Source organism: Ammospiza caudacuta, chromosome Z (genome assembly GCF_027887145.1).
Source record: "Ammospiza caudacuta isolate bAmmCau1 chromosome Z, bAmmCau1.pri, whole genome shotgun sequence".
NCBI lineage: Eukaryota > Metazoa > Chordata > Aves > Passeriformes > Passerellidae > Ammospiza > Ammospiza caudacuta.
In genome coordinates, this window is record NC_080632.1 from 87,883,293 (window position 1) to 88,023,422 (window position 140,130).

Here is a 140,130-nt window from a genome sequence, read left to right on the forward strand (position 1 = left end):
GTTCTATAAAACAATCCATGGGAACTCCTCATCTCTGCTGCTGGCAATCCAATAGTCCCTTTTTTTCTTTATAAGCTCTGATAAACAAAAACCTTTTTTTCTTGTTGTTTTGTGGAAACTGTAAGTTTCCACAACTGGAAAAGCTCTGTCTGATATCATGCAACAATTCTTAACAGAATATGATAGTAAAGAAGGATTAAACCCAGGTTTGTTACTTAAAGGTTCCCAAGATAAATAACTGCCCTTTCTCAAGTAGTTTTGTTTACAGTTATTTTCCTTTTAGACTAATTAGTTAAGTATTTTCTTATTGCTATAGTCTTGATGCTAGACAATAGTTACAATACAGTCAACGTGTAGTTAATAACAGGGCTGTCTTGAGAGTGGTATTAATAATGTTTTTCCTTATGTGAGTTATCCTGAGTCACTGGTGACAGCAGCTTCTCAAGCTGGCAGATGGTGTCTCTGTAAGAAAACATGTTTTCTTGCCTTGCCCATCACTTCATTCCCAGACTGAGCAAAGAGAACTCGGTGGTAATAGCATCTGTTGATGGAGTAGTTCGTGTTAAACTCCATCTGCCTGCCAGCTCTAGGATGTTCAAACTGTGGTGTATATATAAGGTACAAAAGGTATTATTAGAATTCCGATGTATCACAACTAGAGTGGGTTTAGTTATGTAGGATGGACATTTTTGGACAGTTCTAAGAAGTAATAAAAAATAAATCTCATGAGTAGAGAGATGTTGCTCAGCAGTTGCTTTTTCAGCCTGCATTATTATTTGCAGCCATGCAGTGCAAGATGGAGATGTTTGACTGATCTGAAGCCAAGCCAGTTCTCGCATGGCGGCTGTATGGAAGCCTAATTTCTGAAGCAGAGGTTTCAGAGGTGAAAGGACAAAGAGAAGAGATTCTTGGGGCTGGAAGGGAGGATGACCCCTCCCAGACAAGGTGAGCCTGTAATTTGGCCAGGCAGGTGCAGGCAGCCCCAGCAGTGTCACTAGTGACAGCAGCAGGTACCTGGCTGTTGGCTGCTGGTGGCCCCTGCACTGTGTGGGAAGCCCACGCTCGAGCACAGCAGCTGGGGGAACCCCTGTGTGCCCCCACAGCTCGTGTCCCACAGGGAGCCGTGCTCGGTCACTGGGGCACACCAGGCTGCAGCTGCTGCAGTTGCTTGTTCACATGAAACACGTCAAGAGCCTGCCCACCTGTACTGCAGAGGGGAAAGCCATCTGGGACTGCTAATCCAGCTGATGGAACTAAGCATGGGCTGCTGCTGAGCAGTGAAACCCTTGGGGCTGGATGCTGCTCTGGTGGCTCTCCCCTCCTCTGTACCCAAGACTTTTTTGGCAGCAGACAGGAAAGCTTGCAACATGGGAAGTAGTGTTGTTGCACAAACAAAATGGAATTTGTATAATCCTGACTCATCTTCAGTAGGTGGGGATGAATCAGATGTCCTTTTTCCAGCAGGAGATGCCAAGGACCAGCATGGAAAGTGTGAGTGCTGGAAAGACTCCCTGGCCATGCCGGCCACAAACCAGCAAGGCGCCTTGATTTTAACTTTGCTTTCATTGTAGGAAGATCATCACGGGCAGCTTGGAATCAGGAACCACAGCCAGGCTGAGCTGCTGCTGCCACCCTCACCTGTGAGGGCAGCATTTCCTGAAGTAAACAGAGGAAAAGTGGCAGAAAAATCACTCTTGGGTTCGTCCTTCTTTTATTATGTGCTTCCAGAGAAGGCTTTGGAAAGGCAGAAGTGCAAGCACAGCTGCTGCTGGTCCCAAGTGCCTGTGTGCCCGTCCCTGCAGAGGAGCAGCACCTCTTGTGTCACAGCACCATCCCCAGTGCCTCTCCCCAGCTGTGCAGGTGGCAGCCCCGAGGGAGCAGCAAGCTGTGTGATTGGGGATGGATTTCTCAAGCGGCTATGCACTGTCTCCCACTTCCTAAGGCCCTCCCAAAGCAAGGGTGCAGCTGTGCCTGTTGTGTCTGTTCTCCCAGACACAGAACCCACTTGGGTTCTGGAATACAGTGTCTTCTCTCACTTCTCGGTCTCCTCTTCCAAGAAAGAAGTGCGTGGAGCACACAGATGATGTCTGGCCCTGCTCATGCCATAAGTCATGGCAGCAGTTGTCACACCTTGCAGGACAACATAGGTAAACTGCTGGCAGTTTCTGTCCTCTGCTTTCCTGCTTGAAGTGATGTATTGGGTAGTTTGGTGGGATTTATACTCAGCTATACTAAGATTTTCTGAGAAAATTGTATTAGATAACAGCTAGGACCAAATGTAAGTTTTGCAGCAACACTTGCTCTCTTGTTATGGTTTGTGGGATCACTGCGTGGGCATTACTCGTCTCCCACACCGGGTTCAGGTTCAGTGCTCTCCGTTTGCTGGGTAAGTGCATGGAACACACAGCACAGGAGCTGTTGATGGCACCATCTGCAAAAGCCTAATGGCTCATTCATTAAGCAGTGGGAACCGGCACCGCCACAGTTTAATCAGATATTGTATGATGAATAATTCAGAAATAATCCCCGATACTTGAATAAATATAAGGAGGAGGAAGGAAAAAGCCCCGTACATATGGCACGTATGGGAACAAAACAGGCATTCTTCAATGTGCCAGGCTGCTGAGCTCTGTGGTACTGATGTTAATCACGCAGGTGGCTAATTCCAGATGAGGAGCTGACTGAGGGGTTCTGGCCCAGCACTCGGAACATGTTCGTAAGCAGAAAAGAGAACGGTGTCACGGAAAATCCAAAAAGCCATCAGCCTTGCATTCTGCACTGTGCCTGTGGTTGTGTTGTGTAAGCAGGTTGGGGACTGAGTTTGGGAGGTCTGGCCTGAGGCTGTGCTCTTTGTGCTGCTGGAAAGATGGCTGTGATCAGGTGTGCGCTGTCCCTCAGCAGCTCTCCCTGCACACCCTGAGTGCTGCTCTGGCCAAAGTGCTGGTGTGATGCACTGAGTGCTCAGGGAGCCTCATGGTGCTAGATGCTGTATAAATGGAGTATACAGACATAAAGTATTAGGGTACATAGTTTTTCACCGGATTTAAATTTTTTAAGTTTTAAATTGACAGAGGGCAGGATTAGATTGGAAATAAGGAAGAAATTCTTCCCTGTCAGGGGAGTGAGACACTGGCAGATTGCTCAGGGGAGCTGTGGCTGCCCTGCCTCTGGGGAGCAGTCAATTTTCTGCTGCTGCTCCTCTGGGAGTAGTCAATTTCTCCAAAAACGGTAGTCCTGTGCAGAAGAAATGCCTTCCCAGCTTTTGACAATCATCAGTCATCATACAGGCTTTTCTATTTCATCTTTCCTATTTCATATCTAGAAATGCTTGGGCTGAAGGCACGCTTTTGCCAACAGATGTAACCCTGTGACAGTGCCTTCAGCTGTGTGCCTTGAACACCAGTGTCACTGCTTGGCAGCTTGGGGATGAGGCAGCAAGTGCTGTGGGCATATGGCCTGTGTACCAGGCCCGTTCATGTGCAACACCGAGGCTCCTCTATGTGCAGATTTGGAGCAAAGCCCTTTATTTCCCACTGGAATACACTTCATTCTAAAGTTCATGGGTAGGTGAGTGTCTGAGGGGTGTTGTTCTGCTCTTGCCTGTTCAGAGGAGCTGGGAGCTCTCAGCACGGCGTTGAAACAGAACTGTTTCAATGATCCATGATCCTCACTAACCACCTCTGATTTCTTTGGATAACACTTAGTTTGCTCTGGTTAACAGCCAGAAAAAAAGGTATAATTAAGCCCTGACGAATCCTCTTGGCTTTGTATTATATCTAAATCAGCATCTCTTTTGCAGATGATTAAAAATGGGAGTCTCTTGTTGTTCAAGACATGGCAGTATTTGGGCCTTTACAGTATTTAAAACCTTGAGAGTCATTAGGGTTTCTCACGCTTCGTGCTCCTTGGGCATTGCAAATGTTCACGCTGTGGTTAAAGATTCTCTCCTTACAGGTGGATAGCATGAGCTGCCATCTTCCATGGACACATTCTTTAGATCTGGGGGAAACTGCCTGTTGCAGAGATGTTCCTCAGCTCTGGGCAGTGTTTGTACATTTCTCCTGACCAAAGTCCTTATCTCCTATGAGATTGCCTTCTTTTAATAACACTCATAATTTTAAAAAGCAATCCTGGGTGTTTCAGTCCAAAATGTAATAGAAGATATATTTTAATAACCAGGAAAGGAAAATTATTTTTCCCCCAAGAAAATACCTAGAGATTAGTGATAGGAACATCTGAAAAGGGGATATTTAATTGTAAGCTGGTCTTTAAATATTGAATGTTTAAATATATGTGGTTGCATTCCAAACAATGACAAAAAGAAAAATATAAGTTATTCTAAAACAAGAAATATAAACTTCTGCTCTGCTCTTGTTGATCACATGTTACAAGAAATTTTATGGTGAAAAAAGCAATAGAATTTACAAACACTATTAAGCATTTGCCAGAAGCTGTGAAGCTATTACTCTGAAAACAAATTCAGAATTGGAAATATGGAATCTGCATTTTACCCTTCTTGCTTTAAGTTAAGCATGTTTTGCTAGCTAGAAAGAAAATGTTCTCTTATTTTTCCCCAAAAGTAGGAAGGACAAAACAGGCAGTATTTATTCTGACATTAAAAAATCAAATGTAAATTGACTTCAGTTTTTATTGTGTCAATCCACCTGCAAAATCCTCTCTGGTCCCAGCACATGTTTAAAGTACAGAAGCTCTGTTTGATGCAGTTAAAATTGATCCCTGTGCAGAAGGCATGAAATGAATACACCACTGTTCAGAGTTCTGAATTTCAAGAGCCTTAAAATCCTTAGAAGTTAAATAATTGAGAAGTTATTATTGCACTCAAGTTCAGCATTCACCATAGCAGCAGTGTTCTGGGTTGGCAGCACTCCTTGCTGACTGCTCACAAGGAGCAGCAGGCTGCACTGGAGGCGTTTCTCCAGGAAAAGAAAAGGAGGGGCTCAAGGTGCCCAGAGAAAGAAGGAGTGATGGGACTCTGGGAGCTCCCACCCCAGAGCTGGAATGCAGCTGCAGGGATCCACTGATGATGGTTTCACTGGCTGGGATGGACATTGTCAGCACAGCAGGGCTGGGCACTGGGAACCTGGCTGCTGCAAAGCCAAGGGACAACACAGCATGACTTAAACAAGGACAATTTCTTCCACCACAGCTTCTAAGGATCATGTAGCTGAGTGTCTGGGAGAGTGAACAGGACTTCTGGTCTAAGACTTCAGAGCCAAGACATAAGGTCAACATGCCAAAACCTCCCAATGCAGAAGTGACTGCAGGGACACTCATGCTGCTGAACCTCTTTTTTTTGTGTGCTTGAATTAAAAACACACTGGACAAGTGCTATCAGCCTGGCATGACTTGTAAGATATACTTTAAATTCTCTTCATTTTATGTGTTTTAAGTCAAATACTTAGGGTGACAGACTTTTTCTCCTATAGAGATGTCAAGGACACCTGGCTGGAAGGAAAGCAAGTAGATTTCCTTCCTGGCTGGAAGGAAAGCAAGTAGATTTGCTTCCTGGCTGGAAGGAAAACAAGTGTGAAGGGCAGCACACACAAGGACCTTTGTCCCATGTATGAACTGTGAAATTGATTAACATTTCAGATATTAATACCAGAGTAGTAGTAGCAGCTGCCATCTTCTTTTATGCTATTATGCAAGCCAACCACAGAAATTCAATGGAAGTAAAGAGAGTGTAGTTTTCACTTCTTTAAGCAAATCAGTTTACTGATGAATTGGGAAGAAATAGGGTGTTGTAATTATCACGGCCTAATTCTACAAGTAAGTTGGAGGATGAGCCCAAGGCTTGTGCAAGCTGAACTGCATGACCCTTCTTGAACATTAAAACTAGTGCACAAATCCACTGTCATATAATCCTAAAATAAATTTATTATATTAGCATTAAAGTCAGTAGAACTTGTGTTCTGCTGCTGTTTGGGCTAATTGGAATAAGTTACAATTTTTATGTGGAGGCAGGATTGGAGCAGCCAGGGAATGGCGATGGGTAGTTTCTTGCCCTACCGATACCTGCGGGCACAGTTACTGGGGCAGCTTCCCAGAAGGAGCTGTGCTTGTGCAAACCGCCTTTGGGACTCTGCTGCCTTCCTAACAGGCTCGTAAGAGACTCTAAGACACCAGACGCTAATGCACTAATACACGTTATTTTATCTAGAATATTTCGTATACTGTCTGCCCGTAGCGTTAACTTGAGACGGGTGTTATGTATTTAAAGCCATGAGTATGCTTCAATAAAGCGATTCGCGTGCAAAGCATTACATTCTGAAAATGGTGCTGCACGGTGGTACCGGAGAGGGCGGGATCTCGCCCTGCCGTTGCTAGCAATGGCGATGCCGCCGGGATGCTGCGCAGCCAACAAAGGCGGCCGGTCGGAGGCAGCGCACGGGCCGCAGGCGCTGCGCAGGCGGGCCCCAGAGTGCCCGGCTAACAGGGTGTGGAAGGAAAGGCAGCATCGCTCCGGGACACGGTTCCCGGCCGCGCCCCGGGACCTGGGGGGTGACCCCGGCCGGGCCCGGGCACAGCGGCCGCAGCGCCGGCGGAGGGGCTGAGCCGCCAGAGCTGGCAGCGTGTGGCTCCTCCCGTCCTTTGTTGGCCTGCAAGCGGAGAGGCGGCCGCGGGCTCTTCCCCCGGCTGCCCTTCGAGGCCTGAGGCGCTGGGGCACGGCGAGAGCCCGGCGGGCCCCGGGGAGCGTCTCCCACGGCACCCGGGCGGCGCCGGCTGCGGCGCGGAGGAGATCGGCCCCGGCGGCCGGCGCGGCTCTGCCCGCCGGCAGCGCTCGGAAACCCCCCCCGAGCTGTGCGGGCTGCGGGAGGCCGCGACCCGGCCCCGGCCCCGCGGCGCTCGGCGGCCCCGCAGCCTCCCCGCCCCCGGCACTCTCCAGGGAGCCGTTCCACACGGAATCACACGGGAGCGTCTCCCCATCTGTGCCGCCGAGCACCCCCACCCCCACCGCCCAGCCCCGCAGCCTCCTGCCATTATGTTCCTCCGACGCGGGGCCGGGCCGCACCGCGGGCCGTAGCCCTGCCCGAGCCCGCCGGCTCCGGCCGCAGCAGGTGTGTCGCATGGGGACCGGAGGTTGCATGCTATGGGGTCGCTTCCTCCCGGCCCGGCGGCGGCCGGAGGCCCGCGGGCACCCGTGCAGGGACTGCCCGGGCCGGCGGCTCCGGGCCGGCCGGGCGGGGGCGGATCGTTCTCCTCGCTGCCGAAGGGGCTACGGCCTCTCCTCCCCGGCCGTCCCCAGGGTTCGCAAGGCCCGCTCGGACAGGGCCGGTTCGGGCCGGGAGCGCGCAGACCCGCGGGGAGGTGCCCGGGGCCGCGGCAGCCCGGAGGAGGGAGCGGCCCCCCGGACCGAGGGGCCGAGGGAGGGCCGGCCGCCGTTGCGGCCGCAGCAGCCTGTGCAGGGAAGACGGGCCGAGGCAGCGGAAGAACATGGTGGTTCTCCCCAGAACGGGGTGGGGATGAGGGATGCGAAGAAGGTGTCTCCGCAGGGAGGGGTGCAGGGTTGTGCCCGAGACCTCTGTTCAGTTGCAGGTGCAGCCAGGGGCAGAGGGGCTTTGTCGGGGTCGCCCACCCAGCCGGAGGGAGCCCTGCACAGCAGCATCTCCCGCAGCCTCCGAGAGGAGGGGGTTTCAGCGCGTAGGCGGAGGTGGTTACTGGTGTTCCCAGAGCAAGGGTGAGTAGCCAAGAGGAGCGGGGTGGCTGCTGTCTCGGTCTGGGTGCCTGTCAGCCATGCAGGAGGAAGGCCCTTGCGTGGCCGAGGTGAAGGGGAGCGGGCAGGAGCAGAGCGGCCACGGGCACAGGTGGGTGCGGACCCCCGGAGCGGCGTGGGCACCGCAAGGGGCTGAGACCCTGGGCAGGCATCGGCTGCGAGGCGCAGGGCCGGGCAGGCGGCCGGTCCGCACGGTCTCTGCGGGGTGGGAGCTGCGCAGAGCCTGACCGGGCCTCCCCAGCCGGCGGGTGCAAGCCGGGGGGGCTGCCCAGCCGTGGGGCTGCAGCTCGCTGCTTCTCAAGGCCTCCAGCATAGTCGAATAGCAAAAGAAAAAAAAAAAAATCAGTGTAGCAGCCAAGTCGGTGCTGCGAGGAGGGGGCAAAGGAACTATTTTGTAGGCATCTTGCTACTGCGGAAATGGCTTTCTTGAGGGGAGGGAGGCGCATTTGTGGGTACTCTATAGTAATGCTGCTCAGAGCACAGAAGATGCCACTCGGGCGGCCCCAGATGGAGCGAGGAGTGGGGAGGGCAGATGGGAGAAGCCCTTGATGGGGCACCCCATGGCCGTGGGCATGAGGGGGCATATGTGACGCGTGCGAGCAGCCACCCTTCATCTGGGGGAGCAGAGGGGCAGCAGCCCGGGTTAGCAGCCTGTCTCCCAGGGCTGTGGCCGAGCCTGCCTGGTGCTGCAAGAGAGATCCTGTGAGGATTTTTATTGCGGTCTCTTTGTTAGCTACAGCCAGGCACGCACACACAGCTCTCAGCCAGGTTGTGGGAGGTAAGTGGGGGAGGCGAGCAAGGGAGCGTGTGGGGGGCTCTGGGGAGCAGGGGCCGCGTGGGCCGGGCAGGAGGGGAGCCGGGGCACAGGGCTGTGCCGGCCCCACACCACACAAAAACCAGCCCCTGCGATTTTCAGGGTCTTGTTGGCAACTCAGCGAGGGTTGCCATAGCTTTTTATGTAGGGTGACCAGAACCGGCTGGAACTGGTTTGAGGCAGATCAGCTCCTGAACACAATGCAGTCACTGAGCTACTACACTGGGATAGCTTCCTCCCTTCATGGCAGCCAAAAGCAGAGGAGCTTGCAGAAAGATACCATCCCAAAACAGTATGTGAATGCACACTTTAGACACACAGCACTGGTATGTGGCTAATGTAGTCATAAAGGGTTCTGTATGTAAATGTACATATTTGCAGTAACTGAGATTACTTTGGCTTTTCGTGCCTTTTTATGCTTAAGGAATGGGCAAGAGCTGAGATTTATGACCCTTACTAAAATATTTTTGCTTTGCAAGGGTGGGACACTGGCAATACAGTCTATTTTAAAACTAAACTAAATAAAATGGATTGAATTATTTGTAATTGTAGATATGCTTGTGACTGAGGATGCTTTGCATGCTGTTTTATTTACAGGGTGCTGTCTTGTGGTTTGCTTCCTTAGGAAACATTAATGGGGGGGGGGTGGGTTCTGTGCCTTTCTCTAAGACCAGAAGGAAACAATATTGTTGTAGAATTGTGCATAAAAGCATTGAAAAGATGCTGTAAGGCATACTCATTTTCCTTTTTTTTTCTTGTAGGCCTATTGATTGGGGCTGCCTTTAACCCTTTGGTGTTTGCAGAGGTAATGCGGCTGTGGCAGTAACTGAGCACTGGCTAAAAAAGTCCCTCAAAGGTCAAGGTTCACAAGGTGAGACGTGGTGTTTTGGGCTGAATAGAACAATAGATTGGAGTTACATCCTGATTGCACACTTGGCACATTAGGAAGGAAACAACTGTTTAAGTGTTAATGAAGAAATGCTATTAAGATCCTCCAGTTTTAAAAGGATTAAAGCTATTATTTGTAAAGAGTTACTGATATCTTGGTTAAATACAGTATTTTCATTGAAGATAAACTTTTTTTTCCTAGTGTAGTGATACGAATAGGCCTCTGAATGACAATCATGAATTGCCGAGCAGTTGTGGCAGGGAGCTGTTCTGTGCTGTATTAAGAGAGTCACACATGCAGGATTTGCTGTCTGATTATTTACATGTTGTTGTTTGACCACATCTCAGTGACCCAATACTTGATTTTTAATTAAGGTCTTCAGTGTTAAACACATACTTAATATTGCCTACAGAGAAAAAACCTGTGCAAAAGAAATTGTATGGATGGCTTTTCTTAAACTGTTGTAAGCTGGGGAGGATTTTGCAGCAGCCAAGTGGAAAGATGTATTTTGGGGGCTGGATGGAGCTCCAGTGGTGTGAATTATAATATTGTGCATAGGAAACTGGATGGGCAGTGCAGCAGCTGCAGAGGGGTGACTGCATTCAACTTAAAGCAGTGGATAATGGACAGAATTTTTAGGTTTTCTTTCTCAACTAGAAAATACAAAATGTGTGCTTAGATTTGAACTGACGTTTTTATCTTCTAGTGAAATCTGAAGGAGTCAGAGAGAGGGAGAGGGGCAGAGAGAAGGAAGCAGTAATGAATCCAGCAAAGGGAAGAACAAAGGCTGTTAGAGCTTGCACAGTGGATCACTAAACATTTTGCCTGGGGGATTCTTTTGCTGGAACTGTTATTTCCTATAACAGGAAATCAGCAACTCTAGAATCCTAACCAGTGTGATTTTTTAAAAATCTTCCCAGTCCTGGCTGTGTTAGCTGGTTTGGTAACCTACAATCAAGATAATATGGAGGCAGAACATTGGAAATACTCTGTTGTGGTGTGAAATGAGGGTCCTTTCCTCCGTGCTCAGCAGAATAGACAGCCCTAAAAGCCTTGAGAGGTTGTGGATACTGGGTAAGTTGTGTGCTGGCTGCTGAGGCAGGGTGACAATACAAGGGAACCTTTTTGTTTCTGACTGCAGTAGATTACGTAAGGCACTGAGCTATTAATCGTAGAAAAGTGAAAATAGCATACTACCATTTGGCCTGAAATTCTGTGCTTGTAAGCTTTACTGCAGCTGTGATAAGCTGTTTTTCAGGTTTGATAGAGCAGTGAATAGCTTGTGGCAGAGCAAAGTGCCTGACAGATCACTGTGCTGATTTCTGCTCCTGTTCTTCAGCATCAGGATGCAGAGGGTCTATATTTGACTAGAGATGTCTGTGGCAGAATGATGCTGCTAACAGGAGTTCTTGTTGTATGCTAGGAATAGGATCTCTTCCTGATGAGGATGCATGTTCTTTTCCAAGTGTCAGCTAAAATTCATATATTACACAAGAGCATTTTTTGGGATTTTTTTTCCTTCTGCCAGAATAGTAGGCAGCTTTAAAATTTTAAGTTCTCGGATTGCGATAGAATTCCTTCAATCCGTTTTGTTTGGGTTTTTGAATGCTATCTGTATTACGAAATTTTGTTTTTAGCAAAGGAGATTTTGAATTTGCAGGGATTTCTGATGGCTGTAAGATGAGAAAACTGAATAGATGGAGTCTGCAGTGTTCTTGGTGAGTTATCTTTTTTCAGTCTAGTAATATCTGTAAAGGCTCTTCCTTAGGAGATTTGGATTGTGCACGCAGGCCAGCTTTCCAGCAGCAAATGCTAATGCTGGAGGGCTGCTCTTCTGTATCAGCACCCAGGATCTCGTTTTGCATTGGTCTCAGTTATTTGATCTTCAGAATGAGGGTAAGGATTTATCACATTCCAAGTCCCTTTGGAATGAATTGACTAACTGTTGTTTCCCTAGCCATATGCCTGTGTGTTAAAATACAAATATGCAGCAGAGTACCAGGAATATATGTTCAGGAAAACCCAAAGTTGACCCTCATGTTCTTGGGCCTGCTTGTTGCCCTGCTGGGCCCTGCCTGGCTGGGAGAGCTCCCTGAGGGGCTGCACTGCTCGTGCTGTGCTTTGGCCACAATTGTTATCTACTGCAGAAAAAGTACCTTACGGGATAGAGGTGGGAAGCTTGTGCCAATTAGAGTGTAATTCCAGTCTGCATTCGTTTGGGAATCTCAACATTCTCTTCATTGTTGTTGTGCATCTGAATTATTCACGTGGTACTGCCCCAGCCTATTTTTCATAGAGAAGTACAAAATTAAGCCATTATTTAAATTAATTTCTAGGTAGACTAGGAAAAGAGTGGTATGTGGATTTCCCTGCTTTTCAGGAATTCATCTATGTTTTAGGAGGGATTTGGGAAGTAGGTAGACCCAAACCGTGGCTTGAATCTCTTGATAAATACAGGTGGTTTTCATGTGGCCAGCTGTAGCTGGGGATGGCCTGTTCAGCTCCATGTTGTGCATAAGGAGATTCCTTGCTCACGTGTTGAAACATCCCTGTTCTTTTTGCCAGCCAAAGGCTAATTGTCCTGAGCTTTGAACCAGCTGTGTGTGCTTCTCTTCAAACTGTGCCAGCAGTGGTTCAGACTCCAGAAGATTCCCCTCCTCTTTCCCATCTTGTTTTCCAATACCCAAAGAGAACCTGAAATACCCAGTTCAAAAATTGATGTGTTGGACTACAGGATGAGGAGTCATAAACTACAAGTAACACTATTTTGGCTGTCAGAATGGAGGATTAAATCTTGTACTCATTGAGTCTTGAACATGGAAGCAAATTGGATTTTCCCCTTTTTTGAAGGCAGGTGGATATGGTGTATAATATAGAAAAAGTGGGTTCTTGGGATAAATTTTAACTGTAAAACACCTCATACTTCACAAAGATGTTTACATTAGGGCTGGCACGACCTTACTGATGCTGTGGATGCTAAATAGATGCTAAATAAGACTGTTATCCAAAGAAATCGAAAATTCCTAGGGTAAGAATTACTTTGTATATGACAAAAGGAATTTCTGTGATTTGTGGAACTGGGTGTTTGTCTGGGTTTTGCAACAGTAGCAGGCCATGGGCCCTTTGATAGTGAAAAGGAACCCGTTCATTATGTATGTAAGCATGAGAGCCATTGCTGACTGTGGTTGAAGTGGGCTCTTGCACATCCCACTTGCCTGCTGAGTATGTCAGACCAGGCCAGGCTGTGATTGGAGATGTGGTTCCCATTTCCTGAAGAAGGTTTTGTGGTTAGATTAGCGTATGGCTTTGTCTGTCTGTACAAGGCTTGGCTTTCAGAGCAAATGACTGGAAGTGTAATTCAGTCATAATTACTAATAACCAATGAACTGCTCATCATGTGTGTATTAAGATGAAATTTGTCTAATGTTAGGATACATGTTACTGTAATTCTGATTGAATCCCTTATGCCTTCTCTACCTGATGAAATTTCTTGTCACAACAACACAGAAACCAAAACCCAAAAAAGTATGGTTTTGTGCTGGTTAGGCTGGTATTGCTCCCTGTGTAGGCATTTTCTTCCAGAATGAGCTTGATGTTACTTAGGCATCATTACTCTTGTTTGGAGGTGGTGTAATTATTCCCGGTTACTGGAATTCTGCTCTGGAATAGTGTGTCTGCCTGGGAATCAGTAGAAGTAACTGACTAATTCCTCTATGTGGCTATAACGGACCCAAAACGCTGCCATGTGCCAGACCCTGAAAAGAGGTTTCTCAGTGTTCTCACAGTGTTCTCATTTCACAAAACTGGAAAGAATGCTGGTGTTTTTGGAAGAACATGCAAAAGACAACATCTCCATCCTACAGTGTGCACAGTTCTCAAATGTATGTAGTACAAAGAGCTGTAAAAACAAGAGTTTAGGGCAGGTAAAGGAATGAAGTCACAAGAATGTGAATGCCATAGGTAGAGGAAGATTAAATTTGGTGGTTTTCCTTTTTCCTTTGATAACAAATGGATTTGCTGCTGAGGGAACTGAAGTTGAGCATTTGTCTGAACAAAAGCAAGGAATTAGATATTTAGATGGGATTTGAAGGCAAAGGGTAGGAATTCAGTAAGGCAGAAAAGATGGTCTGGTCCAATTAAAGCAATTGTTTAAAGCTGTTAGACTTGTGGTTTAGCTATTTGGAAGGTCTGGGCGAATAGAAAGGTGAGTGTCAAGAAGGGAGAGTTGGTTGGTTCTTCAAAGGTTAAGGATTAAATAAAAGAGTAAAAATTGAGAATGTAAGAAGTATTTACAGGCATCATGTTAGGCCAGAGAAGGAATAGACTCACAGCTGGTCTGGCAGCAAAGGTGTCCCTTAATTATGATTTTGGATAAAAGGCAGAGTTTTATCCTTAAAGGAAAGAGTTACTAAAAGGTTTGTGGAGGGAAAAAAAAAGAGAGGGGAGGAATATGGCTACAGAGTCCTGGCAGTTGTGGTGGAAACATAGTTTATATACTGAATCTTAAGATGGGTGTCCTAGAATAGTGAGGAGGAGATAGTAAAATGGCCTAGTTAGATCTTGTCTTCCTTATGTATCACAACTGACCATGTTTGTCTCCCTTTTTGTTTAACTTTGATTGCTTGAAAAGTTAGAAGAATGAGAGAAGTTCTTGATAAGGGCAGCCATAGTTCTCAGTAAAGGACAGCTCTGTCTCCTCTGCTGGGCAGTTGTGATCTTAAACGTACTTGGAGGAAGAGGAATTAAGTGTGTAAGCAGGTCTTCATTCATTGTTATGGGTAAATGTTAATTAAACTCCAGGATATATAATTGGAAGAAGTTTCAGACTAGGGAGACTATCTGGCTCTTTTTGAGTGGATGCAACAACTGTAAAAAGACACCTATGGACAGATGTACAACGAGAATGCAACTAATTAGTATCCCAGATTACAAGAAACTGTGTCAAAGCTTTCTGTCAGTTTACGTGGATTTTATATGCTTTGGTGTCTGCAGTCTTTTCCATTTAATCCTCAGAGAAACTTGTTTTGTGATTTTGATTCTATGTGTGCATCTGTTTTTTTATTAAGAACTTCATAGGTTAGACAAATGGCCCAAAACCATTAAGTGAACTGTGTAAACAAATTTCCAAACTCTTCTATATTTATTTGAAGCTGTTTCATGAAATGTCTGTGTCTATTCCAGTATCCTTTAAAAATCTTCCTCAGTTGCCTTCTCATAATCCACAAGGACTTCCAGGTAGCCAGTGTTGATGAATACCTAAGTCTTACAGATATTTATTACTTTATACTGCATTATTTTCAGGAAGACTCCTCAGATTAATAGTGCAGCTGTTAAGGAAAGTCAAGACTTCAGAGGAATTACAAATGTCTCATGTTATTTTTATGCATGTCCAGGTATTTTGCAGTCTGGGTGAGTGAGGATAGGAGTGGGTGTAGGAGAGGGAACAGGAAGAAAGTCACTGCAATTTGGGCCCAGAATAAAATTGCCAGGTTACTATCTGTGGAGTTTATAAATTACTATAGTTCTTGGTGTAATAATTCTACTGTATGCTTGGTCACTGTTCTGTAATGTATAATCTCTGAAAACATTACTTCAGAAGTGAAATAGCATTTCTTTGCATGGCAGATGTGAACAAGCACTTGTTTTCTGTAAGACTGGGCTACTAGGGCTTAAAGTGATGACTTTCTGCTTATTTTACAGATTTGCTTACAATCAAATACATGGCCATGGGGGATATGAAGACCCCAGATTTTGATGACCTTCTTGCAGCCTTTGACATACCAGACATGGTAGATCCCAAAGCAGCTATTGAATCTGGACATGATGACCACGAAAGCCACATAAAACAAAATGCTCATGCAGATGAAGACTCCCATGTCCCATCATCATCTGATGTTGGGGTGAGCGTCATTGTGAAAAATGTGCGTACTATTGATTCTTCCGAAGGTCTGGATAAGGATGGCCACCATTCCACAGGCAATAGCTTGCACAATGGCTTTCTGACATCAGCAGCTCTTGAGAGTTACAGTAAAGATGAAGGGAAATCACTTAAAGATGATGGGTCAGCTTCTGAGACTACACTGAAGGATTCAGCTTTCAACCAGTTCAGCCCAATATCAAGTGCGGAAGAATTTGATGATGATGAGAGAATTGAGGTGGATGACCCCCCAGATAAAGAGGAGATACGTGCAAATTTTAGAGCAAATGTCTTGGCAGGATCTCTATCGCAGCAGGAATATGACAAACTAAAGGCACTTGGAGGGGAGAACTTAATTAAATCTGGAATCACAGTTTCAAGTAGTATAGATAAAAATAAAACTGGTAAACGAGAGACAGAGACAAGCTCCATGAATTTAGGTGTCTATGAGCCTTTTAAAACTCGAAAAACAGAGGACAAGTTACTAAAAGACAATTCTGAGAAGCTTCTTGAAAACAGGGTACTTGATGGAAAACTGAGTGCTGAAAAATGTGACACAAATCTTGCCAGCATTTCCCAATCCAAAGCAAAGTCATCAGCAAAGCTTTCGTCCTGCATTGCTGCAATCGCAGCACTGAGTGCTAAAAAGGCAGCTACAGATAGCAGCAAAGATTTACAGTCTAATTCAGGAGAGTCTTCTCCATTACCAAAAGACATGAGTGAAAGTCCCCAGGCTATTGAAAAATCTCCTGAGTCTCAGAGTTTCATTGATGGTGCTAAGAAACCGTCTGTCAAACCGCCCGATAGTCCCAGAAGTGTCTCCAGTGAGAACAGCAGCAAAGGGTCTCCGTCTTCTCCCGCAGGGTCAACACCAGCAATTCCTAAGGTTCGCATAAAAACCATCAAGACTTCTTCTGGGGAGATCAAGAGAACTGTTACTAGAGTGTTACCAGAAGTTGATTTGGACTCTGGTAAAAAGCCAGAGCAGAGTGCTTCCATGGTAACCTCCATGACATCTCTCCTGTCCTCACCAACTTCCGCTGCTGTTCTCTCCTCTCCTCCCAGAGCTCCTCTGCAGTCCTCAGTTGTCACCAATGCAGTTGGATCTGCAGAACTTGCCCCCAAGCAGGTCACTATCAAACCCGTGGCTACTGCCTTCCTGCCTGTTTCAGCAGTGAAAACTGCAGGTTCCCAAGTGATCAATCTGAAGCTGGCTAACAACACCACAGTGAAAGCCACTGTCATCTCTGCTGCGTCCGTGCAGAGCGCCAGCAGCGCCATTATCAAAGCTGCCAACGCCATCCAGCAGCAGACGGTCATGGTGCCAGCATCGAGCCTCGCCAGTGCCAAACTCGTGCCAAAGACAGTCCATCTTGCCAACCTTAACCTTTTGCCTCAGGGTGCTCAAACCACCTCTGAACTGCGCCAAGTGCTAACAAAACCCCAGCAGCAAATCAAGCAGGCAATAATTTCTGCAGCCGCCTCCCAGCCTTCAAAAAAAGTGTCTCGAGTGCAGGTGGTGTCATCTCTGCAGAGCTCTGTAGTGGAAGCATTCAATAAGGTGCTGAGCAGCGTCAATCCCGTACCCGTTTACGTCCCAAACCTCAGCCCCCCTGCCAATGCCGGAATCACGCTACCGACACGAGGGTACAAGTGCTTGGAGTGCGGCGACTCGTTCGCTCTCGAGAAGAGCCTGACCCAGCATTACGACAGGAGGAGCGTGCGAATTGAAGTGACTTGTAATCATTGTACAAAGAATTTAGTTTTCTACAATAAATGTAGTCTCCTGTCCCATGCTCGTGGGCACAAGGAGAAAGGCGTCGTGATGCAGTGTTCCCACCTGATCCTAAAACCAGTCCCAGCAGATCAAATGATAGCATCTCCTTCCAGCAATACTGCTGCTGCCGTGCTCCAGAGCGCAGGGGGAGCTGGCACGCACTCCCTAACAAAGATCCAGACTGGCTTAACTGGGACAGTGATCTCGGCCCCTGCGAGCTCTCCTGTCATTCCAGCTATGCCCCTAGACGAAGATCCATCAAAACTCTGTAGACATAGTCTAAAGTGTTTGGAGTGCAATGAAGTTTTCCAAGATGAGACATCTCTTGCAACTCATTTCCAGCAGGCCGCAGACACAAGTGGACAAGTAGAGTATCCTATGTTTACATTCCAATGTTTCATCTATAAGCCTAGGAGACTTTGGATATGTTTTTACTTTCATTTAGCTGTTATTATCTGAACCTCTGTGATTAAAATGATAAATGAAAACCATAGAAAGTCTTGCAAGCACTTACATAGTGAATGTCAACACTTTTTAAATAAGACTTAGAATCTTTATAGGCCCTGAAGTCTGGAATTGACACTTATATTTTTGCTAAAATTTAGCATTAGCTTTCTTACAGCTGAACATGATAATGCAGAAAATAATCGTGGGTATTACTAATCATATGTTAATGCTTCTTTCTGTGCTTTGGAATTTGACTAGCCAGTGGAATCCACTTAATTGGCACCCTCATTAACAGCCCATCTATTCAACCGGAACGATAGCTTTAAGTGATTCATTCTAGATTGGTCTTCAGGTTTTAGAGTTTTCACCAAGTGCCCTAAGTGAGAGAGGCATTCCCCTCACGTGCAGGGAGGGACTCAGGCAGTGACAAATGGCACACTGACTACTGACAGGAATGCTGCTGTTTGCCTCAGCTCTTCCTCACAAAGTGCAAAGTGCTGTTCTCACTTGCACATCTTCCTTTCTGTGTGACCATTGGTTTAGTTGGTTCCATTTCTTTTCCTCTTACAATTGCTAATGAGTTCAACATAAAAACCATTTGAAAATTATTTACTAATGTATGTGGCCTGACCTGAAAGAAATACGTCATTCAATAAAACGTAATATTAATCAGTGTGCGATGTATTTTATAATCCTGGCAGAGTGAAGGTGGTCAATTAAATGATATGGTTGGATCTCTGTTGGGGTGTGCCAATTAAAAGGGATTCTGGTGTGGTTCAAAGCATCCAGGTGAGCTTGGTGCTCCAGCTTCTTGCTGCGGGGGAAGCTGAAAACCTGCAAGCATGCTCAAGACAGGAATGCCCCAGGAGTCTTTCTGGGAATCACACAAAGTGGGCAGGCTAAAGACTTTTAGGTCCTGCAGTTAGGAAAAAAATGCACTAGTCCTAGGAGCACAGGCAGGTTCCTGTCAGGATCTATTCACTGCATGTAGGACCTGTTCTGTACCATGAAGCAGCTCCACTGCACCTACCACTACATGTAGTAATGTAAAAAGATATGCACGGGGAAATAGCCTCGATTACGTTGCTCTGCCTTAGCTCCTCCCTTTGATTGGCTGGCAGAGTTAGACTGAAGTTACCTGGATTCCAGGTGGAATGCCATGCAAGTGAATTTCTGTTTGTAAGATACTACAAGTGTGCATAGCTCAGGGAGTTTCCTTCAGCAGAACATGTCCATGCACAGATGTTGCTGCAGTTCTGAACAGGATCTAATGGCTGACCATTAGAGTACATTCTGCACCAGCTCGGGCTGCTTAATACTTAGGCTGTTTGGCTAACTGATTTGCTGATGCTTATTGGTTGTAGATAGATTCTTTTTTTCCCCATAATAGGCCCATTAGGTAACATGCCATCTAAGGTCCAGTAGACCTTGCAAAAACCTGGTGGTTTTGGTACTGGAAAAGGAAGCAGGAAAGAAGGTGACAAGACAAAGCAGTTGAATGAGAGACAGAGAATTCGTTTGGAGGATGAGGCTAAAATAGAAATTGAAAGAGAACAAAGATAAAGTGATGTTCTCACTTTCAGGGTGTGAGGATTTTTGTCTTTATGGCCAAGTAAACAAAACCTTTTGCCCTTCCCTTTCTCCCTCTGTCTGGTGCTTTTGCCCTGTTGCCGCTGAGTTGCTCTCCCTACATGTCCTTTAGATACTGTTTATCCTGGCAATTTACTAAAGGAAAGCCATTGTGATGTTGACAGAATGTGAAAATGCAGCTGCAGGGAGGTGGAGAGAGAAGTACGGGTTCCCAGGTACTGCTGTCGAAGAAGGGAAGGCCCTGGAGCTGCAGGGGCAGCTGGCATTGCCTGCTGCCTGTCTGCGTGTTTGTGTCTCCTCATGGAAACCTGCTCTGCTGAGCTGCAGGTTTAAACAAAACAGTGCAAAGCGCTGGAGGAAAATAAGCTATTTTCACGTTCTTCCCTTTGAAAAGAACGCTTAATAAATGTAGTTTTAAATGTTCTTTGTTGAAGCATCCTTTTACATCTTAATTACACATTTTTGTAGTCCTTTTCATACGTCAAGCAGCCGCTGTTTTTTATGTTGAGTTTGATTGCATCCTGTAGGGGTAGTGTTTCCTGGAGAAAGGCTCTGTACAGGCATTTATTACTACGTATGTTGCTACTTTTTCATTAGATGTTACCTCTTGAGAAGCTTGGATGAGAAATACCCTGACTTGTTTTCCTTCTTAGTGCTTGGCACTGTCTTTTTGCTGTAAAACTGCCATTATTGTGGGGGGAAGAAGACAGGGAAGTTAGATGAGATTGGTATTTTTTCTTTGGAAGGAAGAAAGAATAAAAATGAACACTTAGATTTTGCAAACAGGTAATAGGAAAAAAGGTTATTTGCAGCTTACTGTTCTTTCTAGTGTCCCATCTAATTGCTCCTGAAATGGAAAATGTATAGTTTTGTGTTTCCAATGAGTAAGTAGCTGCTCTTATACTCCTGTTACGAAGGTAGAATGTTTTGTTTAAAATAAGCAATGGTAGAACAATCTTATCAATGAAAATACATTCACTATGAAGTTGTTACTTTTCTGTAATGTTTTATTGCCATTAATATTCCTGTTAAAGGAATATTAATCTAAAGGCATATTCCTGCTAAAGGAGTATTAACCCTGACTCACTGATAGGTTTTCTGGCTGAATAAAACCCTCATGTACTTGCTGGGGGGAAAAGGTAGTAAATCTGGGCTAATGAATGTTAGTATTTCTCTTAGTTATAGATAGGAGTACATAGCTCCCATGGAAACTGCATAGCTCATTTCCCTTCATACTCAGCGTATGTGTGTATCTTTATTTTCCACCTCCACCATTTTTCCTTCTAACCCTTTTTTTTTTCTGAAACTTTGACTTTAAATGCAGGCAGGTGATGATTTTCACAAACTGTGTTTTATTTTGGTGTGGGTTGGAATGAGAGCACTGGAAGTTAATGCCACCTTAAGCCCAAAATAAAATGGTAAGCAAACGTGCTGAATGTCAGAATTTCACAGTAGATGCTTCTTGTTCTACTGTAATCAGTTACAATCAATCATTTTCTGTACTCATTGAAATAGCAGAGCAGGGGCCTTAACTAAGAGCATTACTGGCATGTTGGGTTAGCAAATGAGTCTGGCAGATTGCTGCAAAATCAGGAAGATCACTGAGCTGGGGCTGGAATGTTGTGTGGCTCTTCTGTGGCATCACATCCCAGTTTCCTTCAGAGGTCCTGCAGGCCAAAGGCATTGGAAGGACTGTGAAACCTCCAAATGTTTCTGTTACTGGAATAAGTAGTTCTGGTCTGCTGTTTTCTTAGTAATCAAATTATGCTCCAGATTCTCCAGTATTGTATTACAGCTTGTTAATACAGGAATAGCCAAAGAGATTTGGGGAATGGTACTGAGCCCAGTAAATGTGGCACTTATTGCTGGTCAGAGAGTTTTGCCTCTATCTGAACTTAAGACAAAGTTAACACCCCAGAACAATTCTGGTCAGCCTGAGGCTGTGAGTTCCCCACTTTTGGGCACTCTTTGGTCAATTAAGGCCAAGTATTTGGCATTCCAAAGTGAGTAATTCTTTGTGTCTCAGTATAGCCTTGCTGCGCCCCAAAGGCTCTAAGCAGGTGCCAGTTTGACATCCCTGTAGATAGCTGAACTCAGGCAGAGCCTTGCAGGAGAGCAGTGCATGTACCCATGCTGAACAGAACTGTAGTGGGCTGGCAGGAGTGCCCGTGGAACCTGCATTGCAGCGATGGCCTGTTTGCTTTGCTTAACGTGCTGTAATTTAATGATTTGCATTTTGCCATCCTGCTGCGTCAGGACATGGGAGAACTCTGTGTGTACAGAGACTGTGTTCTAACACACCAGGCCACAGTGCTCCCAGAGCATTTATTTCAGGATTTCTTCATGCATATGTTAGTAAATAATTTATAATGCAGATCTGGAGATCTTTTTTGGTCAATATTCTTGCAGAGTGTACACATCACTACATATGCCAGAACATTCTTAGAACATTCCTAAAACCATGCAAATACATGTTTAAAAACATACTGATGTCATGAAGGAGTCTTGGGTTTGATTTTAAATCTTTGCAAGGCCCTGGTGAGGTTCACAAGTCCCAGACCATAAGAGGCAGTAGTAGTAATTTGATTTTGGAGTTGTTTGTAGGCCCCTTGCACTATGAAGGTAATCTGGGAAGGCACCCCAGTAATATTTCCATAAAGCACGTGTATCTCCCGTGGTCAGTGGTGTAGGAAGGAGCTTTGTAGCCCAGGATGCCAGTCAGTCTGGCTACCAGCACCTGCTAGCTCTGCTAGCAGGGCTTGTGTTTGTACTTGCTACTGCATTGGGTCCCATCCCAGTTATGACATTTAACCTTTATTTGCTGTATTGCAGAGTTTGACACAAGATGTTATGTAGAGCTGAACCAAACCTTTTGTCTCATCTATTCTGGTTTATCATTTAGAAGACATGCAATATCTGCCAGATGCTGCTTCCTAACCAGTGCAGTTTTGCATCACACCAGAGAATTCATCAGCATAAATCTCCATACACGTGTCCTGAATGTGGAGCAATCTGCAGATCTGTCCACTTCCAGACCCATGTCACTAAGAACTGCCTGCATTATACCCGAAGAGTTGGGTTTCGGTCAGTATGATGATTCCTTTTGCTGTCAATTGATGTATAATTTATGGTTTTTAAAGTGGTTTTCCATTTTCATAAGCACTGTTTGGACAATACCAGCTTCATGGATTTAAGATTGTCATGGCAACAGTACTATTAGTACTGAAATTTTGAAATAAATACATTAGGATTCTGCTTTGTTTTGGGCATCCACTTTTGTATATGATTAAATCAGAATATTAGCTAGTGTAACACAGATTCAGGACTTCATGGTTTATAAAGTCTAGAGAATTCAGATACATTATCTTCATTTCAGGTTTTCAGAAACCTTCTTGAGTTTTTCCAAACCATTGAATTTTAGATTGTTCTTTCTGGTAGAAGAGTCATCGTCAGTACTTCCAGAATGTATGGTTGAGATGTTGATGGGCATGCTGCTTCTGTCTGGTTGTTCTCTTTTCTGTGGCAAATCAAGATTCGTAGACTTTATCACTTTGCATCACTTGGAAATTGCCTTTCTCAAACAACCCTGTCTTTTGTTCTCCTTTGTTACTCCTCAGTTTCCCTTTGACTTTTACATTTCCCCGTAATGGCAACTCACTGAGAAAATGGGGAGCAGAGGCATTTCATAGAAATGTTTAGTTTTGAAAGATTTGAAAAGATGCTTTCTGTTAGCATTTTCCTTGCACTTGAGTGGCAGACAGCACAGCAAGAGATCAGAAGAGCCACCCGTACCCTGAGCTTTGCTTAGCACTCCAAAAACATGTCCACTTCACCCTGTCTGCCTGGAAAAAGGCCATTGCAAATCTTCCAGCAGGTAGCTCCTTCCACCCTTAAGGTGCCACAGTTCATTTTCCAGGATGGCTGTGCAATTGTCCCCTAAGGGATGAAAGCATTTTTACTGCATCAAGCCTCTGTTTTCAGCTTGAATTCATGTCCTGACATAACTCCAAGCTCTTCTCATTTCTTTGGGTTCTTTTCTTTTTACCCTTTTCTCTCAAGCAGTAGTGTTTCTTGTCCTGCATTTCTCCTCCACCTGCTTCCTGCACTCCACTGCTCTTCCCTCTCATGTATGTCTCTTGGGTTTGTTCATGGAATCACCTCTGGGGACTCCTGGCCTGTGCTGGTAACACCAGCAGAAAGAATCCCCTTCACTGGGAATCTAAGTCACTAAACTTTTCAAGATGTCTCAAAAAATCTCATGTCACATTGAGTCGAGAATTTCTTGATCTAAATTCTCGACTAAGCCTAAGTCACGCAGGCAAGCAAAGCAGTCTCTGGGGATGTTACTGCCTCCCTCCTTAGCCTGCCCAGCCTCTCCTAGAACTGTGGTGCTTTTCCCCATGAGCAGCACAGCCTGTCCTGCCTCTGACAGGGCCTCTGCAGGAAGCTCCCTTTGACTCCAGTGGTTTAGGCTACGTGTCTGCACGGAGTCAGCTGAAACTTCAGCTTGAAGTTTCACTGCATGCTGCCAAGGTGAAAGCAAGCAGTTGTTAGAGCAGTCCCCAGAGGAAGGCTTGGGCCTTAGGAGCTGTGTGATATACAACGGTGGATGCTGAGTTCAGTTGTTATGTGGCATCACTCGAGAGCAAAGTCAGGCCGTGGCACGGGGGGGTGGCAATGCCACCCTGCTCTCTGAGGGACACCTCAGGAGCACGTGTGTCACTGAGTGCATCATGCTGTGCACGGCTGGGAAAAGTGCTCACCTCTCTGGGACAGCTCTTAACAGAGCCAAAAAAGACCAGAATAATCTGCTTTAGAGAATGCATTGGTGAGCAGAGACTATATAAACTCAATGAATATTATTAAGAGTGTAAATTAAATGCCCAGAAAAAGAATGGATGGCATTTCATAAAATTCAAGGGTGATAAATTTTAAAAGTAAAATGGGATCTTTGAGTTCAATGTAAAACTGCATTTCCTGCTTTATTGTTATCATCAGGGCAGTAGAACTATTGAAAAATTAAATTGACATTTATATGAAAACAATCATACTGCCATGATAGATGCTAAAATTAAAATTCTGGAAGGGTGGAGGCCTTCTACGTTTGAAGAGTTTGTACAAGTCTTACTGCAAAATACTGATCAATAAGAAACTGTCTCATTTGACAGGTAATTGCTGATTGCACTATGTTCTTGGACTGATTTGGGAGCGTTTGCTACTGGAGATAGGACATCGATTTTTTAATCGTTTCATTTTAGAATAGATGCAGAAAGGTCACAAATTTTCGTCACAGCAGAAGTATGTTTTTGAAAAATATTTTCTGAATTCCAATCTGATATATTGATCTGATAGTAGGGATTTGGTTTCGTTTTCCTGAGTTTCAATCCAAGTGCTGATTTGATTACATGTACAGAAAATCATTACCAGTTTGTCTTCTTTAAATCTAAACAAGGGAAGTTGTGAAAATATTTTCCTTACTGGTTTTCCATTTGGTGGTAGTTTCTAAATTGCTGTGGTGTACTTTAAACAATGCCCTGCATGTGATAAAAATGAATTCTAGAAAATCTCTTTCCAAATTTGCAGAGGATTTAAGCATTTTTCTGCAATCAATAGAGTACTTGTCTGTCCACCCTTCTATCTGTTTTATTGTAATAACATAAAAACATGTTCTGACCTCATATCTCTTAGATTTTCAAATGACAGTGTGTGAGATTTCTCTCCCCTTACTTTGTGATCCAAAAATCGCTGGTTATATTGATTCTTACAGGGTTGTTGCAGTTGACGGAGTAATGTAGTTTTATCCAGTTGTTCTCCATGTGTGTTTTTCTCTGACCTTTGCTTGAAAAGCCATGTTGATGATGTCCAGCCCTGCTGGGGCAGGCTGCACTGACTCTCCTCCGCTCTCTCCGCAGCTGCGTGCACTGCAATGTCGTGTACTCTGATGTGGCGGCACTCAAGTCTCACATTCAAGGTTGTCACTGTGAAGTCTTTTACAAGTGTCCTATCTGTCCCATGGCATTTAAATCTGCTCCCAGCACGCACTCCCATGCCTACACACAACACCCGGGTATCAAGATAGGTGAACCAAAGTAAGCAAACTTCATCTTCTACTGCACTTACCTGATTTGAATGCACTGTGAATTGCATTGTGTCCTGTGCTTGCAGGACACCTCTGACAGCCACCGGTTTGTCAGCCTGCTGGGAATGTGGGATTTGTGTAGTGCTTTCGTGACTTTTCAGCTGGGAGTTCATTGGGCAAAGGTGACATTTCTCTCATTGAATGCACTAGCAGCTCTTCAAGTACTGCATGCTACAAGAGAGTGATTGCAAAATGTAATTACACAAATTATTTGGACAGGTGGTCAGACCGTTGCTCGTTCTGATGTTTTAATCTGCTTAGCTCATCTGCATTTTTACTGTGAATTAAAATAATGTGATTCCTAAAAGAGATGCTAATACTAATTGGTGCTCATGTGGTGATTTTCATAATGTGGTTGAGAAGTTGAGAAAAAGCATTTTGTCTATTTATATAAGCTTTTTTCCCAATAGGTAATCTCTTTCTCGCTTGAAGCAGAAGTGGTTTTGTTCTGTGGCTAGGAAAGTTGCCCATAAAGGTGGTAGTTTGCTGAAGGTGGTGGCACAGAGTACAAGTAGGACTCGGCTTCAGGGTCTCTTTTGAAAGCTGTTGGACAGCTGTGCTGCAGGTGCTCTGTGTGTGCAGACTCCTGCAGCCCTCAGGTGTGACCTCTGAGCCCCCCTTCTCCTCCCTGTGCCTCTCCCTCGCTGCCAGAGCGCCCTGTGGAGAGCAAACACGGCTGAGCTTCGCGTTCTCTCTGGGCGTGCACGGCACCAGCATGCTAACAACTGGCACAATCAAGAACATAGAAGGTGTCTTAGGATGTAATAACCAGCCTTCCTAAGAGTTCACTTTCTCACTGTTCCTTCTAACATAGTAACAGGTTTTTCTCTGTTCAGTTTCTCAGTGTTTCTTCTATCATATGAACAGCAGATTTTTTTCTTTGTTTACACTTCCATCAAAGCAAAATGGCAACAAACTTGCCGTGTCTGATACCAAATGGAAGTAATTTCTGCCTCGTGGGAAATGATACATTGTTTTAATTCAGGATGGTGTCATCAGTCAGGGGCTGTTAGATTTAAAACAGCATTTAAAACTTTTTTAAGGTCCCCATAGTTCTCATTAGAGAAATGTAAAAGATTAAGATCACTGTTTGTGTAAGATGCTACACATATGAAAAGTGAACTGTGCTTGGATCTGCCAATTGTTTCTGATCAGGTTAATGAATTAAGTATTTTTTCCATATAGATGCACTTATAATTGCATTCCTCTACAAATTTACTTTGATTATAAAAAAATGAAATTTTATTATGTACTACTGTAATAAGTCACAGAACCCATAGTGGAGCAGTCCTCTTAAGAAGTGGTGTTTCCTTTAAATTTGCCAGTTTTAATCCCAGTGCTGCCTTAAATGCATGCAGAGTGACTGGTAGGATTTTTGCAGCCCTTGCAGTGCTCAGAGTTGTTGCCTTGCCCAGTTCTGATCAGAGCTGGCAGGCTGCATTTGAGGCAGTGCGTTCGCACTGGGTTACCTGCGCGGCACCGTGGAGCACCCCCTGGCAGCCCCACTGCTGCCCCATCGCTGCCCCAGGGCTGTGGCACCGGGCAGGGACAGTGCCAGGCTCAGCAGTGCCCCGGGGCTCCTGAGGCTCTCTGCTCTAGGGCACGCTGCTCTGTTAGAGCGATGGGGCTCCCGGGCAAGCTGGCTGCCTGCCCCTGGCACTGTGTGATTTACCATTACATTACAAACAGTTGCTGCACAACAGATGCACTAAACTATTTGGTGTATGAAAAATGACTTTTATATGCAGGGATTCTCAGTGGGATGAAATTAGATTATTTTAATATAGGGAAATGGATGGCTGTCTTGTCTTTCAACTCTGGGAAGCTCTCTCCTGTAACTCTGGTTTCCCAGAAAACCACCAAGGTGGTCTTTTTTCAGTACGCAGTGTCTAGGAATGGCACTAAGATATTTTTCATGGCTGATCTCTTTGTGATTACTGGAGAAATTCTTGTTTATCAAGCCAAATTTTGGATATTTACAGTACTATTGGTAAAAAGTGTATTATCCAACAAGTTCGTTTTTAAAAAAAAAAATTGGGAAGGAGGAATACTATCCTCTGGTGCAGAAGCTTTCCAAATTCTAAATGTCTTTTATATGACTGAAAGTATTTTCCTGAGATAACACTTGTATTTATTCCCAGATACTACATGAATTTGCTAAGCAGATTTTTGGGAAGTGAAAAGGCCATGTGCCTGCTTTGGTGTGTCCTGTGAGGCAGGAGCAGTGCTGAGTAACCAGCCTGGGATGGGATGGGATGGGATGGGATGGGATGGGATGGGATGGGATGGGATGGGATGGGATGGGATGGGATGGGATGGGATGGGGTGGGATGGGATGGGATGGGATGGGATGGGATGAACTGCCTGACTTATTCCAGCATCCCTGTAAATGACATCCTGTGGAAGCACAACTGCCTTTAAGCTTTGAACAGCATTTTAGGCAGCTGCATGTTAAACACTGACTACTTCAATTAAATTTAAAAAAAAACCAAAACCAGTGTACATGGTTGCATGTATGTTAAGGATTGAAAATTATGTTTTTGCTGTGTTTGAAGGAAATACTCCAAGTGTGTATAGTCATAACTCATACTGTGAGGTGTGTATAGTCATAACTCATACTGTACTTAGTGAATTTAAGTGAGTACAGTCTTTGCCCAGAGACTTGTCTGAAATTTGGATCCTTACCAGATAGTTCTGCTTCTGTGAAGGCAGGGTAAAGTACTTTAGCTGCCATAGAAAATACAGAGATTCAGCTCGTGGTGGTTTTAGAGAGTTACAGTTTTGATATGTGATAAATTCATAAAGCATTTCTACAAATCTCCAGATCTGCAGAGAAGGGTTCACCACAGAAAGCAGGACAATAGTACATTGATCATCAGAGGATGCTGTGCAAATAATACATTTATCTTAGCATGTGTGAGAAACGGGGACCTTGATAGCACAAAGTCTTTCCCAGTTAATATGAAGTAGTATATTGTTTTTCATTTGGAGTTCCAGGACAGTTTGGACATGGAAGCAATGCCCGTGTTCTTGTCATCTCAAAACAGAGTGCAGCTCCCTAGAGCTCTGGAATACTGCACTATCAATGGTAATTACTTAGAGGCATATAGAAAGGATATTATGTGGCTAATGAGAAGATTTAGCACTTTAGCAGGTAGGAAGGTTTGATGGCTGTTTTTTTAAGTGGAAGTTACTCTTAAAGATGGGAAGTGCCTGTTGCTGTATGAGCACCTGTGGTTGGTTCTTTTATTTTAGCTAAACTTTCTCTGCAGCACTACAGATTACATGGCTTAGATTTCTCTCTTATCTCATGATCTGTGGTTAGAAAACTGCTGTAAGAACAGGAGTCTGGGGAACCTATGTTCAAAAGTCACATGTGCTCCAAGAAAGGAAGTGTTTGGTGGTGTCTCTACATTTTTGTGGCAGATTCATCACATTGTAATGGCAGATCAGGGAAATCCTGTCCTGCACTGTTGGAGCTTCAGGGCATTTACAGAGTCTAGGTTTGGCATTCAGGAGCATCACAGCCATGAACATTGCCCAAAATGTATTTATCTTGAAGTATGTTCCTAACTACAACTGAATGAATCACTCCCTTACAATATACTGCATATACAATATACAGGTTTGTAACCGGAGCAGGGATAATTATCCTTTAGCTACAATGTGAGTTCAGAAACTGAAGGTGTTGAACAGTCAGATATCCTGAGCAGATGCTGTTGTTGTATCTGTAACTGGCACATGCTATTGTTTTCTGGCTTCTTGTTTGCGCTTTTAAATTTTTTTTCTATTTTTCTGTTTCTTCTACTGCTCTTATATTTTGAAATTGAAGGATGTTTTGAATTAGTTTAACTTTTTTCAGGCAGTGTGAAACAATTGCTTAAACATGTCAGATCTTATCTGTGATGAGAAAAAAAGTTAACATCATGATTCTTGCAAATAGATCATCAACGTGACTGACATTGTTTATTGTGCTTCTGTTTTTAGAATAATATATAAATGCTCTATGTGTGACACTGTGTTTACTCTACAACCTTTGCTCTATCGCCACTTTGATCAGCACATTGAAAACCAGAAGGTGTCTGTTTTCAAGTGTCCGGACTGTTCTCTTCTATATGCACAGAAACAGCTTATGATGGATCATATCAAGGTGTGTAGGCATCTTCTCTTGTTTCCTTCGTTATACCATTTGGTATGCAATACATGCTGTGAAAAGGCATGGAGTAACAAGACTGCTGACAGAGATGTTACCAATTCTGAGGGGATAATCTGTGAATGTTGTTCTCAAATGTTAAACTTTTATATTTTATCCGGTCTTCAGCATATCTGTAATGACTCAGTTGATTTTTCTGTAAGAATGTTGATCTTGGTGTACTGGGAACAGCTCAGCAAGTCCAATCCTAACAAATGCTGGGTTTTATTTACAGTATTTTAAGTATTATTCTAATTGTTAGGAGCAGAGAATGCTGAGTGCATCACAAAATCAAGCCTTTGATGTTCAGAATTCACCAGGAAGCAGTATGTTGCTAGATGTAGAGGTTACCTGTGTTATATGAACTTGAACATGTGTGCTTTGAAAAAAACTCCAGTGGATTTCCTCATAAACACCCTTAAGAGCTGACAATTCACTGTGATCCTTGAACGTGCTGGTTTGAAGGATCAGCAGCCCCCTGGCTATCATTTGTTAGTGGTGTGTTTGACACAGACTCTTAGCTCATGTCATACAGACCAAAGCCGAGGTTTTTCTGCCTTCCTAACCCCTGGTGCCTGAACACACAGTGGGACTGGAGCTCACTGCGCTTCTCTGGCAGCGACACAATTTCTGAATGCCATTTCTCTACTGCAGAGTGGAAGACCAGACATCTTTTTTGGCTGCTAAAACCATAATTTTGCATTTTAGTCCCAGCTATGGCACTTGTAACTACAGAATTCTCTGAAGTAGTGTTGAAAATAAGATCACAAGTCTTGAAAAAAACAGGTGGTCTTAATGCCAGTCTTCATCTTGAGGAGGAGATGAGGGGAAGGCTGGGCCAGGATGTTCAAGGACTGGGTATTTCCATTGTTTCTGAACTAGTAGCACTAGTTCTTGCATGTTTACTGCAAGATATCCTAGATGCTCCTCTCATGCAGCAATGCAAAACTCTGATTTCTGTTTCCTTTGATCTACTCAGATGGTTGGGGTTTTTTCACTAAATAGGCAAATTCTGTGTATTGCAGTGTAGTCTTGTTTCTGTATTTAGTTTTTCCTGAGTCAGATATTACTGGAAAAGTATTGTTATATCCATACCCAAGTACTTCTGTAAGACCTGAAGACAACACTTTCAGGAGCTCGATCTGACTGCAGTTAGGGCCAGAAGCTCTCTTTACAGAAATTGGGGTGTTTAGCACCTCACATTTCAAAGATGTGCTCACTTGCTTGGGCACTACTTTATTTCTTTGGCTTTAGTGTTCCATGACAGTATTTGAACTTCCAGCCAGTGGGGTTTTAGCATGATTCACGATAAGTGATTCAGACATTTTTGAGACTAAAATTAGAGGATTAATCAATACATGTGCAGTAGCAGTATTGCTGGTTTTGCATTTAGGATGTGTGTATAGCAGTAGGGACTGGAGCAAAGCATTGTAAATTGGAATTCATTTAAGGGGGACTGAAAAAACAGTAACAGGTTATAGATAAAAGCAGAAAAGGATTCAGGGAGAGGATAAAAGCACAAAAGGACTCAGGGAAAGTACGAGTGCCAGACAGAGGCAGAGCTCAGCTGCACAGAAAGTAATGGTTTGGTATGGCTAGACATAAACCATCAAGGCAGAGACAGACCTGGTAAAAGTAGGACAGAAAGGGACAGAAGGAAGCTCAGGAGGAGATTATTTAAAGCTACAGAAAATAACCCAGAATAATTCCTGCAGATGCCAATATTTCTTGATGGCAAAATGTATGTCTTATTTTCCTGTAATGACTCGCTACAAGAAAATTTCCAGCAGCCTGTGAGAGCAGATGGTGAAGGACTTGCCTGGCCTGGCCTGGCCTGGCCTGGCCTGGAGGTGTAATACTCCCAGTTTGGCCAGCAGTGGGACTCCATACTATGCTTTAATGCTCTTGGTGTAGTTTCAAATAAGAAATGAAATTTCAAATATTGTATTTACAAGACATTTGGAAAGTTGAGCACTAACATTTTACATGCTGACAGGTTAGGCTGGAATGAAATCTCCAGGTCAGCTTCAGTTACCTGAGAGTACAGGAACCTTGTTTCCTGCTCCCCTGTGCAGTGGGATACTAAAGCCAGCCTCCTCCTTTACTACACACCTGCACTTTGCTCTTAGTTGTTGATCCTGTGCACTTTGCTTTTTATTAACAGTTATGAGCCCTTTTTCCCTCCCTGCTAACCCACAACTTAAACTTTACCTCCAAAGTAAGTCTCTTATTTTTTTTGTGAAAATACCTATATACGGTGTCAGTTATTGTTAGGTCATGCTAGGTCTTGCCTTTACTTAATCCTGTTTCTTTACAAAGGTGATCTGATGATAATAGTATGCCAAAGAAGTAACTGAAGGCTTTTGTTTGAGTACAACTGTGTATGTCTATGTCAGTTTTGTACCTTTTTTCTCTCTCTTTTATTATAGTCTATGCATGGAACTTTGAAAAGTGTTGAGGGGCCACCAAACCTGGGGATAAATCTTCCTCTCAGTACTAAACCCACAACTCAAAACTCAGCCAGTCACAACAAGGAGGACACAAAATCTATCAACGGCACAGAAAAGCTGGAGAAGAAATCTCCTTCTCCCATAAAGAAAGCAGAACCTAAAAAAGTCACTAGCCCTGGCTGGACATGTTGGGAGTGTGACAGGCTCTTCACTCAGAGAGACGTTTACATCTCCCACATGAGGAAAGAACATGGAAAGGTAAAGGAATATATTCAGTACAAAAAGGTGAATTAAACCTGAAAGGCGAAGTATTTGTTTCACATTCCATTTGTGTTTCTGAAAATAATTCCTTTAAGTCCCAGTATTATTATTTACTGTTCTTATATCTATTTCATCTTTTTTGCTTTGGCTGCTTAGTTTTTTTTCAGTTCCTACATCATTCTACTGAGAAAATCAATTGTAGACTTGTTCATTCAGTACCAAAATTTTTTCAAGATGGAAAGAGTGACAGATATTGCTGTATTTCATCCAAACCATCTAATCTGTTCCAGGTTCTTGTTTCTTCTTTGTGCCTTCTCAGTTCCCTCTCTTTACAGTGGTGTGGTCAATGTGGCAGTGCTGGGGTAACAGTTGGACCCGGTTTTAAAGGTCTTTTCCAGCTTAAACAATTTGATTCTGTTCTGTTCTGAAGCTCAGTGCCTGTTAGCCTCAGGGAGTGGAGACTCAGTCATGTTTTACTCATCCACTGAGTGCCAACTGGTGTTTCTTTTAAAGGCAGACACATTCCATAGTTGAGCTGTTGCTCTAATCTGACACTTAAGAGTTCAGCTGAGTTAACAAGTTGAATTTTGTATTTAAAGCACCTGAATTTGAGCCACCTTACTTAAAATGGATTGAAAGTGAAATGTGGGAATGTTGCATCCTCATGTCAGCAGAGAGACTGTTTGATGTTGTTCCTGCACTCAGTAGCATTTCCAGTTAAATGACATTAAAAAGACTGGCAGGCAGGAAGGCAGCAGTGACCCTGCTTAGCTGTGGCAGGCTCCAGCCAAGCCAGCCTTCCCCTTTGCAATGCTCTGGCTCTTTCCTCAGCTGGGAACCAGGAAGCCAGACTGATGTACTGTGCTGCACTGCAGCAAAAGAGCAGGACTGGGAGGGATAATAGGCTGATTTTGTCTAAGTGGACGAGAACCACGCTGAATGAAAATCCATCGTTTTCAGGATTCTAATGTGCTGTAATAAATGATTGCACATTTCCAGAGGTTTCTATTACAGTTATTATCTCTAAAGCTGTTCTGCAAATTATTTATTCTGTTTATAAACGTTTTATGGAAAAGCTGAAAATGCTGGACTACTGAGTGTCATCTTCAATTTTCTCAGGACAACTTCAAGCAAATAGCACCCCAGCATCATTGCCTCCAGTAACTCCCACCCCATTCCTTCAGCTTCCTGCTGCCCAAATATTAACTCAGCAGAGCTTTTACTGGCAATCAGAAATGCATTTAGGACTGAATGCATTGTACATTTATGCAATTCTTAAAAACAAAGCAGCACAACCTCCCAATGAAACTGTCACTTCAGAGTGAACTAGAGAGCGATATTCAGTCTGATTCCATCCACAGCAGAGTAGCCAAAGGCATGGTAAAGAAGGTTAGTAACATACCAATAATGCTTTTTAAATATTAGCTTTAAATCTGTGTCTTTCTCTCTGTGATGTTTATGTGCAGTGTTACCTCAAGAATAGCCCTTATTATGAAATATTAGATAATTGTTGCACGCAAATCCTGGCCTGAAGGCCTCTTTCATTGCTTCCATTCAGGTGCTGGTTTTTATCCCCACTCAAGGAGTTCTTTGAATAACACAGGAGGCACACAGATACTAAAATGAACAGAAATACAATTCCATGTCTTTCAGAAATGGGGGATACAGACCAGGTGCTACATTCCTTCCCAACCTGTCAAAATTTCTAGTAATTGTTAGCTGTCAAAAAGACTATGTTGAAAAACTAAACTTCTACCATAGACAGAATAGAAATGAGCATAAGATAACCAAGTATGTCATAGGGACCTAATAAATAGAGGAACTAATTTACAGTCTTATTTTCTTAAGAATCATAGGTGTGGGTTAAATGCTCTAAAATGATCCTTTCAGAATGATTGTTTAAAACTGTAATTAAGCAATTCATGTGCTATTCACAGAATCCATTGTCATGCAAGGTACATGAAAATACTACTTTCAAAGTAGTTTCTGCTTTTGTAGGAGCAGAGTGAAAGAGCTGCAACCTGTAGCTGATCCCAGGCTGGGTTATGCAGAGGTATTCATAGGAGAGGTGTTGCTGTGTATATCCCCTTTGGACAGATCCTTAAGGTTCCAGCTCCTACTGGGAATTGTCTACGCAGACAGACAGACAGACAGACAGATTCACCTTTTCTGATCCTCTCCTGAGGATCCTGGAGGAAGGGAGCCAGCTGGAGGGTAGGAAATTTTGTAGCCACCTTGGTGTGACTCTCTACCTGATCTTAAAAGGGCTGCCAAAAAATCCCAAACGTTACAGCCCAGACACGGGAGGGTTGCAGCAGGCCTGTATAACTCCTGTCTGAAACTGGATCATGTGTGTCTGCCTAACACCAGGCACCCATCTACTGAGCTCCTTGCACTTGTGTGCAGGTGTGTTTCTGTCAAAGGGCAGATGTTTTCTAAGTAGGAATTACCAACTCCAACTTAGTCATTGATCATCCTCTTCTGTTAAGACAAGATGCTGTAAGATGCAGATCATGCTGCACTTAATTACAGAAATAATTTTTCAGTTCTTTTTGGTTTGGCTGCCATTGCAGAATCTGATGCATCCAAAATTCTGTTTGGGTCTCTATCTTGAGTCTCCCCAAGGAATTTAGAACAAGTGTGGGGTCACAGCTAGCTGCCCCAGGTCCTGCTGGGCATCATCCTCCTCCTGCTTTTCTGACCACGGGCTTGATGCTTCTGCTCACTGCCACACAGCTAGTGTGTGACTGCTCCAGCCCTTCTCAATTTCTTCCTTTACTTTTTCCTACCACTCGACCAGCTGAAACATCAGCCCCGCAGAATTCCCCAAACAGATGGCCATCAAGTTGGCATCAGATCATACTGCTCCTTTTGTCATGACTTTCCTGAACTCTCTTAGTGTGTCAGTGTCTGTGAGGTTCAAGTTTGGTCCTTCTTCTGTGCTCTTCACCGCTCCCTGTATGTGACTGAGGAGCTCCTAGTCAGCAGCTGAGGACATGGTTTGGTGATGGGAAGGGAAAGCACCCCCTCATCTGCTGCCTTTATTGATCCAGAAATAGTCCTCTGATCTTCCCTGTTTCTTTGGTGGAAGAAATTCTCTTCATCCACTGTCCCTGACACCAGGTCACAGCTGGAGACAGGTGTCTGTCTGTCTGTCTGTCTGTCTGTCTGTCTGTCTGTGGGGAGCTCATAGGGCCACACTGCTTTGAAAGAGGTCCAGCTCTGACTTGTACAGTGTTGTTGAAGAGGGGCTGTACATGAAGTACAGTACCAAAAATGGGTAAGTGATGTTTCTTTCCTATTTATCAGAAGGTTCAGCACAGGCATCACTTTTACTGAGCTTTTTTAATGAAAGTCTTTCTCTTATTTTTTTTAAAGCAAATGAAGAAACATCCTTGTCGGCAATGTGATAAATCTTTCAGTTCATCCCACAGCTTATGTCGGCACAATCGTATCAAGCACAAAGGCATTAGGAAGGTTTACACGTGCTCGTAAGTTCTGGTTTAATTTATTTAGAAATGGAATACAAAAACCATTGTTAGTTGAACATCTTTCCTTAACTGTGGAAAAGCCAGTGTCCCATTCTTTCAGATGCCTAGGACAGGCCAAACCAATTACCTCTCCTGCCTGCAGAAACGTGTCAGGCTCCTGAGAGTGCAGTGTGTAAAGTCTACAATCTGAAATTTGGCTGAGCTGAGAGTTCACAGTTCCACTTTGGGAAACCTGGTTTTCAGGGGTATCTCAAATACAAACCCATTCTTCCAGTCTACAAAAGGCACTTGTTAAGCATGACACTTGAATGTGTGTGTGTGTGTGTGTGTGTGTGTGTGTGTGTGTGTATCTGCAGGCACTGCCCAGATTCCAGACGTACTTTTACCAAGAGGTTGATGCTGGAAAAACACATTCAGTTGATGCACGGCATTAAAGACCCTGATGTGAAAGAAATGACTGAATCTACCAACATGGAAGAAAGGGAAGTAAAAGAAGACACAAAGGTAATCACTTCGAAGACTCATTCAATCACTGAGAATGATTTTTTCGGGGTATACATCCAGGATCTTTAAATAAATACAGGTACTTTGATGCCATAAATGACTCATCTTCTGTGAAGCAGAGCCCCAAAAGGATAGTTTATCAGAGTTGTTTTAGAATTTGCCAAAGGAAAGGTTCTGACATTTGCAAGTCACAAATAGTTATGAAAAGAACTGCATATTTATGCTTACATGACACACCATTTCTGTCTCTTTGTTAGGTTCCTAGTCCAAAGCGTAAATTGGAAGAACCTGTAATGGAGTTCAGACCTCCACGAGGTGCAATCACTCAGCCATTAAAGAAGCTGAAGATAAATGTTTTTAAAGTTCACAAGTGTGCAGTTTGTGGCTTTACAACAGAAAACCTTCTCCAGTTTCATGAACATATTCCTCAGCATAAATCTGATGGCTCTTCGTACCAATGCAGGGAATGTGGACTCTGCTACACATCTCACGTGTCCCTTTCCAGACACCTCTTCATTGTACATAAGCTGAAGGAGCCTCAGCCGGTATCAAAGCAGAATGGGTCTGGGGAGGATAATCAGCAGGAAAACAAACCCAGCCACGAGGACGACTCTTCCAACAGCACGGCATCGGACAGAAGATGCAAAGTGTGCGCAAAGACTTTTGAAACTGAAGCGGCCTTAAACACTCACATGAGAACACATGGCATGGCCTTCATCAAGTCCAAAAGAATGAGTTCAGCTGACAAGTGATCAGATTGTTTGGGATGCAGAAATCTCGCTCCACATTGGAATACTAATGACATTTTTGCTACAGAAAGCTCAAGGTATAATAGTATTAACAGTACTGTTCAGGCTGTTGCAATATATTCTGCATAAAAGTGTCCCCTTCACCTCATTGTCTATACCCTCAGAACCATTGAAGCAGTATTTGAGTTGAAAAATGTTTGTATATATTTAAACTAATAATTTTTATACTCTTTGGTTATGTGTTTGTATCAGTAACTAGTGGAAAAAAAAATTTTTTTTCTCGTTATTTTCTGTTCTTTTGTAGTAAGTTTCTTTAAAACAGAGTTCTAAATGCCAGGGCAGTTCCTTAGGTTCTCTTAAACTGTTTGGTTTTTGAATGCTTCTGAAAGAAAATTTAGCTAATGGAAGTTTAGCATCAAGAGGAGGTGCTAGGAGGAGAGAGGAGAGAGGAAGCAAGGGGAGGGTCCAAGAACTTGGACCTCCACATGTCTAAGGAAGCTTTTAAACTTTTTCTTACAAAATACATTATAAAAAAAGACAAAAGTACCACTGCATGTGTGAAATAAAGTGCTGGTTTTTAGGTGGCAACACCAGAACAAGTGCAGACCTTCTGGAGTGGTGAAGTACTTTTGAAGAATATAAATGCACAACTCTGAATATCATGCAATGACATTTTTAGGTCACCAGGTGCTTGTGATCAAAGCTCAAATTGTTACAAATGGGCTGGGTTGCTCTGGATTTAAGAAATAAGATGTAATTAGAGGAATAGGTTTATAATGGTGATGTTTTTTGTCATGTAATTTATTAAACATATAGAAGTGAGTACACAGCATTATGCATTTTCCTTGCTGGTTATTGAAAGGAAATAGTTGACCCTTGCTGCAGGGGTTGGGCTTTGCCAGCTCCATGTGATCATGCCAAACGTTCTGGTGCTCAGTGTCACACACAGCCACAACTGGGAAGGAGCCAGCCCCAGCCAGGAGTGGGCCTGGGGCCTGCAGCTTTGGCACAGGCCAGACATTGCAGACTCCTGTCCAGCACCACTAGTTTTGCTTGCACAAGTACAAAAAGGTACCATACTGTCCCTTTCAGATAGAGTTCTCTGTGAGAGTATATTTTTAGTTTGTTTTTGCATTTTATACCTTGTATGTAACCCTACAAAAATTTTTGTACTTTTTTTTAAAACAAATTGTGTATATATAGATAGCTGCATGATAAACAGTAGTAATTGTTGGGTTCCTTAAAAGTCTTGCTGCTGTCAGATGTTACTATACACTATGTCCATTATGACTGTATTAAACACATTTCATATGTAAATAAATGTGGAGCATTTTGCCCCAAAAGATTTGTGAGATTCTGTTATTTATCATTAAATTCTAATAGTTTTAAAATTTGAAGTGTTTAAAAAAATATGGGTCCTCTCAGCCACCTCTGTAAAACTGAATCATTCTGAAAATTGTTTCTCAGACACATGAGTTCTGCCCTCTCCATCCTCATTCCTGGTTTGGCTCCTGGGTAGATGCTTGTTAGCCCGTTTCTATACTGGCATATCGAGTGCTTGTGAGGTACTTCATCCTGCAGTGGGCACAGCACCACAGCCACCACTGCCCTTCCCATGTAGTGGATACCTCTGAACACTTGTTTGTTGATGTGCACTGTCAACTGTACAACAAATGAGTTATCACTATGCAGAATGGTGTTTTGTATACAGTGAACAGATAATAAAAGTTCAATTTTCACAGCCATTACTATTACTTTTCTTTATTTTCCCTTTTCACTGTCTGACACCTGCAAGTAACCTGACGGTGCAAATGGCATCACGGTGCCAGGGTGTCACACTGGCACTCGTGTCCCCAGAGGAGCTCCTGCATAGCCGGGGACTGCAGCCCAGCTGCTTGGCAGTGGGCTCTCCTCAGGTCTAACTGGCACAACAATTTAACTCTCCCACCAGTAATCTCTTGAAAGGTTTAAGGGACAGAGGGTCTTGAACTGCCCCATAAGCTCCAGCCACATTTCTGTGTCAGAGCTGACATACCTCCTTAACAGGAGCACAATGTCCTGAAGAGCAGGAGGTGAACAGAAGGTTTAAAAGCAATGTGAGATATGGTGAAAAGGCACAAATATCAGTAGGCATGCCTAAAGGAATTATTTCCTATTGTAAACTATAGAAAAAATGTTTAAACTTATTTTAGTCCAAGATCTGACATTTGAGTTGTTTGCTTTTAATTAACAACGTGACACTCACAGTCAGCGATGACATAAATACTCCTCTTTTTTACCCCTTTCCTGTGAGGATTGAGTAATGGATTAAACCTCATAAAACCTCTCTGAGAGTTAGGAAAGGGATCATCTAGACTCCACCATTTTGCAGCCACTCTTGTGGTTGGAAACAAAGGTGCTGAACAGTACAACCTCAAATTGCAACAGAAACTAAGGCTATATATCTCCCCCTGTTGTGTGCCTTCCCTTTCCATCCCTTCTGCTCTCCAAGGAGGCGGGGAGTGCAACGAGACCTCTGCCCAAATATCCAGCTGCAAACTGCCCAACCAGGACTGCACCAACGCTCGGCTCCAGCTGCCACCACAGCCACAATAAAACTGTTTTTCACCTGCTACTACTGGCTAACAGCTCACCTCAGGGCATGTGGGCAGTGACTACCACGAGCATCTGCCTCCCTTGTCCCTGCGGTGCCTGGGCATGACACAGGGGTGCTGTGGCCTCCCTGCACGGTGCCCCCAGATCCCTCCCTCGGGAGCTTGGAGCCCTGGCCTGCTTGCCTGGGGGTACAGCCAGAGCTAAACCTGGCCACCCACAATCCCCCTGATTCTCTGCACTTGTCTCGTGTTTGTATTTCTGAAGGGCATTTACAGATGCACAACTTGACCTGCCAAAGGCCCAAATGTTCTCAGTTCTTAACCTCTGTCTACCTGTGGGGAATTCAGTTTGGCAAGCCTATTTATTTTAAAGGGATTTTTATACAGCTGCGACCTTTTCATTCTGTTAATATTACCTTTCTCAGTACACTTAGCGTACACACATAGCTGCCGGGCCAATAACGGCACACAGAAGAACCTATTTTAGTTTAAAACCCTTCTCAAATATTAGGGCAGTTCGGTAGTCAATTATTTGTATTTGAATTTCAGCTTATTACTCAAAGGTTATCTGCTGGGCTCTGTGAAGGGTGACTAGGAGCAGTGGGGAATGGACTGACAGGAGAAATGAGTACAGAACTGGTCACCCATGGAAGGCACAAGCATGCCTGACCTACATCCCCGGGCTCTGTGTGCAGAGCAGATTCTGCAGCCAGGAGTGGATGTGGACACAGGAGCATGGAAGAAGGAGCTACTTCCTGGCTCATCCCTGGGCACTTCCTCACTTTGGGAAAAGAAATTTGATTTGCTCCTCAACAGTGGCCGTACAACACCTGGTTTTGGTGTTATTTCTTTCCTAGCTGGCAAAAAAGAGCCTTCCTCACCGAGGACCAAATGGGCATCGCATTGAGGCACTGCACTGGGAATGACCCAGATTCACCTGGAAAATTAACTGGAGGCACTGCAGCTCTCTTCTCTGAGCCCCAGGGTTCCATTTTGAAGGAAGAAATGTATTTGAAACAGTAATGTGACTATTAGCCAAATAAGCTGAGCACGGTGCCCTTCTCAGCTATGTCCCCTTATACGATTTGGCGAAAGACTTTATGCAGCTCATTTCTTTTCTGGTCTCAAATTGTGCTGGTTTGTATTCAATGGCTCTCATGTGCTGGTGGGGATATGGATGCAGTGCATTACCAGCACTGCTCTCCCCGGGTCAGGCCAGCACTTGGCTAGCAGTGCCATGCCTCTGCGGGCCAGACCAATATTGCAGGTCAACCACAACAATATTTCCTGATTTAGTGACTGGTTCTGACTTTTTTTCTCCCTGTTCCATGGGAGAAGGGGAAGAAAAAAAGAACATTAGTCGCTAAATTCAATTGAGTGTTCAAATAGCTGGATCCTTCCCTCCCCTTACCCTTCTTCCCGAGCAAAAGAAATTATTTTCACAAATAAACTATTCCCTGAAACAAATCCACTCAGCTGAAATCCAATTAGCTCTGCAGACACCGGGTCACAGAGCAGACTCCAAATGTTGACTCATACCCTTAGCAAGTGACGCTGGGGCTGCAAACTGTGCCTGTGAGTGGTCCTTGCCAGCTCCCAAGGCACGTGACAAGGCTCAGGAGAGGAGTGACACAAGACAAAAGCCACACATGCTCCCAGGCAGTGGCTCCCAAAGCGGGGGTATGCATCCATGGGCATGCAGGAAGCAAACAGCCTAACTGTTACAAAACTGCAATGAAACACAAATATTAAAAGTACCCAGAAGAGGGGAGAGCTCTGTGCCCATAACCAGTCCCCTGGAAAACAAAGAGCTGTCATTCAATATTATATATACAGGTAGTACCAATGCCTGGCTGTGTGCAAAGGTCTGGCAAATCTGCCAGAATGTCAAGAGCTACATCTTCTGTGTACTAAAAAATGAGCATGATTTTCTAGCTGCAGAGCTCCAGAAGATCTACTGTACAAATATTGAAGTCAAACATCCAGCGCAGGGAAAGATTTCAAAATACATGTAACCTTTAACAATCAAAATCATACAGACGGTAAAACAACAAAGCCACCAAGAGAGGTGTGGGGGATTCCCAGCATCTCTGGAAAAGGAAGAAAAGCAACTTCCTAGTATGTTTCTCTTGCCTCACCACAAACAGTGGGGGAGTCCAAGTGTTTTCTGAGCTATCAAACACCAAGCACAACCAAACCAACAGGCAAAGGAACTGCAGTGTCAGAATTAAGTGTGGATTCGTGCCTCAGACAAAAGAAAGTCCCCTCTATGTGAGCGAAAACTTGAGCAGCTTCGATCCTCCCAGGTCCCAACACAAAGCTGCCTTCTCACTTTTCTAAATTCTCCACACACTAACTCTGCTTCTTCCCTCTGCTTGGTACAGAACTAGATTTTACCACCTCGATTTCCACTTTTAATCCTCTCCGTCAGGAATGACTGCCAGGAATTGTTCCAACACTGCACCTTGTCACTTATGTTCTCTCAGCTGCTGCCATCTCCCTTGTCTTTTGCCTCCAAAAATTATATCCCTGCTTCCCAATAGGCAAGAACATTTTTCTGCCTGTTTGATGAATAAAGCACTACCCAAAAATAACACTTAGAGATTATTCTTCTATGTCAGCCATTTGTCTTTGTTCTGTGAGTGGCAGTATTGCAACTCTAGTCTAGGATGAAAATTCATCCATTTATATTCAGCCATTCCTTGTGTGACCAGGTAACAGAACAAGTCTCAGATATTTACTGTAAAGTGCAACTATATAATTAAATACAAAGTAAGGATTAAATCTATTGTACTTAAGGAGGAATTTGGGCATGACACACAGCGTTTTGGAACAAAGGCTGGTTCCTTGTGAGTTTTTTTTTCATATTGATGCAGATATGGTATCCAGCATTAATATAATGAATTAATAGCTAAAGCGGAATGTACAGCTATAACCACAAGAAATGACAGAGATTTCCTTCCAACAGCAAAGCAAATTTAACAAAGAAGTTTTTGTCAAATGGTTTTGGATTGCTATGAGTTAGTGGTCTGAACCCTAGTGTAAATTAATGGTATGTTCAATGAGGTTTTTAGACACTGAGGTTTGTTAGTCTCCCCTATGCTGATTGTACAGCCTGTATCAATTTTGTCCCAATCACCACTTTTAATCTCTGTTTTCTTGGGGTTTTTTACAAAAATAAAGGCAAGCAGATTTGTACACAAAGGCAAAAAATTCTATTAAAAAATCTGTCCAAATAGTATGGTATGAAAAACCTACTCAGGGAATTGCAGAAAACCTTTTGCTGGGCAAGAGTCAATACAATATTTTAGTGGGCAGATCTCACTTGTACAGAAGATATAACTTGTTACACACCTTTTTAGTTAAAGCCTTAATTGCACAAAGACAATTCAGTATCTTTTCACCGTCTTTGAGTCTGCTCTTGTGTATTTTCCTTCTCTCTTAGTAATTACTTCTGAATATTTTATCTGCTCAAAGGGGACAGTGGCAGATGCTTTTCTCTGAGTATGTAAAGGATAGCTAAGAACTAACCTGAAACAACGTAAACTCAGAGGAACTCTTGTACAGTAAGTAAAAGAATACTGGTGTCACTGGAAGATAATTAGATGAGGGGAAGGATCTTATCTAGATCATGCCTACCTGGTGTCCCTGGAGCTTTCTTTCCAACTTGCCATTTCTGTTCGTTCCTGAGAGCATCACACCTTCCCCTGCGGTCTAGTGTCAGTTCCGCCTCTCTTAGTCAGTCCTAGTCTATTTCATTCAACTGTTTACCAACGTTACAGTCTTGATATATTTCTAGTAAATTACAAAAGCACTGCTCTGGTCAGACGGTTTGTTTCCATTTATCTTAGTAGCATTTCCATGTGTTCTCTGTTCACCCATTCTCAGTCTTCAGGGGCTAATTTTAAACTTGGTGAATGCCTGACTCGGTTTGGTCCATTTAATTCCCAGGAAATCAGACTCTGGGCTGTGATTTTTATCTGTGTGGCTGCTTACTGCTTCAGGCTCATGCAACCATTCAGTGACGAACTGGAAATGGGCGTGAAGTCTGCCTGTGCTGCTGGGAGTCTGACCCACTGCCCAGCACACCGAGCGGCCCCGGCCCATCGCTGCGGGCCGCCAGGCCTGCCGAGGGCACCGAGGGGCTGCCGCACGCGGCTGCGGCTTTTCCGGGCCTCTGTGCCCTTTGATCCGGGCCGTGTCGCGGGGCCTGAGCAAACGCTGAGGTCACCGCTAGCTGCTGCCATGAGAGGACTCCGCTCACAGCTGCCGAGGAGGACGCTGCCGTGCCGCTCGCTCCCTTCGCACCCCTCCGCCGCCACGGCCCTCACGGCCCCTCACGGCCCCTCAGGACCCCTCACGGCCCCTCACGGGCTCTCAGGACGCCTCGCGGCCCCTCAGGACGCCTCAGGGCCCCTCACGGGCTCTCAGGACCCCTCACAGCTCCTCACGGGCTCTCAGGACCCCTCACGGGCTCTCACGGGCTCTCAGGATCCCTCACGGCCCCTCAAGACCCCTCACGGCCCCTCACGGCCCCTCAGGACCCCTCACGGCCCCTCAGGACCCCTCACGGCGTTCCCGCGCTCTGCACAGCGCCCCCTGGCAGACAGCGCCCTCTGGCGGACGGCGCCGCCCGCCCCCCACGGAGCGCGCGCGCCCCCCAGCGCCCCCCCGCCTCCCTTTCCCGCCAATCAGCTGCGCACACGAAGCGGCAGCCCCGGGATGCCCGCGGCAGTCGCCTGACCAAGACTCTCCGCGCCCGGGAGAGCGGCGCAGCCGTCCCGATGCTTCTCGGGCGGGTGCGGCTCTTTCTGCCGAGCCGAGGGGTCTAAGCCTTCACCGACGGTCCCTCGGTACGGCCAGCCTCTCAGGCACCTCCAGGTGTGACAAGCAAGGGGCCTCGTTCTCAGGACCTTTCGCCGCGGTGTGTCTGGGAGTTATGGTTCACCTGGCGGCGGATGCCCCCTGTGCGTCAGCAAGGCGGGAGAGAAAGGGGACTACAGATCCCAGAGAGCAGCGCGGGTGCCGCTGCCATCGCCGGCGCTGCGCGGGGCGCGGGCGGTGCGGGCCCGGAGCGCGGGAGCCGCGGCGGGGCCGCCATGGATCTGTTCGGGGACCTGCGGCGCATGAACAAGCGGCAGGTACCGGGCCCTCGGCCGCACCGGGAGCGGCCCTTCGCAAACGGCAGCTGACAGGGTCCTTCCCACCGCTGTCCCCCTGTGCTGCCCAGGAAAGGAACGGAAAATGAAGGAGTGTGGTTAAAGCGCCTCCGGTGCTGGAAGGGCTGGCGGGCAGCAGCATTTGGGGGCAGAAAGTCAAATCTGTGATTTTCTAGAGAAGAAGTTTCAGTATGACAGTTGCAGGAAATGATCTTTTGTCGTCCCTCGTCTCCTCCAGCCGCTCTTTTTAAACAAAAGTCGCTCTCAGAAGGGCAGCCTCTGCCTGTGCCCGGTGTCGCTCGCAGTGTCCCTCTGGGGCAGCTCCGAGCTGGGGAGGGAGGGACGGGGGGAGGCAGGGCCGTGGGACCCAGCGGGCTTCCAGCGTTTGCCGGCATTGTGAGCCTTCCTCAGAGTGTCTGCGGCTGTCACTGACACTCAGGGGGGGATTAAGCCGAGACTAAGGCACGCAGAGGATTCCTGCCTTATGCTGCAGCTTGGTGGATTCTGACATGGCAACCTGTGCTACCAGGCTTGTGTTGGAATGGGACTCTACCATAAAAGCCTAGAATTTGTGGTGCACTCGAGTTAAAGTTCTATGTTGTTGTGCTTCTAAATACAATACAGGACCTTTAAAACCCAATTTTCTTGTTTCACACAGCTGTATTACCAAGTCTTAAATTTTGCTATGATTGTGTCCTCTGCCCTCATGATCTGGAAAGGGCTGATCGTGGTGACTGGCAGTGAGAGCCCCATTGTTGTGGTGCTCAGGTGAGTCAATGGAAAGACTTTCTGCTTCAAGTCCAGGTGTTGTTGTGCCTATTGTCTCCTCCCCCTTCCCCTTGGATGCAGTTGGAATTTGAAATGTCACCCATTCAAACACTCACTTTCTTCTGGCTGTGTTTGGGCTCTGGCAAAGGTCACAGTGTCAGTAGCCATGGCTCAGCTCCCACTGAGGTTTGCAGGAGCAGTAAATGTGTGAGACCTTTTAAAACGCAAGTTCCTTCAGTCAGTGGGCAAACCCCTGCAGATTGCTTTCTGGGATTTGGTTTCTCTTAAAGGTCTGAGCAGTGTTACTGAATAGGTGAGGCTGCAGATCTCTGTTAAAATTGTGGGTTTATCTGTAAGAATTAAACGTTCTTTGATTTCATGGTGCTTCTTTCATTTATGCCAACAAACTCTCTCTTTCTTGTTGTTTGTAGTGGCAGCATGGAGCCAGCTTTTCACAGGGGAGACCTGCTGTTCCTAACAAATTTCCATGATGACCCAATCAGAGCTGGTGAAATAGTTGTTTTTAAAGTTGAAGGCAGAGACATTCCAATAGTTCACAGAGTTATCAAAGTACATGAAAAGTAATGCAACTTGGTGTTTTTTTGTTTGTAAAGCTGCTTTCCTTGCCCATGGCTTTCGGTGTGGGTTTGTTTGTGGTTTAGTGTGTGAGAGAGGCTCATGAGGATCAGCAGCGAGGCAAAGCTCAGCTGTAGGATGTGATCCACTTGTGTCCCCAGTTCTGTGTCACTCCTTGTGAGGGTCTGAGACCTTTCCCTCAGGGCTGGAGCAGGTGGAGCTGTGCCCAGGGGGAGTCCTGGCAGCAGGACTGTGCATGGGAGCAGAATGTGCTGCTGTGCTGCTACTGGTGCAGTTGGGATTTTGGTTGGAAGAGCAGATTTTTCATGGAAGGTGGAGATTCACAGTCGGGGTGCAGCCTGACGGTGTGTGAGCTTTGCTGACTGAAGTTTTCCAAGTTTGATTCAGGATAAAAGAGGAGACCCTTGTTTTTCCTGTGTCCCTTGGCCGCACTGCCCATGGCAATTCTGGCTGAGCAGCAGCAGGGAGAGGGCTTGGTGTGGCCGGGATTGCGGATCCCTGCCCTGCTCAACGGCTCCTTCCAAAGCACTTCTCTGCTCCCTGCCCTGCACGGGGAAAAGCCAGGCTGCAGGTGGCAAGCCCTGACCTGTTTGCTCCATGAACTGAAGGTGTTCATTCCTTGAGTAAAATCTGTTCTTCCATGCTTTTTAAAATTTCCAAGAACCGCCTATTTAATTTTTTTTATTACCTAAATTGTCTTTATGAGAAGTCCTCATTTCTTGAAATTAGTACTTAATGAACAAAATTCATTTGAACACTGTAAACTTAAGAGCTTTATTTGAATTAGTGTTCTGTTGAAGATGCTGATAAACGCACAGGGTTTTGCTGGGGAAGTTTAGTGCCTGGATGGACAATGTCCCTTCCGTGCCCATTGTGTAATTGCTTACATCAGTTGACAATCTAGGAGTGTTGTAAAAAATGTTTCTTGCTAATATCTGTTGATAGATAAAGTCAGTAAAGTCTGTAATGTTAATGATTTAATGGTGGTTGTTCAATAAGCAGGGCTGAGAGCAAACATTGTTATCTAATCTTGTAGTGCTTTTCATCCTCATTTGCTTTGTAGATGTTAATTGAGATTTTTAGATTAAGTGCTATTTAGTTTATCACCTCATTGCCTTCTAGAGGAAATGGGAACATCAAATTTCTGACTAAAGGGGATAATAATGAAGTTGATGATAGAGGCTTGTACAAAGAAGGTCAGAACTGGTTAGAGAAGAAAGATGTTGTCGGAAGAGCAAGAGGGTAAGTAAAGCAAAATGTACTTTGTAATTAAAGAGAAAAATTAGCTCTTACATCCGTTCTGCTGTTGATACAAACCAGATCTGATGTATTTTTGAAGTTTCTTAGATAGAATTGTAATTTAAAAGAAAACCTGGAAAAGTTGCTTCCTGTAGTCCTCAGACTGATGTGGAGGTGGAGTGTGGGGGGAAAAGGGGGGCATTTAACAAATAGCTCACCTGAGAATACAGTATTAACCAGCTTCTCCTTGTGATTGCTGGGAATTACTAAGAAATTGTTTTGGCATTCCACAGGAATTTTATGGAAGGCTTGGGCTTTTGACTTTGTCTCCTTCTCCTTCAGTTGAGCTGAAGTCTCTTCAGATTTTCTCAGATAACTTTGATTAAGGAAAAGTAATGAATTTTTTTACTTCCTATTCAGATCCACATTAGGCATAAATTATGGGATTGCACTGACATATTCCAGAATGAGTAACATTAAAATACTTTCATGTAATGTGTGAGGGTTAATTTTACATTCACCTGTTTTATCAATTACAGGTTTTTGCCCTACGTAGGAATGGTAACTATAATAATGAATGACTATCCAAAATTTAAGGTATGTATACTGACATTTTGAATGCTTGAATTGCTAAAATAACAAGTAGACACAACAAGAACCTTGCCTCTAAGCATACATGTTAATAAAATTTGTGTCTGTGGTTTGGTACCTAACGTAGGATGAGCTGGGTTTCCTTGCTTACTGTTGGGCAGTAGAATTTGTTGTTTGTAAGGAGTTGGAAACATGTCATTTGTCAGAATGTTGTTAGTTAAGTGTATGCAGTTTTGATGCCTGGTTATGATGAATTTGATCACTTTAAAATCTTCCTGCAATTTGGTAGGACCAGAGCTCTGTAATTGTGCAAAGTGTGATGTCTGAGAGGGCACCTTTTGAACAGTTTGTGCTTTCAGAGCTCAGCGGAGAGGAATTGTAATGAGTCTGTGTTCTGTGTTTCTTTGCAGTATGCTCTCCTGGCAGTGATGGGAGCATATGTACTGCTCAAGAGGGAATCCTAAACACGGGAACAAAGGGAAATTCACAGGGGGAGAAAACTAATATATTTCAGATGGTTTCATTTCTGTATACGGTTACAAAACTGTGCGAGCTTTTGTCTTGTCTAAATAAATGACACCTAATGAGTGAAGCTGTTGGCTGCTGGCTAATTAAAAATGATGTATTTACCACCCTCTGCAGACTGCTCTCAGCTAGCCTGGCACTGGTTTAGGGGGCTGGAGCAGCAGGGGCTCTCCTGCCTTGCCACAGTGGGTTTGACTGACTGGTGCTGCATCTGAACCCACTTTTGCCCTCCTGTTTGCCCTGGGGGTTATTTTTAATCTGTCAGTGCCCTCTTTTCTCCACATGACATGCTGTTTGCATCAGTGCTTGTAAGGACACAGAATCTCTGAACAGGTAGGAAGTTCCAGGAGTTTGGTCAGACTTACGCCTGAGTTGGCTGGTTGTGGCTGCCAAAAACAGCCAGGAGGGGTATTCCACTCTGCCTTGGTGCTGAGCAGTGGGGACTCAGAGCTTTCTCCTTGGATTTGAAACCTGCTCCTTCACGGGGTGAGGACAAAAGCCCAGGTTGGCCTGGTTTTTAGAGGCCTGGTTTTTAGGGACTGTGTGTGTTGCTAGCGCTCAGGCTGTTGACCATCTGCCTTTTGTGTTCTAGCTCTTCAACTAACCCAACAAAAAGGTTTTCTGGGGCTCTAATAACACTTGTAAATTACTGAATGAATAGCACAGTAGTACACTTCAGGGGTATTGCCAAGATGGGGAAACCAGAACTCTTGTGCCAGTTTGGAGAATGTATTATTCTCTCCTATCATATAACACTCGAATAGTGTTAAACGTAAAATTGATTTTTCATTTAAAAATTTACCTGATAACTGTATTTTATGAAATTTGGTATTTTTCTCCTATCTTCAAATGTCGGTGTTGCACCTTCAACAAAGCAAACTTGTTTTCCTTGCTGGCTTTGTTTTTGTACCTTTGATAAGGAACAGCATGATGCTTTTTTCCTCTGGAGTTCTGTTTCTTCTGTAATCCCTTACCTCTGCAAAAATACTCTATACAATAATGACACCTTTTCTGTTGTAACAGCTCAGGCTCAGCAGACAACTGCTGAATTTCTCCAAGTAATATTACTTCTTTTGTGTCCTACTAAGTGGTTTTCATGTCCAACTGTATTATAAAAATTACTTATTTTGTGTCAAATTATATAGAAATAAAATTGAGTATAATAAATGGCATGGCAGAATAATGTCGGGATCGTTAATGCAGTCTTCCTGGAAGTGTATCATCCCAGTTAAGAAAAAATAATGTGTTTTTTGGAGACAGTGTATGTGGAATAAGATTTTTTTCTTTCTCTTGGTGTTGCTGAAATCCAGATTTATGCTGTCCACCTACCCCAATGCGAGCACAGTCAGCTCTGACTTGGAGAGTGCAGTTGGACATTTTGCAGCTGGCCAATGTGACAGTGGGATTTAGTCACAGGAGTGGCTCAGAGCCATGCCAGGGGGATCAGAGTGAGGGTCAGGAAGGATTTCCATTCTGAGAGGGTGCTCAGACCTGGAACAGTGGGAGAGGGTGGGTGCCCCAGGCTCAGCGTTCCAGGAGCACTTGGACAGCGCCTTGAGCTTCGGGGCTGCCTGGAAGGGCTCAGGCTGTCGGGCTGCATGGTCCCTGTAGGCTGCTCTGATCCACAGGCATGTCCATCAATGCTTCGCATTTGAATTCTCCAATTATGGAACCCCTCCACTGCAAAAACCGTAAACCCAAAATTGTGGCTGCCACAGCAGCCTGGCACAAGTTCAGTGTGCAGTGAGCAATCACTGGGCTTTAGCTTCAACTGTCCTGGGCTTTCCAAAGTGCAGCACAAACAGTGTCAACTACCTTACACTGGGCCTTATTAAATTAATGTTATTATTTCATATTATTCAGCCTCTGTAAAGTTGCGGAGCTCTTTTCTGAGAAATGTCTTCAGTTCTTCGGGGAGCTGTTGCTGCACCGAGACGATGGTGAGGTTATTTGCAGAGCACCTGCCCTGAGTGCAGGTTGGAAATGCTGGAGATTAGTCTATTCAGCATCTTCAACATTTACAGAGTATCCCTCGGTGATCACGCCTGTTATTGCGTTGGAGGCAGGCTTCCACCAGTGTTTGTTCTGTGCACACATCCTGGCTGCGTGTAACGCCAGCACCCCTACAAAGACAATGATGAAAGAAAGGCACACCATGCTGATATTGTCCCTTTTTATAGCCAGCAAACACGCCTTGCTGATACAACCATGATGCTTGTCTGAAATGTAAAGGAAGCGGATTAAAGTGTTATCGTGGTAATAGCATTTAAAAACCATGAATGTTTTCCTGCCATGAAGAAGCACAGCAACATCTTGCTTTGCCATGGGATATATGGAAAGGTTAAGGGTATTTTAAAACAGAGAGCCGTTCCTTGATATTTAAACACAAATTGATGTTATCAGGCTTCTTAAAGAGAAATACTGTTTTGAGTGAGTTGAGTCACTCACAGTTCATAACATCCTTTGGTTGTACCTGGTTCCTTTTCTGTTGTGGGGGGTCCAGAATAATATTTCTCTATATAATCAAGTTACTATTTTCCTTAGAAGGGTAATCAATTAAGAATTAGAATAAATCCTAATGAACAAGTAAATAAATAATAAAGGCAATAATAATAGTACATATACAGCGTATGAGAAAAGTTTATTTGTTTGCATGGTGTTTTCAGTACAAGAGATTTGGGACTGAGTAAGAATTCATGTTTGGTTGGCTTTGGTTTTGTTTTCTGAAAATGGACAATTTCCTGAATTTTTCAATTTCCTGCCTTAATTGCTTCAAACAATTAGAAGTTTCTCTGGATGGCAATATTTTATTTGATCAGCTGTCACTCAGCACAGAGCACATGTCGGTCGCTGTACTGCACAGTGCAACTTGAGGCATGAGAACACTGTTGTGAATTAAGCAGGAATGCATAATTAATAACCAAAAGAAAAGAATGAATCACATTAATCAGTAAAAGAAGACTAAACAAACTGTGACTAAACAAGGGGACAATTTGGCTCAATACAGCAGGATACAGGATTTACTTCAGAAGGAATTGTACAAGAGTTTGCCTAGAAATTATGTAAATTCACATCCGTGTGAGTTTCCAGTAGGGATAATTCAGTTCCAGTCGTGTGGGGCTAGCTGGAGGAGCTGGCAAGTTCCTTTCAGTCAGCTCTGCTCTCTGTGTATCCCAGTTCCTGACACAGTTCTCTAGACAGCACAATCATCACATTACACGTGGCTTCATCCTGTCCCTGCTGTTCTCCTGGGTGACAAACAGCACATCAGGGCTTCATATCTTATCGTTGCTCACCCACCTTCACTCCAGTGAAACCACTGTAAGTGTTCCACTTCAGGGCCTTTCCAGGGATGTACTGTCTCTGTCTTTTCCCTGCGCTGCCTCTTCAGGCTGGAATTCTTTTCATCCATTTACTACAAAGCTGGCCAGTTCCAGGTGCCTCAAGGGCTTCAAAGTTTACAGGGTCCCTGTGCAGGGAAAGCAGAAAGTCCTGTAAATGCGCATCCACTTTACTGTCACTTGTGACAGGACATTTAGGTGAAACTGGGAATTAAGACAAGCTCTTTGTTCCAGCGAGGGACAGGGAGGCCCTTTGCCCCAGGTGCGGCCGGACCGAAGCGCGCACGGCGCGGTTCCGCAGGGTGGCGGTGGCGTCGCCCCCTGCAGCTCCCGGGTGTGCTCTCCGAGGAGCTCCGGTGCCCCGAGGTGCCCGGGCGGCCCCAGCGCCGGCGAGCGGAGCGGGGAGCGCGGACTGGCGGGACGCGCCCGTGGTGCGAAGGGAGGCGGGAGCGAGAGCGGCCGCCCGGGCCGGCACCGGCACCGCCTCGCTCCCCCCGCGGCACCGGCACCGCCTCGCTGTCCCCGGCACCGCCTCGCTGTCCCCGGCACCGCCTCGCTCCCCCCGCGGCACCGGCACCGCCTCGCTGTCCCCGGCACCGCCTCGCTCCCCCCGCGGGGCGGGAGCGGCCCCGTGAGGAGGCGCCAGGCGCGGCGCTCCGCTCGCCCGCGCGGGCCGGCTCCGGATAAATGGGGGGCGGCTCGGGCGGCGCCGCGGAGCCCTGGCGGAGCCGGAGCGCAGCGCGGCTCGGGCGGCACGGGCGGCACCGAGCGGGGCAGGATGCGCGGCGGGCGGCCCGCGGCGCTGCCGCTGCTGGCGCTGCTGGCGCTGCTGACGGCGCGGGGCGGAGCGGCGCCCCTGCAGCCCGGCGGGACCCCCGCGCTCACCAAGATCTACCCCCGCGGCAGCCACTGGGCTGTGGGTAAGTGCGGTTCAACTCCTGCAAAGGCACCGGAACGCGCGGTTCCCGCGTCCCGTGCCGAGGCAGGGTAAGTCTTAAACCTCCGCTTCTCCGTCCGCTTTTATTCCAGCGAATCTGACCAATAGCCTCTCTCTATCTCCAGACAAAGCGCTTGGTAATCGCTGCCCCTCTCTCAGCCACGTTTTCTCTGACCATGTAACTTGTATAAGAGACAGAAGAAATTAATAGTACCGTATGACACTGACAAAATCTTCACTCCCAGTAGTGCTACAACTATCTACCCCCTTCCCTTCCCTCCCCTTCCCTCCCCTTCCCTCAGTCAGTAGCGGTCCCACTGATGTTTGAGCAATCAAATTTTTACCTGTTTTGGTTAATTTTGTGCTACTTTAATTGTTGTTACAGGACATTTAATGGGGAAAAAAAGCACTGGAGATTTTCCTTATGATTTTGAAGAAGAAAACAAGACACCATTTTCAGCATTACCTGAAAATATCAAGCAGCTGGAAGAGTATCTGCGGTGGGAAGAAATCTCAAAATATTTGCTAAGGCTGCTGGAAAGGAATGAAAATAAAAGTGGTCACTTTTCAAAAGGAGGGCTCCCCTGGTACACCAGGAACACCTGGGAGACAGATGACAATAGCAGTTGGAAACATGTAAGTAAGATAAAGCCTGTAAAGAAAATCCATGTGTTCAGGTTTTGGTTTACAGAATCATATCAGCTTCCTCTGACTGGTGGATTGTTCAGAAAAGCAGCAGAAACACATCTCATGTATTAGACATTCAGTACAAAAAGACTCTTCTCTTGATTGCAGATTGTCACTCACCGATTGTATTTTCAGTGACTTCATTTGCTAGTGGGCACAAACACGGCATGCATTCGGCAGATTTTAGTGCCTGGGTTCCCTTCCAGCTGCTTGGTTGGGCCATTCTTTTTCTTTTTCTTTTTCTTTTTCTTTTTCTTTTTCTTTTTCTTTTTCTTTTTCTTTTTCTTTTTCTTTTTCTTTTTCTTTTTCTTTTTCTTTTTCTTTTTCTTTTTCTTTTTCTTTTTCTTTTTCTTTTTCTTTCTTTTCTCACATTAGCGGCACATATTGCCCAGCAAAGCCAAGCTGGTGTGAAAGGCAAGTGTGAGGGCAGGAGGAACCACATCACACTGAGAATGTTCTGCCTTGAGCTAAGTAAAGCCTCATCAGGATGTTCTGCCACTCAGGATGTTCTGCCTTGAGCTAAGTGAAGCCACAGGGCTGCAGGATTGTTTTCTGGTCCCAGCATTGTCCCTGTTTCCTTTGCCTTTTCTCCAGCCCATGGGGCTGGCTATTGCTGTGGTCATTCCTGGGTTTGCTAAAGGAGTCTGGGGTTACTGATAAGCTTCCCCTCCTCATCCCTGAAGCTGATGTGCTTCCTAGTGCTGTTGCACAAGACAACAAGGTTTTGGAACAGATTAATCCCTATTGTTTTGGGAAATCCTGTAAAATACACTGGGAAGGATAACAGTGAGGTTTTACAGAAAGTAGTTGGGGTCTAATGTAAATCACAGGATCCACAAGAAAATTCTTTTCCTTATAATACCTCAGTCATGGTGATAAAGCTTCAGAATTCTTTTGGGTGACCATGAAATAGAATAAAAAGATTAATACATCCTCTTAAAGATATCAATGGGAAGAATTTTTCCTTCCCGTATTCTACTGCAATATGATGTCATTAATATTCCTGGGCTAACTTCAGCCTTGTTTCCCTCCTGAAATCCTGGTGCAATCAAATCAGTGAGTACTTAGGCTTTTATTTGAATGTGGGCAAAAATTCACTCTTTAAATTAAGCTATGATTTAAGTCTCTCACACAGCGATATGAATGCTGCCCACAGGTTTCTTTCTGGCTGTAGCTCTGTGATAGTGATGCATCATAGTAACTGGTTATTAATACTATCTAAAATAAAACTATTTATTCCATCTTCAGTTCTGCAGTGTGCAGCTTTGTAATCAAATTAAATGAACAAATTCCATTATTTAATGTAAAGAGGGAAATGTTCTGACTTATAAAAGTATCTGTCAATAAATCCTGCTTAGGAGGGCTGGAAGTTGCCTCCGATAAGTTGAATCATACCCATATGTGTGTACTTCCACCGTAAATTAACATCCACATTTCTGTGGTCAGACATCGGACATCCTTATGGAGTAATCAGGTTATTGCCTTAAGCATCCAGATTTCTGCAAGGATTATTAGAAACCAGCTCATGTTTTTCCTGTGACTAAGATAGAGGACAACTTGCAGAACCTCTACAAGTTCATTTGGCCATAGAACCTTAGATGCCCATCATTCAACAGTTTCTTTGTCTCCACCCTGAAGTGAAATCTAATGAAAGGATCTGTAACTGTGCTTTCATGTTGTTGGACACGACCATCTGATGATACACAGCCTAGACAGGATATGATGTCCTGTTTTCCCCTTGACTTCAAGAAAGCACCTGAAATTTAAGGTATTTCTGAGATCTTCCTTCTAGATGAAGAAAACATGAAGATCAAAAGGAATATGCTTTACTCTTTTGAGGGCCGCGATAGTTTCCTAAACATTTAAATAATTAAAATTATTTTTCATTTTAAAGTTATTTTGGACAAAAGAGGCCTTATTTATAAAGGTGGATCTCTGATATAGGGAATGGGACATTCCCTGTAGTGTGCATAGTGGTACAAATGCATAACTGGCCTTTGGGCCAGTTTTGTGTAGATTTGTCAGGCCATGAGGGGTTTCATGTGCACAGACTTTGGTTAGGTAACACCTTGGGGTAAGGTGCTGCTGTACCCCAGCTGTGGAACGAAGGTGTCCACACACAGGAGAGGATTGCCAGCTACAGGAAGCTGAGGATGATGGCACAGCACGTCCAGAAAATTTGTCCTCGGCATGAAATACTTTTCCAGGCATATTTCATGTGAGTTTGGAACAGAAACTTTTTCTCAGAGGAACCAGATAGCAGATTTGCAGCGGGTTACTGTTCCCTGTGCAGTGGCCTGTTGGACTGAGACGCTAAATGTGACCAAAGCAGGTAAATGATGGGCCCTGCTGCCAGCTTCTGGAATGGCTGTGCCAGGAGCACGTGCCCCCCGAGGGCTGCAGTTCCCCTGCTCTGACCATGAGAGATGCAGCCTGCCCTGCCTGCAGGCCTGTGCTCCACCTGCAGCGCACGGCAAATGCTGCCTGTGCTGGAACAAACTGACTCCAACAACTTTGCTTCATGGATGCTTTCAAATTTACCTGATTTAATGTAAAGCTTGAATTTTAAATTTAGGATCAGGAAGCCCCAAAGCTAGAAGTAAACACAGATGAGTACCTCAGGTAACTCAGCTCAGGGTCTCTCTTATTAGCCCAAATCATCCCGTGCATCACCACTGACGCTCACACTGGGCTGCACATTTCTTAAGAATAAAAGAATTATTTCTAAAGGACTCACTCAGAGGAGGGAAATAGCTGTAACACACAAATAGTCAGAAAATGGAAGAGGTGAGCCCAATACTTCTTGGGGTTTGACTTAGGGTGGTGCACCTGTGTTATTTTATTTTCAGTAAATGCCTTGCCTGCTCTTTATTCTGTGAATAAATTACAGTTAACGTAGTTAAAGGGGAGGCAAATCTCTCCTGCAAGTTGGACTAAGTGCAAAAGTAAGTTGGAAAATAAACTTTAAATTGTTTCTATTAGTTGGCTTTTTCACACTAATGAGACAGGATATAAATGAGATGGCACACAGAATTATCTGGGAGAATGACTTTCCTCCTACTTTGGCAGTTGGTTATTACACTAACCAAGACAAATGGGGTCTGTTTCAGAAAGATTATTAGGAATATGTTTGTTATGTGAATGCACAGAGCAGTTATCTATTAGGTTTATTAACTTATAGAAGGTTTATTATCTTAGTGAATTACTTTTTCCAGGACTGGTCTATAACTAATATATTTTCCTTTTTTTTAGATGATGGACTATCTGCTTCAAGTTGTGAATATGAAAGAGAGCACTCCAAGCTGAAAGAAGATCGCTAAATCATGAAGAAATTGAATACTTTCTGTAAGAGACTATATTTCACAAGCACTTGATTGTATCAGATAATCAACACGGTCACTTTTCTGTACACAAGAATTCCTTTGTGTAAAGTACTTAAATACACATATTCTTGTATGGTTCAGCAAGGACTAAATCCTCTACTTCATTTTCAAGGTTGCATTTTCTCATTTGAATGGCTTTGATATATATACATATATAATTGTTACGGAAGGGTCTTCCAATTAATTATGTGACTTACCTATCGAATCATTTCATCTCTTAGTTTGAAACTACATGACATTGCAACATTCGCAATAAATAGTACCAAGAAAAAGACTGATTTTATGCTTTTATTTGAGTTAAGCAGCGAAATTCGCTGTGTAAAAGCCAGTAGCAAAGGCCACCGCCTTCCCCGGGCCAGCGCGCGTGTTGTACTTTGAGCCGCTCTGCCGGGAGCCCCCGTGCCCGGTGTGTGCCCGGGGCTGACGCTGTGCCCGCGGCCCCGGCGCGCTGCGGCAGCTCCGCCGTGCCCGGTGTGTGCCTGGGAGGTGACGCTGTGCCCGGTGTGTGCCCCGGCCCGCTGCGGCAGCTCCGCCGTGCCCGGTGTGTGCCTGGGAGGTGACGCCGTGCCCTGTGTGTGCCCCGGCCCGCTGCGGCAGCTCCGCCGTGCCCGGGACGGAACCCGGCCCGGGACGGGCCCGACCGCCTGCTCCCGCCGCGTCCGCCAGAGGGCGCCCTCTGCCCGGCCGTGAGGGGAGCGCTCCGGGGAGCCCCGGGACCGGCTGTGCCCCGGGACCGGCTAAGCCTGATACCGGCCGAGCCCCGGCCGTGAGGGGAGCGCTCCGGTGAGCCTGATACCGGCCGAGCCCCCGTCGTGAGGAGAACGCTCCGGTGAGCCTGAGACGGGCAGAGCCCCGGGACCGGCTGAGGCTCGGCCGTGAGGGGAGCCTGGGACCAGCTGAGGCTCGGCCATGAGGGGAGCGCTCCGGTGAGCCCGGGACCGGCTGAGCCCCGGGACCGGCTGAGGCCCGGCCATGAGGGGAGTGCTCCGGGGAGCCCCGGGACCGGCTGTGCCCTGACACCGGCTGAGCCTGACACCGGCCGACCCCCGGCCATGAGGGGAGCGCTCCGGTGAGCCCGGGACCGGCTGTGCCCTGACACCGGCCGATCCCCGGCCATGAGGGGAGCGCTCCGGGGAGTTTTGACATAAGGCCTTGGCAGAACACAGAGATGCTCAGAGAGGAGACACAGTATTAGTTTTACTAGAGAGACTGGTAATGTCAGCGTCCTGGTCCAACGAGCTTTTGGTTTCACTTTTTTTTGTTGTTTTTTTGTGGTTTTGTGGGCTTTTTTTTTTTTTTTTGTTGGTTGTTGCTTTTTTGTTTGGTTTAGTTTTGTTTGTTTTTGTTTCGTGGGGGATGTTGTTTGTTTGGGGTTTTAGATTTTTGTTTGTTTGGGGTTTTTTGGTTTTCTTTTGTTCCACTATTTTCTCCAATGCTAGCATTTTGCGGGTGGGTAAACTGTGGCTGACAAACTACTGAGGGAAGTCCCAAGGTTTATAGCAGCGACAAAGGAGGACGGCTGACTGCATAGAAGAGAGAAGCTAAAACACTGTAGCTGAAGGGAATGCACTTGAATTAATGCCTGTTCATAGTGCGTCCCTAGAGATGAGGAAAGGAAACCAGGAGCTTTGAGCTGCTACTTGAGATGTTGCAATAGCAAGAAACTGAATGTCCATAATTGAAATGCCTGTCAGATGTAGCCAGGGCAGATGGAAACAAGATCGTTCAACTCTCTGTGCAGAGGAAGGGAACAGTATTGCCCTCAACGCCAGCAGCTACTACCAGAAATTCAAACTATGGCTGAGCAACGTGTGTTTTCATGTCACAGGGGCTGTGAGCTACACTGGCAGTAGCGCACACGGCAGCCAGCCTGCTGCTCCGGAGGGAATTACAGCTTCCGAGCCACGCAGCAGAGACTGAGGGTCCCTCCTGCACACAGAGACAGTCCTGCTCTGCCGGGACGCCAATGAGCTGAACCTCAAGTCAAAATTAAAGAGCTCAGGTATCTGCTAGTTTTCTTGAACATAGGTAGGATTTTGAGCAGGGATAGAGAGAAGGAAGGGAGACCAGAATACACTCTTGAGAACAAATTCCATCATGGCATTTTCTTCATAATTACTCATTCTCTGGTAGTCTTTTTTCTGTATTATTCTTCCTTACTCCAACTTCAGGTGTTGAAAAGAAGTCAAGTATGGACACTAAAAATACTATGTTGCTAATACAGTTTAAGCAAAAGAAGAAACAGACCACTCAGAAGGCCATGCTAATAGCCTTAGCAAAGTTAGAGTAAAGAAGTGGTTAAGGATCTAGATGATTTAATCCAGTTTTAAGAAAAGGTTTTACAGTGAGCAATTAGATGCTGTTTAAGGAATTAATCGCTAATGGGTCATTAACTCTGACTGGTATTGTACAGTTAACAAGCCGAGGCAGGATTATTAGACTCAGCACCCAATTAAGGAGGAGAAGATATTTACAACAAAATGAACAAATGGGCTTTTAAAATGGAATGGGACAATTTGAAAGAAAGTGTAGGAACACAGAAAACTAGACAGGCTAGAAGAAAGATGCGTTTGCATATGCCTCTGTCTCTTTATTTGCCCACTTCCGTGTAGCTGGTAAAATATTCATTTTAGCAATAAACTCCCAGCTTTCCTTGAGAGACATGGACCAAGTCGATCCACTTACAGGGTTCACCTGTACAAGGTGTAAGAAAGACTAGTTTAATATGCCAATAAAAGAACAACCACCGTATCTTGCCATAATCTTTATTTGTTTGCAGGTGCTGGATCAGGACCTTATTAAAAGTGAGCAGGTATCTTCAGCTGCTCCTTCTGCTGCCCTGTCATTGTGGTTTTATCTACTGCCAGTCTTTGACTATCTCAAGTAACCAAGCATCAGCGCTGCTGACAGCCGATCAGGAATTAGAGGGCTTCTTTCCAACGACTTTACAGGATACAGAAGAACTATAGGTAAGAGAAAGGGAGGGTAGTAGTGCCAAAATATGGGACAGCACTATTGAAATCTTGGGGAGTTGCTTATTAACCATGAGCAATAAGGACAGGTGAGAACTTTAGGGCAGCAATTTAATGTGCTTACCTGCAGGAGGGTTTCCAGCTTCAGAGCCACAGCTGGCCTGTAGCCAAGTAATGACAAGTGAGATTGTTCCTACCCTGAGAAGGAAGAGTGTGCAGAGCCTGTACAGTCACTCATTAGTGTGTGTCTCCTGCTGACACAAACCAGGCTACGCAGGCACTTCTCAAGCACACCAAGAGAAATTCTTCTCTTGCAGCCACCAAAAATGTCATGTCTTCTTGCAACTGGTGATGCAAGCAAAGCTTACCTGTGAAAGGACCACTACAATAAGACCTAAAACCTGAAGCAATCCAATTTTTGTTCTCCTTCAGGTGTCTTTACTAGAAGTTAGCAAAATACCTGCCTTGTCCTGACAGCAACGGCAGTTCTTTTCCTGGCAGCGCTTCCTCTGTGTGCCAAGGAAGCAAAGAGACGTGTGCGGGGAAGGGTGGGCACCACCACAAATGCACACACAGTAGAACTGTCAAGTCCAGAGCGCAGCAGGACAGTCTCCCCCAGCAGGGCTTCATTCCCCCCAGACTGAGGGGGAACCACTTGGCTTCCCTGCGTGCCCTGTACCAGCACAGCTCAGGGCAGGGAAGCTGGGGGTCCTGAACTGGTGCTCTGGTCCAGAGAGGCAGGTTGGATCTGCAGGGAGGCTGGGGACAGAGGAAAAGGCGTTTGAAAACAAGATGGATTCCTATTATCTGTAAAAGAAGCTCTCCATACAATAGATGGGGGCTGCTATGGGGGAGATGGAGGAGATGGGGGAGAAAGCTATGAAGGGATGTTTAGAAACTGCTGTCTGAGGTTAAAAAGCTCTCTGAAGTGAAGCTGAACAAGGCTGACATACTTGTTTCTGACTGGACTCTTAAAAGATACGCACAGATTGTGAAAATATAATTAGACGCCGGCCTTTGTCTGGCCACAACGAGTGGGAAATGGTGAAAGGAGAGGTCTCCCAGTCTGCATTGAATCATCCCCAGGACACAATGAGGGCACTTGTGCATCCTTCTCTCTTCCCTAATGAGAAACATTAATTGCCACAACCTCCCGAGTGTGTAGAGCACCCCATGCCCAGCAGAGGAGAAGGGGTGTTTCATTACAGCTTCTCAGCCCCATTACAGGCAGTAACGGAGATAATGAAAAATAAAGATGCCGCAGTTTTAGTTCGGGCAGCCTGGCGATGGGCACTGGGTGGGCAGGGGAGCGGGCACGGCCCAGCTCTGTGCCAGCCCCCAGGGGCTGTCCTGGGCAGCCAGAGCGGGCAGGATGAGCCTGCCAGGCCCCAGCCGGGTTTCAGTGCCCGACCGGAGACCGTCTGTGTGTCCCTGTGGGCAGCTGGACTGCAGGGGGCAGGAGCCCTGGGGGTCCGGCCATTTCCCTTCTTTGCAGAGGCAAGCACTGCCACTGACTCTGGCCTGCAGAGCCCACCTGAGCCTGGCACTGCTCCACAAAGGCAATGGGGGGAGTAGTGTGCCTGCCCCGAGGACTGCAAGGACTCTAAGCCCCCCCTGCCCACTCCCATCTGGGCACACTCTCCATCAGGGGGATGCAGGCCCCAATGCCACAGGCAACTTGGGCAGGGTTCTGTTGATGGAGGACAGAGAAGAGCCCACAGCTAGGCATCTCCCACCCCTCCGTACATCACACGGAGCAGAGGCTCCAGCCCAAGATGCCCGTTTGGGTTCGGAAACATGATACACAACCTCCATGCAGATGGTACCATTTAATGGTGTAGAAGTAGAACCCCCTCCCCAGGTACAACAGTCCTGAGCTCCCAGCCACCTTACATAGCTCTTTGCCCTACTGTAGCTTTTATTGCAACTAAAGCATCCAGCCAAGGAGGGAGAGCAAAAGAAACTGTTTTTCCTAAGCTATGATCAGGCCCCTAACTCTTCAGGGGTTGTGGAAAAGGGAACTAAAAGGACCACAAAATACAAAAGCAAGTCAAGGCGTAGGGGAAAGGCAAGTGTAAGGGACAGCCCTCCTGTGCCTGGCCATCCATCCGTGGCAGCCAAAGCAGGGTAAGGATGTCCTTCAGACGTTCTGGGATGCGCCTTCCCCATGGCTTTCTCCCAGGTGCCGAGAGGGAGTTCAGATTGTCTGCCAGGGCTTGCCGATGGACTGGATGTGCTCCTTGGCCTTCAGCCGCAGGGCGGCAATGCTGGTGTTGCGTGGGTCTGCCTCATCCAAAGGGAACTTGTCCACAAAGGTGGCCCCACACTGATAAGGCGGCGGCGGCCCCATGGCCCCCAGGGGCTGCAGCGCGTGGGTCACCGCCGGAGAGTTCAGGAAGGGCGGTGGCGTGTAGCTGCCGGGCAGGCTCTGCGGCGAGGCCACGAAGCCGGGCAGGCTCTGCAGGGCCGTGCTGCTGGGCACTGGCGGGCTGAGCCACGTCTCCAGGGGCAGGCTGCTGCTCAGAGGACCCATGGGCGCTGCCTGCGGCGAGCGGTTGAATGAGAGGATGGGCGAGTCCTGCAGCTTCATGGAGGTCACCTCCAATTTCTCCTGCCGCCTCCACTTAGCCCTTCTGTTCTGAAACCAAACCTGCAAGCAGAGCTGTATCAGCCAGGCCCCAGGCAGCGGAAAGAGGCTCACCTCTGGCTGCAGCGGTGCATGCAAAACAGAGTGAGGGAAACACACTTTGCCGAGCTGGGGCAAAAGGGAATCTGGGGGGCTCGGGCGTTCTTCCACGACCCACAGCCCCGCGCTCGGTGGAGAGCAGTCCCGCAGTGGAGCGGGCCCGCCCATCCACCCGCCACTGCCCTGGCACACAGCAGATTCAGCGGCCCCGGGCCGGGACACGCCGCTCAAAGGGCGGCAGCAGCACCGACGAGGCGGCTGCAGGACGCAGCTCTGCCCCGAGCCCCGCGCTGTCCCGCCGGCCGGGCCGGGTCGCGGCCGTGCGGCAGCCCTGCCTAGCGCTCCGGCGGGGCCCCGAGTGCGGCCGGAGCCGCGCTGCGGTCACGGGCCCGCGGCCGCACCCGGGCTGCTCCGGCCGCCGGGACCGCGGGGCTGCGCCCAGGCGCGTCGGGCCGGGCCGTGGCGGGGAGCCGGGCCGTGCGTTACCTGGACGCGGACTTCGGGCAGATTGACCTTCATGGCCAGCTCCTCGCGGCTGTACACGTCGGGGTAATGGGACTTCTCAAAGGCACGCTCCAACTCGTGAAGCTGGTACGTGGTGAAGGTGGTGCGGTTTCGCCGGTGTTTCTTCTTGGGCTGTTCCTCTTCCGACGGCTTCCCCTCGCCGCTGCTGCCAGCGGGCAGCTCGGGGCTGGCGCTGCCGGGACAGTACGGCTCTGCGAGGGGAAGACGGGGGGTCACCGACGGGATCTCCCCGCGGGGCTTGCCCGGGGGCGCGGGGGAGCGGCGCCCACCCGTCCGCTCCCCGGCACCCTGCGCTCGTCCACAGCGCTCACCTTGGAAGCGCTCAGCGCGGCCTTGGGGCTCGGCCGGCGGCTGCTCTCCGGGCATCTTGGGCAGGCAGTGCCGGGGCCCGCGCCGGTCCGCCTCCTTGGCGCTGCCGTCGGGCGGGAAGGCGCCCAGCAGCCCGTCTTCCTTGGTGAACCCCAGGATAGCCTCGATGCTGTGAAGCCTCGACGGGTTGCCGCCGGGGCTCCGCGCCGCCGGGGCGGCCAGCGAGAAGGCGCCCTCGGCCATGGCGAGCGGGGCGCCGGGCGGGTGCATGAGGCTGCCGGCCCGGGGCTCCGCCGCGCCGCTGCGGTCTCACCCGGCCTCAGGGCGGCGCGGGCAAGTCTGGCACGGTGTCGCCGGCGGGCTGGCCTCCTTGGGGCGGGGGAGGAGTGCCAGGGGGCGGTAAGCGAGAGGGAAGGCGAGGCCCCCGCACCTCTTCGGCACGGAGGGGGAGGCAGGGCATCCCCCGGCCCCCGCCGGCCGCCCCGCCCCTCCCCGCCGGCCCCAGTCCCAGCCCCAGCCCCAGACGGCCCCGGGCGATGCCATCCGGGGCCCCCGAGGCGGAGCGGGGCGGCCCCCTGCAGCCGGGGGCTGGCCCGGGGGAGCGCCGCGGTCGGAGCCCCGGGACCGGGGCAGCGCTGTCGGAAACCGCGGTGGGACGGGCGGCGAGAGGCGCGCCGGGCACGGGGGGACAGAGCCGGGACGGCGGGAGCCGCGGCAGCCGCTGCCGGGGGCGCGGTAAAGGGGACTCGGCGAACGGGACGGGAAGGGGCGGGAGCCCGGAGGAGCCGGGCCGGTGGACAGCGGGTCCCCGGCACGGCCCCGCGCCGTTCGGCGGCTCTCGGAGCCTCGCCGCGTTTCTCTTGTCTTGACCTCAGCCCAGGTCCCTCCCGGACGGTTTGTAGGGGCGCCGGTTTCACGGCGGCCGCTCGAACGCTGCCATGCGGGACGATCCGCGGCCCCGGCCCGAGTCGGGGGCTCTGGGGTAAAAGCCGCTGCGCTGGTGCTCTGCGGGACACTCGCCCTGCGCCCGATTGCCTCCAAAGGCATTTCACAGGCCGGGTGCTTCCGGGCAGGATGGACGCAGGAGGTGGGCTCAGCCTTTCGGACTTCACAAACCCGAGGAAGCTCTAAGCAATATTTGCGAGGAAGTTTTCAAGTATGCTGCTGTAGGACAGAGCCTGTGAGAAGAGCTGATTCGGTGACCCTGTACTCCACGATGCGAGTGGGGCTGGGAGCGGTAGCAGGCAGGGCATAGCTTCATGGGGGATGAACAGAATGTTTTTGGAGGTGAGGCAGGGACCCGAATCCCACACATTTCTCTTTGTACTTGACTTGGTGGAAGACGTGGACCTTCCACAGAACCAACCAGATAGCAGCATCACGTATCCTGCATCGGTATTTTCCCTGCTTTTGTCTTTCTGTCATTTTCACACCAGCACTTCCCAGTTCCTCTGAGGCACCAGTTACCTTTTGTCCCAGCTTGTTTATGTGACAAACGCAGTAACATCAAGAGTGATTTTCAGTCTACACTTAGCTTTAGAATGCTTCCATTTGAAGCCTGAGGAGCGTGAATGTGGAAGAAAAGCACCACTGCTACTGCTTGTTCTTCCAGATATATTAGCTAGTCTCATAAGTATGACCTCTCTCAATAAATCTGCATTTTTTTATTCCCCTTCTTCCCCATCAGGCTCCATATCATGTAGATTTTTTCAGAGGAATCACTTCAAAGGTTGGCAGTGCTTGCTTCTGCCAGCGTCCACACCTTTTGCAAGTTTATGTTCTGATGTCCCAAAGCAGATTTCTTTTAGGAGTGCACGGCTTTTCCTAGCTTCAGGTGAGGTTTGCCTCAGTTCACCACTGACTGCTTGGGGGTTGGTTTGAGGTCGAAAGAACTCAGACCTCCGTTTGCACGGAGGGAAGAGGCCAACAGAAGAGACAAGAAAAGGTTAGTGTGGCTTTTGTGGACACCATAAAGAGCCAGTCAATACCATTGTAGGGACATTGGAGGGTACTCAAAGCAATCAGCGAGGGGCCATTGTGTTCCTTTAATCTACATGTGTGTTTCCCAGGAACTCTATTAGTGAAGATGAATGAACTGTGCAATGTCCCTAATTTCTTCTAATTTGAAGCTGGGGGTTTACAGCACTCAAAATCAGCACAAAACGCACCTGTCCCTCCAGAAGTCCTGGGCAAAATTAGGAATCAGTTTTGCTTGTTATAGTTAGGAAAGATAGGAATGCAAGATGAAGGAGCAAAAACCCTTTAGTCAGTGCCATAAAGGGTACAGATGTTGCTTTTGGGGTACCTGTCAAAGCTGTCCGTTACAGAGTCAATACTCGGGTTTTTTGCTGTTAATTACAATATGAGGCAGAAAAAAAGCTTTCCAGCCCTGGAGCACGGTGCTCGAGTCCCACACAGGACACAAGAGACCTTCCTCCTTGACAGAGAAGGCTCCTCTTTGCTCAGCAGTAGAATATTCCACTTGCGTTTTCCATGTGGAGGTACATTTGTCACTGTAGCATCCTTCTGGCAGGCGAGTGGGATTGTTGAAAGAGGAAGCCACTCCCTTGATCCCAATTTGAAAAAATAACTGAAAAAAAAAACCATAACCATGTAGCAGAGCAGAGAGAACTCTGACTCTTCCAGCTTTAGATCTGTCTTTTCTCTCTTGTCATGCTTCAGGCACAGACTGTGTGACACGAATGAGGCATTACAGTGCTCCAGGGAGGGAAGAAGTCTAATGGTTCCTCTGATTGCACAGAGGGTTTAGATAGGCAAAGGATGGTAACTGAACTTTTCCCTTTGGGTCTGATGTCCCGGCTGTCAGTTGAATCGCTTGCAGCCCTCTGGGATTTGTATTGTATTAGTATGAAGCCTCAGAAAGTGATCCTGTGGTACCTCCCAGCTTTACAAAGACTATTGACCTTTGGGAACTTGTGGGGGCAACCAGAATCAAATTTGAGAGTATTCATTAGGGGATGAAACAGGCAGCATTTGTTACTTGCCTTTCCAAGGGGTATCCCCATTTCATCACCTTTTTTATTTTTTTGCAATGCTTTATGAAAATTTCTGCTGAAGTTATGCTTGGAGAGTAACAGAAGTTCTCAAGATGGACCATCTGTGAAGTGCAGCTGTCTGCTGTACCTCCTTCCACGTGTACAGCGAAGAGTAAAGGGAAGTCATTTTCATCCTGTAGTCACTGTTGAGACATATGCATGGGATGTGGCTTCATGCAATGAAATCAGCACCATAAAATGCCACAGGTTCCTCCTTCCTTTTCTCCTGCCTTTTTTTTTTTTTTTTTTTTTTTTAATGTCCAGGTGAAATAATTACTGCCTTGCAGAGCAGAGATTTGAAGTCACACTACAGGAGAGACATCACTCTCCAGACCAAAGATGTGCAGCAGGGGGGAACCTCCCTGAAAGATAAATGGGGCTTCCAAGGTTAGACTGCAAATCAATAGGAGGGAAGCAAGGCAAAGGAGGAAATATTCACCTAGAGTGAACCTGTACCCTCCTGCAGTTTGCATGCTCTGTATCATCCAGCAGATTGATAAAAACAACCCAAAAAAAGGAATTTTTCCTCCCCAAAAATTCCTAGGGGCGCAGTTTCAGAACCTTCTTGGAAGCATAATCCACGAGGAAACCGTCTCCTCCTGTCACTGTATCGCTCACACTTTCGTTGTTTTTCTGCTGAGACTTTGCTTGATCTGCCCAGGAGAATCAGCTGTGTTTTCTCACCTCCCAGAATCCTGTCTGGCACCCAGGAGTTGCACAGAGATCTTGTCCTGCTGTCTGTGCAGGCTGTGGGTGTAGAATAGGCTCTGGGAGCCAGGCAGCCCTTTCTGGTGGGGGCACCATGGGCTGGGTGCGAGGGTGCTGGCGTTTGGGAGGGAGGGGAGGTTCATGCTATGAGGCTATATTAACGCAATCCTTCTTTACTTGTTTTCCAATTAGCCTAATTGAATTCGGATTGCTTAAGAGTGGGCACTAGAGACATTTATCTTGATGGGATGACGGCCTTGAGCTCCAGCGATCCTATTAACTCTAAGAACCCAAATCCCAGGTAGGGTCGGTCCAGCAGTAGCTGCCATGTGACCTAGCCCTTTAATCTGTTCCTGACAGAGATACACGGACACACAGACATGTCCCTGTCCATTCTCCCACGTGCATAGCTGCGTGCACACGCGTACACCAGCATTTGTGCACAGATGTGAGCACAAGCATTCCCAGACTCGCATACCAGCACATGCAGTGGCTGCCCTGTGCCCTGTCCCCCGGGCTTGAGCCCCTTGAGGGCTGCGTGTACCTGGGGTGGCCTCACCACCTCCTGCATATACTCGTGTGCCTCCCCAGGCCTGTGCCTAGCGGCTGGAGCTGGGAACAGCCGGTGCTGGGGGGATGAGCCCTGCAGGCGCTGCCAGGAGCAGGCAGTCACCTCCAGCGAGCTGGAGATCAGGCTCCTGCTGAGGGCAGCGCAGATTTGCCCGCCCTGCCCCGGCCCTGCCACTCCAGGCTAAATGTGGGAGCTGTGATCTAACAGTGCTGCCTAAGGCAGCTCACTCCTGTACCAGCAGCACTTCAGTGGGCTGGGCGCCCATCCTGTGCCAGTCCCAAGCCACCTCCCAGTCCCACTTGTCTCTGCCAGCCCTGACACTTTTTTTGGAATCTCATTAATCGTTTGTTTGGTGATTCCGACTGTACTTTCTTCTCTGACCCTTTAAACTGTGAAAATGCTGATCCTATATCTGCTGACAAATTTAATTAGGTCCTTTAAAGCACCAGATGCTTTCAGTAAGATTTTTGGGATGTCCCAAGCACATTTTAATTCAAAGGTCAAAATCCTTAGGCTTGTTTATTTTGGTGTTTTATAGATAGGACAATTCAGTCTGTAAAGCAACACAACAGTGTGGAGAGAGCCCCCAGATTTATACCAATGCAGAGGGAAATGCATTGAGCCTCACAAACCTCAGGCTGGTTGAGCTGAGCTGGTGACTATTTTATATACTTTATCTTTACATAAAGACCTCCTAAAACACCCCACTCGTCTTTCCACATAGATAATTCGATTCTGTGGGGCCATGTGAGAGCAGAATCCCAAGAGGAAGAAATCAGATCTGAAGTCTTGGTGGTTTTTGGCAAAATAGCTCTGATGCTTGAGGGACCTGCTGGAGATAGGTTCTGTCCACTAAAGAAATTACTTGTTGGATGAGAGCCATTTAATGCACTAGAACATCCTCTGGAAAGAGCAAGGAAGGTCAGAACTTGTAAACTCTGTGTTTCCTAGGTAAGAAGGAAATGAGCAAGAAAAAAAAAGCATATTTTCTTAATGCTACAGTGGGGAAGAAAATGGATAACAGGTTTTCAAGCAAGGGGAGGGGAGGGGAGAGAGAAAAGACAAAGAGAAGAGGAAGGAAGCAAGCAAGGAAAGAAGGAAAAGAGAAAGAAAGGAGGTAAATCATACTTAGTGAATTTGTTAATTTAAAATTATTATTTTTACTTGATTGGCTAGAGGCAGAAAGAGAGAGAGAGAGAAAGAGACTTATAAACCTGTAGGAAGGTGCTACATATATTAATTTCCAAATTTAATTTCCAGGCTAGCTCTTGGAGAACTTACAAAGCCATTAATTTTCTAGAATTCCTTGGGAGTAGCAGCCTGCATGTCCCCTAGGCACAGGCAGATTTAACATTAGTGAGAACTATGGCTTTCCTTAGGTTTAGGTGCCCCACCCTGGCATAACCTTCCATGTTTAGCCTTCGATGGAGACAACTCCCAGAACCAGTGTGGGGAGCTGCTTTTGGCCCTGCGCCGGTACCCCCAGCCCCAGAATTTGGCACACAGAGCAGACAAGCAGAGAGCCACTGCTGTCCCTTGGTGTTTGAAGTGCTTTGAGAGGCTGGGGAGTGAAAGCAGACTGGAGAAGCCTGCATTGCTCCAGAGCAGAGCTCACTGAGAGCCACCAAGCCTTATTTCCTCCAAGCCCCCACTCAGTGTATATGACAACATTTTTGGCCCAAGCTGTTGAGTTACATGCTTCACTTTTTGCCTTTTGCTACACTTAATACTGAAAGGATTCTAAAAATCAAGGTTTTGCAGCAAATGTCAATATCTGAGCGCTGTGTTTGCCTCAAGATGCTTGAAACAGACATGTTCTTATAAGAAATATGTATGTTTATTTCTGAAAGCAGGATTAAATGAGTGGTTACCTCTATGTGATGTATCAGAAGTAAGATTTTGTTCAAACATACACATTTAATAGCATTTCAGTCATGTGGAAAAAATGGAAAAAGGCACATTTTTTTTCCGATATTGTTTTAAAGCCATTTTTTTCCATGGGGGAAAAAGTTATGTTAAAAACTGAGGATCAATTCTAACTTCGTTCTAGGCAGTCCCAGCAGGTAAAATTTTACTCTCCCCTCAGGGTTTTAAGTCTCTCTCTCATCACTTCTCTATATTTACATTGAATGCTCTAGAGCTAAGTGCTTCCCTCTGCCTGCTCTCCCTCTGCATCCCCAACAACACAAGACTGAGGTTACAGCCTTTGGGCAGTGGTGGCTCTTCTACATCATGGAACATTTCTGCTCAGCTGCCTGTTTCATCTCAGTGAAGGTGGCTTGTGCCTTCTCTTTGATGGCATCCATGTCCATATTCTGGATGTTCTGCAGCTGGCCCAGGATAGAGTCCTTGTCTTCTTCCTCCTCCTGATCTTCTGCCACCATCTTCTGAAGGTCTTCTGGCAATCCCACATCATCTCCAGCCATCTGTATTTGATTCTCATCCAATTCACTCTAAAGCAGGAAACAAAACCAGCAGATGAGATTATTTCTGCTCTCCCAGGATCTACCAGTGAGCCTCTTGTTTTGTTCTTTTTTAGGTTTTTAGGGAGAACCGAAACGTGTACAGATTTTTCAGTCAATTTTTTGTGTGCAACTTGTGAATTCCAGGCCTCAATCAGCCTCCATGAAAGTTCTAAGATTTTTTGGGCAATGCCAATTATATTTCTTTGAAGGGCTTCAGCACTGTCAAAACTGAAGCCCTCAGTGTCACTTGCCATTTTAGAAACCTTTGCCATGCTGATGGTGCAGGGATTCCATTCCAAGTTATTTGTAGCCCCCAAAACCATGCTGCAGGACACTAGTGAGCCTATCAGCTGCTGTGCTGTGCCTGTCAGGTTCTGCTCAATGAAACAAGGGCTTTAGAAGAGCTGAGGTACCATTTCCTTATTCAATTGTTGGGTAGGGTAGGTGGGGGAAGTTTTAGGTGTCAGCACTAAACTGAAGCCTTCTGGAAGAAAGATGCATTAAACTTCAGAATGAATCACTAGAAAAAGGGCCCCCCCCTTCCCAAACCATGTCTGAACTCAGTCTAGGTCTTTGGTTGGCCTCTCTGAGTTGTGATGAGGAGCAGGGCCTGCCTGGCACATAATCAGTGTTGCAGTGCTGGCAAGTGGGGTAATAGGAGGACTTCGACAACAAAAGAGAGAAGGGAGGTTGGTTGTGAGTCTGAGAAAGCAAAAGGAGACGGGAGAAGAAACTAGTTAAGCAATTAAAAGGGCTGAGATGCAGTAAGCACTACACACACTTGCTTCCTGCCTGCCCACTGAAACACTCCATCAGTGGGATTATGTCAATTTTTCAAACAATGGTGATTTTGTTCACATTTTCTGGTGGATTCTGATGGATCCAGAGCTCAGAAGAACAGGATATTTCGACACAGTTCACACATCAAAGATAAGCATTAATGCCTCATTACATCTCCAAAATTAACCATGACAGCAGCAAAGGCCTGATATGAATAAGCAGCAATGCTATCAGCAGGAGGTGTTTTTTAGAGTGAGGGGTCTGGGTTTTGCATGAATGAAAGGACAAATGAATGCAAGGACATATATGAGCAATGTCTGCGTTGTTGCAGGCCACAGCAAGGACAGGCAGGCTGGGGGTGGTCAGCTGCATAACCACTATTTATGGTTCCATATTTCCACGCTTTCTGTTTGCAATGACTGTACTTTAATCTGATTTCCCCCCATATCTCCTGTGAAACTGTAGGGAGCTCTAGCAGGATTGTTACTGCTATGTGGATAAAATGGGTGAGGATATCTCCTCACCTTTTTGATAAGGGTTGCTGGAGTCAGATCTGTGGGAGCTAGAAACAAGCTCCTGAACAGAAGAGGTATTTTTTATTAATTGTGTAGCAGGAAAAATGGTTTTAAGCTTTTATTCAGCAACTATCAGAGGAGTTAGCCCTTTTGAAATCCTCACCAGCAGCAGTAGAGGATGATAAAAAAAATGTTAATTACTGAACAATTGTCCCTAATCAGACAATCACACATGTTCTTTCCTTTAGAATTATTTCCAACTTAAGGCATCATCACTGAACACTGCTGTAGTGATTCACATCTTTGTCAATGTGAACAATTGTCTGGCATGTTCTTGCACCAAAGCCCACCGTCCTATGGAAGTCTGGGATGTGATGTGCAACAGTTTGGGGCTTCAAAGTGTTCTCTCACCAAAAACAAATATACTGAGATATAGTCTAAAGCAGTACAATTCTGCCCAAGCCACCTGCCTCTACCCACTTGGCATTTAGCTTCAATAGGCCTAAAATGAGCTTCAACAGGGTGGGGCTGCTCAACAAGAAGCAAAGAAGCACATGATGCACGTACGGTCTCTTCGCTTCCTTCTAACATTTGAGCATTTGATTCCTGTTTACTTGGATTTGAAATGGAAAAGTGAACACAGAACCAATGTCTATTTCACTAAATTAAATGTGCCTGGCGCTGGTCTCTTGCCCCAAGGCCAGCTGGCCTGGGAAAACCCACGGGGATGCTATTGAACTCTGCTGCCCTACCAAACAGGGTGGTCCCATCTAACTGCCATTGGGAACGCCTGTCCCAACTCCCAAACTGGCCGTGGGAACGGCCTGGGAGAGTGCCCAGGCCAAAACTGGGTCAGACATTATTCTGACAATTCAGCAGCATTGGCGGTGGAGTCTGAGTGCACGGTAATATTTTTTGACCCTGATTATGCCTCTGATGTAGCCAGTCCCAGATCTGTTTTGCTATAGATGCAAGAGAGCTCTTTACATATACAACGATACACAGGTAGGTGCGAGCAGAAAACTGTCTAAATACCTGCTTTGTTACAGTTTGACAGTAAAGCCCTCTGCCCAAATTAAGGTGCAAGGGTCCAGTTCAAGCATACCAACTTTATTTTGTAGCACTAAGTGTGTACAGAAATGAGAAAAAAGGTGAATGTGAGAAGGATTAAGATAGTGCAAGCAGGACACGGTCACCATCTGACCATCACAGGGGAAATTACTTCTCTGGCTCCCACAGGTAAAGGATACAGTTTAACATTAGACAGCTCCATGTCCACGGGGCAGGAAAAGCAATGTCCCTCAGGGGAGACACAGTCTGTGCCCACAGGAGCAGCCGTGTCCCTCAGGGAGGCAGCTTCTGTCACTGAAAGTTTTGTCAAGCTCCCTCACAGGGAGCACACGGCCCTCCACGAGGCGAGAAGAGCAATCAAAGTTTGGTATTGTTTGTTTAATGGCACTTTCGTTTCTCTGAACAACGATGTTAAAGTCTTCTGTGCAACTTAAGGAGCAAAGAAGACCAAATGCTGGTTCAACGCTGCTTATAGGAAGTCTGATTGTAAACCAAAAAGATCAAAGCTCACAGACTAATCCACAAGGGAGCCAAACTCTTTTCCAGCATCCCTATGTGATGTACTGCTTTCCTTGTGCCTGACTTATCCTGCCATAACATTTGCCTATGGTTATGTGCAGACGTCCTTAGGTAGCTGACTCCAGACCTTATCCTGTGATTCATCACCTGTAATGCACCAGTAACATCCTAAATCAGAGTTCACCTTGCCTTGACCTGCAGGTGGACTTAAATTAGCAATACAGCAGCAACACCATCCTTTTGCAATTGAAGGGCTGCAAGTCCCTTGTGTTGACAAGGAGCCAGATGTTGGAACCAGCAGCTTTCCTGCTCAGGAACACCCTCAGAGAAGCCAGAGATCACAGCCTGGAGCACAGAGCTGGGGAGTGGGACTGCTCCCTACTGGCAGCTGCCTTGGGACTCCTCTTTCCGCAGCTCACCATCAGCTCATGCCCCTGTGTTTAGACCTTGCAGAAATCAATTGATTACTGAATCCCAGCTCAGGAAAAAGGCAGCAAGTGGATAAGAGAGTTTGGTGAGTTTAAAAAAAAATTATTGTTAAAATATTAATGTCTATATTTATATAGTTTTAAAAATGTTTTATATATATGTGAGGCACTGAATACACCAAAGATGAAAAAGTTGTCCATAGATCAAGTGTCTCATGGCCAAAAACATCTTTCTGATGACAAACCTAAGTTGACAACTCTGTTAATAGGATTAGGTTCATTAAGGGTCTACTTTCTCTTACAAATCTGGCCCAGATAGCATGGAGCTTTAGATTTTACATGGCAAAGGGGGGCCCTGCTTAGTCCTGAATTTCATGCTTTTGCTTAAAATGCTTGCTAGTGATTGATACTGGTGATATTCAGTGTTTCTAGACCATACTAGGCTACCTGAAATTACTTTCAACTTCCAAAATATTTAGTACATTATCACAAGCCTGAGAGCATTTGCTGCCAGTGTGTTGTGTTACAGCCCTGAATTGTTTTACAGGGACACATTAGCATGCATGTAGAAGTTTCATTTTCTTCCTGCTATAACATGTTTTCATAAGGGCTGATGAAAACCAAGAAATGCTATATAGGGAGACACAAATGCAGGAAAACGTGTCCTGCAATATTGTTTTCTGGCTTAGAGCTACTCTCCTACCTTGGAGACAAATATTCTGCTGTTATTACTGAAATATGGCCCCAGAGAGTACTTGGTACATGCCAAAGCCAAGATCCTCCTGGAGATGGGTCAGAGCACCACTGCAGACTCGTGTGTCTCTGAGTGCTCAGCCAAGGGGGCTGGTGACCTGGACACCATCTCCAGCTGTAAAAAGCACTGCTAGGGGGAGAATTTGAAAACCAGAGACACCCAGCTCCACTGATGTTTAGCTGAGAGCTGGACACTCGAGTATGCTGGAGCTTTCCAAAGCAGCCCCTCTTGCAGCTGCAAGCTCTGGCAAGACGCTGGGTGAAGCTGTTCAGGAGCTGTGGCAGCCCATGCCTCCAAAAGGAAAGCAAGGCCTAATGATATTTTACTCCTCAGCTGCTAATTAAAATGCTGGTGTTTAGAGACTTAGGCCTCCAATCCAATCAATCACTTAAAATCTTGGACTTAATTTTTTTGCATAATTAATCTTTCTGTAATTAAACTCACCCTCGGGGTACGTTGTCCAGCTACAGCACCAGAGGAACCAGGCTCTTAGGGGTGGAATACATCTTACCTGACTTCAGATGTCACCTGTCTTCCCTCTGGAAGCCACACAGCCACTGGGAGGTGACCCAACTCCACTTTGAATGCTTATTTAAAAGTTTGGCTAGATGAGGCTACAGGTGCTGGTTTCTTTCTGTGTATGATGAGTCCCTAAATGACTGGTTTGGATTTTTTACAGTTTTTAGCAGCTAAATTTACAGGAGAGAGATTCTTTACCTTTCTCCATTTTAATTAATCAAAAAGCATGGGAAAGTACTGATCAGAAAATTAGTCGTAATGACTCAGAGCTGGCAGGTGAGTAATACAAATAAACTTTCAAATTGCTAAGAAGCACATATCCTTGAGGGATATAAATGAAATATGCCAACATCTTCCCAGCAGTGACAGATCAGAGCAAATGTGTGATCCAAACCCCTGGAAAGAGTACTCTGTCCTGTATTACCTCTCTGCTCCCCATGGCAGAAGCCTACAAAATAACACAATAATTAAAAAATTATTTGAAATATGTTGCTTGAAGCTTTTACTTTCAATATTTTGGTTTTCCTGAAAATATTTGACAGTGCCAAGATCACTAAAGAAAAAAGAATGGGCAGTTTAAAATTGGTTGAAATTTGGCCTCTGGACTAGAAGAGCTCATGAGCTACAGGCTTACCTTGGGCAGTCTGTACTTTTCTCTCAGGTGAACCCTCAGAACAGCTCGCTCTGCTTTTTTCTGTGCAAATGCTGCATCTCTTTCCATCCTGGAAATCAGAAAAAAATGTTCCCTCAAGATGCTAATAAAAACAATCTTTTGAACTAAACCAGTTGCTTGGCTGCAAAAAGCTACACATGGGAGTTATTCCCCAAGATAAGTAACTTGTCCAAAGGCAAAAAAGGAGCAATAGCAATAAAGTGATGCCAAAGGGCCACACTTCCTGTGCTTCTGTTACTGTGAATTTTCCTCGTCTTTCTTCGTGCATTATTTTTTTCATAAGAGCAATGAATTCTGAAGCTTCCCTGTATGGAAGAGCACTGACTTAATCTGTGATTTTATAAAATGTTTTCCTTAGATTTAAGAACTGGTCTGCACCATTTTTTATTTTGGATTACATATGCATTTATTTGCAAAATGTGTCTCCTCAAAGATTTTTGGTAACATATTTCAATATAGGTATTCTGGCATGTAAAAGCTACTTCCAAAAAGAAATACTACTTTTCCTTTGCTTCCAAAATGAACGTTTGGATTTCTCTCCCTCTAAGAACAAAACCCCCACAAACAAATCTAAAATCTGAGAAGTACCCAAAGCCTGGTTGGTTACTGGTTCTAAACTGCCTGAGCACAAGTTCAGCAGGGCATATTTACCCTTCTGGTCTCCACTCCTGCACAGCTGAGCACTGGGCAAAATCCGTGGGGCCTTGGAACAGGAGCATGTTCTGCCCATGTCAGAGCCCTCTGACACAGCACCACACCTCATCCAGAGATGATCTTTTCTCTCGGTTTCTAACTGTCCTGTGGGGGTATTCCTGCCCTGCTTCCTCAGTACAGTTCAGCAGGGATAGGACACATGCCCCACTTAAAATAGTACACAAGTAATTCTTTTCCCAGGCATTTCCCTGTCCCAGGAATCCTGTGCTTCTTCTCAGTCTCCCTAAAGCAGCTTCCTGCCAGCAGGTGGTAATTTCTTTTAGATATCACTTGACAAAAGGCAGAGCAAAACATTCTGTACTTTTTTTCTGGACCAAAGGAGACCTCTTCAGGGCTTCCTGATTGAAATGTCTGATGCTAAATACAGACCTGGATACCTCAAATTCCATCAGTCATTAACCTGGCACCTATAATCATCTTACAAGAAGGATTTACACAACCATTATGTAATTGACCATTAGAGGAACAGATGCATTTGAGATTTAAAAGTCAATCGTTTTATTTATAATTATGCATGCTTTGAACCCCTACAGACGCCAAGTCTTCCATTTTACTTGTTTTCATAAACACAGCAATTGATAAAGGTTGTCTTTACAGACAAAATTGAGACTTAATTGGTTTTAAAAAAAAACATCTTGAACCTTTGCTCAAGATAAATGAGCACTCGGTACTTTTTCTGGTCTGCCATAATAAATGTGGACAATGAAATATTACATATTGAAAGTGTACTCCACATGGAGTTCTAGAACAAATCATATACATTAGAGAATTAAATCCTGCACTACAAGCATCTTGGAAAATGTTTCTAGATAAAGTAACATCACCTAGGAACGAGTCCAGCATATCAAGCTGTGGAGAGAGCAGGAAAGCATAGGAGAGAGTTACAAGATGGGGGACAGGGGGGGCAGGAAGAGGAAATGTAATATTTTACCATTTCCAGCTGGGGAACTTTTATTTTGGAAAGTCTTTCTAGGAAAGATTCATCTACTTAAAAAAAAATACTGAAGAGCAGCATGTTTAGCTTTTTCTTGGGTTGTTTTTATGTGCACAAAGTTACCAAGAATCAGCCCCGTACTCATAATAAGGGAACAGGTACTCACTTCTCCTCAACCATTTGCTTTTGATATTCCTCATACTCCTCTCTGGTCATTCCTGCAGCTGCTGCTGGATCAGAAGGGGTGCTTTCTTCTTTGCTTTCGTCCCCTCCACCTCCAAGTCCCAAATTCTTTACCTGGTTGCTCAACATACTTTTCATTAGAAAGGCCATCTTCTCAAAAAAAGGAAAAAAAAACAAAAAAAAAACAAAAAAAAAACAAAAAAAAAAAAAAAAAAAAGAAAAATAAAAGGAGCTATAAGAAAACAACTCCAAGAAAGCCAAACAGAAAATGTTTTCAAACACAACAGTTGTAAGCGAGAGAGTTTCTACAGCCACGTCAGCTCTTCAAGGGCACAGTGCTAGTGAAACGTGAATGCCAAAACCAGTTTGTCAGCCATAATCTGGATTAAAGAAAGAACTCCTTAATATATAGAGGCAGATGGTTCAGATTACTCAAAAAAAATCATTAGATGCAACTACCTACTTTTTCCATTAATACTTTAAGCTAATTGTACACACACACACACAAAAATCAATTGTAGTGTGCAATAGCATTTTGACATCTTCAGTCTTGAAGTTTGCTCTCACTTTCACAGAGATCACAACATTCCCTGGATCTGAATTTAAAACCTGCTTGACTCAATAGCCATAAGAAAACAGCAAAATTCAGGCTACTGAGCGGAAATCCTTCAGATCTGAGATTTGAAAACTTGAATTCTTCATTAAGCCAAACCCCTTATTCTTTTTATCCATGAATATTTTATCCCACCGGACAGAAATATTTTGTGTGGTTTTTCTTCAGCCCCTCTTCCTATGGTTGGTTTATCTTGCAGATGAATGAGGCATCACTGTTATGTTTGCTTTATTTCAAGAAAGTAACCCCAAAGAAAGCAAGTCAGATCTTCCTAGTGTACTTCCTTCTGGGTTTCTGTCTGTTCTTCCCCAGGCTGTCTCTAGACCCCTCCTTTGGTGCTGCATAAAACACCTGCTGTTTGTAATCCTAACTGCTGATAAAGGGTGAATAAATCTGAATCTGTATGCCAGAAAACAGTATGGATACCTTTTGGGTCTAGATTGTTTCTGTTGGTCCTTATCTTCCTAACCTTTAGTCACATCATTGTCCTCACCAGCTCTAACTCAGGTGAAGATTTCCAGGATCTGCTACCTAGGTCATAGTCTATTTTGAGAAAGAAAATCACCTGCTAGGTTTCCAAAGTTCATGAGTTTGGGTTTTGAGCATTTATCCTACTGCAATGACTGCATGTGCCTTAATGCAACATTCTGGAATTTTGATTATCTAAATGGTTCTCCCAGCAGTCTCAAAATTTCAATGAGAACTGAGAGATGGGAGGATTCCAATTTGCCTAATGCCTTAATCTATATTACAGCCTTTCTAATTAAAGCAGACCTATTACTATTAAAAAAATAGAGCAAAAACAAAACATCACGAAAAAAAGCCACCAAAAAAAACCCCAAAACCAAACCAAACCAAAGAACCTCAAAGCAAAACAACAAGAAAAAAAACCACCACAGGACATTCTGAAATCCGGGATTATTAGTGACTAAACAAGAAACACTTTTTGAAACTATCACTCAGAATTGTGAATTCCAAGTAACAACTACTTCATCATTATTTAAAATTCTCCTAGCTGGAACTTCGTAAACACTGATTTTTCCAGTGTTAGGTCTCAAGGGTCTTCTCCAAGTGTATGGAAAGTGGTATCTGTTAAACTTTGTGCTCTTGGTCTTAACTGAAAAGAAGCTTCCCTGACTTTGCTGTAGGCTTTGATCCCTCTAGAAATGTTTCTAACATAATTTTGTGCCTAGAACTGATGCTTTCACGGGATTGAGAAAGGCGAGGACTGGCTTGGGGAGAGACTGCTAAGAGGTCTTGCCCTCCAGCTCTCAACTTCACAATCAGCAAAAGGCTTTCCCATGTTGAGATCAAAGATAACAAAGAGGGCTTCAAAAGCTACTGGGCCTATTGGCACTGAAGCTGCTGAGAAACACAGGAGAGACTAGTGACAAAAGGCACAGCTCACCCCAGAGTGATTCTGTCCCAGGCAGGTGTTCCATTGCAGTTCAGAAACTTCCTGCTTTTTGTTGATGGCAGCAACCCCAGACTTCATGAGAACATACAAAACAGCCGCTAATTAAGTACACATGCTGCCACTTGCTTTGCTTTAAATCTATGTCTTTTCCTTCTAGTTTAAGCAAAATCAAAATTAAAGACTGTTCCTCTTTTATCTGATGAAAGTGGGTGATATATAAAAGCCTGTGTTCCACACCCAAGGAACACACAGATCTCTAACCCCTGCACAGAATTCAGTCTTGAAACAGGCAAATTCCAGAGGCCAGCCCAAAAATGACATCCAAACTCCAAATCTTTTCTAGATTCTTTGTTTCTACCAGTCACATAATGCAAAAATACTTACGTGTTCTTGAAAGAACCAGGACTCTGCCCCTACTTCATCCCTCTACCAAGAGGATGTAGCCTTTTCTAGCAGCTGGACCATCAGAAATAAGTGTTTTAGGGTTTTGTGACCTAGAATAGATTAAATTCAAGATTCCTGTCCTCCACTTGCTAAAAAACTTGCTCCTGGCTGGGAAAAAGTCACAGAGGGAATTCAGACTCAAAATGCCATTAACTCCCCAGTGTTAGGTAGAACTAAACCCAGATCTCTAAGTGTTCTCACTCTGAACTGAGGGTAAAGAATACTTCAAATACACTTGCTTAGATTTCATGCACATGTACCAAACGAAAAGAAAAAGGCTTACTAAAAATATGCACCTTTATTCAAATAAGGTTATCTCTGAACTCCAAGTATCAATTTACATCAGTCAGAAACAAACATGAAACTGTCAGCCGTTTGAATTTAAAATAATAAAAAGAAAAAAGTTGACTTTTTTTTTGGTGTTACAGTCATCGATCATTGAGAAAGGTCAGATTTTTTTCCCACAGAAGTTACAAACCAGAGCAATTAATTTACAAACCGTAAACCAGGTCATTTACAAACCATATTGCGCATTTGACTTGTGAAAGGTTCAGGGGTGACCATGTGTTTAACAAACCCCCACCAGTGCAAGCCCATTATTTTGTCATTGCCAAATATTTGCACTTATTACCCACGATTCAAATATAACCTGTTCTCCCTAATACTGTCCAACTGCATTCTGCATCTTTTCCTCCTAGCTGTGAAACCTTTCTGGATAAGAATCAAACACATTGTCACTGCTGAAAGACACCTAGCAGGAGGCTACATTGACTGAAAAATATTCTCAGAATCCTAATTTGTTGCTATCACTTCAAGAACAGACAGGACCAAAGTTGAGCTGGGCAGCTGGCAGTTTTCTTTTGATCCAGTGAGTTATGGAAGCTCCAAGGGAGTCAGCCATGAGATGAATCATGAAGCAAAGTCCCCAGTTTTGTGGTGTCCCATATCAGACCTTCTGTTCCCTACCACAGAAGTTTTCTCATAGCGTGTGCAAGCCACGTCTGACCCAGCAGGCTCCTCCTGAAAACAGAAGGCTCCAAGCTTCCGTCTAGACATCGCCCCAAGCTGCCCTTCTTTCTAACCAAACAAACAGAAGAAGGGGCTGCTCCAGCTTTAAACCAAAAGAATGGGTGGGTAAATTCACAGTAACAAAAATCCAGGCTCATTCCAATGGACACATCAGAACTGCCCCTCATTCTGCCAGATATGTATCAAAATACTTTCTGCATAAGGGGTTTTGCAAAGCCTGCTGTGACAGGAGTTCTGTTTGGATGTTGCGTTGATGCAAGAAGGTCTGCAACTGAAAGGAAACACCACTGTACAATTTCAGAACCATTTAAGAAAATATAGTAAGTTTCATTACAAGAGTCCGGGTTGTAATAGCTTAGACTCAAGGCACCTGGAAATATTTGCTGGTGTTGAAAGAACCGAAGAGATTAATTCCAGTGGGTTATTCTGCTTTATCTGAAAAGTTGTTTATTCATTGATTAGCCTGAGGCAGTAGTTTTTCTCATTAGTACACCAAAATCTGCTCAAATTTAGAAATGAATCTATAAAGCTATACCGCTTGGAGTATCCTCCATACTGCAGATGTGTTAATTGGTGTGTAGCCAGTGTCATTTTCTTAGTATACACAGACATTCGCTTTTTGGACACTGTTCTTAAAGTAACAAAATATATTGCATAGATTTATCATTTTTCCAAACTGACAGGCACGATACTGAAGTGTTCTTCATTACAGTGAATTTGGCAGCACGTGTTGCACTCCAAGGGAGCAGACTGCAGAAATGCAATAGGAGTAGTCACATTACAGATCATTTTTTGCAGATTCAGATAAACAGATTAACAGTTCTAAGTGAAATATCCTGATGCATTTGTGTATTTTATAGAATTTAGGAAACCACAGAAATACTTATTCTAATTCTACATACAACTCAAGGACAAAGTTACCACAGATATGTAAACAAGGCAAAATCAATTAATTTCACATTCCTAAGTTGGGCCCTCTGCTTTTTTTCTTTCTTTCCTGAAGCAAATGTTCACTTGATAAGCAGTATCAAAGACACAAGTTCAGTCTTATGCTTTTGATATCCAAACAGGAATTGACACAAAACACTGGTTCTACAGATTAACAAACATGTCTGAAGCAAGTTTGTAAAGAAATGGGTTAACACTCAATAGTTGCAGTTTACAATACTCACCATGTCAAGATTTAAACCAAAGTATCTGTACTTGATACATGAAAGACACAAGACAGCTTTAGAAAAGTAAAGACAAATTCACACACTAAATACATCCTTGATACAATCAGACTGGAAGATGGATAAACCAATCACCTTTGTTGGGAAAGTTCTACAAATCTCCCCAAAAAATTACAGACAGACTTGAAACCATGAAAAAAGAAATCAGCCCCACAACGTACTTGAAGAAACTACTTTATCACATTTTTTCTCACTGCCCAAAATCAAACTGCAAAACAGGGAGAGAAGCCTTTCTTTGCATGTTCTGTATAACTGTTTTTTTACATCAAGTATCAAGAGTATATCAAAAGGCCTGTCTTTGTGTCCACATATTAAAAAGGGTTTAAATAAGAATTAACTAAAATATTCCTATACTGTTAAATCCAAGTGGTAAACAAATAAAATGTCTATAATAAATTTTTACCTGCTAAAAAAAACCCAAATCCCACAGAAGAATGGTTCTTTGAGGTCTGGGATTTTTTACCTTCTTTTTATTTATTTATTTTTTTTTAACTGCTATGTCAGGACACTTAGTAGCAAGTTTTCTGCACAAATCATCCATCTGCAATTCACACTCTGAACAAACACCAAGCCTGGGTGTTTCAACTCCTCCTCTGGAATCTTAACAAAAGCAGAGGAACGGGGAGTTTGCCTTTCAGTATTTGTGAGAAAGTCAGCTGAAAACACAGACAGGGTGCACTGTCTTACCCCATCCAGCAATTGCTCCCTGTTTTTAGCATCAACACTTTAAATGGGAACTCATTTTATTTAACAAAATTCAATAATTTATAATATTGAACGATATCCAACACTAAAATTTCCCTTATTTACAGAAGCGTAGAATTTTCTGTGCATACAGACTGGTGTTATGTACACACAAACGGAAAGGGTCATCAAAAGAACTTTTTGGCTGCTGCTTCTTGTTGGCTCCTGAAAGAAAAGGCAGAAAATAATTCTTCAAGTCTTTTTAATTTGAAACTAGCTAACTGCTTTACATTTTCATTTATTTGAAGATTAGGAGATTCCAATCCTTATTAATAGAGACTTAGAGAAAATATAAGTCATATCACAAAAACAGAATATTTTTTTTCCATTCACAAAGACACAGGTAGCATCACTGGACTTCCAATTTTGCATCAGACACAAAAGGAAAAAAAACAAACAACCCCACGTGAACAAACAAACTGACTTTTAAAATACTCTTGAACATTTTCTGAAGCTTCTCAGTATCTGATTTGCCTAAATATCAGGGAAAGAATTGACTTTAAGAGGGATTTCCTTTTACCCTCTGGCACAGATCATTAGTTTTCTTAGTGGATACAGACACTGTGGATCAACCACATCCAGGTGCTGGAATTACAAAGAACTGCAGGGGACCAGCTCCTTGTTTGTCTTGGAAATCATCATTCCAGCTCATGGCAAAAACACTACCAAGCATGGAGGTTGTCCTTTTCATCAATGCAAATAGAATTCCACATTATGACGTCACAAGGAGGGGGAAGAGAAGAGAAAGACCATCCCAGTGAAAAGAAAAAAGAAAAAAGAAAAAAGAAAAAAGAAAAAAGAAAAAAGAAAAAAGAAAAAAGAAAAAAGAAAAAAGAAAAAAGAAAAAAGAAAAAAGAAAAAAGAAAAAAGAAAAAAGAAAAAAGAAAAAAGAAAAGCAAAGCCAAGCAAAGGAAAAAAAAGGACACAACAGTCAGGTTGAACCAGGTCAGGTTCCCACTTGATACATGGTGGGTGAATGGGGATAGAATAAACCAAATTTCATTATGATAATTCAGCATTTCCAGTGGGTTCTGGAAATGGTAAATTTTGCATTCTCAGAGGTTTTGAAGGCCTGACCCGTTTAAACCCCAAGTGACCCTATCTGAATTCAGCATGGACCCCGTTTGGAGCAGAAGACTGAACTGGAGACCTCCCAAGGTCTCTTCCAATCGGAATGATTGCTTGCTTTAACAAGATTAACACAATTATACCATTCCAATGACATTATCAGTCAGCAGTTCTAAAACTATTTGCCCTGCTGTCTTTAAGCCACACGAGACTTACCTATACATTACATAACCAATGAATAACACAGTTTGCACTGCCACAAATACGAAGAAATGCATTGTAGATAAGCAGGATGGAAACGGTGGCAACTCTGGACACTTTTGTTTCTCACCAGATGGCTAAAAACCAAGAAAAGAGCAAACAAGACATCCCATCAGAAGACTCAAAAAACAAGGGCTTTGCAATGTGATGTAAAAATCAGAGATGATGGAGAGAAACTACAGTACTCTGAAAAAATAATCTTACTACTCATCTCACTCTCCCCTCCCACCTTTACACTTCTCAGACAAATTACCTGATGTTAAATTGAGGCTTACATAGGAAAGAATCCATAAATACGGTAAATTAATCAAGGACCTTCTACAGATCATAAGCTAATTCAGCTTAACTGCTACCTAGGCTAGACTAAGGTATTGCTGAATGTGAACACAGTCTTTTTTTTTTTGTATTAAGAAGCCTTAAGCAGAGCCTGCCTGAGTTTTCCCTGATTAAAGCTCTCCCTTGTGTGCAGAAGCACCACAGAATCTCCTCTGTACAGAGCTGTTAAGTAGGGGGGGAAACACAAAAAGAAAGCACCTAGAAAACCTAATTGCTTGACCTTGTTTCCACAGGAAATTAGACTAAAAATCATGCTCTTTGTGCAAAACTTCTCATCAAGACCCAGATCATGCAGTTAGGTCAAGGCAGCATAGTTTTAGTGAAGCAGCTTAATGAAGGATTAATTGCTCCCTAAATTGCATGCTGGCTCTCCCTAGCTTTTCACTAAGAGCCAGAGAAAGCCGTGTTACACTCACACTTACACTCGCAGCACATAAATTACCGTGTTGCGCTGCACCAAGTGCTCTATGTCCCTCTTCACTACGTGAAGGTGTTCTTTGATGTCATTGAAGTGCTGGGTTGTTTCATAGACTCCTGCAGAGCCAGGGTGCTGAGCCCCACTGATGGACCTCAGAGCATCAGTCACAGAACTTCTGAAACAAGACAAACAACAAACCAGCTTTCGTCACACACCAGCCTTTCTACAAACAGCAGCTATTCTGGACAGCTTTTAGCTCATTTGAATTAGGCTGAAATACATAATTGCACCAAAAAGCAGCAAATGCTACTAGCTTTCAAGAATACCTCTCAAGAAATAATCCTTTAGCCAAACTACGATTTTTAAAAATCGCTCATTGTGCAGACAGCTGCCAATTGCAGAGTGCCCCATCTCTCAGTCACGCTGAGAATAAGAACTAGCAAATATTCTGTTGCCAGACATCTGCTTTGCCTGCCTGACTGCTGAGGGCTACAGAACAAGAGTTCTGTCTCAGGCGCTGGCCAGGGCTCTAGGATCAGCAGAGTTTAATGCAATCTTTGCAGAAACCCAAAAGCTGTTTGAAAAACAAATAAATAAATAAATAAAATCAGTCATGTAAGAAATAAAAACAAGGAAGAGGCTTTAGGGATAAGAAAAGATTTAGATACATCCTTGTTTTGTGATTACCATTTATACGAGGAACTCAATTCCCATATGCATTGTCAAAATACTTAATATTATCTTATTGTGAATTCATTTTCCTTCTACAACAAATGAAATTAAATCCAGAAAAACTTGAGGTTTCATATCTAATTTGGTTTGAAGTAAACTAGTCAATGAAAGAAAAAAACCTTAATCTCTAATCAATATGTTTATATAATTTTCCCCTACTGTGCTGTTTCTTTTGAGTTGCAAAGAGGATTATTCTACAGCAAAAATATTTATCATGTGAATGATAATCTCTTCATTATTAACAGAACAGACAATCAAAATGTATGCCTCTGGATTTCTGTTTAATTTATTTAAAACTTTCCATTTGGTCGAGATGGAAGCACACTTCAACGCTTTCATGGAGCACTCCTAACTCTCTGTAGAGTGGTCAGCAATTTTTCATTTACCTGGACTTGCAATTAATGTGATAATGATAATTTTAGAAGTAAATTTCTCACTGGAAGGTTTTACCTTAAATAACCTGTCATGTCCACTGCCTCATGCCCACTGCCAGTAATTCAGTCTTTCCACACACCTCACAGTGTTATAACACAAGTGGGACACTCCCTTGGTTCTTCTCCCTCCTAACAGAACCATCTCTACATAATGAACAGAAATCTGCACACCCGCCTTCCCCCAGACCAATCCAGACTTTGTTAAAAGCAAAATAACTTCCCTTAATAGACACGCCTGTATCAAATCGAATTTCTATTGACTTTTGCATTAATAACACCCTGCTGACAGTTTCTATTGTAGGAACATGCAAGATTCTTCTGTAATCAGGTGATAAGAAATCCACAATCTTGCCAAGAAAATTACTTGGCCCCTAAGTCCTTTTCCTGCGGGATGACAAGCGATGCACAGAGGGGCTGTTTATTTCTCTCTCTAAATAAAGCATTTCCTTAATCTAAGAAAAGTATTAAGATGATGTTACGCAAACTGTGAGCTGGTAAGTAGTCACTAAAAGGGCAGACTGCCAATGTTAACAAGAAAATCTAATTTGCTTGCAAGGTATAAAGATTTGTCAAGAATATTAACATAAAAGCTTCTGTGGAAGAACAAGTGCAAAAATGGAAGCACTCTAATCTTTATTCCACAAAAAAGTGACCTACTTAGATAAATCACAGGAGCTGCCCTTAAACTAATATGGGGTGGGGGAAGCACAACTGAAGGAATTGTTTTTCTCCTTATTTTTTTAAATACAAGGTAAGTAATGCTATGTTTTAGCTGCCGCAAATGAAGGGCTAAACCAGGCTAAAGCCATTCCTGATTAAGACAGCAACAGTAAAACATCTTAAAGGGAGTACTGAGACACCCCCATCAAACACAAGCATCTTCACAAATCTATTTCAGCAGTATAGCATGTTCAAGATAAGGGGTTTACTTCATTGTTTTTAAAGGGGCTGAACTAAGCTGTTGAATTTCATTATATAAATAATGGAATTTCATTATAAAAAAGAGACAAGTTATGGCTCTTAGCAATCGTTGGGGCATGAACTGACTTTATTACAGAAATTAAATATATGCAGGGAGTCTTCACTAAGGAACTGACACAAACGTCAAGTTTGTCAATACTGTCTCACTGAAATAATACAGAGGATTTAAATGGAAATTATAAAATTCAAACCACAGCCATAATATTTGGAAGGTGTTTACCTCATTTCCTTTACTTGTCTAATGACCTCTTCTTGGGTTTTCACAACTGTCTCTATCTCTTGCTGGAAAACCTGGTAGGGGCAGGGGGGAAAAAAGATCAACATATCTTGGAAAAAAAAATTAATCCCACAGCTGGAATCAGGCTGGGCTCTGAATCACCATGGGGTTTATTTACCTGTCCCTGCTGACCTGGAGACCCAGCTCCTCTTTTGGCAATCTCTTCTGTGACTGCAGAGACATATTTCCTCTGCTCATCCAGAATCATGTCCAGCTGTCTGTTAAGCTGTTTGATTTCCAGGTGAATTCGATTCTGCCCCTCAAAGATTTGCCTCAGTTCACGATCACTCACAGTTTCAAAAACATCATCTGCTGCTAAGAAAAAACACAGGGGCTTTTTACACATGTGCACATCCCTCACAAGTTGCATTGGATCATTCTCCTTGCTCCCTTAACATATTCACATCCATCTACCTTCTCCTACAACTTCACCATCCCAACGTCCACAAGACTCTGTGGCAAAGGGATTATTTCTTATCAAAGAAAGGCTGAACCATATCTCAAAAATGCAGATCAAAATAACCTATAGGACCTTTAGAACATAATGTCATAATGTATCACTGTGCAATAAAGGTGACAACCTGAAATTTCACCTCTAGATGCCCCAAGTACATTCCCGGTGTATTTGCAGTCACATACGGCTATTAAAATCCACGGAAGTAACAAATGACTTCCATTATATTTTCAAATAATTGGGTTCTTGTCTGCCCAGCATTAGGCAAGCATTAAAAAGCTTTTCCATGGTAAGCACATGTTCCAAGATATGCACAGGCCACCTTTAAAAAAGTTTTCTATGAATGTGCAGAAACAGACCAAAAAGATGTCCTTTAATGAAAAAGGCCATGCTGTCTTAATCACCACCTTACAGAGATGCATGACCTCCTCTCCCTTCTGTTGTTCATAATTCCCACCATGTTTCCAGTCATTCATTTTGTTCTCAATACAGGCACCACCAGGATAACTTTAGAAACAGGAAACAAATTACAGTAAAGATTTTAAAATAATGTAAGTAACATCAGTGGGAGCTTAGCAAGATCAGCCAGAGTATCCCTAGTTCAGAACATCCTGGAAAACAAATGTTTTCCTGGACAACTGAAAAATAGCTCAAATAACTTACCTGGCTGTCCTTGCACATCAGGATGTTCCCTTTGAAATTCTTCCTTCTTCTTGTCCAATTCTTGCTGAAAGTGTTCAAACTCTTCTTGATACTTCTCTTTATCTTTCTGAGGGATTTCTGCATCTGGTGTTGGCTTTAAAACATTATCAGAAGGAAGGGCACGTGTGAGATTTTTTCATGTTCTTCCCCACTCTTAACACAACTGACTCTCCTGGTCAGATTTCAGAAGTGAACACCTAACAAAATTACTGCAGCACATTCTACATTCAACTGAAGTGAAAAATCACACATTCCCATGTAGATCCAATAGAAAATTTTCCCAATACAAAATTAAAACAAGTTTAACAAGCATAAATGCTTTTTAGCAGTATGGAATCATCCTAGAAGTAAGGAAAGTTGAAAGTGAGAACAGATATTTGCCCACTTCCAAAAGAAAATGTACTTTATAATACTGCATGGTTTGATTTAACATCATGAGTTTTGTTGCTTCAGTGGTGCTTCCAGAATTCTGGTCTTGAGAACATTAATGACAATATTACTGAAACATTACAATACTAGTTTAATTTTTCTAAACCACATGACAGCACAGCCACATGTCAAAATTGTGAGACAGGAATGCCACGTACGACTTAAGAGGAAATACCATAATTTGGTGCTGCACATACAATAATATGTACAATAAAATATTTTACTAATCATGCATAAAAATTCTTACTGCTTCCTTCCCAGGTTCAGTCAACTGGAAGGTCAGAAATGACAGCACATCATGGTCATCTGTATTCAACAAACAAACAAAAAACCACCTTACAAATGTGTCTAACTCCCAAGCCAACCTTACACTTGCAAAGGATCTTCAAAAAACTGCATCCTCACAAGTGTTTGTGCAGTGGGGAATGAGAATCTACAGGGGCTTTGTCAGGAAAAAATGAAAACTCTTTAGCTGCAGCAAGGAAAAGTCCAAAGCATGTAAGTAATTTGGGACTGTAAGAGGGTTCATTACATCCCCATGGTCAAAAATTAGTATAATGGATCAACATGAGTAGTTAAAACCCAACCACCCAACCAAACTTTCTTGCAAGCCTTACAAGTCCCCACAGCATTTGCCATAATTTTTAACGTTTTCTACCTGCAAGTCCCCCTGTGGCTGCAGATATTCCAAAATACCCTTGAGATGGCAACACCATATCTTCCACTTTGGCACAAAACTCGTAGTCCTCTTTATCCGGAGTAAAGCCATTATTAATTAATACCTAAAAGGACAAACACTTATGATTTTCACCACATTTTTGTGTTAATTTTTTTGTCAGTTCGCAGTAATGCTCACAAAATACAACTTTATTGGGTAACTCAGCTCATAAAAAACTATTTATGTTTGAAAGAGACATTTTTACCAACATTTTACATAAGCATTCTATTTGCAAAAGTCCACATCCTAAGAAGGTTCTGGGCAACACAGAACTGATCTACACCAGTCATCCCTTGCAGTTGTGATTCAAAGCTGAAGGAAATTCTGCAGATGCATCCCCAGAGAAAGAGAGAACTGCTAAGTTTAGCAGCCACATCTGGGACATGGAGCTCCCAGAGGAGGCATCAGGCCCCAGGTGAGAACGGAGCAGCCTTGGAGGCTGAAGTTTAACTTTCATTCAGGAGTGACAGGCAGCTTTTCCCATGACAACACAGTACAAGGTCTGCCCTCTTCTAGGTACAGTCATGTCTACTTTTAGAGAAACTTCTACTACAAAATGATAGCTCTGCACTTTATGGCTGCTACCTGTGAATGTATGAACAGCACCTTTCCAGAAGGGATCAGGTGCCAACAAACACACACTCTGTAGCTTTCACAACCTGGCACCATATTAGTATTTTTCTCTCCTTACCTAGAAGGAATTCACAATCAGCTAGTATTTAGAGAAGCCTTAAAGACCCCCTTATACCAGTGGGTTTTAGTCTTTAGTCTTGAAAGCCCTACTATTTCTTGGAGGTGAGAAGCCCCAAGTAGAAAATTTAAATCTACTGTTGAAGAGTTTTAGGGTTTTAGCCACATTTCAAGAACCTCTGGTTCAAAAATCAGCTATAAAACCCTCTGTAACTCTTAGATTAGCTTAAGAAATACCAAGCTCAGGAGCAGCTCAATCACCGGTAGCTAAAACAGATCCTGGCTTTGGGACACCTCTCCAGGCAAGTCCAGAGCAACAGAAGGGTTTGAGCATATCATGAGCATATCATTTGCACAACTGCCTCCTAAGTCACATCAGAAAAATCAGCAATACCTGCATTGCAATGCAGCCAAAACGCTGGAACTGGCATATTTGTTGCAACTCTGGGAAAATCCAATCTCCCATTTAAGAAGCTGAGAAAAACAAGTAATTGTGTTATTTGGGACTCACAGTCAGTGTTTTTTGGTAGTAGGTGATCTTGACTCGCACAGGATAGGGCTTGTTCCGAAAGTCCCTCTGACAGGATGCCAGGGCTTGCGTGGATCCATCGCTGTGCAAAAAGGGAACATCAATAAAACTCTGTGTTATCATTAATCAGCTGCAACAAAAAAGGGTCTGACTCTCACTAAGCAACCTCAGCACAGTTTTTCAATCTGCAAGCTTTTCCAGGCTGTTCTGCAATTGCACTGAGCTTTCTGCAGGGATCTCCAGTACTGACTGCATGCTGTACTCAGGACACAATGCAGAGGGAATGCAGCAATGGGGAGGTCTGTTTTCTGAGATACATCCTAAGATACAATTTTTTGATATATTCCCGCACCCAGGAACCTAGATGGAAATAACTGCACCAACTGAGCTAGACACCTCTCCTCTCCGAAATCCAAAAAGGTGTCCATTGTGCTGCTGATAAACAATTGGAAACCAAAATTAATACAACTAATTTAACAGCAATTTGCTTTCAGTCAGTCACTTCTGCCAATTATTATCTGTGTGTGGAGGATCCCCATAAGCAATAGTCTGTACTGTACCTGTATTCATCTGAGTTCATCCATCCCAAAGGGCATATGCCAATAAAATATCCATCAGTTGCCAATTTCTCTGCTGTTACTGCCAAAGCAGTGTTTTAACAAATAAAAACCATCAAATGTAAAGGAAACAACAAAGTTTTGTATGAAAGAAGCCTTTATAATGCTTCTTAAAGGGTTTAATGGAACAATTCATCATTCAAAAGCAAGCATTCAGCAATAACGCTGAAAATAAACTTACTTCTGATGGTCATACAGCAGCTTTCCATTGTTGCCTACAACAATCACTCCGGGATTGTTTTTCTAGGGAAAGACATGGCACACAAATGGATTAGTTTAATGTGAAGGGAAATATCAGCAACATCTGTGAAAGCCTTCTGCTAAAATCAGTCTAAAACATCTACAAGCAAGCCAAAGTTGTGCAGGGAAAGCAATAGCACCCAAGCAGACCTACTACGTATTCTTTAAGTTTCAGGATCATTCTGGACTGGAAAATTGAGAATTGAATACAGCAACTGTCATTCTCATCAGCTACAAAATCTTTGCTGCTGAGCTGCCTCAAAGCAGATTTCTCCCAAGAAAAAGAGCATCTCTGAAGACATGCATAGAAATTGGTGTTTCCAGTGGAAGGGAAACCTGACTAATTTTAGCCTTTAAAGTGAAAGAGGGGAAGAGTAAGAAAACAACATCGTAGCTTCTTCCTCAACAGGCAGGAAATGAATTTGTCATCTTTGCTGCAAGAGTTTCCTTCCAACCAACCTTCCCATCATTGTCAAACGAATCAAAGAAAATTCCAACACCGTTCCATTTATCAGCTGCCCCGAAAACAGGACCTTCCAAGCCTTGCTCTTCCGTAAACCAGATTGCCTATGAAGAAAGCAAAACGTCATAAGTCAAGATTCACTTTTAAAGCACATTTGTTCTTCTCAGTTACATTAAACCGCTCCTACCAATCCATCAGCTCCAATGCGGCCTCTTCCTGTAACTCGAAAGGTCACTTCTACTTCCCAGTATTCAAATATTGATTTGTTTTTTGTCCACACGGAGCCCTTCTGGCTTTTCAAGGAGGTTGTTATACGGATCTGATCTGCACTTGGGATGGCATCTATAAAGAAAACAAGATGTTCTAACTTTCTGCTTAGCAGTACAAAAGAACGACAGGCATACATTCAGAGAGAGATTCATTTGCTTGCATTAAAGAACATTACTTTCAGGGATTATTTTCTTGAAAAAGAAGGGGGAAAAACTCATCTATAGACAGTTGCCTTCATGTCACTTGCATCATGACGTCAAGTAAAAAAAAAGGTACATTTGAGAATTAAGCAGTAGCAACTAAGTTAAAGTCTGACAAAAACCAAAACCACAGAAGTTACTGCAGAGAAACTGTGAAGATGGAACTGTAAATGTCAACACATTTCACAAGGGGGGACACCCAGGAAAGGCAACGAGCCTTTGGGAGCACCACGGAACCCTTAACCCAGAGCGCACAGAAACAAACGCTCTTCAACCAAGTCCTATTTGCATTTCGAGCTTTGAGACGCCGAAAGCCAGCGGTTTGTGTGGCAGCAGGGCCCGGGCCGAGCTGGAGCGCGGCAGCAGTGACACATCAGCACTTCCCGGCAGCGCCGCCAGTGCCCTCCCCGGGCCCGCGGCCGCCGCACCACGAGCCCATCGGGCCATGGGCGCCTTCGCACCTGCGGGCGGGCCCGGGCACCTCCTCGCCGCCGCCGCATCTCCCGTGCCACGTGGAGCCCGAGGGCACGGCCGGCACCTACGGCCAGCTTCGCCCGCGGCTTCTCCCCGAGAGCCCGCGTCCCCCGAGCGGACCCTGCCGCCTCCACCCCGGGAACGCCGCCGGCCCGGCCCCGGCACCCCCGCCCGGCACTTACTGCCCGTGTGCACCCAGAACGGCACCGTGCCATCCGCCTGCACCAGGTGCGGCCCTTTGAAGCTGTACTTGTACTCGAAGCGCCGATGCGGCGCAGCCGCCGCGCCCTCCGTGGCCTGTGCACCGGAGAGCGCCGGGCGGCCGAGGGCGAGCAGAAGCAGCACCAGCGGGGCGAGCGGCGCCGCCATCTTGGCCGAGCTGCGGGGCAATGCACAGGGCCAGCGGGGCGGCCCCTGATTGGCCGAGCGCGGGGGCGGGCACGTGAGGGGCGGGGGGAGAGGCGGGACCGCGGTGAGGGCGGGCTGAGGGCGGGGCTGAGGGCGGGCTGAGGGCCGGGAGAGGGCGGGGAGAGGGCGGGGCTGAGGGCGGGCTGAGGGCCGGGAGAGGGCGGGCTGAGGGCCGGGAGAGGGCGGGGAGAGGGCGGGCTGAGGGCCGGGAGAGGGCGGGGAGAGGGCGGGGCTGAGGGCGGGCTGAGGGCCGGGAGAGGGCGGGCTGAGGGCCGGGAGAGGGCGGGCTGAGGGCCGGGAGAGGGCGGGCTGAGGGCCGGGAGAGGGCGGGCTGAGGGCGGGCTGAGGGCCGGGCACCGGGGCGGGTACCGGGCACCGGGCACGATCGGAGCGTGGCCCCGGTCCCGGTCCCTCCTGGTGAATTTCCGAGTAGCCCCGGGTCCGAGGGGCCGTGCGCTGTGAGCTGGGGCGCGGATCAGCCGCGTTCGTGCGGCCTCTCAGGCACCTGCGAGCCGCTAACGGTGCACAGAATGTCTGAAAGATAAATACGCCGTTCGTTCCCCTCAATGTTACTTCCTTAGCAAAGACGGCGCATCCACCAGCTCTTTTCGGTTCATTTGCAGAGCAGTCGGAAGTCCCGCAGGAAAATGCACGCTGTTTCTCCAACATGCGAGACAGCCTTCCGCAAGGTGAGCAAGCCAAAGCTCAGGTGGCAGGCCCGCGCCAGCCGTGAGCGGTGACAGCGGTGACAGATGGGGACAGCCCCGACACTGCCAGGATGGGAAACACGGCCGGTGTCAGCGCGTAGCGTCACACAGCGGGGCAGGGCTTGTCAAACCGAGAGTTAAACCAAGCACTGAACCAACAGTTAAGAGCTTTCTTTTCCATTCTCCTCATATTCAGCCTGTCTCGCTGCCTTATTGGAGAAGAAAATACTTATCAGGAGTGTTTTTCTTTTTCAGTTTCTTTACACCCTTGGGTTTTGTTCTACATTTTTCACACCCATTTGATTCTGACATCCCTTCTTTTCCTCTTAATCTGCAAATATGAGCAATCTAAGACTCACTACGTAGGTTCAGAGCCTGCTAAAAAAGAGGAGGCATTTGGGAGAGATTAAGTTATTTTTCTAAAATGGCACACATTTCCTTCAGCGTGGGTGAAAGTAAAACCTTACATTCTCACTTCTTTTTCAGCTACACAAAGGAGTAAGCAAATATATGACCAGATGAAACTTGGCAAGCAAAATGTTTCTGAGATAAATTTTAGAATGTCTGCATATAAATATATTGAGGATTCTTGAGCAGTTAACACTTGTTTCTATAGAGAAAGAAGTGCTTGATGTTTTGTTTTGTATAGTGTCTTCCATCCAACAATATTCTAAACCATCCCTGATTTATGAATCTATTTTGCATTTTTTAGAGCATATGTGTGGGAGATGTCATGGGAATTGGGAGTCTCTTCTTGGCAGCTTTCTAGACACAGAAAACTCAGCAGTTTTTCTGTCCTTTAAAGATCTAGAAAGTAATTTTTTCCAGTAAAATTCTGGAATTACTTCAGGGGATAAAATGGTGTGTGCCTCAGAGGTCCAAGCAGGGCAGCATGAGGCCCTCTCCTGTCTGCTTCCTCCATTTGCCAGTAACCTCAGAATTAATGCCTATGAAATACCAGAACCACGCTGAAGGAGACTAGAAAGCCAAAAACTCAAGCCTTGAAACAATTCCTTCTTACCCACTCACCCACACGTATGAGAGCAGGCTGAAATTTTGCCATTTAGAGGCATTGGCATAGACACTGTCTTAGCAATTGTGCATGGAGGATTTGTAAAACCTCCTTTGAAAATGGAAACTCCTTCAAAAGTCTTCTTCCCAGGCACGGAAAGCTGCCCTCCAATCTGCTGTGACATGCAGGAAAACATCCAGAGACTCCCAAAATTATAGATATTAGCAGTTTAGACTCTTCAAGGTAAGTCTCTTCAAATTGTTTTGCTACATGAGCTCCCTAGAGGAAACAAAAATGTTTCCTATTTGTAAGAACTTTTTGAATTCTGTCCTGAAAATTACGTTTGAATTCAAACCCAGTAACAGGGAAATGAAGGTTCAGCAAAGAGAACAGAAAATAGGCCACTGGATTGGATTGACAGGAACTGCCTGCACTGGCAGTTTGATAATCTGTATAATCATAATTTTGTACAATCATAACAAATGAAATACCTTCATTATCTCAAATTCTGCCTGGAAGTACTTAGTATAATTTGTCTATCATTATTCTTATAAAAATGCCGTGACATTTCCCATAAATCTTGTCAGGAAGTCAAAACCCCTGTGAACATGCAGTAGCTACAAATCTCTCTTTCAGCCTCCAGAGCTCTGAGCATTTGGACACCTTAACAAGCCCACACTGGAAAGGGCAGAGGAGAAAAAAGGAAAACAAATGAGGCTCCAGTGAGTGAACTCCTAAAAAGTGTGGGGAGAATCACTGCTTATGCTAATAAACTTTTGAGATATCTTGTGTTAACTTGAGGATTTTGAGCAGGAATGCAAGACCTGTCTGGTCTCCTCCGATCTCGGTGACTAGTCCGTGATTTTTATAAATATCCCTGAAGGCAAGCCTTTGCACACAGGCAGAGTTATTTTCTGTGTCACAATAGATGGGAATGCTGAAACAGACTGGGTTTTTTGCACTGGCTGTGCTTTAATATATGTGCAGTTAATTAAATGCTGTGTGGAAGTCACAGAGGATTTTACTTTTGGTTTTACCTGAGACCATGCCTTAGCATTTGAGCCTTAACTCAGCTTTATAAAGCCACTCATTGAAGCCAAAGACTCACTGTCCTTGAGTTGCCCCGGGTAACAATGGATAGGGAAAGCCCTGGGCATCTTAGAGAGCATTACCTTGTCTCGTTATTTCTGTTTATCAAATCAGTGAAGGGAAAGTGGGCTTTCAGCAATTTAAAGCCCCTCTTCAACAACCAGCCCGATTTAATCGCAACTCCAAGACATCTGGAAGTAACAATTTTTCTTTTTAGAATAATAAAATTATTAAGATTGGAAAAGACCTCTAAGATCATCAATCCAGCCTTTTAAAAAAATCTCCTTTTTTTGACAGAAGAATTTCTTAAGATGTATCACAATTAAAAAAAGGCAATATATTGAGCCCTGTTTTTCTGTGCTTCATCTCCCTGTCACAGCCTTGCGGATTCTCCCTTGCTCCTCCTCCTAGACCAGCAATCTGTGTGTGAAAGTGTATTATTTAATTTCAATTACAATGTTAATTACAGAAGACAAGTGGTTACTGAATCTTGCACCGTAATTAATCAACCTGATATTTACTTACTCCGTTGCTCACACTGGATTAAGCTGGGTCTGGACAAGCAGGGCAAGGAAAGTGAGTGACAGGAGCATTATCATGGCACACTGTCTCCCATTGGGAAAGTTCATCTTCCTTCTGAAAGAGACGCCTTCAGGGATCATGGAATTTGAATTCCCTGTGAATTTGGTGTCATCTTAGCTTGACCAGCTCTGGAAGAACATATTAACCTCCTCTTGTGATTTTCAGAAAACCATTCTAATTTAGCAAGTAATTAAGGGTCACATGTAGGATAAAGAGCTAGATAAGCTTGGATTACGCACAGGAAGCTTTGTTTCCAAGGCAACCCGAGCAGAGGGGGTGTTAATGCTGAGGTCAGGCACTTAATGAACTGGGAATGGTTTCTGGCTGCAAAATGTATTCGAACCGGGCACGGCGAACTAACAACCGCATTACCATTTAATGATTTGATGAGAGAAAACAAATGCCTACAGGGCTACTTATCGGGCAAATACTGCAGAAAAAGCTTACAGGCGGTGCCACCGTTCTGCTAAGCGAGGTCAGGAGAAGTCCAAAGCGATGACGCTTGACAAGCCCGAAATACTGCGGTCAGCACGGATGGATTTGGTGGCTTCCCAGTGCGAAGGTGTCGCGGTGTGCGTCAGCTGCCGCTGCTGACCCACTCAGCCCGTGCTGCGCTCTGTGCCTCCCCAGGCTGGTGCTGCCCGCAGCCTGTGGCATCGCCCTGCGGGATTCAGCGCGCTGCAAAGCGAGACAGCTCTTCCTAGAGCTCCGGACGCAATCCGCTCCTGGGACTTGAGACTCTGGGAATTAATCCCTCGGGGCATTTGACAGGGCAAATCTCACACACAAATACCATGCGCATGGATAAAGTGGCCAAACAGCTCATCTCTAGCAAAATAGATGGATTTAGTAAAACACGGTAATGTTTTCAAAAATGATTCTTGCATTGTTTTGTTCTGTATGCCTAAGGAACAGCTGGGAATGAGATGGCTGTGCTTGAAGAATATTAGAGAGTACAGAAATTGGAGATGAGCCATTAAGTACCTTTTCAGTTCACTTGGACCTTGGCTCTGTGAGAGAAAGAATTGCACGGGCATTTTTCAGAGCTTTCTTTAAAACAAGCAGGCATTTTCTGCTTTTTGGGACAATCAGGATATTCTGTAAGGCTGGGGTGTTCTTGAGGCAGGAACACAGGCACCTCTAATTTTGTGCCACGCTTTTTTCGAAATATGTGGATGCATAAATCACGGCAACTTTAGAGGCCAGCTGATCTCTCTTTTTCTTCTGTGTAGCCTTGGAATAAAAGCAGATGATTTTACATTAGGCCACCTGTTTGCACAGTGGAATTGAAACACTCTGCTCTTTCAAACAGGAACTGTAGGACTTTCAGTTAAGGGTAACTGTGCTGAAGGTGAGCTGGCAAAACCTGAGCCGCTCACAATGGTAAAAAACAAACCAACACACAAAAAAGCAAACCAACCAAAAAACCCCAAACCAAGCTAACGAACAAACATCCAGAAGGGAATTTACCTTCTTTGCTCACAGGTAGACAGAAGAGAAAAAAAAACAAAAAAACTAAAAAAGTAATAGCCTTAAATAAGTTAAAAGTTTGAACAGCGGCAAGGAGAATTTATGCAAAATATTAGGGGATATTTTGCTTTTCTTCCAACTGCCAAATACCTGGCGAGAGGGCCAACAAGGCTGTAGCCTTTCTACACAGGACTTATGAGGATGCCATCACATGTTGTTTGGTTGATATTTTTTTGAGACACAATTTGATAATTATTCGTGGATCAAGGCTAAATCTTACAAATAATAGCTGGACATCAATTAAAGGGCATCATGCCTTCCACAGCCCACTTCATAAAAAAGGCTAGTTTCAAAAGTATGCATCAATTGGGTGCTAAATCCACTAAAGGAACTGCAAAGAGCTTAACATGCTTGGCAAAATCAAATGCCTTAATCCAACTTTGGCCTGTAGAAGTTTCAAGGTGGCAATTACTGGCTTGATAGCGACCAGAGTCAGGCCATCTGAGATGAAATCAAGCTGCACCATCTTCACTTTCCTCTTCAGTGAGAGATCCCCTTCTAACATGTGGTGCTGTGCTGCTGGGTGGCTCTTTTTTATTTGAATCTTATTAAAATGAACAATTGGGCCATTCATGTTTATCTCAAACAGGGATGAGCTGAACAGATTTAAAACCATCTAAACCTCTTTGAACATTAGGAGTTGTCAAATTTAGAATGTCTTTATTAGAATGACCCAGAAGTGAGCCATAAAAACCGTGTGAGCATCCCTGCCTTTGAACTTTGCCTTCTGGACTGCAGGCTCTGGATGAGCTGCCCATGTGATTCTCAGCACAGCTTGAACCACCCAATTTCTCACTGCTGCCTCTCTTCTGGTTGTGTGACAAGTCCCTGTCACTTGTCAGACGTCTCCCCCAGGCTCGCCTCTGCTACACTTTTGTTATCTCCCTTGTTTTATCTCCCCTCCCTACCTTTGCTGATTTCTTTCTCTGGCACATTTCTCTCTGTGCTGACTCTAGGTCTTCCCTCAGCTCTGCCCAAGTTTCCATGTCCTTGCTGTTTCTCTAAAGCATGTCCCAGTCTCAGTGGGGAGGGCAATATAGGGCATGATCCCCAATGCATCTCTTGATGAACAGAGAACCATCCAGATAATTCCATTTGCAGTGCAAGCACATCACTGCCACTTGTCTCTATTTCTGTATGTGAGCAGGAAGGAGTTCTCAGTGGGTTTGGTAACCAAAGGAATAAGCATGGGGAAGTCCCCTTCAGCTGAGTTTTACTGAGAAGAGCTCTTGGAAACACCACGAAGAAACCCGTGGAACCCAAGGGAGAAGAGACCATTGAGACACCCGCACCAAATTCTTTGCTGTCACCCCTTGTGTTTTGTGCCTGCAAATGAAATTTGTAAACCTATTAAACATTACCCCATGTGAATTTTTACCAAACTAACATTTCTAGAGTGACCCAAACCGAGGAAAAGCCATTTTCAGACTACGAGAGGACTTTCCAGCCTCTCCTCTGCTGCTTGCTTGCTTTCTCCAGCTTTACTGATGTCAGTGATTGCTGGATACACTGCCATCTGCCGCCTCTCCTGCAGGGATGGCTGCCAAATTCCCTCTGAGGTCAAAGATGAGGATTATTGGCCCCTGATGGTAGGGGCCACAGATGACATGGCCTGAAAATGCAACCAGGTCCCAGCAGAAAAAAATGAAAGATGCTCCACTCTAGCAAAGGCAATGTTGATTACAGAGGTGATTTGGCTCGTGGCACTCCAGGAGCTTCGCAGCCATTGAATTGCTCTCTGTGTCTGAAGGAAAATGCAGGGTTTACCAGCTTTGCATCTTTCTTGGCTGTTTTATAGCTATGGCTGGATGGCTATGGGCACCTGTTTGGAGGAACTGGTTGTAACTTTGTTCTCTAGGAAATGTCTTTCCAACAGCCAGCAAGAGATCCCTCATTTTCCTGACAGCCAAAAGAAAATAAGTGACCACACATTAAAGTGGAAAGAGTCCAGTTTAGAATGTGAATAGAGCTACAAGTTATCAAGCATAAACACAAACCCAAAGAACTCGCTGTTTGTATACTGATTGAGTTTTCTATACACAGGTAAAAAAAATTAAAAAAAAAAAAAAAGTGAGGAAAGGAGGAGCCCTGACACTTTATTACTCATCTACATAAATAGATAATCAAAACTGTCACAACTGAAAAGTTCATTGTCTTCTTGAGCTGACTGGAGGAGTCTCAGCTCCACTTTTCTCTTTTCATCCAATAGGAAACAGCTTAGCTGCTGGATTTTGAAGAATTTTGAGAGTTGACTGTTTGTCCTGAGCCTGTGCCAGAGATTCCAGACCTGTCATCATAGGGCAGCCTCTTCCTGGAGGCCTAAAACTGTTGCTTACTTGGACAAACAGCCTGAAAGAGCATCCTGTGCCCACGTGTGTGCCTAGATTGGATATAAAGAAATTCAGAAACAGCAGAGGACTGTGTTTAACACAGAGATTTGCAGTGTCACCTTCAAAAAGCTCACAGAATTATTTCTGAGCCTTGTCAGGCAACACCAACAATACAGCAAGGCATTTTTGTACTCTCCTCTGGCACTCAGAATACTCTCAGTAGCTGGGAACTACAGAGCTGCTCTTGAAAACCAGGAGCTGGTATCAACCCACCTAGAGAATACATGGAAAATACAGAGTGTTTAATGTCATGCTAACCCTTTTTTAGGGTTAGGATTTTATGCATTTGCATATGGCAAAGGCAGAAGATCTGGCTCCAGCTGTAGTGACAACAGGTTTAATACTCTGATGGCAGAACTTTCAATTAAAAAAAAAAAAAGAAAAAAAGAGAAAAAACAAAGAATGCCAAGAATGCTGGCCAAAGTGTGGGCATTCATTTAGTGCTGGAATTGTCCCTTTCTCTCCCAAAACTCAAACCTTCATAGCTATTTCCTTCATGCAGTTGTTTCCCTTCTCAGTTTAGTTTTGAACCACAGGAGTTTGTTTGGGTTTTGAGGATGGTTGGTTTTGGTGGAATGGTTTTGGTTGTGGGGTTTTTTTTGGTGTTTTTTTTTTTTGGTGTGGTGCTCTTTTTTGTTTTTGTTTTTTTTTGTTTGTTTGGGGGGGGGTTTTTTGGGTTTTTTTGGTTTTTTTTGGTTTTTTTGCTAAGCCCTCATTAACTCCACTCACGCTGTCTCACTCTGTTTGCCAGTGGTTAAGTAGTGCTTTTTTTAAAAAGCAACCAATTAGCACCTCATCAGCTTCAATTAGAGGAGACAAAAGCAGTGTAAAGATAACTCAGTGAGAGGGGGTGGCACAACATCATGTAATCACTTAAGACAGCGGTGAGCATTCACTGTACTGGTTGTGCCGGGCTGGGCCTATTCACCTTTTCCTGCTTCCTGCTTCTTTCTGGATGCATTTAAGACTTTTTTTTTTTTCTTTTTTTCTTTTTTTTTTTCTTTCCTTTTTTTTTAATTTTTCTTTTTTTTTTTTTTTTTTTTTTTCTGGGAAGCCAGGCCTCCCAGGAGTCTCAGAGTCTGTCATTCAGGGCTACCTGTTTACAGCTCAGCGACCAGAAGGACCTAAACAATCCTATATTGTACGCCCAGTGCTTCCTTAAACTTAGGCCTCTACAAAGGCATGTTTTCAGAAGCTGGGCAGAATAAGTTAAAGGCTGGCTTTATACTCATTAAGTGTTCTGCTTGTACTGTCTTCTAATTACATGGCAGGGCAACAATGTCTTTTTTTTTTTTGTCAATGGCGTTCTTTGGAGCAGTTAATTTGGTGCCTGTACTAAATGCCCCCAAACATTAATTAGTGTGGAAGGAACCCTAATTTCCTCGGCAGCTTTCCTCTCCATTTACTTCCCTTGTTTTCACATAGGCTTGGATGAGCCTCTATAATGAAATTACCTCATTAATGCCTTTATTCTTTCAAAGTAATTCATTCAAGATCTACCATTTAGTTTTAATTTGGTGCTGTCAAAAGCAAAAGGTGCATTCATGTCTTTGATTAGTGCATTTTTTTCCTCTCTAAAGAGTGGACAGATTTAAATTATTAAGATGGCAAGTAGTGAGTTATAATTGGATACAAGCAGCACTTCAGTGAATATTAAATGCTTTCAAAGCCTGGCCTATCTGCTCTGCTGACTATTAACTGTGTCCAGTGAGTTCTTCTGTGGGGTTTGAATTAACGGCACATTAGCTACTGTGAAGCAAATGAAGTTTAATTTTGTTTATAAAAAACGTTGCAGTTGCATTTATCAACATGACATTTCCTTGTAGCAGAGCTCAGTTTGCCCCATTATCCTACCCTGACCTCATTGCTTGGTTAGTCCAGCTCACACGGGTGCTCATCCTGTGCTCAGCCCTGCAAAGTCTGGACACCTACCTGGGTATGGCTTGGAGGATAAGACCTGGGAAACTCTAAATATTGTCACCTTAGCTACATTCAACCACCCTGATAATTTGTTTACAGAGTAGAGGGGCACAAAGTGTATTTATGATTAATGGGGAATGCACAGGCATGGACTGAGCAGGGACGATTTAACACCAAATCTTTGATCTTTTAATGTCTCCATCCTTCCTCCTTTCAATCACAGCTCACGTCAGAAACTACCTGAGATGCATCAGAGAAACACAGATGGCAGAAGACTTCTGCAACCTGCTTGGCACACGGAATTTAGGACTAATTACTTAGACTTTATTGGGTGGGTGCAGTGCTCCTAGTCCTCGAAGATCAATCACATACTTGGGCCAGGAGCTCTGCAGGGCCCTGTGCTCCCAGGGCCTTTCAGTTTGGAATATCTCCAAGGATGGAGACCCCTCAGCCTCTCTGGGTACCTGTTGCAGTAGTTACCCGACTCCAGATGTTTCCCTTCAGTAATTGGCAGGGAAATATTATATATTCAGTGCAAGCATCAACTGTAATAGGATAACTCGAATTTATAATATTTTATTGATAACATCTATAACTTTATATTGTATTACATATTTATTAAAATATCTGATATGTTCAGTGCATATTACATGGGATATGTGTAATAGGTAGATAGATATTATACATCTATTATGACTGCAATCACAAGGCACACACAGAGCTGTGCTGTTTGTATTTAGAATCTTTCCCACCTGTACTGTAAAAGCATCTTGGGTTTTTTTAATTTTTTAAATTAATTTAAAAAAAAAATTAATTTCTCCACCCAGCAAGAGCAGGAGCAAACCTTTGTATTTATTTGTTCCATGGTGGAGCAAGATCAGGGGAGTTTTGAAGTAATTTCTCAATGCATGGCTTTCACCATAAGCTGTGTCTCACTGCCCTCTCATGGCTGGATTATCCATGGATATCCCACTCCCATCTTCCTGAGGATCTTGCACCAATGTTCTGGCTAGCATCAATCATCTCTCTGAATTCCTGCCCCTCTCGGCACAGCCAAACACCACAACTCCATCATCCCAAAGGAACTCCGGCGTTTGCCTCTTCACCCCCGCCCTTTTCCAGCAGACACGGGTAGGAGCGGGCTGTCAGAAATGTCATTCTCTAGGCAGTTCGTCCCAGCCGATGGCAATGGAGTACCCGGCGACAGGAACACAACCGCACCTCCCACCTGGCTGAGCCCGCAGCCCGTGCAGCCCGCACCGAGCGCTGCGGGGAGCTGGAATTCTCCCTGGGGGGAGCCCTGCCCTGCTCTGCCCTGCGCTGCCCGCAGCCCCGGCCCCGCGGCTCTCGCCTCCCGGCAAAGAGCGGCCGCCTCCTCCTGCGGGCGGCTCCGCGGCTGTGCCAAGGGCAGGTGACGGTGCCAGTGGGGCGCACCAATGCCGAGGAACCTCCGGTTGTTTGCAGGCAACAATCAGCCGAGCAGGGATGCTTTTCCACTAGAAGGGGACAACCAGGGACAAAACTGAAGAGGCTGGGGCGGCACAGCCCCCAAACGTGCCCGGTCTCCAGCTTCTGTGGCCAGACAGGACCCAAATCCACAGGCAGAACAGCCTGGAGGGGGCGGCAGCCGCTCATCTCCAGCCACGACCAGGCCTCCAGTGCCAGGCTCTGTCAGCCCCGTCTCCTCTCCGTCCTGAACTACCGGTGCCTGAGCCATGCTGGCAGATTAAATACCCACGAACAATATTGCCAATATCAGATTTCTCTGCCAGTTAGGTGTATCACTTTCTCCTACCCTCCCAACAGAGACCTCCTCATTCCACATCCCAGTTCAGGGAACACCACCTTAGCCCTGGGCTGGGAAAGGAAACACAACAAACATTCAAAAAATCATCCCTGCCTTGAGGCTTTCAGGGCCTGGGAGAAAACGCTTCCCACCACCCTCTTGGCCTTTTCGCAGTCCAAGTGGCTGAGGAAATGCACATTCAACCCCCGAGCAGACAGGCTGGAATGTTGTCTGCGCACCAAACACCTCAGCCCCAAGCACCAGCTCTGGATTGCACTTCACAGCCTCAGTCAATGCCACGTGGGAAAGCCAGGTGAATTTCCTTCACTGAGACTCAAAAAACAACAGCAAGGGCTCTCCCAGCTGACCTGGCCCTCCTGGACAGCTGCGTCACTGAACAAGATAATCCACCATATCTCATTCTGCTGTAGGAACATAGTAGGAGCCCTTGTTAAAGCATATGTATTGGATAAGTGGCCTTGCCCCAGTTCTAGTTATTCTAAACGAGCTACAGCTGCAAAGGCCTTAGTTGGGCAGCAGCTGTGGCTCGTGAAGGTTAGTAGGATAAAAGGGAGTGGGTTGAGAGCCCTGGAGCAGCCCTGATGAAGCCACAAGGAGCAGCACGGCAGAGAAGAGCTGCATGTGAGAAAGCAACCCAGAAGGTATGGACTTCAGAAATAATATAACAACAGTATGGTTACAACATAGGAAAATACTGCAAGCCTGGGGTCTGTGGTTTAAAAGCTATTTTTAGACCAGCAAAAAGGTCTCTGGCTGGGACAATTCCCTAAATTTACTGGTGGATCCCAAAATCCGTTTCCAGGTGCATAAAAACCTAATGGAAAAGCTGAACACACAGGAGTTCAAGGTACTTTGGGCACGGGTTCCCTGAACTGCAGCAAAATGGTCCCACGTCTGCACTTAAGCTGCACCCCCTGCACTTTGTGTTCTCCGGAGCAGTGACGCTGCCCGAGAAGGCCAGGGAGAAGAGAGCGGGCCAGGGAGCCATTCTGGGAGTGAGCAGTGGTGCTGTCAGAGCCTGCAGCCTCATCCCCCTGCGTGTCACTCACCGCGTGGTTCCTGAGGTGGCACCTGGGGACGGGGCTGGGGCAGCAGCTGGACCACCGCTGTCCAAGGGCATTCCCAGGCTCTGGGACTCCTGTCCCAGCTGCACAGGGTGGCAAGGGAAGCTGTTACACGCGGATTGTATTGTCATGAGCCGGAGTACTCCAGGTCACACTTGAGAGAGTGCAGAGAGCAGGAAAAAGACACAGCACTGATCCTGCTCCGTGCTTTCCCAGAGGGGCATGAACACCATTTCGTCCCGGCCCTGAGAGCTCCAAGGAAAAGAACTACTGAGATGGCACAGAGGATGCCACTTTCCTGATGCTCCTGCCGCAGAACCACAGCTCAGCAAGTTTCTGTGGGAATCAGAATGATCTCACTAGGTCAGAAGCTGCATGTCCCTAAAGTAATCCCTTGGGAACTTGAAGCTTCCCACTGGCATTTTTTGCTCCAATGTACACTTTCAGTGCAGTGAGTGTTTAAATCGGAATGAAGTGGCTTGGTGACAGCACAGCACTATATCAGGGACACTGGGAGACTCACCAGACAACATTCACCATGGACTCCCCATTCCCATTGCTCCAGCTGCAGCATCCTCATTTCTCACAGTTCTGTTTCAAGGACTCCTCTCAGGAAAAGGATCTCACTAGTCCCAGCAGCAAATACCCGAGGCAATTTTTACTCCCTCTGAACAGCAGGAATGACAAAGAACAGCTGCAGTCATAGGAAAAGCAGGGGATTGTGATGCTCAAACACCTTCCCTGGTGAAGGCTTCAGTTCCTATGAGCCTGAGCAGCTCAGCCTCGGTCCCCCCCAGCTGCTCCAAATGGTTCCCTGGGGTTTAGCTCCAGCTCTTGGCGCCTGTCCATCCCCACTGCTCTGACAGGGCGGCACCTGAGCAGGTACAACCAAGGGCACACCAGCTCCTGCAGCACAGCTTCTCGAGCTTCAGGGCCTCTGATTTTTGGTAGAGATTCACTGGAATATATTTATAAATTCATTTTGAAATATGCCCTCTTGATCTACTGTACTACATACAGGAATATAAGAAACTGAAGACACATCCGAAAGTTTTGAAAGTAATGCTGTAAGGTTTTTATCGAGGAATGGATCAAGCTGTGCCCTGAAACCATGAGAGCAGCTGCAGGGGCTGAAGGCAATAGAAAGGGCTCTGTGTCACTAAGAAGTTAGTTTTTAAAAAAGAGCAAAAAATATGTTTTTTTTCCTTCACTATGATATTCATTGGTGGTATATGGTGTGTTGTTTTATTTCTTGGTATTATTAACTCTGTGTAAATTGTTTTTTGAGTGAAGCTGTCTTTCTGGATGGGTTGGTTTGTATTTGAGGCAGGATTAATTTCAATAGGATTCTTTCATAGATTTCTGATGGGTATTACTGGGATTTTGGTTTTGTCTGTTGTATGTATAAACATAGAGCTTTGGTAGGGCCAGCTGGGCTGCTGGAGTTTTGGGTGTGAATTTATTAGATGGCTTTTGTTAGATGCAGTTTTTAATTTTTGAAATGTTTTTCAATGTAGTGGTCTTAAGGTGGTTTTTAAGAATTCATTGTATTGTTTTCTGTTGTTTGTAGTTGGTGTATGATAAGGGATGCGGTGTGACTTCTTGAACGCTCTGGTTTTGGTGTTCCTAAGTTCCGATTTCTTTGTGGTTCAACAGTTTTTTTTAGTTTTACTTTTGGGGACAGGGGCATTTATATGGTGGGTTTTTATAGGCAATACGTTTTTTAATGTGGGTAGTGATATTTTTTAGTATTTTAATAGTTTAGATTTTTTATTTTTATGCTTTGAATTAGTTTTCTTTTAATTTTAAAATAACTTTTATAGATTACAGGTTATTTGTGCATGAGCATAAAGGTAGAGCTTTGGGGACTTTTTTTAGTAATGTTCAGGGTCAGTTGTACAGTTTTGAGTCTCGTGAGTTGGTTTGATTTAATTTTTAATGGGTGTTTGTTTTTATTAGCAGTTGTGTCATTTTCAAGGTGTATTTGAGTTTTTTTGGGGTTTTTGAGATACTGGTTTAGGAGGAAGTTTATGATGAGCATGTGCAGAGGTTTTGGGCTACTTTATAGTGGGATTTAAAGTTGATTTACAGTTAGGTTTATTTGAGTTTTTATTGGGGTTCAGTGACGTTGTGGGATGTGTGTTCCGTTAGTGATAGAAATAGGTTTTGTTCTGATGTGCTGCGACGGGACGGGCGTGTGCTGCGTGCCGGCGCTGACAAAGGTACGGTATCGTTGTGGCTCCGGTGTGTCGGGTTAGTGAACTTGTATGGTTTAATATAGAGATGAAAATAGCAATAAATATGAATTTAAAAATAAATCTAAAATTAGAGTGGTAAACATAAATATAGATAACAGATACATACATAACACTATAATACATGGTATATAATTGGAACATATTATCATATCGGTAAATGATAGTCTATTTTTTATATATATATATATATACAAAGATATATAAATATAGATTGTAAAAATAAAAATATTTAAATAGAATAAAAGTAAATTGGGGGTTTTATTAGGTTATAGGCTGGGGTTTTTAAATAAATGATAGAAATAAAATATAAATTCAGATATACAAATATATATAGAAATACAAATATCTATACATATTTAATTTAAATAAATAGAAGTAAAAAAATATATATAATACTGAAAATATATATCTATGATTCTATTAGAAGGTATTCTCTCTAATATATATAATATCTATGAATAAAATAAATAAAAATATCCATATAAATATCATTCTAATTTTGAAAAATAAATTTACTTCCTAAATTTTAAACCTGGTTCAAATAAAGGGGTGTCATTGGTTTTTATTTGGTTAGAGGCAGGAGTTTTATTTTAAATAATATAAGTAATATAGAAATGTGGATCTTAAGATAGAAATATATAATAAATATATAAAGAGAAATTGCTAAAGCATGAATATAAATGTATATATAAATATATGTAAGTAATATGAAGAGTTGTAGTACAGAATATAAATAACATTATACGGGAATATAAATATAAAAATATGTAAGTATAGTTTAAAAGAAAGGGAATGTTTTGGCTTTTATTGAAGTGGAGGCAGGGGTTTGATTTTGAATATTATAAGTGTTAGAGAAGTAAAAATCTTGACGCAGAAATATTTAATCAATGTATAAAAATATATAAATAACTACTCGCATCAGATGTAGTATAGAATGTAAATTTATTTATAACTTGACATTGGTAAAGATAAATGTATAAGTAAGCAATAGACATTAATATACATTATTATAAATAGAAATACGAATATAAAAATCAGACATAAGGATAAAACCTATTTAAATATTTTTTAAAAGAAAGGGTTGGGGTCTTTTTTATTATTGGTTTAGAGGCAGGGTTTTCATTTTAAATAATATGAATGTAGATATTATTGTTACATATTTCTTAATATTGAGATATTAAATCGATATAGAAATATATATATATATAAACACAAAATATAAGTAAATATAAATAATAGGAAGAGATGTAATGGAGAATACAAATAAGAGTATACATTAGTATACATTTTAAATGTAAAAGTGAATATCAACCTGGAAAATTGAATTTTAAAAAATATTTAAATACAGTTGAGAAGACTGAGGTTCTTTTTGGCTTTAATGTGGGTAGAGGCAGGGGTTTTATTTTAAATAATGTAAGTGTTACAGATGTAAAAATCCTAACACAGAAAGATATAATAAATATATAAAGATATGAGTAAAAGTATATAAAAATATAAGTAATAGGAACACATGTAACATAGAATATAAATTTATAAATAAATCGCTAAATATGAATGCAAAATCAATCATACATCAGTAAACATTTTAAATATAAATTTGATTTTTTTTTTTTTTAAATTTAAATACAGTTGAAATGAAAGGGGTTTTTTTTTTGCCATGTATGGGGTAGAGGCAGGGGTTTTATTTTGAGTACTGTGAGTGTTACAGAAGTAAAAATCCTAACAGAAATATATACTTACTATGTAAAAATATGTATAAAAATATAAAAATAAATTTAAGTTTTAGGGATATATGCAATATGGAATAGAAATGTATTCATAAAAACAAATGTATAAATGGACAGTGTACATCAATATACATTATTAAATAGAAATGTGAATATTAATATGAAAAAAAATTTTTTTAAAGATTTAATTTTTTTTTTTTTTTAAGAAATTGTTGGGGTTTTGTTTTGTTTTATCCTATTAGATTAGAGGCAGAAGTTTTTTTTTTCCTCTTCCCGGTTGTTTTGGGGCATTTATTTCAGAGCAGTGTTTGTCGGGGGTCGCCCCTGTTGTTTTTTGCCGCCTTCGCTGTCCGCAGCCCCGAGGCGCGCTGCGGCCCCGGCTGGGGCGGGCGGCAGTGCTGCCGCCTTGTGGGCAGAGCGCGGTACTGCAGCCCTGCGCCGAGAGGCCGCCACCTTGGGAGTGGCGAGTCGCGGGTGTCGCGGACTTTCAATTGACCTTCTCAACAGGGCGGCGAAAAGGGCGGGGAAGCGGAGGACCGGGGTGGGTGTCAGTGGACTGCCTGCATGGAATACCGACCCCGGCGCGGCCCCGGTGGTATTTTCTGTGGCGTTTCAAGTGTACCCGACACATGCTGTGGTCTCAGCGGCGCCGCGGGCGGGCGTATTTCGGCGGGTTTGTGACAGGCATGTGGGTTAAACGCCTCGCTGTGCCGGGGTCCTGTCACGTCCGCCTTCCCGCCCTGAGGGAGCCGAGCCGGGGCGAATAGTTCCGAAGAGCCGAAGAGCCGAGTGTAGGCGAACGCAGCCGACTTGAGACGAAGAGCCGAGTGTAGCCGAACGCAGCCGACTTGAGACGAAGAGCCGATGATAGCCGAGTGTAGCCGACATTGGCCGCATTTAGACAAAGAGCCGAATATGACCGACTTTAGCCCAACCGGGCCGAGTTCAGCCGAAGAGCCGGAAAAGCCGAATTTAGACGAAAAGCCGAACCGAAACGATTTTAGACCTAAGCCGAACCAAGCCTAATTTAGCCGAGTTTAATTAAACAGAACCGAACGACGCCGCAGCGCTCTGCCTGCAGAGCAACGGTGCAGACGGCAGCGGGCGGTGTATAAAGTGAGTATCAAATATCAACTATATATGCGAAGGAATAAAAAGCTCTGTGTCATGTGCAGCAGTAGAAAATTTCAGGCTCCCAGGGAATAAATAGTTTTCTTTAAATCTTTTTAGTTTTGGGGTTTTTTTACTCCCAGGTAGCCTGAAAGTTACTACTGCTGCTTTTTTATTCTAGAGCTAGAAAGGCAAACCAAGATTAGAAATACAAGAAAAGGAAAGGGAAAGAAAAAAAAGGAAAAAAATGGAAAAAAGGAGAGGAGAGGAAAGGAAAGGAAAGGGAAAAGGAAAAGAGTGAAAAACAGAGTTAAAAAAAAGAAAAAGAGTTGGAGGGGAAAAGAGAGGGCATCCGGGAGGAGCGGTGCTGCCTCGGGTCCTTCCCCGCCCTGGGGCGAAGGAGCCGTTTGATGCCCGGGAGGGAGTGCAGCTCCCGGTGGCGGGGCACGGAGCCGTGGCTGTCAGCCCGAGACTACAACTCCCGGCAGGCCCTGCTGCCGGCGCGGCGTGTGACGCAGCGGCTATCGCGGCACATGAGTGGCTGGCGGGCCGAGACTCCAACTCCCGGCAGGCCCTGCTGCCGGCGCGGCCTGTGACGCAGCGGCCGACGCGGCCCGGCATTTTTCTCTAAATCGGCAGTAAATACAGCTGAGTAAAATTAGCTTGGTTTTCTTCCTTCTTTTGTAACTGAATAGTTTTTATTAAAAATCCTATTTGAATATGTAGAAAAAGTGGGGATGTCCTGTAATATATCCTAGCTTTTCTTGTTTCCAGGGTGCTCAGAAAACATGCGTCCCTTAGAGTCCCTCAGAAAGGTTCTCAGTGCGATCTTTACCAAGGTATGTATTTACTAATAAGTGATCCCTTTAGATATTTGCCTGTGTACCTTTTCTTGTAATTGAGAGCTTGCGTTCTGTGGGTTTTATGATAAAGCTGTAAAACATGTAAAAATGGTTTTGCAAGTCCTAATCGTTGAAGGCAGCAAGAAGTGGATTTAGAGCCTGTTGTTGACCAGACAAAGGGAAAAAGTGTGACTTTGATGCTGAACTTGTCATTTTTCATTGGACTTGTCTGGAATGATTTAAGAATAGAGAGAGCTAGAAAAAGAGAGAAATAGAATTGGTTCTTGAGCCCTCCTCAAATGCTCACCATGATGCAGCGTAGAGCCGAAGGGAAGGGTGATGGAACAGAGCTCTGTGCTTTAGAAGGAAATAAATTTAAACCTGACCTCCACACAGAGTCTCACTAACTTCTGTTGTTTTAAAATACCAAATACGTTTAGGAAGTGTTGGAAGTTAGTATTTTGGGAAAGAAATGGCAGTTCCACAGAACATTCAATGGAACAGAGGCTCTGGGAACAATTCGTGTTGTAACTGCTGTCACTGCAATCAGTTGGTGGCTCAGCCTTGCAATGTGCACTTGGCCTTCTATAAAGCACTGTTTTGTTTGCCTTTCAGTGCTGTGAGTCTTGATAAATTGGAGAAGAGCCCAAGAGAAAGTTTTCATCCCTTGATATAAAAGGTAGGAAGTGACTTGTTTTGGTTTGGTTCTTTTTCTTTATTATTTTCTGGAGGTAAAAGTAATTAAGTATAGGTACTACTGGTTTGTTTCTTCCAGTAGCAGGTGATAATAATAGTAGTAGTAATAGTAAAAATAATAATATAAATAATAATAATAGTAATGTAATACTACTTGAACTGTCTTTATCCATTGAACTGGCCATTTCAAATGAAAACTTCTAAACACAAATCCAACCATCATCCTTGTAGAATCTTTCACAGCAGTGGGCTATAGATCCTGGTTTTGTTGACAGGATTTATTGGTTCTGGAAGAACAAGAGGGAAGTAGAAGCCTAACTACTTCTAGCTCACAGAGCCATCCAGTGAACAGAGCTTTGTGTTTTGGTGGGCTTGTGATGACTTTGAAATCAATTGCTCATTACAGTTAAAAAAAATTGATGTTTTTTTGAACGTGACAGCAGAAATAACTTTAGGCACCAACTGAATAATAATAGATCACCAGTTTAAGTTAAAAATTCATGCTATACTATCAAAATTTAAAGGTAAATTATTATGTATTAGGTGGTGGTCTAAAGTGTATGTTCTCATGTGTAATGCAAAGATACATACGTACCTGAAAGTCCTTAGAGGAAACAAATTTTTATGTCTGCTGTTTGACTGTTTATCATACGATATTTGGTTTTCTTTCCCAGGGATGGGTGAATTTTAACTTTGGAGTCCTCTCTGCTAAGGATGCTCAGCTTACAGGTGATGAAATGTTCAGTAATGGTGAGTTTTTCGCCTTCTCTTTAATTGCTGTGCTGATATGAATAAGAAAAAAACAAAAGCAAGAGAAAAAAGAAGGATGGTTTATTATTTTTGATGCTGTTTTGTTTGTTTCCTCAGTATTTGCTGCAGCTCTGCGAACCCAAGCTTTGGGTTCCTTCTGTCCCACTGGGAGTTGCCCAATTTGGTTGCATCTGGTGAAATTCCCCCGAGACCTTACAGAACTAGCTTAAACTGCGTGAGAGCCATTTGCAGTTCTCTCCAGACACCTGGAGAATGGGCGACGTTTCTGAGGATCCGGCGAGCGCGCTTCTCTCCAAACTCAGTCTGTGAAATTCCTGGGGAAAACCCTTCTGTGTCCTGAAGGGCTCAAACTCTGGTGAGGATGCAGTTATCAGGTGCTCACCTGGATGGTTCCAGCTCCCAAAGGTAACACTTGTACTCTTGCCCTGTAGTTTACATCTATTGCATTTTTGTTATTTTGCAAGATTTTTTGTCTTTGCAAAATATTGTGCATTTCACTCTTTGGAACCTCTCAGATGGTTCTTTGGTGCAGCACCACCCCATGGGACACTTGGCTGCTGTCCTGAAGGGGTTGGTCGCTGGAATTGTAAATCCTGGAGAGTTTATATGTCTTCTGTCCCCAGGGAGGTATCATGCTTTGTTTACCTTTGTTCTGTTGGTTAGGCGCTGCTTCTCGTTGCAAGTATGAATTTCAAACTGCCCTGTTCTTACTTTAACTGTTTTCCTGGTTCTCTCTGCACGGCAGGGAAAGACTCTCGTCTCCTTGTCGTCGGGCTCGGTGCTGTCCAAGAAGATGCAGAGACTAAAAACATCATAAGAAGCAAAATACGACTGCAGGGAAAAGAAGCTGGAGAGAACAGGAGGTGATATTGTTACCCTTACCCTGTATTAGAAACATCCGCTGTGCTTTGATGCTGGCAGCTGCCAGGGGCTTGTTAGCTCTTTGTAGGCAGGTGTAGGTGTTCACTTGTAGGTTTTTTCTCTGGACAAGGCAATTCAAACTTTGCTAAGCTTGTATTTGCAGATTACTCTGTAGCACAGTCCAGCATGACATTTTTGAATGTTGTAAAAATACCATGTTACTTGGAAATTGCTAATGAAGAGAAGCTTTAGGGGAAAATAAGATTTCAGGGTTGGAAGATGTGAGAAGAATTTTGAGGGGATGTTAGACTGAAGTAAAGCACACTTGAAGCTGGACTGGCACGCTGGCAGGTCCCCTATTAAACAGTAGTGCTGAGGTTAGCCTGGGGGTTGCCCGTTGTTTATGTAGAAATCAGTGTTTGCTGGTCTTCAGAGGTAAGCTGCTTTGAAAAGCTGGAAGGTGCAGCGTGCTGACAAGCCCCGTGCTTTGGATTAAAAGTAGATTTCAGAAGGGTCCTAAGCTTTTGTCTTTTCCTAGAAGTCGATGTAATCCTATCGAGGGGTTTTTAATTCTGTGTTGCCATGTCATCCATCAGAGCCCTGTTGTACTGATCATCATACAATTACAAAACAAAACATCAGACCCTGTCCCGACCACTTAGAGCCCAGAACACGATTTCCTCAGGCTGCCATTTGCGTGCTATCGGTACTCACCACGGAAGCGAGCTGGGGATTGTTGCACCCGTTGGGAACAAACCGCTTCTCGTCACACAGAAATGGAATTGGGACGACGCCTCGGCCAGCCCCTCTCTGCCATCAGCTCCTGAATCTGCAGCAGAGCAGTTCCAGTCCATGCAGGCACGTGTAATCCAGCTCCTGATGATCTGAGCGCACGGAGCAGCGCTCAGCTGCTGTGGGGGGCTCAGGGAAGGCAGAGTGTGCATTGTCATCTTCCTGAACCTACAGACGCGAATCAAAGTGAGAAGCCACAGCGTGGAAATCAGTCGCATATATGCTAAATAAAACTTGCAGGTTTATTTAAGAATTGTTTCTGCTTGTTCTTTGTTGTGCTTCTGTGCTTAGAAAACCTCCCTTTACAATCAGTTCAGTCCATCAGTTGAACCTTTGTTTGCAGACCCTCAGTGAGCAGAATTTGTTGCAGACTCAGTGCACGCTGTGCAGGCCTCCCGGGAGTGTGAGGAGCTCATGTGTGCTACTTTTTGCTTTAGGACGCTCTAAGGTATTTATTCCTTTTGGGATACATGATGAGAATTCCCAAGAGAGGTAGTTATAAGGTATGACATCAGGAAAAAGCCTGTGTGGTTGGAATGTTGTTGCTGTCAAAAGTTAATTTTTCCTTCTTTCTTAGCCAGTAGTTAGCTTTTTGCTTAATTTTTGTGGTATCAGTATTTTATTGTCTAAAAAATTGCTTCAAAATAACTTCGGTGGTTGGTGTTGGCCACCAGTACCTTGTTCAGATTTGCCTATTTGCTTGTAGCTGAAATGTTCACATCTTGTTTATCATTCTATTTAAGAAACTGCTGCCCAGCCAACTAATAACTGAATATCCATCTGTCTAGGACACGGGGAGAGGATTTAGGTAATGTCTTTATTTCCAGAAAAAAGTTCCAGTGTAGTTTCTAAATAGAGGAGAAGGGGGTGAAGACTCGGGGCTCTGATGCCGTTGGGGCACCCCAAGGTCCCCAGGAGAGGGGGCCCCACTGCGGTGCAGGAGCAGGTGTGTTCTCATGTAATATTGAACAAATTATAAATATAAATATGAAAATTATAAACATGAAAATATTTTTAAAATACTTAAATAAAGTGGGTTTTCTTTATTGGTCAATATGAAGGGTTTTGATTGTAAAAATTATAAATACAAATAATATAAAGGTAGAAATCTAAGTTTAGAAATATATAATAAATACATACAGATAAATATAAAAATTAAAAATATAAGAAAAAATTAGTTGTAGCAGTAGATATTATACATAATTTAAATAATAATTTAAATATATTTTAAAATTTTATATATATATCATTATTAATGTAATACATCCAAAGAAACGATAAATTAAAATATGAATGTATAATTGTACAAAGTATAAATAAAAAACATTTCAATATCCTTTAAAAGAAGGGGTTTTTTTATTTATTTGGTTAGAGACGGGGTTTTTATTTGAAATAATGGAAGTATTATAGAAGTATAAAACTAAATATAGAAATATACAGTCAATATAGAAAGATATTTGTAAAAACACGAACGACGCCTCCTTCGGCCGAATGGAACGAGCTCAGCCGAACCAAGGCGAGACCGGCGGAACCTGACGGCCTCGAGCGAACCGAGGCCAGGCTTGCGAGGCTGCCTGAACGGAGCCGAGCTCAGCCGAACCGAGCCCGCTGCTCTCGTGCGCGCTAATTAGCGCGAGTGCGGTCACAGCCCAATGAGCTCCTGTGCCACGCCGCGCTCCCGATCGTGTCCGTGCGATGGCCGGGCCGCCCGCGGGACGCGGCAGCAGGAGAGCCCCGAGCCGGGCGAGTTTAACGTGAGGCGGCGCCGCTTGCCCGCCGTCAGGGAGCCGAGCCGAGGCGAGCTCAGCCGAACGCGGAGAGAGCGGCTCCGAGTTGGGCCGAAGCGAGCCGAGCCGCGCCGAGGGCAGAGAGCGGCTCCGAGTTCGGCCGAAGAGAGCCGAGGCGCGCCGGGCGCACTGATCGGCTCCGAGTTCGGCCGAAGCGAGCCGAGCCGCGCCGAGCGCAGAGAGCGGCTCCGAGTTCGGCCGAAGCGAGCCGAGCCGCGCCGAGCGCACTGATCGGCTCCGAGTTCGGCCGAAGCGAGCCGGGCCGCGCCGAGCGCAGAGAGCGGCTCCGAGTTCGGCCGAAGCGAGCCGAGGCGCGCCGAGCGCAGAGACCGGCTCCGAGTTCGGCCGAAGCGAGCCGAGCCGCGCCGAGCGCACAGAGCGGCTCCGAGTTCGGCCGAAGCGAGCCGAGCCGCGCCGAGCGCACTGATCGGCTCCGAGTTCGGCCGAAGCGAGCCGGGCCGCGCCGAGCGCAGAGAGCGGCTCCGAGTTCGGCCGAAGCGAGCCGGGCCGCGCCGAGCGCACTGATCGGCTCCGAGTTCGGCCGAAGCGAGCCGAGCCGCGCCGAGCGCACAGAGCGGCTCCGAGTTGGGCCGAAGCGAGCCGGGCCGCGCCGAGCGCAGAGAGCGGCTCCGAGTTCGGCCGAAGCGAGCCGGGCCGCGCCGAGCGCAGAGAGCGGCTCCGAGTTCGGCCGAAGAGAGCCGAGCCGCGCCGAGTTGGGCCGAAGCGAGCCGAGCCGCGCCGAGCGCAGAGAGCGGCTCCGAGTTCGGCCGAAGCGAGGCGATCCGTGCCGAAGGGTCGAGTCCAGCCGAATGCAGATGACAATGGCCGAGTTTAGCCGATTACAGCCGCATTTAGCCGAGCAGCTGTGAGCCTTGCACGCTTGAGGTGAGCGTGCATCGTTGCCGGCCTGGGATTGAGTGAAATGCACTAAGGAAACCAGCTCTGGGGAGGGAGGCAGGGAAATCCTCTCTTAACGTTAGCAATTCGTCCGTCAAACTCGTCACGGCAGGACAGAGTGAAGACTGAAAGCGTAAGAAGATGTGGAGGGAAACAGAGAATCTGGCAGGAGCATCGAACGCACAAGTGCACGAATTTTGCTTTTTGCTTGGATGTAAACTCAGAAGTTGTAAGGAATTTGGGAAGGAGAAGGGACATTTCAGGAGGAGAAGAAGTTGTTGCAGTCCTGGCAAAAGCTTTTGTTCTAGCTAATAAAAGAAGTTAGTTTAAATAAAAAAAAAAAAAAGTGGTTTCTTTTTTCTTCACTATTATATTCTTTGGTGGTATATGGTGTGTTGTTTTATTTCTTGGTGTTATTAGCTCTGTGTAAATTGTTTTTTGAGTCAAGCTAACTTTGCATGGGTTGTTTTGTATTTGAGGTAGGATCAATTTCAATCGGTTTCTTTCACAGACTTCTGATAGGTATTACTGGGATTTTGGTTTTGTTTACTGTATGCATAAACATAGAGATTTGGTAGGGCCAGCTGGGCTGCTGGAGTTTTGGGTGTGAATTTATTAGATGGCTTTTATTAAACACAGAATAATTATGTAAGGTAACAGCAAATTACCCAATTACCCAATTGATCTAGCTATGTAACCTTACCACAAAGTTTTATATCTTACCAGTTTTCTGTTCTTCTGCTCCAAGTAGTTGTTGCAAAAAAGAAAGCACTGTTACTTTTCTGAAGAGTTTTCTTCTATAACAAGCCCTTTACTGCCCTTGAATGTGAGTCAGAGGAGCCAAACAGCTGCAGCTGCTCTGAGGGCTTGGTGGGATTCGCCCCCTCCCTTTTCCTGGGTGCCATGGGAACGAGAGGCGGGCACAATCAGGGGTATATTAACCCCAGCCGTGGCTGAGGGGCTTCATTCCCTCTCTGGGATGTGCTGGGTTAAGAGCTCTCCTCATTTCAGTGAAGAGGCTTTTTCAGCCCATCTCAGCTTCTTTTCAGCAGGTGTTTCTGGGCATCTAAAGCACAGAGGCTCGGAAGATTCTGTGAAGAAAACAGCATGGAATACAGAGAGTATTTAGGTTTGTGATTTTGGGTTTTGTGTTTAGGAGTGGTAAGGTGCTTTTGTAATTTTTAGTTTTCCTTTGGTTGTTTTTTTGGTTGGATTTCTTTTGGTAGAATTTTTGGGGTTTTTTGGGGGGTTTTTGGTTGGTTTTCGTGGGTTTTTTGGATTTTTTGATGTTTTCTGTGGTTTTTTTTTGTTTCTGTGGGGAGTTAGGTGTTTAGGGTTTTATTGTTTTTGTGGGGTTTTGTTTGCTCATTTTTTTTTTCATTGTTTGTTTTTGGGATTTTTTTTTTTTTAATTGAGGAGTACAACTCCCTGAAATTCCAAGCTGTGTCAAGCACAATATTTCCCTCAGCAGATTTATCATATCAAAAGAGGGATCTGCCCAGTGTCCAAGATGATGTTTGAGATTGAGGCTTCAGGTGAGTTGAGGATGGTGACTGGGAGAGGGAGGGTGATCAGGTATCCAGTTAGGAGTTCTTGGGAGGGGGTTTGCAGGCAGCAGGGTGAGAAAGGGTGTTTATTTGTTTATTTGAGGGCCCCCCCCCAAGGCCGTTCAGAAGCCTAGCAGAGGCATTGCCATGTCTTAGAGCACACAAGGTCATCCACTGCACTCAGGGGAATGCCATTTAACTTTGCCTTTCTCTAAGCCAGGTGCCACTCCTAATGAAGGCCACCGCCTTGGAATCAGGATGAAGCTGGAGCCTGAGGGAGCCAGGCACACTCAGGAGAGGGCAAGTAGCTGACTTGCAGGGGTTTGGCCCACATAACTCTGGACTCACACTTTGGTTTTCGTTTTCTTTATTGCAGCTGACGGAGAGGCTCACAGGCCATCACGAGGCCCTCCGAGGCAGACTCATTTCAGGTGCAACGTGGATTCTCCTCACTGATCATCCAAAAGATAAGTCAGGGGCCTTGGCCTGGAGATGAGAGAATAGTGGGTTGGGAGTCCTTGGGGTAGATTTGAAAATTGGCAGCAGGAAAAGCAATCTTCTCCAAGGGCCTCTTAGGACAGCTAAAGGGAGAGGCTCTACTTTTGATGGCAGCTTTGAGGCGGGCAGTGCAGAACAGCTCCGGTCTGTGTCCTGTTGTCCAGTGTTCTGTGTTCCCTAGTGTGTCTTTGGGGTCCCTTTTGCCTTCTCCCCTCGAGACCCTCACCACAAGCATGATGTGTCGTGTTTCATGTCCCCCTGTTTGCCACGTTCTGTGTCACGGGTGTGTGCACACGTTTGTGCTGGAGCTATTCTGCCCTGCTGCATGGCCTGCTGCAATAGGACAAGCCTTGGGGAGGGGAAATTTGTAATGTGGGCTGTACTTGGGCTCTAGATGCTGTTCCTAGATTGACATCAGGTGTTTGCAGCTTGTGAGTTACCCTGGTGGTGTTTGGCATATGTTCTAACTTTCTTTCAGGTGCAGATGCATTCCACGTGTGGCAGAGGGTCAGGGTTAGGAGGTGCCGGGCCTTCTTAGGAGCGCGGTGAGTAGCAGAGTGGTGGGGTTTTGGCCGATGCGGTGCCAAGATCAGGCACTGATGTTTGGTTCTCTTTACTCTAGCTGTCTGAGAGACACCAGCCCGGTGCCAGCAGGACCTTCCCAGCTGACGAGGTGGCCTTTCTCTGCACCTGACAGGGACCAGCATCCCCAGATGTCTGAGAGATAAGTAGAGGGCTGTGACCCACAGAGGGGATGAAGGCCTGGTGCTGGTTTGGGAATTACTGGGAGGGGGTTTTGAGTCCAGTTTGGAGGGGGGGGTGTTCATTAAATGGCTCATTAGGCCCCATGGAAGCCAAGTCTCACATTTGATCACAGTGCTGAGGTGTGCAGCAGGGCAGAGCAGTCCCGGTGTGTCTGGTGTCGCTTGTCTGTTGTGCATTATGTGTTGTTTGTGTATCCCATGTCTTTTACCTTAGGGGGGGCCTGTCAGAAACCTTGGCATCATTGGTAGCATCTGTGATCTCTGCATTCCCTGGTCTGGCACCCAGGCCATAGATGCAATTCTGATACTTGTCTGAGCTCCCCAGTCAAAAGTTCTCTCTTTGGAAGCATCCAGTCAGATTTCTTGTCAGGTCTTCTTCCTAGCTGTACTGACAGCTATGCCCCACCTAGATCCATTATGGTGGATTAGGACTTGTATTAATATGAGTTTAGGTGCAGCATTCTGACAGTAGGATTCCTAGGCATCCATCTTTGCTGTCCTTGGAATTAATCCTTCAGTTATCATCTTCTTCCTCCAGGGTTCTCTGAGCCTCATCAGCTCACCATCGGTCTCAGCTCGGTCATCTCCTTTTGCATTCTCTCAGTCCTTGCAGCCATTTTCCTTGCCAAGAGATTTCTGTCTGTGTCTTGTGCCCATTGTTTGTCACGTCCTGTTCTGTGTCACGGGTGTCAGCACACATTTGGGACGGGGCTGCTCTGCCCTGCCGCACAGCCTGGTGCGATAGGAGAAGTCTTGGAGCCTTGGAATTTGTAATGTGGGGTGTAGATGGACTCTAGATGGGATTTGTAGATGGACACAGGATATCTGGAGCTCTTCAGTTATCCTGCAACAGTGTGACTGTTGTCCTAACTTTTTTTTTCAGATTGAGATGGATTAAATCTGTGCCAGAGGGCCCCATCCTGGGTGAGGGTATTCCCCCGAGCAGGTGAGGCCCCATTTGTCTCTGCAGCAGAAGTGTGTATGGTGACGGTGTTACAGCTCTGGTCTTTGTCTTTCTTTTAGAAAGTCAATCTGGATGTCAGCAGTCAAGGTGAGCAGCGGGGAGAAGTGGTTGTTATTGCTCATCTCTCAAGCACAACAATTTTTCAGCAGATTTATCGTGTCACAAGAGGGATCTGCTCAGTGTCAAGGATGATGTTTGAGATTGAGGCTTCAGGTGAGTTGAGGATTGTGACTGGGAGAGGGAGGGTGAGCAGGTATCCAGTTAGGAGTTCTTGGGAGGGGGTTTGCAGGCAGCAGGGTGAGAAAGGGTGTTTATTTGTTTATTTGAAGGCCCCCCCCCAAGGCTGTTCAGAAGCCTAGCAGAGGCATTGCCATGTCTTAGAGCACACAAGGTGATCCACTGCACTCACAGGAATGCCATTTAACTTTGCCTTTCTCTAAGCCAGGTGCCACTCCTAATGAAGGCCACAGCCTTGGAATCAGGATGAAGCTGGAGCCTGAAGGAGCCAGGCACACTCAGGGGAGGGCAAGTAGCTGCCTTGGTGGAATTTGGCCCACATAACTCTGGACTCACACTTTGGTTTTGGTTTTCTTTATTGCAGCTGACCGAGAGGCTCCCAGGCCATCACGAGGCCCTCTGAGGCAGACTCATTTCAGGTGCAATGTGGATTCCTCTCACCGATCATCCAAAAGATAAGTCGGGGGCCCTTGGCCTGGAGATGGTGGAGTATCAGGTTGGGCGTTCTTGCGCCAGGTGTAAAAATTGGCAGTGGGAAAAGCAATCTTCTGCAAGGGCCTCTTAGGACAGCTAAAGGGAGAGGCTCTACTTTTGATGGCAGCTTTGAGGCGGGCAGTGCAGAACAGCTCCGGTCTGTCTGGTGTTGTCTCGTGTGCCATGTTACCTGGTGTGTCTTTGGGGTCCCTTTTCCCTTCTCCCCTCGAGACCCTCACCACAAGCATGCTGTGTCGTGTTTCATGTCCCCCTGTTTGCCACGTTCTGTGTCACGGGTGTGTGCACACATTTTTTGCCGCAGCTGTTCTGCCCTGCTGCATGGCCTGCTGCAATAGGACAAGCCTTGGGGAGTTGAAATTTGTAATGTGGGCTGTACTTGGGCTCTAGATGCTGTTCCTAGATTGACATCAGGTGTTTGCAGCTTGTGAGTTACCCTGGTGGTGTTTGGCATATGTTCTAACTTTCTTTCAGGTGCAGATGCATTCCATTTGTGGCAGAGGGTCAGGGTTAGGAGGTGCCGGGCCTTCTTAGGAGCGCGGTGAGTAGCAGAGTGGTGGGGTTTTGGCCGATGCGGTGCCAAGATCAGGCACTGATGTTTGGTTGTCTTTACTCTAGCTGTCTGAGAGACACCAGCCCGGTGCCAGCAGGACCTTCCCAGCTGACGAGGGGCCTTTCTTTGCACCTGACAGGGACCAGCATCCCCAGATGTCTGCGAGATAAGTAGACGGCTGTGACCCACAGAGGGGATGAAGGCATGGTGCTGGTTTGGGAATTACTGGGAAGGGTTTTTGAGTCCAGTTTGGAGGTGGGGGTGTGTTCATGAAGTGGCCCCTTAGGCCCCACAAAAGCCAAGTCTCACTTTTCCTCACAGTGCTGAGGTGTGCAGCAGGGCAGAGCAGTCCCGGTGTGTCTCGTGTCACTTGTCTGTTGTGCATTATGTGTTGTTTGTGTTTCTCCTGTCTTTTACCTTAGGACTTTGAGGGCCCTGTCAGTACCCCTGGCATCATCGTTAGCATCAGTGATCTCTGCATTCCCTGGTCTGGCACACGGGCCACAGAATTTTTGACTCGGGAGCTCAGACAGGCATCAGACTCTCTTCTCTCTTTGGAAGCATCCAGTCAGGTGTCTTGTCAGGTCTTCTTGTGAGCTGTATGGACAGCTGTGCCCCACCTGGATCCATTATGGTGGATTAGGACTTGCAATAATATGAGGTTAGGTGCAGCATTCTGACCGTAGGATTCCTAGGCATCCATCTTTGCTGTCCTTGGAATTAATCATTCAGTTATCATCTTCTTCTTCCAGGGTTCTCTGAGCCTCATCAGCTCACCATCGGTCTCAGCTCGGTCATCTCCTTTTGCATTCTCTCAGTCCTTGCAGCCATTTTCCTTGCCAAGAGATTTCTGTCTGTGTCTTGTGCCCATTGTTTGTCACGTCCTGTCCTGTGTCACGGGTGTCAGCACACATTTGGGACGGGGCTGCTCTGCCGTGCTGCACAGCCTGGTGCGTCAGGAGAAGTCTTGGAGACTTGGAATTTGTAATGTGGGGTGTAGTTGGACTCTAGATGGGATTTGTAGATGGACACGAGATATCTGGAGCTCTTCAGTTATCCTGCAACAGTGTGACTGTTGTCCTCACTTTTTTTTCAGATTGAGATGGATTAAATCTGTGCCAGAGGGCCCCATCCTGGGTGAGGGTATTCCCCCGAGCAGGTGAGGCCCCATTTGTCTCTGCAGCAGAAGTGTGTATGGTGACGGTGTTACAGCTCTGGTCTTTGTCTTTCTTTTAGAAAGTCAATCTGGATGTCAGCAGTCAAGGTGAGCAGCGGGGAGAAGTGGTTGTTATTGCTCAGCCCTCAAGCACAACAATTTTTCAGCAGATTCATCATGTCACAAGAGGGATCTGCCCAGTGTCAAGGATGATGTTTGAGATTGAGGCTTCAGGTGAGTTGAGGATTGTGACTGGGAGAGGGAGGGTGAGCAGGTATCCAGTTAGGAGTTCTTAGGAGGGGGTTTGCAGGCAGCAGGGTGAGTAAGGGTGTTTATTTGTTTATTTGAGGGCCCCCCCCCAAGGCTGTTCAGAAGCCTAGCAGAGGCATTGCCATGTCTTAGAGCACACAAGGTGATCCACTGCACTCACAGGAATGCCATTTAACTTTGCCTTTCTCTAAGCCAGGTGCCACTCCTAATGAAGGCCACAGCCTTGGAATCAGGATGAAGCTGGAGCCTGAAGGAGCCAGGCACACTCAGGAGAGGGCAAGTAGCTGCCTTGCAGGGATTTGGCCCACATAACTCTGGACTCACACTTTGGTTTTCGTTTTCTTTATTGCAGCTGACCGAGAGGCTCCCAGGCCATCACGAGGCCCTCTGAGGCAGACTCATTTCAGGTGCAATGTGGATTCCTCTCACCGATCATCCAAAAGATAAGTCGGGGGCCCTTGGCCTGGAGATGGTGGAGTATCAGGTTGGGCGTTCTTGCGCCAGGTGTAAAAATTGGCAGTGGGAAAAGCAATCTTCTGCAAGGGCCTCTTAGGACAGCTAAAGGGAGAGGCTCTACTTTTGATGGCAGCTTTGAGGCGGGCAGTGCAGAACAGCTCCGGTCTGTCTGGTGTTGTCTCGTGTGCCATGTTACCTGGTGTGTCTTTGGGGTCCCTTTTCCCTTCTCCCCTCGAGACCCTCACCACAAGCATGCTGTGTCGTGTTTCATGTCCCCCTGTTTGCCACGTTCTGTGTCACGGGTGTGTGCACACATTTTTTGCCGCAGCTGTTCTGCCCTGCTGCATGGCCTGCTGCAATAGGACAAGCCTTGGGGAGTTGAAATTTGTAATGTGGGCTGTACTTGGGCTCTAGATGCTGTTCCTAGATTGACATCAGGTGTTTGCAGCTTGTGAGTTACCCTGGTGGTGTTTGGCATATGTTCTAACTTTCTTTCAGGTGCAGATGCATTCCATTTGTGGCAGAGGGTCAGGGTTAGGAGGTGCCGGGCCTTCTTAGGAGCGCGGTGAGTAGCAGAGTGGTGGGGTTTTGGCCGATGCGGTGCCAAGATCAGGCACTGATGTTTGGTTCTCTTTACTCTAGCTGTCTGAGAGACACCAGCCCGGTGCCAGCAGGACCTTCCCAGCTGACGAGGGGCCTTTCTTTGCACCTGACAGGGACCAGCATCCCCAGATGTCTGCGAGATAAGTAGACGGCTGTGACCCACAGAGGGGATGAAGGCATGGTGCTGGTTTGGGAATTACTGGGAAGGGTTTTTGAGTCCAGTTTGGAGGTGGGGGTGTGTTCATGAAGTGGCCCCTTAGGCCCCACAAAAGCCAAGTCTCACTTTTCCTCACAGTGCTGAGGTGTGCAGCAGGGCAGAGCAGTCCCGGTGTGTCTCGTGTCACTTGTCTGTTGTGCATTATGTGTTGTTTGTGTTTCTCCTGTCTTTTACCTTAGGACTTTGAGGGCCCTGTCAGTACCCCTGGCATCATCGTTAGCATCAGTGATCTCTGCATTCCCTGGTCTGGCACACGGGCCACAGAATTTTTGACTCGGGAGCTCAGACAGGCATCAGACTCTCTTCTCTCTTTGGAAGCATCCAGTCAGGTGTCTTGTCAGGTCTTCTTGTGAGCTGTATGGACAGCTGTGCCCCACCTGGATCCATTATGGTGGATTAGGACTTGCAATAATATGAGGTTAGGTGCAGCATTCTGACCGTAGGATTCCTAGGCATCCATCTTTGCTGTCCTTGGAATTAATCATTCAGTTATCATCTTCTTCTTCCAGGGTTCTCTGAGCCTCATCAGCTCACCATCGGTCTCAGCTCGGTCATCTCCTTTTGCATTCTCTCAGTCCTTGCAGCCATTTTCCTTGCCAAGAGATTTCTGTCTGTGTCTTGTGCCCATTGTTTGTCACGTCCTGTCCTGTGTCACGGGTGTCTGCACACATTTGGGACGGGGCTGCTCTGCCGTGCTGCACAGCCTGGTGCGTCAGGAGAAGTCTTGGAGACTTGGAATTTGTAATGTGGGGTGTAGTTGGACTCTAGATGGGATTTGTAGATGGACACGAGATATCTGGAGCTCTTCAGTTATCCTGCAACAGTGTGACTGTTGTCCTCACTTTTTTTTCAGATTGAGATGGATTAAATCTGTGCCAGAGGGCCCCATCCTGGGTGAGGGTATTCCCCCGAGCAGGTGAGGCCCCATTTGTCTCTGCAGCAGAAGTGTGTATGGTGACTGTGTTACAGCTCTGGTCTTTGTCTTTCTTTTAGAAAGTCAATCTGGATGTCAGCAGTCAAGGTGAGCAGCGGGGAGAAGTGGTTGTTATTGCTCATCTCTCAAGCACAACAATTTTTCAGCAGATTTATCGTGTCACAAGAGGGATCTGCCCAGTGTCAAGGATGATGTTTGAGATTGAGGCTTCAGGTGAGTTGAGGATTGTGACTGGGAGAGGGAGGGTGAGCAGGTATCCAGTTAGGAGTTCTTAGGAGGGGGTTTGCAGGCAGCAGGGTGAGTAAGGGTGTTTATTTGTTTATTTGAGGGCCCCCCCCCAAGGCTGTTCAGAAGCCTAGCAGAGGCATTGCCATGTCTTAGAGCACACAAGGTGATCCACTGCACTCACAGGAATGCCATTTAACTTTGCCTTTCTCTAAGCCAGGTGCCACTCCTAATGAAGGCCACAGCCTTGGAATCAGGATGAAGCTGGAGCCTGAAGGAGCCAGGCACACTCAGGAGAGAGCAAGTAGCTGCCTTGCAGGGATTTGGCCCACATAACTCTGGACTCACACTTTGGTTTTCGTTTTCTTTATTGCAGCTGACCGAGAGGCTCCCAGGCCATCACGAGGCCCTCTGAGGCAGACTCATTTCAGGTGCAATGTGGATTCCTCTCACCGATCATCCAAAAGATAAGTCGGGGGCCCTTGGCCTGGAGATGGTGGAGTATCAGGTTGGGCGTTCTTGCGCCAGGTGTAAAAATTGGCAGTGGGAAAAGCAATCTTCTGCAAGGGCCTCTTAGGACAGCTAAAGGGAGAGGCTCTACTTTTGATGGCAGCTTTGAGGCGGGCAGTGCAGAACAGCTCCGGTCTGTCTGGTGTTGTCTCGTGTGCCATGTTACCTGGTGTGTCTTTGGGGTCCCTTTTCCCTTCTCCCCTCGAGACCCTCACCACAAGCATGCTGTGTCGTGTTTCATGTCCCCCTGTTTGCCACGTTCTGTGTCACGGGTGTGTGCACACATTTTTTGCCGCAGCTGTTCTGCCCTGCTGCATGGCCTGCTGCAATAGGACAAGCCTTGGGGAGTTGAAATTTGTAATGTGGGCTGTACTTGGGCTCTAGATGCTGTTCCTAGATTGACATCAGGTGTTTGCAGCTTGTGAGTTACCCTGGTGGTGTTTGGCATATGTTCTAACTTTCTTTCAGGTGCAGATGCATTCCATTTGTGGCAGAGGGTCAGGGTTAGGAGGTGCCGGGCCTTCTTAGGAGCGCGGTGAGTAGCAGAGTGGTGGGGTTTTGGCCGATGCGGTGCCAAGATCAGGCACTGATGTTTGGTTCTCTTTACTCTAGCTGTCTGAGAGACACCAGCCCGGTGCCAGCAGGACCTTCCCAGCTGACGAGGTGGCCTTTCTTTGCACCTGACAGGGACCAGCATCCCCAGATGTCTGCGAGATAAGTAGACGGCTGTGACCCACAGAGGGGATGAAGGCATGGTGCTGGTTTGGGAATTACTGGGAAGGGTTTTTGAGTCCAGTTTGGAGGTGGGGGTGTGTTCATGAAGTGGCCCCTTAGGCCCCACAAAAGCCAAGTCTCACTTTTCCTCACAGTGCTGAGGTGTGCAGCAGGGCAGAGCAGTCCCGGTGTGTCTCGTGTCACTTGTCTGTTGTGCATTATGTGTTGTTTGTGTTTCTCCTGTCTTTTACCTTAGGACTTTGAGGGCCCTGTCAGTACCCCTGGCATCATCGTTAGCATCAGTGATCTCTGCATTCCCTGGTCTGGCACACGGGCCACAGAATTTTTGACTCGGGAGCTCAGACAGGCATCAGACTCTCTTCTCTCTTTGGAAGCATCCAGTCAGGTGTCTTGTCAGGTCTTCTTGTGAGCTGTATGGACAGCTGTGCCCCACCTGGATCCATTATGGTGGATTAGGACTTGCAATAATATGAGGTTAGGTGCAGCATTCTGACCGTAGGATTCCTAGGCATCCATCTTTGCTGTCCTTGGAATTAATCATTCAGTTATCATCTTCTTCTTCCAGGGTTCTCTGAGCCTCATCAGCTCACCATCGGTCTCAGCTCGGTCATCTCCTTTTGCATTCTCTCAGTCCTTGCAGCCATTTTCCTTGCCAAGAGATTTCTGTCTGTGTCTTGTGCCCATTGTTTGTCACGTCCTGTCCTGTGTCACGGGTGTCTGCACACATTTGGGACGGGGCTGCTCTGCCGTGCTGCACAGCCTGGTGCGTCAGGAGAAGTCTTGGAGACTTGGAATTTGTAATGTGGGGTGTAGTTGGACTCTAGATGGGATTTGTAGATGGACACGAGATATCTGGAGCTCTTCAGTTATCCTGCAACAGTGTGACTGTTGTCCTCACTTTTTTTTCAGATTGAGATGGATTAAATCTGTGCCAGAGGGCCCCATCCTGGGTGAGGGTATTCCCCCGAGCAGGTGAGGCCCCATTTGTCTCTGCAGCAGAAGTGTGTATGGTGACGGTGTTACAGCTCTGGTCTTTGTCTTTCTTTTAGAAAGTAAATCTGGATGTCAGCAGTCAAGGTGAGCAGCGGGGAGAAGTGGTTGTTATTGCTCATCTCTCAAGCACAACAATTTTTCAGCAGATTTATCGTGTCACAAGAGGGATCTGCCCAGTGTCAAGGATGATGTTTGAGATTGAGGCTTCAGGTGAGTTGAAGATTGTGACTGGGAGAGGGAGGGTGAGCAGGTATCCAGTTAGGAGTTCTTGGGAGGGGGTTTGCAGGCAGCAGGGTGAGAAAGGGTGTTTATTTGTTTATTTGAGGGCCCCCCCCCAAGGCTGTTCAGAAGCCTAGCAGAGGCATTGCCATGTCTTAGAGCACACAAGGTGATCCACTGCACTCACAGGAATGCCATTTAACTTTGCCTTTCTCTAAGCCAGGTGCCACTCCTAATGAAGGCCACAGCCTTGGAATCAGGATGAAGCTGGAGCCTGAAGGAGCCAGGCACACTCAGGAGAGGGCAAGTAGCTGCCTTGCAGGGATTTGGCCCACATAACTCTGGACTCACACTTTGGTTTTCGTTTTCTTTATTGCAGCTGACCGAGAGGCTCCCAGGCCATCACGAGGCCCTCCGAGGCAGACTCATTTCAGGTGCAATGTGGATTCCTCTCACCGATCATCCAAAAGATAAGTCGGGGGCCCTTGGCCTGGAGATGGTGGAGTATCAGGTTGGGCGTTCTTGCGCCAGGTGTAAAAATTGGCAGTGGGAAAAGCAATCTTCTGCAAGGGCCTCTTAGGACAGCTAAAGGGAGAGGCTCTACTTTTGATGGCAGCTTTGAGGCGGGCAGTGCAGAACAGCTCCGGTCTGTCTGGTGTTGTCTCGTGTGCCATGTTACCTGGTGTGTCTTTGGGGTCCCTTTTCCCTTCTCCCCTCGAGACCCTCACCACAAGCATGCTGTGTCGTGTTTCATGTCCCCCTGTTTGCCACGTTCTGTGTCACGGGTGTGTGCACACATTTTTTGCCGCAGCTGTTCTGCCCTGCTGCATGGCCTGCTGCAATAGGACAAGCCTTGGGGAGTTGAAATTTGTAATGTGGGCTGTACTTGGGCTCTAGATGCTGTTCCTAGATTGACATCAGGTGTTTGCAGCTTGTGAGTTACCCTGGTGGTGTTTGGCATATGTTCTAACTTTCTTTCAGGTGCAGATGCATTCCATTTGTGGCAGAGGGTCAGGGTTAGGAGGTGCCGGGCCTTCTTAGGAGTGCGGTGAGTAGCAGAGTGGTGGGGTTTTGGCCGATGCGGTGCCAAGATCAGGCACTGATGTTTGGTTCTCTTTACTCTAGCTGTCTGAGAGACACCAGCCCGGTGCCAGCAGGACCTTCCCAGCTGACGAGGGGCCTTTCTTTGCACCTGACAGGGACCAGCATCCCCAGATGTCTGCGAGATAAGTAGACGGCTGTGACCCACAGAGGGGATGAAGGCATGGTGCTGGTTTGGGAATTACTGGGAAGGGTTTTTGAGTCCAGTTTGGAGGTGGGGGTGTGTTCATGAAGTGGCCCCTTAGGCCCCACAAAAGCCAAGTCTCACTTTTCCTCACAGTGCTGAGGTGTGCAGCAGGGCAGAGCAGTCCCGGTGTGTCTCGTGTCACTTGTCTGTTGTGCATTATGTGTTGTTTGTGTTTCTCCTGTCTTTTACCTTAGGACTTTGAGGGCCCTGTCAGTACCCCTGGCATCATCGTTAGCATCAGTGATCTCTGCATTCCCTGGTCTGGCACACGGGCCACAGAATTTTTGACTCGGGAGCTCAGACAGGCATCAGACTCTCTTCTCTCTTTGGAAGCATCCAGTCAGGTGTCTTGTCAGGTCTTCTTGTGAGCTGTATGGACAGCTGTGCCCCACCTGGATCCATTATGGTGGATTAGGACTTGCAATAATATGAGGTTAGGTGCAGCATTCTGACCGTAGGATTCCTAGGCATCCATCTTTGCTGTCCTTGGAATTAATCATTCAGTTATCATCTTCTTCTTCCAGGGTTCTCTGAGCCTCATCAGCTCACCATCGGTCTCAGCTCGGTCATCTCCTTTTGCATTCTCTCAGTCCTTGCAGCCATTTTCCTTGCCAAGAGATTTCTGTCTGTGTCTTGTGCCCATTGTTTGTCACGTCCTGTCCTGTGTCACGGGTGTCAGCACACATTTGGGACGGGGCTGCTCTGCCGTGCTGCACAGCCTGGTGCGTCAGGAGAAGTCTTGGAGACTTGGAATTTGTAATGTGGGGTGTAGTTGGACTCTAGATGGGATTTGTAGATGGACACGAGATATCTGGAGCTCTTCAGTTATCCTGCAACAGTGTGACTGTTGTCCTCACTTTTTTTTCAGATTGAGATGGATTAAATCTGTGCCAGAGGGCCCCATCCTGGGTGAGGGTATTCCCCCGAGCAGGTGAGGCCCCATTTGTCTCTGCAGCAGAAGTGTGTATGGTGACGGTGTTACAGCTCTGGTCTTTGTCTTTCTTTTAGAAAGTCAATCTGGATGTCAGCAGTCAAGGTGAGCAGCGGGGAGAAGTGGTTGTTATTGCTCAGCCCTCAAGCACAACAATTTTTCAGCAGATTCATCATGTCACAAGAGGGATCTGCCCAGTGTCAAGGATGATGTTTGAGATTGAGGCTTCAGGTGAGTTGAGGATTGTGACTGGGAGAGGGAGGGTGAGCAGGTATCCAGTTAGGAGTTCTTAGGAGGGGGTTTGCAGGCAGCAGGGTGAGTAAGGGTGTTTATTTGTTTATTTGAGGGCCCCCCCCCAAGGCTGTTCAGAAGCCTAGCAGAGGCATTGCCATGTCTTAGAGCACACAAGGTGATCCACTGCACTCACAGGAATGCCATTTAACTTTGCCTTTCTCTAAGCCAGGTGCCACTCCTAATGAAGGCCACAGCCTTGGAATCAGGATGAAGCTGGAGCCTGAAGGAGCCAGGCACACTCAGGAGAGGGCAAGTAGCTGCCTTGCAGGGATTTGGCCCACATAACTCTGGACTCACACTTTGGTTTTCGTTTTCTTTATTGCAGCTGACCGAGAGGCTCCCAGGCCATCACGAGGCCCTCTGAGGCAGACTCATTTCAGGTGCAATGTGGATTCCTCTCACCGATCATCCAAAAGATAAGTCGGGGGCCCTTGGCCTGGAGATGGTGGAGTATCAGGTTGGGCGTTCTTGCGCCAGGTGTAAAAATTGGCAGTGGGAAAAGCAATCTTCTGCAAGGGCCTCTTAGGACAGCTAAAGGGAGAGGCTCTACTTTTGATGGCAGCTTTGAGGCGGGCAGTGCAGAACAGCTCCGGTCTGTCTGGTGTTGTCTCGTGTGCCATGTTACCTGGTGTGTCTTTGGGGTCCCTTTTCCCTTCTCCCCTCGAGACCCTCACCACAAGCATGCTGTGTCGTGTTTCATGTCCCCCTGTTTGCCACGTTCTGTGTCACGGGTGTGTGCACACATTTTTTGCCGCAGCTGTTCTGCCCTGCTGCATGGCCTGCTGCAATAGGACAAGCCTTGGGGAGTTGAAATTTGTAATGTGGGCTGTACTTGGGCTCTAGATGCTGTTCCTAGATTGACATCAGGTGTTTGCAGCTTGTGAGTTACCCTGGTGGTGTTTGGCATATGTTCTAACTTTCTTTCAGGTGCAGATGCATTCCATTTGTGGCAGAGGGTCAGGGTTAGGAGGTGCCGGGCCTTCTTAGGAGCGCGGTGAGTAGCAGAGTGGTGGGGTTTTGGCCGATGCGGTGCCAAGATCAGGCACTGATGTTTGGTTCTCTTTACTCTAGCTGTCTGAGAGACACCAGCCCGGTGCCAGCAGGACCTTCCCAGCTGACGAGGGGCCTTTCTTTGCACCTGACAGGGACCAGCATCCCCAGATGTCTGCGAGATAAGTAGACGGCTGTGACCCACAGAGGGGATGAAGGCATGGTGCTGGTTTGGGAATTACTGGGAAGGGTTTTTGAGTCCAGTTTGGAGGTGGGGGTGTGTTCATGAAGTGGCCCCTTAGGCCCCACAAAAGCCAAGTCTCACTTTTCCTCACAGTGCTGAGGTGTGCAGCAGGGCAGAGCAGTCCCGGTGTGTCTCGTGTCACTTGTCTGTTGTGCATTATGTGTTGTTTGTGTTTCTCCTGTCTTTTACCTTAGGACTTTGAGGGCCCTGTCAGTACCCCTGGCATCATCGTTAGCATCAGTGATCTCTGCATTCCCTGGTCTGGCACACGGGCCACAGAATTTTTGACTCGGGAGCTCAGACAGGCATCAGACTCTCTTCTCTCTTTGGAAGCATCCAGTCAGGTGTCTTGTCAGGTCTTCTTGTGAGCTGTATGGACAGCTGTGCCCCACCTGGATCCATTATGGTGGATTAGGACTTGCAATAATATGAGGTTAGGTGCAGCATTCTGACCGTAGGATTCCTAGGCATCCATCTTTGCTGTCCTTGGAATTAATCATTCAGTAATCATCTTCTTCTTCCAGGGTTCTCTGAGCCTCATCAGCTCACCATCGGTCTCAGCTCGGTCATCTCCTTTTGCATTCTCTCAGTCCTTGCAGCCATTTTCCTTGCCAAGAGATTTCTGTCTGTGTCTTGTGCCCATTGTTTGTCACGTCCTGTCCTGTGTCACGGGTGTCTGCACACATTTGGGACGGGGCTGCTCTGCCGTGCTGCACAGCCTGGTGCGTCAGGAGAAGTCTTGGAGACTTGGAATTTGTAATGTGGGGTGTAGTTGGACTCTAGATGGGATTTGTAGATGGACACGAGATATCTGGAGCTCTTCAGTTATCCTGCAACAGTGTGACTGTTGTCCTCACTTTTTTTTCAGATTGAGATGGATTAAATCTGTGCCAGAGGGCCCCATCCTGGGTGAGGGTATTCCCCCGAGCAGGTGAGGCCCCATTTGTCTCTGCAGCAGAAGTGTGTATGGTGACGGTGTTACAGCTCTGGTCTTTGTCTTTCTTTTAGAAAGTAAATCTGGATGTCAGCAGTCAAGGTGAGCAGCGGGGAGAAGTGGTTGTTATTGCTCATCTCTCAAGCACAACAATTTTTCAGCAGATTCATCGTGTCACAAGAGGGATCTGCCCAGTGTCAAGGATGATGTTTGAGATTGAGGCTTCAGGTGAGTTGAAGATTGTGACTGGGAGAGGGAGGGTGAGCAGGTATCCAGTTAGGAGTTCTTGGGAGGGGGTTTGCAGGCAGCAGGGTGAGAAAGGGTGTTTATTTGTTTATTTGAGGGCCCCCCCCCAAGGCTGTTCAGAAGCCTAGCAGAGGCATTGCCATGTCTTAGAGCACACAAGGTGATCCACTGCACTCACAGGAATGCCATTTAACTTTGCCTTTCTCTAAGCCAGGTGCCACTCCTAATGAAGGCCACAGCCTTGGAATCAGGATGAAGCTGGAGCCTGAGGGAGCCAGGCACACTCAGGAGAGGGCAAGTAGCTGCCTTGCAGGGATTTGGCCCACATAACTCTGGACTCACACTTTGGTTTTCGTTTTCTTTATTGCAGCTGACCGAGAGGCTCCCAGGCCATCACGAGGCCCTCTGAGGCAGACTCATTTCAGGTGCAATGTGGATTCCTCTCACCGATCATCCAAAAGATAAGTCGGGGGCCCTTGGCCTGGAGATGGTGGAGTATCAGGTTGGGCGTTCTTGCGCCAGGTGTAAAAATTGGCAGTGGGAAAAGCAATCTTCTGCAAGGGCCTCTTAGGACAGCTAAAGGGAGAGGCTCTACTTTTGATGGCAGCTTTGAGGCGGGCAGTGCAGAACAGCTCCGGTCTGTCTGGTGTTGTCTCGTGTGCCATGTTACCTGGTGTGTCTTTGGGGTCCCTTTTCCCTTCTCCCCTCGAGACCCTCACCACAAGCATGCTGTGTCGTGTTTCATGTCCCCCTGTTTGCCACGTTCTGTGTCACGGGTGTGTGCACACATTTTTTGCCGCAGCTGTTCTGCCCTGCTGCATGGCCTGCTGCAATAGGACAAGCCTTGGGGAGTTGAAATTTGTAATGTGGGCTGTACTTGGGCTCTAGATGCTGTTCCTAGATTGACATCAGGTGTTTGCAGCTTGTGAGTTACCCTGGTGGTGTTTGGCATATGTTCTAACTTTCTTTCAGGTGCAGATGCATTCCATTTGTGGCAGAGGGTCAGGGTTAGGAGGTGCCGGGCCTTCTTAGGAGTGCGGTGAGTAGCAGAGTGGTGGGGTTTTGGCCGATGCGGTGCCAAGATCAGGCACTGATGTTTGGTTCTCTTTACTCTAGCTGTCTGAGAGACACCAGCCCGGTGCCAGCAGGACCTTCCCAGCTGACGAGGGGCCTTTCTTTGCTCCTGACAGGGACCAGCATCCCCAGATGTCTGCGAGATAAGTAGACGGCTGTGACCCACAGAGGGGATGAAGGCATGGTGCTGGTTTGGGAATTACTGGGAAGGGTTTTTGAGTCCAGTTTGGAGGTGGGGGTGTGTTCATGAAGTGGCCCCTTAGGCCCCACAAAAGCCAAGTCTCACTTTTCCTCACAGTGCTGAGGTGTGCAGCAGGGCAGAGCAGTCCCGGTGTGTCTCGTGTCACTTGTCTGTTGTGCATTATGTGTTGTTTGTGTTTCTCCTGTCTTTTACCTTAGGACTTTGAGGGCCCTGTCAGTACCCCTGGCATCATCGTTAGCATCAGTGATCTCTGCATTCCCTGGTCTGGCACACGGGCCACAGAATTTTTGACTCGGGAGCTCAGACAGGCATCAGACTCTCTTCTCTCTTTGGAAGCATCCAGTCAGGTGTCTTGTCAGGTCTTCTTGTGAGCTGTATGGACAGCTGTGCCCCACCTGGATCCATTATGGTGGATTAGGACTTGCAATAATATGAGGTTAGGTGCAGCATTCTGACCGTAGGATTCCTAGGCATCCATCTTTGCTGTCCTTGGAATTAATCATTCAGTTATCATCTTCTTCTTCCAGGGTTCTCTGAGCCTCATCAGCTCACCATCGGTCTCAGCTCGGTCATCTCCTTTTGCATTCTCTCAGTCCTTGCAGCCATTTTCCTTGCCAAGAGATTTCTGTCTGTGTCTTGTGCCCATTGTTTGTCACGTCCTGTCCTGTGTCACGGGTGTCAGCACACATTTGGGACGGGGCTGCTCTGCCGTGCTGCACAGCCTGGTGCGTCAGGAGAAGTCTTGGAGACTTGGAATTTGTAATGTGGGGTGTAGTTGGACTCTAGATGGGATTTGTAGATGGACACGAGATATCTGGAGCTCTTCAGTTATCCTGCAACAGTGTGACTGTTGTCCTCACTTTTTTTTCAGATTGAGATGGATTAAATCTGTGCCAGAGGGCCCCATCCTGGGTGAGGGTATTCCCCCGAGCAGGTGAGGCCCCATTTGTCTCTGCAGCAGAAGTGTGTATGGTGACGGTGTTACAGCTCTGGTCTTTGTCTTTCTTTTAGAAAGTCAATCTGGATGTCAGCAGTCAAGGTGAGCAGCGGGGAGAAGTGGTTGTTATTGCTCAGCCCTCAAGCACAACAATTTTTCAGCAGATTCATCATGTCACAAGAGGGATCTGCCCAGTGTCAAGGATGATGTTTGAGATTGAGGCTTCAGGTGAGTTGAGGATTGTGACTGGGAGAGGGAGGGTGAGCAGGTATCCAGTTAGGAGTTCTTGGGAGGGGGTTTGCAGGCAGCAGGGTGAGTAAGGGTGTTTATTTGTTTATTTGAGGGCCCCCCCCCAAGGCTGTTCAGAAGCCTAGCAGAGGCATTGCCATGTCTTAGAGCACACAAGGTGATCCACTGCACTCACAGGAATGCCATTTAACTTTGCCTTTCTCTAAGCCAGGTGCCACTCCTAATGAAGGCCACAGCCTTGGAATCAGGATGAAGCTGGAGCCTGAAGGAGCCAGGCACCAGCAAGTAGCTGCCTTGCAGGGATTTGGCCCACATAACTCTGAACTCACACTTTGGTTTTGGTTTTCTTTATTGTAGCTGACCAGAGGCTAACAGGTGATCATGGGGCCCTCCGAGGCAGACTCATTGCAGGTGCAACATGGATTCCCATCACCTATCATCCAAAAGATAAGTCGGGGGCCACGGCCTGGAGATGGGAGAGTAGCAGGTTGGGAATCCCTGGGACAGATTTAAAAATTGGCATGTATGTAAGCATGTCGCCTTATATTGTGTGTACTTACACTCTATGTGGACTTGCACTGTATGCATCAGCTTATATTGTGTGTACTTACACTGTACCACTAATGATCGCAGCTGCCCTGCCCTGGCACGTAGTCACAGTTAGGTAGAACAGTTATAACAACTTTACTGTTCATCTGTCTTTCGTGGGATTTTGGGTAGAAAATTTATCAGTCCAGAGTGGGGACAAGTCCTAGCTGTCAGCCACCTGTTGACCCTTCCTGTTGTCTCACAGGTCCTCATGGCTGCTGTTTTCCCCAGGATCTGCCATTTACCTCAAGGAGCGGCAGCCAGAAGATGTGTCAAAGCACCTTCTTCAGCATCTCAGGTAAGGGCCACAGTGAGCATGTAAGTGGAAGGAGTATGTGTGAGAGCACGTGGCTGTGTCTGTCTGCTCGTCTCTATGTGTGTGAGCGCATGCTGACTGGATTTAACCTTGTGTGTGTGACTTTTGCTTTCCAGGTTTTGCAACTCCTTGTTAAATTTAGAATAAAAAATCCCCAGCTGCCTTCCACTCTGGCTGATTTTTTTTTTTGGTCCTGGCCAAGTAAAAACCCAGAAAAATACCACAAGATAGGCTAGAAAAGAACCAAAAAACCAAGGAAAAAAACCCAATATGGGTGAGAATACCGAGAAAAAAACCCCCAAGATGGGCAAGAAAAAAATGCAGAAAACACCCACAGAAAACCAAGAAAAAAACCCCAGGATGGGCAAGAAGAATCCCAGAAAAACAATGCTACATGGACCAGAAAAAACCCAGGAAAAACCGGAAAAAATCCGGAAAAAAAAGGGAAAAAAATCCCAAGATGGGCAAGGAAAAAAACCCCCCCCAAAAAAACCACAAGATGGGCAAGGAGAAGATCCACAAAAAACCCAGAAAAATCACAGAAAAACCCCCAAGAAGGGCAAGAAAAAAGCCAGAAAACACCCACAGAAAACCAAGGAAAAAACCCCAAGATGGGTGAGAAAACTCCCAGGAAAAAAAACCAAGATGGACCAGAAAAAACCCTTAAACCAAGGAAAAAAAAAAAAAAAAAAACGGAAAAAAACCCAAGGATAGGCAAGAATACTCCAGAAAAAACCTCAGAAAAAATCCGCAAGCTGGGCAAGAAAAAACAAGAAAAAAACACAAAAAAAACCCCCAAGATGGGCAAGAAGAAATCTGGAACAAACACCGCAAGACTGGCAAGAAAAAACGCCAAGATGGGCAAGAAAAAACTGACGTAAAACTGGCCGCAAAGCGAGACTGTCGTAAAAGGTGCCGTAAAGCGCGACTGTCGTAAAATCGGCCGTAAAGCGCGACTGTCGTAAAAGGTGCCGTAAAGCGCGACTGTCGTAAAAGGTGCCGTAAAGCGCGACTGTCGTAAAAGGTGCCGTAAAGCGCGACTGTCGTAAAAGGTGCCGTAAAGCGCGACTGTCGTAAAAGGTGCCGTAAAGCGCGACTGTCGTAAAACCGACCGTAAAGCGCGACTGTCGTAAAGACGGCCGTAAAGCGCGACTGTCGTAAAGACGGCCGTAAAGCGCGACTGTCGTAAAAGGTGCCGTAAAGCGCGACTGTCGTAAAAGGTGCCGTAAAGCGCGACTGTCGTAAAACCGGCCGTAAAGCGCGACTGTCGTAAAATGTGCCGTAAAGCGCGACTGTCGTAAAAGGTGCCGTAAAGCGCGACTGTCGTAAAATCGGCCGTAAAGCGCGACTGTCGTAAAAGGTGCCGTAAAGCGCGACTGTCGTAAAAGTTGCCGTAAAGCGCGACTGTCGTAAAGACGGCCGTAAAGCGCGACTGTCGTAAAATCGGCCGTAAAGCGCGACTGTCGTAAAAGGTGCCGTAAAGCGCGACTGTCGTAAAACCGGCCGTAAAGCGCGACTGTCGTAAAATCGGCCGTAAAGCGCGACTGTCGTAAAAGGTGCCGTAAAGCGCGACTGTCGTAAAGACGGCCGTAAAGCGCGACTGTCGTAAAAGGTGCCGTAAAGCGCGACTGTCGTAAAAGGTGCCGTAAAGCGCGACTGTCGTAAAAGGTGCCGTAAAGCGCGACTGTCGTAAAAGGTGCCGTAAAGCGCGACTGTCGTAAAATCGGCCGTAAAGCGCGACTGTCGTAAAATCGGCCGTAAAGCGCGACTGTCGTAAAAGGTGCCGTAAAGCGCGACTGTCGTAAAACCGGCCGTAAAGCGCGACTGTCGTAAAACCGGCCGTAAAGCGCGACTGTCGTAAAACCGACCGTAAAGCGCGACTGTCGTAAAACCGGCCGTAAAGCGCGTCTGTCGTAAAAGGTGCCGTAAAGCGCGACTGTCGTAAAATCGGCCGTAAAGCGCGACTGTCGTAAAACCGGCCGTAAAGCGCGACTGTCGTAAAAGGTGCCGTAAAGCGCGACTGTCGTAAAAGGTGCCGTAAAGCGCGACTGTCGTAAAACCGGCCGTAAAGCGCGACTGTCGTAAAAGGTGCCGTAAAGCGCGACTGTCGTAAAAGTTGCCGTAAAGCGCGACTGTCGTAAAGACGGCCGTAAAGCGCGACTGTCGTAAAATGTGCCGTAAAGCGCGACTGTCGTAAAAGGTGCCGTAAAGCGCGACTGTCGTAAAAGGTGCCGTAAAGCGCGACTGTCGTAAAACCGGCCGTAAAGCGCGACTGTCGTAAAACCGGCCGTAAAGCGCGACTGTCGTAAAAGGTGCCGTAAAGCGCGACTGTCGTAAAGACGGCCGTAAAGCGCGACTGTCGTAAAACCGGCCGTAAAGCGCGTCTGTCGTAAAACCGGCCGTAAAGCGCGACTGTCGTAAAATCGGCCGTAAAGCGCGACTGTCGTAAAATCGGCCGTAAAGCGCGACTGTCGTAAAATCGGCCGTAAAGCGCGACTGTCGTAAAACCGGCCGTAAAGCGCGACTGTCGTAAAACCGGCCGTAAAGCGCGACTGTCGTAAAAGGTGCCGTAAAGCGCGACTGTCGTAAAAGGTGCCGTAAAGCGCGACTGTCGTAAAAGGTGCCGTAAAGCGCGACTGTCGTAAAATCGGCCGTAAAGCGCGACTGTCGTAAAAGGTGCCGTAAAGCGCGACTGTCGTAAAAGGTGCCGTAAAGCGCGACTGTCGTAAAATCGGCCGTAAAGCGCGACTGTCGTAAAATGTGCCGTAAAGCGCGACTGTCGTAAAAGGTGCCGTAAAGCGCGACTGTCGTAAAATCGGCCGTAAAGCGCGACTGTCGTAAAAGGTGCCGTAAAGCGCGACTGTCGTAAAAGGTGCCGTAAAGCGCGACTGTCGTAAAATCGGCCGTAAAGCGCGACTGTCGTAAAAGGTGCCGTAAAGCGCGACTGTCGTAAAAGGTGCCGTAAAGCGCGTCTGTCGTAAAAGGTGCCGTAAAGCGCGACTGTCGTAAAATCGGCCGTAAAGCGCGACTGTCGTAAAACCGGCCGTAAAGCGCGACTGTCGTAAAACCGGCCGTAAAGCGCGACTGTCGTAAAAGGTGCCGTAAAGCGCGACTGTCGTAAAAGGTGCCGTAAAGCGCGACTGTCGTAAAAGGTGCCGTAAAGCGCGACTGTCGTAAAAGGTGCCGTAAAGCGCGACTGTCGTAAAAGGTGCCGTAAAGCGCGACTGTCGTAAAACCGACCGTAAAGCGCGACTGTCGTAAAGACGGCCGTAAAGCGCGACTGT

At 45.7% G+C, this 140,130-nt stretch overlaps 6 protein-coding genes and 1 long non-coding RNA gene across 10 annotated transcripts; 4 read left to right on the forward strand and 3 right to left on the reverse strand.

The window, feature by feature from the left end:
* The first annotated feature begins 6,912 nt into the window (after positions 1-6,912).
* On the forward strand, positions 6,913-38,483 carry ZNF532 (zinc finger protein 532). The gene is made up of 11 exons (XM_058823852.1): positions 6,913-7,079; positions 7,552-7,699; positions 9,311-9,420; positions 15,139-17,498; positions 22,072-22,253; positions 25,082-25,258; positions 29,296-29,458; positions 31,930-32,208; positions 35,590-35,702; positions 36,059-36,206; positions 36,464-38,483. Exons 4-11 carry the CDS (start codon positions 15,159-15,161, stop codon positions 36,956-36,958), a joined length of 3,897 nt encoding a protein of 1,298 aa, XP_058679835.1. The 5' UTR covers positions 6,913-7,079; positions 7,552-7,699; positions 9,311-9,420; positions 15,139-15,158; the 3' UTR covers positions 36,959-38,483.
* Positions 38,484-44,458: 5,975 nt separating this feature from the next.
* SEC11C (SEC11 homolog C, signal peptidase complex subunit) lies at positions 44,459-49,668 on the forward strand. 2 transcript variants are annotated; one of them, XM_058823658.1, is made up of 6 exons: positions 44,469-44,690; positions 45,367-45,476; positions 45,908-46,057; positions 47,196-47,315; positions 47,852-47,909; positions 48,314-49,668. In XM_058823658.1, exons 1-6 carry the CDS (start codon positions 44,508-44,510, stop codon positions 48,365-48,367), a joined length of 675 nt encoding a protein of 224 aa, XP_058679641.1. In that variant the 5' UTR covers positions 44,469-44,507; the 3' UTR covers positions 48,368-49,668. The 2 variants fall into 2 exon arrangements, with proteins under 2 accessions (XP_058679643.1, XP_058679641.1); XM_058823660.1 differs by lacking the exon at positions 45,908-46,057 and having other exon boundaries at positions 44,459-44,690.
* Positions 49,669-52,501: 2,833 nt separating this feature from the next.
* Positions 52,502-57,007, forward strand: GRP (gastrin releasing peptide). The gene is made up of 3 exons (XM_058824265.1): positions 52,502-52,689; positions 53,092-53,342; positions 56,646-57,007. Exons 1-3 carry the CDS (start codon positions 52,548-52,550, stop codon positions 56,697-56,699), a joined length of 447 nt encoding a protein of 148 aa, XP_058680248.1. The 5' UTR covers positions 52,502-52,547; the 3' UTR covers positions 56,700-57,007.
* A 4,938-nt stretch (positions 57,008-61,945) lies between these two features.
* On the reverse strand, positions 61,946-63,538 carry RAX (retina and anterior neural fold homeobox). The gene is given in 4 exon segments (XM_058824026.1): positions 61,946-62,398; positions 62,921-63,184; positions 63,289-63,349; positions 63,351-63,538. Coding segments are annotated over 4 exon segments (966 nt in total).
* A 6,073-nt stretch (positions 63,539-69,611) lies between these two features.
* CPLX4 (complexin 4) lies at positions 69,612-77,308 on the reverse strand. The gene is made up of 3 exons (XM_058824027.1): positions 77,142-77,308; positions 75,289-75,376; positions 69,612-70,056 (listed from the first exon to the last, which is right to left on the reverse strand). Exons 1-3 carry the CDS (start codon positions 77,306-77,308, stop codon positions 69,829-69,831), a joined length of 483 nt encoding a protein of 160 aa, XP_058680010.1. The 3' UTR covers positions 69,612-69,828.
* Positions 77,309-79,911: 2,603 nt separating this feature from the next.
* LMAN1 (lectin, mannose binding 1) lies at positions 79,912-93,317 on the reverse strand. 2 transcript variants are annotated; one of them, XM_058824514.1, is made up of 13 exons: positions 93,113-93,317; positions 92,174-92,328; positions 91,983-92,090; positions 91,465-91,526; positions 90,649-90,748; positions 89,388-89,511; positions 88,977-89,035; positions 88,262-88,394; positions 87,263-87,456; positions 87,088-87,158; positions 84,745-84,895; positions 83,922-84,043; positions 79,912-82,802 (listed from the first exon to the last, which is right to left on the reverse strand). In XM_058824514.1, exons 1-13 carry the CDS (start codon positions 93,297-93,299, stop codon positions 82,766-82,768), a joined length of 1,503 nt encoding a protein of 500 aa, XP_058680497.1. In that variant the 5' UTR covers positions 93,300-93,317; the 3' UTR covers positions 79,912-82,765. The 2 variants fall into 2 exon arrangements, with proteins under 2 accessions (XP_058680497.1, XP_058680495.1); XM_058824512.1 differs by having other exon boundaries at positions 87,263-87,459.
* Positions 93,318-110,300: 16,983 nt separating this feature from the next.
* Positions 110,301-113,082, forward strand: LOC131571532 (uncharacterized). Of its 2 annotated transcripts, XR_009275954.1 has the most exons (5): positions 110,301-110,540; positions 111,309-111,373; positions 111,992-112,055; positions 112,747-112,822; positions 112,940-113,082. It is a non-coding gene; the product is annotated as an uncharacterized LOC131571532 (long non-coding RNA). The 2 variants fall into 2 exon arrangements; XR_009275955.1 differs by lacking the exon at positions 110,301-110,540 and having other exon boundaries at positions 111,173-111,373.
* Positions 113,083-140,130: the final 27,048 nt, after the last annotated feature.

Bases quoted from the DNA above. Each gene is read 5' to 3' on its own strand.
- ZNF532 (XM_058823852.1), top strand. From the start codon at position 15,159: ATGGCCATGGGGGATATGAAGACCCCAGATTTTGATGACCTTCTTGCA. The intron at 25,259-29,295 runs GTAAGCAAACTT...TTCTGTTTTTAG, and splicing joins ATCAAGATAGGTGAACCAAA to AATAATATATAAATGCTCTA. The intron at 29,459-31,929 runs GTGTGTAGGCAT...CTTTTATTATAG, and splicing joins TTATGATGGATCATATCAAG to TCTATGCATGGAACTTTGAA.
- SEC11C (XM_058823658.1), top strand. From the start codon at position 44,508: ATGCCCCCTGTGCGTCAGCAAGGCGGGAGAGAAAGGGGACTACAGATC. The intron at 47,316-47,851 runs GTAAGTAAAGCA...TATCAATTACAG, and splicing joins GTTGTCGGAAGAGCAAGAGG to GTTTTTGCCCTACGTAGGAA. The intron at 47,910-48,313 runs GTATGTATACTG...GTTTCTTTGCAG, and splicing joins ATGACTATCCAAAATTTAAG to TATGCTCTCCTGGCAGTGAT.
- GRP (XM_058824265.1), top strand. From the start codon at position 52,548: ATGCGCGGCGGGCGGCCCGCGGCGCTGCCGCTGCTGGCGCTGCTGGCG. The intron at 52,690-53,091 runs GTAAGTGCGGTT...TTGTTGTTACAG, and splicing joins CGGCAGCCACTGGGCTGTGG to GACATTTAATGGGGAAAAAA. The intron at 53,343-56,645 runs GTAAGTAAGATA...CCTTTTTTTTAG, and splicing joins ACAATAGCAGTTGGAAACAT to ATGATGGACTATCTGCTTCA.
- CPLX4 (XM_058824027.1), bottom strand. From the start codon at position 77,308: ATGGCCTTTCTAATGAAAAGTATGTTGAGCAACCAGGTAAAGAATTTG. The intron at 75,377-77,141 runs GTGAGTACCTGT...TCTGATTTCCAG, and splicing joins AAGCAAATGGTTGAGGAGAA to GATGGAAAGAGATGCAGCAT. The intron at 70,057-75,288 runs GTAAGCCTGTAG...TTCCTGCTTTAG, and splicing joins AAAAGTACAGACTGCCCAAG to AGTGAATTGGATGAGAATCA.
- LMAN1 (XM_058824512.1), bottom strand. From the start codon at position 93,299: ATGGCGGCGCCGCTCGCCCCGCTGGTGCTGCTTCTGCTCGCCCTCGGC. The intron at 89,512-90,648 runs GTGAGTCCCAAA...TTGTCCTTTTAG, and splicing joins ACTACCAAAAAACACTGACT to GTATTAATTAATAATGGCTT. The intron at 87,159-87,262 runs GTAAATAAACCC...TGCCCCTACCAG, and splicing joins CTCCAGGTCAGCAGGGACAG to GTTTTCCAGCAAGAGATAGA.